The sequence below is a fragment of the Camelus ferus genome, chromosome 10 (genome assembly GCF_009834535.1).
Source record: "Camelus ferus isolate YT-003-E chromosome 10, BCGSAC_Cfer_1.0, whole genome shotgun sequence".
Classification (NCBI taxonomy): Eukaryota; Metazoa; Chordata; class Mammalia; order Artiodactyla; family Camelidae; genus Camelus; species Camelus ferus.
Genome location: NC_045705.1, coordinates 7719175 through 7863353, shown reverse-complemented (window position 1 = coordinate 7863353; position 144179 = coordinate 7719175). Strand labels below are relative to the sequence as shown.

The 144179-nt window shown below is 40.0% G+C and overlaps 2 long non-coding RNA genes and 2 other non-coding genes across 4 annotated transcripts; 3 read left to right on the top strand and 1 right to left on the bottom strand.

Moving 5' to 3' along the window:
• Positions 1-49310: 49310 nt before the first annotated feature.
• On the bottom strand, positions 49311-116636 carry LOC116666307. Its single transcript, XR_004323072.1, has 3 exons — positions 116160-116636; positions 112744-112804; positions 49311-49353 (listed from the first exon to the last, which is right to left on the bottom strand). It is a non-coding gene; the product is annotated as an uncharacterized LOC116666307 (long non-coding RNA).
• Positions 65942-68014, top strand: LOC116666308. Its single transcript, XR_004323073.1, has 3 exons — positions 65942-66207; positions 66424-66743; positions 67679-68014. It is a non-coding gene; the product is annotated as an uncharacterized LOC116666308 (long non-coding RNA).
• TRNAT-AGU lies at positions 81800-81872 on the top strand. The gene has a single exon. It is a non-coding gene; the product is annotated as a tRNA-Thr (tRNA).
• TRNAG-ACC lies at positions 94480-94551 on the top strand. The gene has a single exon. It is a non-coding gene; the product is annotated as a tRNA-Gly (tRNA).
• Positions 116637-144179: the final 27543 nt, after the last annotated feature.

Sequence of the window (144179 nt, the reverse complement as noted above, 5' to 3'; positions counted from 1 at the left end):
TATTTGGAGGAGATTGACTCAACAAGTCAGGCTAGCTACACTCAAATATAAACGGTCACGTGAACCGAATCAGCCTTCCTCTCTCTGGCTTCAAAGCATAGAACCACAACGTGTAGAAAGACTAATGGGACCATTTCCAGCTCAATAAAAAGGATGGTATCATTATAAAGCTGGCTAGAGATGGAATAAGTTACTTCAGAGGGAATGAGATCCCTATTACTGCATAAGCCGAAACTGAATGACCTCTTATAGGTGAAACTTCAGAAAAGAGTCAAGCGCAAAATTAATAAACCTCACAAACCTGAGGTTCTCTTCCCACGAAAGGATGCTGTATGTCTGGCATATTCAGAGTTAATAATAATTGCATCATTACCACCATCAACAACAAAATCAAAGTCTATTCTTAAACAACAAGGACCTACTGTATAGCACAGGGAACAATATTTAATACCTTGTAATAACCTATAATGTAATAACCTATAATGAAAATGAATCTGAAAAAGTATATATATATACATACATATATACATATATACATATATCTGAATCACTTTGCTGTACACCTGAAACTAACACAACATTGTAAATCAATTATACTTCAATACACAAAAAAATCTATTCTTATTTTCTGGAAATATGGTATCCAACATGGTAGGTGCTAGCCACATGTGGCTACTGAGCACTTAAAATATAGCTAGTCTAATTTGAGATAGGCTATAAGCATAAAACACAGACTAGATTTAATAATTCTTTATATAGATTTCATGTTGAAATAATAATATTTGGGGTATACTGTGTTAAATAAAATCTATTAAAATTAATTTCACATGTTTCTTTTTGTGTGTGTGGTTACTAGAAACTTGTAAATAACATATGTGGCTGGCCAAGATGAAGGCTATCATTCCTGGCTTGACCCGGGTTAAGAGCCACATACAGAGTCTTGGGTAGAGCTTCTCTTTGGTTCCCCCACATTCATTAGAACAGGTTATGGGCCCACAGGAAACCCAATAGCCAGGGCCTTGCACCAAACCTGACTCTAAATCATGATGGGGAACACACTGTGCTGAACTCAGAAACAAGACCAAATGGATCAAAAGGTTTTAATTTCCTAAAACGCTCAGCTGAAATACGACCAAGGAATGTCTTCAAATTGGAAACTGAACCTACCTACATATTTCCTAAAACTAGTAAGCAACTATATTGCACTGAGCCAACATTAATAGGATTTGGGTCCTTGCTTGTAACCAAGTGCAAAATATTTACCAACCCTGTGTGTTTTGGCTTCGGGCATAGAGAGTGCTTTTATAGCCAAATGAGTGAAGTCAGCACTCTCTTCTACTCAGCAAGCATAACTGGGTGTTCACTGTTCACGAGTAGGCAGAACCGCCCTATCCACATTAAGACTACCTGAGCAGATGGGGTGACCTTTTCCCATGCTGTCAGACTGCAAGGTCAAAGAGCTCAAGGTTGACGAGCACGGCTCTGGAGTCAGACAGAGGGTGTCTGACTCATGGTTCTTCCTGCTGGCTAGCTGTAAAACCCTATGCTGGTTATACGGGTTACTTCAAGAGCCTCCGTCTCCTTATCCATAGAGTAAACGTGATACCACCTACTTCATAATTTCATAAATTCATATATTTATTATGAAGATTAAATGATTATGTATCTGTGTATATATAAGGCACTTAGTATTATGTTCCAGACCATCATCATTATCATCATCATCCCTACCCTCACTTAGACTGTGAGCTCCTTAGGGGCAGTGTTGTGCCTTTATTCATTCATCATTCAACAACTATTCAGTGAGGGCTGACTGTACCAGCCCTGTTCTGGGTGCTGGGGACTTGGAAGGGACAAGACTGACAAAAGTCCCTAAGCTCTTGGGATTCACACTCTACTAGGAGTCATACAGAAGCTAGTTTGCAGATAAATATGTTTCCAGCCAAGATGAGTGCTAAGAGGGAATTCAGCAGGGTACGGGAGCAGAGGGTGGCACAGGGGATGGTGGGGGATGTTATCTTCCCCTGGGATGTCAAGGTGGCTTCTCCGAGCAGAGATTTGATTGAAGTGAGGGAGAGAGCCAGGAGAAGGCCTGAAAGAAGCACATTCCAGGAAAGGGAAGCAGCACGTGTGCAGAGGGGAAGAGCTTGGTGCTTTGGAGAACAGTAACAATGAACAGTGGTTGAAAAAGTTGGACAAGGAATGATACGATCAGATTGTTGGTTTTGGCAAGACAGAATTCACTGGTGGTCTTAACCAGAGCATTTCCAACAGAGTTCAGAGATACAAATGTAACTGGAGTGGGTTAGGGACACTGTAAGAGGCTAGGAGTTGGAGACAGATTAATATAATATAATATAATATAATATAATATAATATAATATAATATAATATAATATACTAATACAATACAATACATTACTCTTTTGAAGAGCTTTGCTGTAAATAGGCCAGAGAATTGGGTCAACAGCTAAGATGAGAGCTAATAAAGCCCGTTGTATATAGATGAAAATGATTCTACAGAGATGAGGGAAACTGCCAATGCTGGAAAGAGAGGATAAAGCAAAATCCTAGAGTAAATGGAAGAAAAGAGAAAGCAGGGCCCGGGAAGGCAGGGTCCCCGTAGCAACGGGACCCATTTCGGGTGTAACAGGAAGGTGGGCAGAATACGTGGGTCTGAATGCGGGCAGGTTGGTCAGTCTGGTGGCGAACAGATGCGAGAAGTCTCATGGCTTCCATCTGCTCAGGAAGTAAGACGAGCTGAGAGGGAGGAGGCAGTTAGGATCACGCTTGCCATCTTGCACCTTGCACCTAGAGCAGAGCCTACGCAAAGGTTCTCAGAAGTCTTTGCTGACTACCCAAAAGAGCTCAGCCACAAGCCCTGCAGGAAGAGAAAATACCGTTTCCCCTCCAGCTTTATGCCCACCTCCCCCCCGTCCTATGCGTTCTTGCAGCTGCTGAGCTTTGCCCATGCCGACAACATTTCAGGTCAGGACAACAAGCATTTATGAAGTGCTTTCTCAGTGGCATACCTGTGCTAGGTATAACCATACAGAGCTGAATTGATAAGGATGAGGAGTTCACCCTCTTGTCCGGATGTCCAAAGTGTACACAATACTTTACAGCCCTGACCGTAAGTGCTTTGACAGGAGTGACCATGAGGGGTGCCTTAGCCATTTGGAGCATCTCGGAAGATTATTCCAGCCCTGAGTCTCCATCTCTAGCCACGTTTTTCTTCCCTTATCTTCTCCAGCCATCTTAATCACTCCTCACTTCTAATGCCCTTCTTAGATGCCACCTCCGCAATCAGAAGTGACCTTTCACTGTCCTGATTTTAAAAGCACACGTCCTGGTGTCTGCTCCAGCAGCCCAGTGCCAAGTGCTTCCAAGTGCCTCTCTCAGGAGAGGTGTCCTTGGTGTCAGCAACTTGATTCCAAGCCAGAACTGTGGATAAAGGAGAGTTCATTGCTCCCATTGGGATTTTCCATGGCCACAGTCAATGCAGAAGGGTGAGCCTGGGGGCGGCGAGGGAGGGGCCAGGCCAGGACCCGGTCCAGATTCCTCTTGTGCAGCTCTGCAGGGCTCTGCTGAGCGCTCGAGTTTCATTTCAGGTGCTTGAGCTGAGCAAAGAGCTGGAGCTGCCGTCCTGCAGGGAGGCCATGGGCAAAGCGAACATGCCTACAGCCTGGCACATTGGCTTGAGGGAGAACAAGGACCAGGGTTACAGGGCTGTTTTACAGGACCATCCATGACTCGAGCAAGGGAAATAGCAGGTGGGACTCTTTACCGAGGGTCCTAAAGCATGGGGAGCGTCGTTAAAAGGGCTCTGGTTTGTGTTTTGCTCAAAGCCATAGCAAGCATTTGCTGTGTTCCCTTATGGATATGATACCAGAAAAAAAAACAAAACAAAAATAAACAAACAACCCCCCCCCCAAAAAAGCATGCATGGAAAGGCCCACCCACACCCATACAATACCACGCAAAGGCCTCCCGGGTGTCCCGCCTACCTCCGACCCCAGTGAAAAAGGCAGTGGTCCGAGTCCCTTAGAGCAGATTCTAATTTCCTCCTTCCCCCTTTTTCCTCTTCTCTCTTGCCCTCCCCTCTCTGACAAAAGAAATGGCTCCGTGAAGGCCCAGTGGCTTGAAAAGTTAAGAATAAAAATGATATGGAGAAAAGGAATTTTTCAGAGTCCAGTTCATGTTGAGATTAGACTAAAGAGATATAGACATTTGGTGTGCTGACTCTGCTATCATAGATTTCCCGGCATGATAGCCCGGGGCCGGGGGCCAAGGGTGAGCTCATGCAGTTATTTCTTTACCTACACAAGAGTGGAGCTAAAAGCAAAATGCAATCCAAATTGCTTCACTAAATAGGCTGAGAGAGCGGGAGGGGAAGCTGTTCCCTCCTTAAAGCTATAAATGCTTCGCAAACCCCACTTCCATCTTGTTCTGAAACAACACAGAGATCCCAAATTTTTTCACCAAGACAGAAAATAACAATGACTATTGCTATAAAATACAAGTCGCCTGTTCAGTTCCCTTAAACAGGGGCAAAGCCCACTCAGATGTACTAATTCCCAGCAAGGATCAAAGGAGTAGATGACACTCCCTGCTTCATGCAATGGTCTGCACCCCAAAACCTGACCTGCTTCTGTGATTTAAGTCCCCAGAAAAATAGGAACACAAAGTGAAAGTCATGTCTTTTTTCATATGCTTTTCTTCAGGCAGCCTGTGGTTGTCCTAAAATTTGTGACTTCACCCCTCTTCGTTCTCACACCCACCTTTCCACAGCTCGAGTGAAGGCCTCTGCTTTTCTGAGACATTCTCCTGTACCTCCCAAGGAGCCTGGAAACATTGAGAACTTGGAGCTTTAAGCTCAGGTAACTGGCATCTGTTGGAATTCCATAAATATTTGTTGAACAAATGAAATGTATGTATGCATGAATGGACCGTCTTGGCTATTTCAAGACAATGACTGCTCATCATTATATGACGTTTGCTTTCCCTGAGACGGCGTACAGATTAAAAACACAAGTGATATAAAGGCGGGCTTAGAAGAAGCACCCGTCTCCTAAGATGGTAGATCAATTCTAGGCCATGAAGAAAAGCTCACAAGGATGCTCATTGCGTGGGGAGCAGCACAGAGGGTGCTCTCACCACCCTACAGTCTCTCCTTTGGTCTTTCTTCAGGCGTTCTCGACCTAACCCCGAGCATTAGCCTGGCTTAGTGCTCAGTCTTCTGTTCGCGGGGCGACACCTGCGGTCTGGTGGGAGTCAAACTGTCTCAGAAGAATTAAACTTCCAATAAACATCTCAGTCCGAAAGCTGAGAGCTGCTGGCATCCCTCTCTGTCTCCCACGGTCGTCCCAGTATTTATGCTCCATCCACTGAATCAGGGCAATCTCAGACAGGCCAACTCCACCTCCACCTTTCAGGAAGAGGCACAAGGCCTCAGCCATCCACCTCTGTCCCCAGCCCTATAAGATGCCAATTTCAATTCACGGGACGGCCAGACTCTCTGCAGAAGGACATACAGCCTGTTTCCCCCAGCAGACGTTGGGCTCACGCTCAGTCCCTGCACCGTCGGTGGCAAGTGAGAAGCGTCTCAGGAAGCTCACTTAACAGGGTTATAGACGCTACTCACCGGAGATGTTTAGAGCCTGAGTCTTGAGACCACCGATGCTTTACCAACCTTGGTCTAAGCTTTGCACAACCACTGCACCTTGGCCTTAGAGAGTCCAGTGTCTGGTTTGGGCAGGGGACATAGTATGCACCTTGGAGAAATAACAACTGTCAGCTTTCAACCACGGGATGAGAGAGCACTGCTGTGGTAGCAAGCACTGGGACTGGAATTAGAGGTAAGATGAGGCGTGCCCGGTGACGGGCAGGGCCGCCTATGCGGGAACGCCTGCGCGGGCAGACAACTGATGTGTCTGGTCTACTGAACAGTCTCATAAAGCAGGTTTATATCCTTCTGTCATTCTCTGGGCTCCCTTTCCTTTCCCTTATTGGTGCCTTGAGCAGATTCCAAAACTTCCCAGGTTCCATGATGGTTCCTTTTTTTTTTTTTTTTTAACAAAAAGTCCATGTAGTCCAGTTTAAAATTCCCAACTCAAATTAATTTATTCCCTATCTTCTTCCCACATCTCCTGCACAGCTTGAGGGATTTGTGGTGAAGGTGCAATTGCTCCAGCTCCTTGGAATGTGGAGGAAAATGTGGTCCATGCCTGGGTCTGGAATGTTTCGTTTACTTCTCTTTCCTCTTCCCAAGGCTTAAGTCCTCTGCTTTTGAAGGCTGGTTGATACTGAAACACAGCGGGGGTGGGGAGGCCCATGGTGGTGGTCCCCTGCCCAGTGGTGGTTACTGATTAACTGGCTGACACTGATTATGAGGCCAACATCTTCTCCTCTCTGGGGGACACCTTTATGATCTCTTCAGAGGGCCTGGCTGGACCTCCCCATAGCCCAGTTCCCTCATACAATTCTGGTCCAGATTTGGCTCCAACTAGGAAAAAGTCTCATAGAGACAGAAACTAGCTCCAGACATGCTCCCAGTGGAGTGCAGTGGCGAAGACAACCAGAACTAGAGTCAAAGATTGAGGTCTATTCTAGCTCCACTACTTACTTAACTACTCTGAGCCTCAGTTTTCCCATCTCTACATTGGGGATAATGACTCTTAGCTCATAGAGTTATAGTAAAAAGGACCATGGGCTCTGTGAAGTGACACGGCCTGAGTTCAAATCCCAGATCCACTTGTCAGTTCCTACATGTGTGACATTAAGCAAACCTCACCTGTGAGACTCAGTTTCCTTATCTGTCACATGCAGTAGTATTTTTAACTCCTTTACAGGGTAGAGGTAAGAATGAAATGAACAATGGTATGGAGTGTATCTAGACCAGTACATGAGACAAAGTGAGCACTCAAAATGTGTCAGTTATTGTTATTATTCTGTAAAGAAAGCACTCAGCTCGAAGCCTGGCACCTGACAGCTAAAGTCACAGAGCTGAGGAGGGAACAGCATGTCCTTGACCTCTGCAAGAGGGCTGGTATTAACACAGGCTCTTCCTCTCCTTTCTGCCCCCTTGGTTTCAGATATTGCCTCGGCCTCTTTCCTCTGTGTCCCTGCCTCTCTGGATCTGTCAGCTTCCTGTGGTCTGCCCGTGAACTCAGCAGCCCACACAAGCCCAGGCAGCACTATTTCTGCCTCGAGAGCCCACATCATCCACCCCCAGTGGAGCTGCCTCCCCTCAGAAACAGGCCGCTGTTTACCCGGGGAGAGAGCTCCGAGCAAAGCTGTTTATCCCGTCGTCAGACGCCAAAGGCTTCCACTCAGCAGATTTCCTCGCTGTCTGGGGGCTTAGGCCCAGTCAGTCATCGGTATTTCTGCATCAACCCCCATGTGGGATCAGACACAAATCTGAGGCAACTGATTTGTCAGCAGCCAGCCTTGTACTTTGACTTGTTTTTCCAGTGTGGGCATGAATTAATACCTCCTCACCCACGCTCTCACATTCAGACTTCCTTGTGACCAAGAGACATAAAGGGCTTTTCACAGTCTGAACCCTACCTACCTGTCCTGTCTTCTCTCTCCTGAGCCCCAGTCAAAACCCTACCTACCTGTCCTGTCTTCTCTCTCCTGAGTCCCCTGTTACAGATAACAGGGACGGTGCTCGCCACCCTCACTCGCCTCCAGACGTGCCTCCCCACCCTTTGCCGAGAGCCTCCTTCCCTGCCCTCACATCTCCCCCCGACCCCCTCCCCCGTGACCAACTCACACTCACCTTTCCGAGTTCAGTCAAGCCTCACCCTCCCCAGGACCGCTTCAGAGTCTTGTGTGTCTCTCCCTTTGCCAGATGGGGAAGGGACAGTCAAGTTGGATTTTCCCACACATGTTGGCTTAGACCTATTACTACATCATGTTTAACTTGTATTTTATCTTCCTCACTAGTCTACGAATTCCTTAGGGGCAGATGTTTCATGTTAAGTAACTCTGTCTCCCTGGGACGGAGTGCAGAGCAATACAAGATTGAGTTGATACTAAGTAAGTAGAGAACCCTGACTGAATTTTCAAGATCGCAGTGGTTCTGTTCACTAGTAGCTCAAAGAACAACAACAACAACAAAAAATTAACATATCTACCATGGAACCCGTTAGTGTACCCTGAATACACAGGTAAACAAACTGAGCTCTCCAGCCATAGAGGTGGCTGCGTGAAGGGATATAAATCTAGGAGGAAATCCTTATCTTAAACAGTAAAAACTCCTTTCAGTAGATATCATCTTGATCATTATCACCATCTGGATTGTTGGAGGTTATAAAGATAGCCAATATGCAACAATCTCTCTTTTCCACACTCTATTCATGTCAAAATTGTAAGTTCATGTTTTAAAAGTGATTGAAATCATAGCTTGTCTAATTAATCCAGGCAGTTCTATACATATTTATGAAGGAGAGGGGCACTAATGCTTTTTATTTCCTAGACAAGGACTTCTACAAGGAATGCCTCTATGTCCTTGTGCTCTGTGATTTACAAGAGCCTTCCAGTGAGGTGCCTTCCACCCAACCCACATCTATCCAAACACACACACTGAGCTCTGCTATTGCTGGGCTGTCCTCTGAAATGAAATTCAAATTCCTTCTCCCAAATGCAGCAAAAACAACTTCAGAGGAAAAACACTTTTCATAGACAATGCTGTGAAGTGGGTATTTGCAGGATCTCTAGCTTTATAGACATGGAAACTGAGGTTCACAAAAGTAAAACACTTGTTCAAATTTAAACAACCAGTTGAGAGACTTAATATTGCAAAGGATAGTAACTATGAGGGTGAGTTTAGAACCAGAGGATGCTGGACTCTAATTTTTTGCTTATTAGCTACATGGCTTTGGCAAAATAATTTGTGTTTCTGTGCTTTAGTTTCTTTAATAGCAAAATAGGAATAATAATAATACCCATTTAAGTAAAACTTAGTTGCTTATGTAAAGCATCTACCCAAATTATTAAAGAAACACCTAGAAAGAGCTATTATAAATCTTAAACTCAAGAACTTAAAGGAAAACATGAACACAATAGGTAGAGAAATGGTAGATATATGGAAAATGTAGATGGAATTTCTAGAAATGAAAAATACAGTATGTGACATGAAATATACATTGGATGATTGGATTAACAGCAGATTAGAAACTATAAAAAAAAAAAAGTAAATTTGAAAACAAAACTGTAGAAGTTATACTATATGAAACACACAGAAAAATAACCTGAAATGAGTTAGAAGAGCCTCAGTAAGCTAGGGGTCAGTAGCAAGCAATTATGCAATATAATACATATAATTGTGTTTCCAGAAAATGAGTCATACTTGAAGAAATAATAATAATAAATGTCCAAATGTGAAGAAAACTACAAATCCGTATATCTAAGAAGGTCATCAAACACCAAATCAAATAAACATAAGGAAATTCACACCAAGGCACACCATAATCAAGTTGCTGAAAACCAGTGACAAAGTGAAAATCGCAAAAGCAGCCAGAGGAAAAACTACACACGTACGTTACACAGAGTAGAATAAAGATAGGAATGAGGGCAGATTTCTTATCAGAAACTATATAACCCGAAGGCAACAGAACCGCATCTCTGAAAGTAGTGAAAGAAAAATCTGTCAGTCTGAAATTCTATGCCTAGCAGGAATATCTTTCAAAAACAAAGGCAAAATAAAAATTTACGACACAAACAAATGCTGAGATGATTTATAAACAGTAGACCGTCACTCTGCAAAATGTTAAATGAAGTTCTATAGGCAAAAGGAAATGATACCAGATAGAAGCCTGGATTAACACAAAAAAGTAAAGAATGCCAGGAACGTTAAGTATATTGGTTAATACAAAACATACTCCTTTTTCGTGTTTTAAACTCTTTAAAAAAGTAATGGAGACTTCCAAATCCTCTGGCAGTGTAAAGCCCCTATAGGTAGCACATTCTTTGTGCTGATTAAAACCATAAATTCTGGAAAATACACAAAAAACAACTACCTGAGAACCCTCAAAAGTAATTAAGAACGCTTCTGCTTCTGGGAAGATGGAGTAGATATACCTATGCAATTCCTCCTGCTGACTACATTAAAAAAAAAAAAAAACAAACCTGAACATTGCATATAAAACAAATAAAAGACTCTGAAAAGTGGACAGAAAAAGGCAGACCAACTAGAGAACTTGGGGCCCAGAGAATAACAGACTAGTAAGTTCCTTTGGTTTTCTTTTGCCCAGATTGGATACTAGAGAAGTTGGTAATTTGAAAACACCAATAGGCACAAACAAAAAAGCCCAGGAAAGCCTACATTCTTTGGCCAAAGGATCAGAAATAGACAGTTAAGGAGAACAGAAAAATTTTAGATAATAATCTCTTTATTTAATGCAAGTATCACAGAAAAGATTGTGCCCACACCCCATCTCTGCCAGCAAAGGCTAGCGGGAGGGCCCCAAACCCCACCCAGGTGAGGTCTGAGAACGCCAAGTGGAGACCAAGGCTTTTCATCCCCACTGTATTGGAGCAAAGCATTCGGAAAACTTACAGAATTTCTCACCAGCAGACCTACCCTAAAAAAACAGCTTAAGAAATTTATCTAAATATAATGGGAATTATAGGAGAAGAAATCTTGGAACATCAGGAAAGAAGAAAGAATGATATATTAAAAAAAAAAAGAAAGAATGAATGTATGGCATGATGGCCTTAGTAGAAAATTTCAAGGTATCTACGAAAAATTTTGAGAACGAATAAGTGAGTTCAGCAAGGGTGCAGGATAAAAGATCAAAATACAAAAAGCAATTGTATTTCTGTAGGCTAACAACAAATACATAAAAACAGAAAGTAAAAATATAATGCCATATTCAATCACTCTAAAATAAATATTTAGTTGTCAGTGTAAATCTAACAAAACACATACATGGCTTCTATGCTGAAAACTATAAAACACTACTGAGAGAAATCAAAGAGGACCCAAATAAATGGAGAAATATTCTCTGTTCATATATTAGAAGATTCAGTAAAGTGTCAGTTCTCCCCCACTGACACACAAGTTTAATGCAATTCCCATCAAAATCCCAGCAATATTTTTTTGTAGACATAGACAAGATTATTCTAAAATTTATATAACAAGGCAAATGTTCCAGATTTGCTAAAATAATTCTGAAAAGAAGAATAAAGTGGGAAGAATCTCCTTGCTTGATTTCAAGATTTATGATGTAGCTATAGTAGTAAGAATGAGTGATATTGATGGGGGAATAGACAGATCAATGCAACAGAATAGAGAAGCCAGAAAAAGCACCCCACACAAATTATGCAAATTGATTTTTGACAAAAGCACAGAAAACAAATTAATGGAGGAAGGATAATATTTTCAATAAACAGTGCTGGACCAGTTGGATATCCATAGGCAAAAAAAAAAAAGTGAACTTCAACAAAAGCCTCACACTTTATACAAAAATTAACTTAGAATATGGGCTTACGTGTAAAACATAAAACTATAAAACTCTCAGAAAATGACATAAGAGAAAATCGTCAGGACTCAGGGCTTAGCTAAAACTTCCTAGACTTGATACCAAAAACAGAATCCGTAAAAGAAAAATCACACAATGGACTTGATCAAAATTTGAAATTTTTATTTTATCAAAGACCCAGTTAGAAGGCTGGAAATACAAGCTACAGAATGGGGGAAAGTATTTGCAAAGCATATATCGGACAAACACGTATCTGGAGTATATAAAGTATTATCCAAACTGAAAAATGACCCAGTTAGAAACTAGGCAAAGAAGATGAACAGGTATTTCCCTGAGGAGCATATTAACAGATATCAAATAAGCACATGAAATGACATGCACTAGCCACCAGGGAAACGCAAATTAAGACCTCAGTCAGATATCACACACCCTTATCAGAGCAACTGAAGTGATGGCAAGGATATGGAAAAGCTGGATCTTCCATTTATTGCCGGTGGAAAGACAAAATGGTGTAGCCAATCTGGGCAATCCTTTGGCAGTTTCTTAGAAAACTGAATTTACACTTACCACATGACCCAGCACTTACACTTTAGGCCATTTACCCCATAGAAATGAAAACTTATACTTGTACAAAACTCCACATATGATTGTTTATAGCAGCTTTATTTATAATAGCCTAAAACTGGAAACAATCAAAATGTTCCTCAGTAGGTGAATGGTTTAACAAACTACATACATACTATGGAATACTACTCAACCAGAAAAAAGAATGAATTACTTATACAACACAATAGCTTGGCTGGATCTCAAGATTATTTTGCTAAATAATAAAAGTCAAGCACAGAGTTCATAAACTGCATGATTCATTTCTATAACACTCTTGAAGAGACAACATTATAGAGCTGGGAGCAGATTAATGGCTGCCACTGATTAGGGATGATGGGGGGAGGGTTTGAATATGACTATAAAGAGGTAGCATTAGGGACATCTTCCTGGTGATTGAATATTTCTGTATTTTGGGGTCATGGTTACATGAACCTACACATTTGATAAAATGACAGAACTATTCACATACAGTGCACCAATATGAAATTCCCGGTTTTGATATTGTGCTATAATTATGTCAGATGTAACCATCACAGGAAGTTGGGTGAAGGACACATGGGACCTCTCTGTACTATCTTCACAATTTCCTGTGAAACTATAATAATTTTAAACTACAAAGTTGGAAAAAATTAAAAGCAGAAAGATTATAAAGGGGAATCAAATCTTGGAGGAGTATTTGCACGATGGTGAGTTTCCTGTTTTTATTCTCTCTTGATTCTTTCCTCTGACGATGGGCACCAGTCACCAAGCAGCACAGCACTGGAAGCTAAAAGTCTAAAAGAAATCCTAATGTCACTCTGGCCAGAGGAACTATGGAAAGTAGGCTCTCCAGGCCAGGGTGAAAAGGAGGGGAATCTGAGAAAGGAGAGGTCAGGACAATGCTTTCCCATAATTCTGTTAAAGAAATTGCTCGTCTCCGCTTCTCTCCTATACAATGCATGAGTGGGACAGAAGTAAATCAACATAACAGAGGCTTTGAGAATTGCTCTGACCTTTGAACCACCTCCACAAGTCTCAGCTTAAATCCCTGAACCATGCATGTGTGGGACAAACCGAAACCAACTTAGCAAAGGCTTTGAGAACTGAATTGAGAATTGAACATTACCCACCAATGCTTGACAGTCTGATCCTAACTGGGTTGATTTCCAGCTAAAACAAAACTATTCACACTCTCTGGAGGAATATAATAAAAGCCAGACTCTAGATAATATAACATGTATAATATATCCAGCAATCAAAGAACGAGAAAAAATAACCTGGAGGGTAACCAATAAATATCAACCCTGAGATGACTCAGAAGTTAGAATTAACGAAGACTCTAAAGTAGCCATTAGCTACGCTCAATGTGCTGAGGGAAAACTTACTTGAAATAAATACAAAGACAGGAAATCTAAGAAGAGAAATAGAAACGAGACAAACAGCCAAATGGAAATTTTACAACCCAAAACTACAACCTCTGAAATAAAAAGACACTGGACGGATTCAATACCAAAAGTAAGATTACAGAGTTAAGAGAGAGTGAACTTTAAAATAGATCAATAGAAACTGTACAATCTGAAAATAAAGAGAAAAATTATTTTAAAAGAACAGAGCTTCTAAGACCTGTAGGACTTATGTCATATGATCTACCATACATTGAGTTAGATTCCCAGAAAGAGAGAAAGAGAGTTTGGGAAAGAAAAAAAAATAAAGGAGTAATTGCTGAAAACTTCTTGTGTTGGTTTCCCAAAGCTGCTGTAATGAAGTGCTACAAACTGGGTGACTTAAAACAGCAGAAATATATTCTCGCACAGTTCTGGAGGCTAGGAATATGAAATCAAGGTGTCAGCAGGGTCACGCTCCCCCTAAGACTCTAGGTAGAATCTTTCCCTGCTTCTTCCCAGTTCCTGGTGATGGTCGTTGATCTTTGGTGCTCCTTGTCTTACGGCTGCATCACTCCGATCTCCGCCTGTCATCACATGGTGCTCTCCTTGTGTGTGTGTTTACATACAAACTTCTCTCTTATAAGGGCGCTGGTCATATTAGATTAGGACCTACCCAAATGACCTCATGTTAACCTGATTACATCAGCCATACTTCCAACCAAGGTCACATTCACAGGTACCTGGGTTAGGACTTTAGCATATCCTCTGGGTGAACACAATTCTGCTCACAACATTTCCCCAATTTGGTTCAAGATATAAATTCACAAATTGTAGATGCTTGGTAAAATCAAAACAGGATAAATTCAAAGGAAACCATGCCTAGGTACATCATAATTGAACTGCTAAAAGTCAAGGTTAATGAAAAAAAAAAAAAAGTTGAGGGCATCTAGAGAACTCTAAAATATAATTCATAGGAGAATAACAATTCACAACAATGTGAATGACTGCAGAGCCTCACCAAGAACAGGAAAACAGAGGACCAGCATCCTTCATGTGCTGGAGGAAGAAAATCTATAGACGTAGAATTCTGTACTCAGCATAACTATTCTTCAGAAATAAAAGTGAAATAAAGACATTTTTGCATAAATGAAAACAAAGAGAATTTGTCACCAGAAGATGTACTCTTTAAAAAAAAAAATGCTAAAGGAAGCTCTTCAGGCTGAAAAATAAACGTTACCAGAGGGAAACCTGGATCCTTCAGGAATGAAGGAAACGTGTCAGAAATGCTAATTCTCTGGGTAAATATAAAAGACTATGTTTTGAACTTCTGGTTTCCAGTCCTACATGTAAGGAGCTTGAAATCACTACTCTGTTCTAGCTGACAACAAATATAAAGCTAAACGAATGAAAAATAAACAATTTTTCTTGAATCCATAAGTTAGTGGAAAACACAGGGCAGAAGACTGCCCCCCAAGAGAAGAGAGACAGACAGGCAAACACAGGGAGCCACAGGCTTACAGGAGCAGAGCTCCACCAACAGAAATGCCTGTGGAAACCAGTGCTGGGTTAGGAAAACCTGAACTGTAATGGACGAACTGCTGGAGGTTCAGTGTGGAGAAGGCAGGGGTTAAAAACTCCAGAAGGACTCAGTCCTAGGGGGGTCCCCACCATATTGTGAGATTTACTTCCAGGCACTCAATCCGCTTCCCACAGTAAATATCAGAAAACAATCCCCTGTGCTTCTGGCAGGGAGAAAGGAAAAGGAAATGTGCCAGACCACTCTGGTTTTCTCAACAAGCCCTGCCCTCAGGGGAAACTGGTTAACTAGAGCCTTACCTACTAGGGTATGACCAGAATTGAACTGGCCTGGGGGAGGGGAAGTACCTAACTCCAGCCATCTCTAGCCATCCTGTTACACCTAAGTTAGGGCAGAGGGAGGTGGGGGGTCCTGAGAAACACTCGTGAAGTTCACGGAGCAGAAGCACAGGCTCACTAAAAGACTGAGGCCTAATCATAGGACTATAAAGCACTTACCACGCCTCACCACCCTAGTACTAAAGGCCTATTTACAGCAGTTCTTTTTACCCAGTACAGCATGTTCAGCAAACAAGAAAAAATTACAAAGCATACCAAACGGCAAAAAACACAATTTGAAGAGACAGATATTTGGGTCAAAAAAGAAAACCCAAGAGGAATTTTCAAATATTTTGAACTAAGTGAAAATGAAAACACAACGTATCAAAATTCGTGGGATGCATTAAAAGCAGTGCTTCCAGGGGGAGGGCATAGCTCAAGTGGTAGAGCACATGCTTAGCATGCACAAGATCCTGGGTTCAATCCGCAGCACCTCCTCTAAAAACAAATAAATCTAATTACCTCCTCCCCCCAAAATAAAAAAAAAATTTTAATAATGCAATAATAAATAAAATATTTTTTAAAGCAGTGCTTCCAGTGAAATGTATGGCACTGAATGCATACATGAGAAAAAAAGAAAGATCTCAAACCGATAATCTAAGTTTCCACCTTGAGAAACTACAAAAAGAAGAGCCAGTTAAATCCAAAGTAAGCAGATAAAAAGAAATAATAACAAAGCAGAAATCAATGCAATTGAAAATAAGAAATTAATAGAGAAAATCAATGAAACTAAAAGCTGGTTGTTTGAAAAGACCAATAAAATCGATAAACCTGTAACCAGGCTAATTAAGAAAAAGAGAGAGGATGCAAGTTACTAACATTCAGAAAGGACATCTCTTCCATTTAGACCTCACTACAGATCCCATGGTCATCAAAGGATGATAAAGGAATATAATGAACACTCTATGACTCACAATTTGATAACCTACATGAAATGGATCAATTCTTTGAAATGCACAATTTGCCAAAATTCACACAAGAAGAACTAGACAATCTGAATAGGTCCATATCTATCAGAGAAATTGAATCAATAATTCATAGACTTCTAAACAAAAAACATCCACTTAGATGATTTCACTAGTGAATTCTACCAAACATTTAAGGAAGAATTTATACCAATTCTCTGCAATCTCTTTCAGAGGAGAGAAGCAGAGGGAATACTTCCTCACTCATCCAGGGAGGTCAGCATTACCCTAAAACCAAAGACACAGTAAGAAAACTACAGACCAACATCTCCCACGAGCATACATACAAAGATTCTCAACAAAATATTAGTAAACCAAACCCAACAATGTATAAAAACAATTATACAGTGACCATGTGGGATTTATCTTAGGTATGAAAGGCAGTTTCAATATTTGAAAATCAAATAATGGAATCCATCATATAAACAGACTAAAACAGAAAAGCTTCAGGATCATATCAATAGATACAGAAATACTTAATGAAATCCAACACCTATTCATGACAAAAACTTAGTAAACTAAGACTAGAGAGGAATTTCCTCAACTTAATAAAGAATTTCTACAAAAACTTACAGCTAGCATCATATTTAATGGTGAGAAATCCAGTACCAGGGAAAGACTGTCTTTGTTCACAGATGACATGATCTTTTATGTGGAAAATCCAAAACAACAGGTGAAAACCTCCCTGGAACTAGTAAGTAATTATAGCAAGGTTGCAGGGTACAGCGTTAATATATGTCAATCACTTTTCTCTATGCTAGAACTGAACAAGTGAAATTTGAAATAACAAACACAAAATCATTTACATTAACACCCCCAAAATATGAAATACTTCAGTAGAAATCTAACAAGATGTGTCTGAGATCTATATGAGGAAAACTACAAAACTCTGATGAATGAAATGAAAGAAGAATGAAATGGAGAGATAATCCATGTGTATGGATAAGGAAGACTCAGTATTGCCAAGATATTAGCCCTTCCCAAATTGACCTATAGATTCCATGCAATTACAATCAAAATCCCAGCAAGTTATTTTGTGGATCTTGGCAAATTGATTCCAAAGTTTTATATGGAGAGGCCAACACAATATTGAAGGAAAAGAATGAAACTGGAGGACTGACACTACCAACTTTAAGACTTACTATAAAGCTACAGTAATCAGGACAATATGGTACTAGAGAAAGAATAGACATGTATATCAATGGAACAGAATAGAGAGTCCAAAATATAAACCCATATAATGTAGTTAACTGATCTTTGACAAAGGAGCAAAGGCAATATAAGGGAGCAGACAGTCTTCAACTATTGGTGCTGGAACAACTGGACATCCACATGCAAATAAATATATGAATAAACAAATCCAGGCATAGGTACTACACCTGCCACAAAACTTAAAGTGTTTCATATATCTAAATGTAAAACACAAAAAGTATAAAATTCCTAGAAGATAACATAGGAGAAAACCTAGATGATCTCGGATATAGCAATAACTTTTTAGCTGCAATATTAAAAGCATCATACAAGAAATAATCGATAAGCTGGACTTTATGAAAGTTTAAAACTTCTGCTCTGTGAAAGACAATGTCAAGAGAATGAGAAGAGAAACCACAGATTGGGAGAAATATTTGCAAAGGATATATCTCTTATCCAAAATATACAAAGAAGTCTTAAAACTCAACAATAGGAAAAGAAAAAACCTGATTGAAAAAATGGGCCAAAGGCTTTAACATAAAATTCACCAAAGGAGATAAAACAGATGACAAACAAGCATATGAAAAGATGCTCCACATCATGTCATCAGAAAATGTCAATTAAAACAACAGTGAGACACCACTATACACCCATTAGAGCGAACAAAACCCAGAACACTGATAATATCAAATGCTGGTGAGGCTGTGGAGCAACAGGAACTCTTATACATTGCTGTGGAAGTGTGAAATGGGACAGCCCATTTTGGAAGATAGTTTGGTGATTTTGTACCAAATTAAACGTACTTTTACCATACAATCCAGCAATCACACTCCTTGATATTTACCCAAAGGAGTTGAAAACTTATGTCCATACAAAAACCTGTACCTGGATGTTTATAGCAGCTTTATTCATAATTGCCAAAACTTGGAAGCAACTAAGATGTCCTTCAATAAGTGAATAAATAAATAAACTGTGGTATATCTAAACAATAGAATATTATTCAGTGTTAAAAAGAAATGAGCTACCAAGCCATGAAAAGACATGGAGGTAATTTAAATGCATATTACTAAGTGAAATAAGGAAATCTGAAGAGGCTACGTACTATATGATTCCAACTAGATGACATTCTAGAAAAGGCAAAACTACGGAGACAGTAAAATGATTCAGGTTGAGGAAGGAGGGATGAATAGGCAGAGCACAGAGGATTTTAGGGCAGTGAAGATACTCTCTATGATATGATAATGATGGATACATCTCATTATACATTTGTCCAAACCCATAGAACATACAACAGCAAGAGTGAACTGTAATGTAATCTATGGACTTTGGGTGATTAGGATGTGTCAACGTATGTCCATCAATTGTAACAAGTGTACCATTCTGATGGTAGATGTTGGTAATAGTTGGGGCTGTGCATGTGTGGGCAAGAGGAATATTGGGAAGCTCTGTACCTTCCTCTCAATTCTGTGAACCTAAAACTGCTCTAAAAAAATAGCCTTTAAAAAGTGTTTTCCTCTTAAGTCCTTTAAAATACATATGACTGTTTAAAACAAGATCTATAACATTGTCTGTTGGGGCGTTCAATGTGTATTAGTAACATGCATGACTACCATAACATGAAGGCCAGTGGGAGGATAGAAAAGAACACATATAATTGCCAAGTTTCTATACTTTTATGATGTAATGCAATTTAACTCTAAGCAGATGTGAAAGTTTAGGTATGTACACCCCAAGAGCAACCACTAAAATAGACACTCAAAAAAATAGCCTAAGAGCCAAGGTATAAATAATAAGAAATACTAAAAAATTTCAATAACCCAAGGGACAAAAAAAGAAAGCATGGAACACAGAAACAAAAAATGAGGTAACAAATAGGAAAAAAAAGATAAGATGGTAGACCTAAACTAAATGACATAGAAACACATTAAATGTTAATAGTGTAGTCTACTTATGACAGAGTCCATAAAGAAATGGGACTCACTATATGCTTCCTACAACAGACATATTATAAATATAAAAACACAGAGGTGGAAAGTAAATGGATGGAAAAAATATATATATACCATGTGACCCACAAACCTACCAAGCTTGGGGTGGCTATATTAATGTCATATACTACAGACTTTAAGGCAAAGAGTGTTACTAGAAATAGATATTTCAAAATGATAAAAGGGATTATTCATGAGAATGACATAAAAAGTGGAAAAAGTATGCACCTAATAATAGAGCCTCAAAATATGTGAGGCAATACTTGACAGAATTTGAAGGAGACAGAGACTGTTACAAAATCATGGTAAGATACTGTTAACACCCTTGTCACAGAAATTCTTATATTAACTAGACAAAATAATCTGCAATGATCAAAAAGATCGGAACATCATGGTAAACCACCTTCACCAAGTAAACATTTATAGAACACTACATCCAGCAACAGCTGAATATAAATTCTTTTGAGGAACATATGGTATATTCCCCAAGATAGGTATTATTTTGGGCCATGAGACAAGTCTCAATAAATTTAATGAGGATTAAAATTAAAAAGAGTGTGTTTTTTACCTATGTATTAGAGCTCTCCAGAGAAACAGAACCAGCAAAATGTGTGTATACATATATATATAAATATATACATATACACCTATTAATCTACTTATCTAAGAGAGAGAGAGAGAGATTTTAAGAAATTGGTTCAAGTAATTGTGGGGGTTGGCAAATCCAGAATCCACAGGGCAGGCCAGCAGGCCATCAGGCTGGAAAGTAGGAAGGGTTGATGCTACAAGTTCAAGTCTGAAGGCTGCCAGGAGGCAGAGCCTAATTCAGGGGACTTCTTTTTCTCTCAAGGCCTTCAACTAATCAGATGAGGTCCACCCATTATGAGGGTGATCTGCTTAATCCAGAGTTTACTAATTTAAATGTTAATCACATCTAAAAAAATACCTTTATAGCAATATCTAGAACGATGTTTGACCAAAATCTGGGTACTGTGGTGTAGCCAAGTTGACATCCAGATTAGCCATACAATCTACAGCAGAGCTAAATGGAAAAGCAATAGCAATGAGACATCTAGGAAACCCCAAATATCTGAAAATTTAACTAGACCATTCTAACTCATTCATAGGGCAAAGACAAAAATCACAAGGAAAGTTAGCAAATACTTTTAAGTGAATGGCAATAAAAATAAAACATCAAAATTTGTGGGATACAATTAAAGCATCACACTAGAAGAAAATATACACCGTTCAATGCTTGTATTAGAAAACAGTACCTAAAATCAGTGTACTAAGTCTTCACCTCAGGAAGCTAGGGAAAAAAGAGCAAAATAAGTAGAAGAAAAGAAATATAAGAGTAGAAATCCATAAAATAGGAACCAGACATTATGGAAAGTTAACAACGTCAAACTCTGTTCTGTTAAAACAGTAAAATTTTCAAACATCTAGTTAAATAGATGGAAAGAAGGAAGGAAGAGAGATAGAGAGGACAGGAGAAGGGAAGGAGGAAGGGAGAGAGAGAAGGAAGAAGAAAAAAAGAAAGAAAGAAAAAGAGAACACAAATTGCCAGTATCAGGAATTAGAATGGGATTATCGCCACATGTCCTACAGACATTAGAAGAATAATATGGAAATACATCCAAATAAGTGGAGAGATATACTTGATGATGGATTAGAAGACATGGGGGGAGGGTATAGCTCAGAGTAAAGCACAGGCTTAGCATGCAGGAGGTCCTGGGTTCAATCCCCAGTACCTCTATTTAAATGAAATAAATAAATAAAACCTAATTACCACCCCCCCCAAGTTTAAAAAAAAAAGACACTAATTATTAAAATGACAATTCTGGCCAACATGATATATAGATTCAAGGCAACTCCAATCAAAATATTTCAGCAAAACTTTATTGTAGAAATTTCCATATTGATCTAAAATTTATGTGGAAAAACAGAAGGTCTAGAATAACCAAAGCAACTTTTTAAAAAGGGAGCAGTCTGAAGACTTACCCAACTTAATTTCAAAAAGTACTATGAAGCTCTAACAATCAAGACAGTTTGGTATCTGTATAAGAACAGACACAATGAAGGGAGGATCCAGAATAGACTTACATGTATATTGGCAAGTGATTTTTTTTTTTTTTTTTTGCCTTGGCAGTTATTTTTCAATAGAGATGCCAAGAAATTCAAAGATGGTCATGGTAAAGAAAAATCAATTGTGTTTCTATATCCTAGCAAAAATTTTATTTGGCAATTGAAACTAAAAATGCTATTTTCAATAGTATCCCACACACATAGAAATAGTTCCAGAAAAATTAAAACATGAAAGATGAATATACCAAAAATTACAAAATATTACTAACAAAAGTTGTGGTCAATTGAATGTCATCAAAACTGCCAAGGTAATTCAATGTGGAAAGGACAGTCTTTGTAACAAATGTTGCTAGAAAAACTGGATATCCATATGGAAAAAAAAGAACTTTATCCTTTTTCTCACATCATATACAAAATTAACTCAAAATGAAATGCAGACTTAAATATAAGAGCAAAAACTATAAAACTCTACAAAGAAAAATAAAAGGAAATCTTTGTGATCTTGATGTAGACAAAGATTTCTTAGCTTGGACACAAAGAAAAGCATAAATAATAAAAGAAAAAAATTGATTAATCACCCGTCAACAAAATGTAAAAGTTTTACCTTTGATACAAAGACTTGGAGAAAAATATCTGCAAATTACTTTCCTGATCCTTTAATTACATACAAAATAAATTTTTTTTAAAACCCTCTACACTTCAATAGTAAGAAGACAACCTGATTTTATAAGGAGAAGAAGATTTAAATAGCTACATCACCAAAGAACATAAGTGAATGGCAAATCATCAAAACACAACATGCTCAGTAGAACTAAGGTGATGCCTGGGTCATAACCAGGCTCAGTCACTTACTTCTCATGTGAACTTGGACCTGTTTAGCTCTTTGTCCTTCTTCTCATAGGTCAAATATCAGTTAAAAAAAAAAAATAGAACCTAACTTCATACAATTGAGGATTCAGGAGTTTGAAATGCTAGGAAGTGCTCAGAAAAATGCCTGTCCCATAGGAAGTACACAAGGAATGTTAGTTACAGATGTTATAATTATTCAGGTCTCCTTGCCTGGAAATTCCTCCTGGGAGAATTTCTTACCATAGTGGTTTTTCCTATGGTTACACATTTTCATACTTTATAACCTCCTCTCCCAAGAAAGAGGAAGGCAGATAGGTGGGAGGGACTTGACCAGCTTGAGTTCTGACATGCTATTTTTGAGCATTAAATGAAACAATCATTTTAAAGTTCTTAGCTCCGTGCTTGGCACACAGGCCATATTCAATAAACATTAATTAGCGCATCTTTTCTCTAGATGCCCAGCATGGAGCTGGGTCTATGGATGGTACTGTAAAGTCATTGCTGAAAAAATATGTGGGTGTTTAGGCTTAAACTTCTCAGCATGAGGAATTGGATCTCTGGCTCTCTTTCTGCAGCATCAGAGGACCCCCCCAATCCACTAGAGGTTTAACAGACATTCTCAGTTTACTCTGAAGAGGGGAGAGAAGAGGAGAATATTAGCTGATTGCAGCTTTCTGGCTGCAAATTTTCCACCGGAGCTGAGGTTAGAGATTTAGTGGGAGTAACTCTAAATGCTTCAAGCACTCTTAGAAAACCTCAATTACATCGATTATGCGCTGTCAGTGGAACATTCACTGGAAGCTGTACCTCTCTGAGGCACCGCGTGGTGATGAGTTTTCTCTAATCTGTCCAAAAGGTCTCACCAGCTTTCTCCTGCCAGCAACTGGCATTTGAGAAAGCACAGCCCCGGGTGAGGGGTGCAGTCTGTGGCTGTGGAGCAGAGCAAAGCTAAGAGGCCCATAAGGGGATTAAACCTCTGACCCGCTCCTCATTAGCACAATGTTCTAGCCGGCGGGGAAATAATGCAGACTCCTTGAGTGTTAGCAAATACTGACCTACTTAGATATGAGGGATAAAAGCGCACATTTTCCCTCCGACATCAGCACAATCTGTCTCTGGGAATTGAAAGGACAGAGAAAGCCCTTTTACTGGGAATTTCTGGGTCAATAACTCTCGTCTCATGCTCCTACAGTAATTACTGGATTATGTTCCCCAATTATTCTTCCATCCAATAACTGCTTCTCTGCCCACCCACCCATGTTCCAACAAGTATCAGACAGCATGTCAGGCCATTCGAGGCTTCTGTGACATTAGTTACCTCCACAGGACTAGATCCCTCCACCTAGAGTACTTTCACCACTCCCCCAACCCCCCACTCCTCACCGCCACTCCTCTGGCCATCACATACTCATCCTTCCCATACCAGGAAGTTGTCCTGGAAGGCTTCATAAATTCTGACGCCTGGGTTAGCTGTCTGTCCTGGGGGCACCTGTGCACACCCTACTCCCCCATCGCAGTACTTAGCACACTGTACTGTCACAGCCTGGGCTCTCTCCCCAACCCCCAGTCCTGGAAGCACCTTAGGAGCCAGGGCTGTGTCCTGAGCAGAGTTGAATACTATCACCTCTGTTCCTGGCATAAAATAGAAACTCAATAAATATTTGTTCAATGAATGATTGAAGGAAATTCCAGTTTTCTTCTTATAAATGAAATACCTTAAGTCATGCTAAAAAAAAATCCAAAAATACTTAAATAGTACTGGCATTTAACCATTTTTTAAAAATTTTTTATTGAGGTGTAGTTGATGTACAATGCTAATTTCAGGTGCACACCAAAGCTATTCAGTTATACATATACATACATATATATTTTTTCTTTTCAGATTCTTTCCCATTATATGTTATTACAAGAAATTGAATATAGTTCCCTGTGCTATACAGCAGGTCTTTTTTGTTTATCTATTTTACATATAGTCATGTGTATCTGTTAATCCCAAATTCCTAATTTATTCCTCCCCCATCCTTTCCCCATTGGTAACCACAGTTTGTTTTCTATGTCCATGAGTCTGGTTTTGGTTTGTAAATAGAATTTGTATCAGTTTTTTCTTTTTTACATTTCACATATAAATGATATCATATGATATTTGTCTTTCTCTGTCTGACTTATTTCACTTAGTATGATAATCTCTAGATCTACTCATGTTGGTGCAAATGGCATTATTATGGCTGAGTAGTATTCCATTGTGTATATACACATTTTATATATACACACACACACACACAAACACACCCCACATCTTCTTTATCAAGTCATCTGTCGTGGACATTTGGGTTGTTGCCATGTCCTGGCTATTGTAAATAGTGCTGCTGTGAACATAGGGGTGATGTGTCTTTTCAAATTATAGTTTTCTCTGGATATATGCTCAGGAGTGGCACTGCTGGATCATATGGTAAGTCTATTTTTAGTTTTTTAAGGAACCTCCATACTGTCCTCCATAGTGGCTGCACCAATTTACATTCCCACCAACAGTATAGAAGGGCTCCTTTTTCTTCATACCCTCTCCAGTAGTTATTATTTGTAAACTTTTTAATGATGGCCATTCTGACTGATGTGAGGTGATACTTCATTATAGTTTTGATTTGCATTTCTCTAATAGTTAGTGATATTGAGCATCTTTTCATGTGCCTGTTGGCCATCTGGATGTCTTCTTTGGAGAAATATCTATTTAGGTCTTCTGCCCATTTCTTGACTGGGTTGCCTATTCTTTGATACTAAGCTGTATAAGCTGTTTATATATTTTGGAAATTAGTCCCTGTCAGTCACATCATTTACAAATATTTTCTTCCATTCTGATTAACAAAAAATAGAAAATGCAATGCATTAATAGCAGGAATGAATGAAAGTATATCATTACAGATCATTCACACATTAAAAGGAAAATAAAGGACTACTCTGAAAAGTTTAAGGTCAATAAATTTGACAATCTAGATTAAATGGGCATATTATTACATAACACAACTTACACAACTGACATAAAATGAAACAGAGTATCTGAAGAGCCCTATTTCCATTAAAGAAATTGAATTCATTTTCAAAAACATTCACAAAGAAAGCTCCAGGTCCATAATTTGTCAATCCATAATTTTAAATAGTAGTCCTCTGAGGATTTGACATATTTCAAAATGTATAGAATTTTGATTAGAAATTGAAGTTATAGATATAAAATTTGGCTCAATTTTTGGTTATCCTTAGAAAACTATGGACTGGACAATTGAAGAGCCAATGAAATTAAATAAAGAATATTATGTTTGGGGAAAACAAAATGGAAAGTCAATAATTTCATAAAATACATAAAGTGTAGTGATTATGCTTAAAATGAGTTGCATGACTTGTCACCTAACTTTTTTTCAGCCTCTGTTTCCTATATTAGTAAACAGAGATGATTCTCCCTTTTAAGATATTTGGAGGTTTGTAATTGATGTATATCAAGATACTTACCCAAAGGAAGCATTGGATATTAGTAGCTAGTTCTCTTTGAATATTGATAATGCTCTCTGCAAAGCACCCAGCTTACATAGTAAGGCAAGTCACCACTCAACAAAACTCAATTTTGAATTCAAAAGCTGAGATACCTACCATAGAAACTATAAGAAAACTACCAATTAATGTGCCTTATGAACATAAACACAAACATCCTTAGCAAAAATGGCAGTAAATCAAATTCACCAATATATAAAAAGAAATACATTATGACCAACTGGAGTGTATCCTAGAAATGCAAGGTTGATTTAATATTCAAAGAAATCAATATAACTGTTCCTATTAACAAACTAAAAAGAAAACCTAGAATGAATGCATTAAAAAGTATTTGACAAAATTTATCAGCCAGTCTCAGGAAACAAGAAATGGACAGGATCTGTCACATCATGATAAAAGACACTTTCAAAAAATTTTTCTTCCTAAATTTGGGAATAAGGCAAAAGATGTCTGTTCTCACAACTTCTAGTCAACATTGTACTGGAGGTCCTAGCTAGTACAATAAGGCATATACAAATGAGGGAATGGGATTAGAAAAAATTGAGTATTTCTCCAACATCTCATAGCTAGAAGGTAAAGTCAATTATCCCAGGCTCTTTACTCTGAAAGCACTGGATTCTTCATCTAAAAGCCAACTCCTGAGCCAATAAAACAAAATGGGGAAAAAATTTTATTCTATTCTTGGTAGAAGAATTATTTCATAATTGTCATTCAAGATGAAAACAGCTTCACTCGTCATGCAGAATCGCGGATGCTACACCATTCCTTGCATAACACTATTAAAGATCCCACTCCAATCAGGCAGCTCACTTTGTAACAACTATTTTGGACATTAAGGTTTCGTAGGAAGCTCTAAAAGTTCATGCAGTAAAAGCCATTCAATACAATAAGCAATCTACCCGGCACGAACATACCTTGCAAGGCAACAAAAATGCCTCTGCAAAAGTATCTTGCTTTCAATCTCCAGAGGAGAAACTTGAAGTTCAGGACACCTAAGTAATTAGCTTATGGTCACAAATCAAGTTTGAAAATGGGAGAGAGGAAGAGATGGTGGGTTTTGAAAGGAATCCTGCAACTCCATTAATGGTTTTGTGTTCTGACCACAGAACCTCTACACCTCTCTGACGCTAGCCAGAGAAATATTCCTCCACTTGCCATCTGACAGTCCGTACCAGTTTTACATAACTTCCTTCAATCAGAAAGGTTCCTTTTACGACTCTGTATTTCTTTCTGAGAACCAGCTGAATTGTTAGAGGCAAGGTGGGAGTTTCTCAAGCAAACAAAGGAAATAGTTGGAAGGACCCTCACTGAGGCCTCACAAAGCAGGCCTTCCAGAAAATCAGTCTTTATCACTAACCTCTTTTAAAAGGTTGGCAAGAATACAGAGTGCTCCTTGAGAGAGATTACGTGGGTAGTGGCTGCAGTGGCGACAGAGAGACGTGTCAGCGTGTTGAGTCAATGGAGGTGCACAAGCTGTGCCAAGGCAAAGCGGATGGAATGGAGGCTGTCGGACCCGGGGTGAAGCTGGTGTCAGGTGCTGGGGGTATTTTTTCTACCTTTTGATGGGGCAGGAAACTAACTCTTGCCTCCTTCTTTGAAAACCCACTTAAATTCTTTAACGGTTGAAGTGAATAGGTCTCTATATGGCTTTGTTTTCTCTATAAACAGAGAATCATCCTGATTCTTGTATTTTCCAAGGGTGAAGGCCAAAGGCACAGAAGAGATGTGGGCAGTCACTTAAACAAATGAAGATGCTGGCTTTTTCAGTTAGTTTGCAGACATGTATTAATGTCCTAATGTGTGAAAAGCACACTGCATTAGGCTTCATCAGGAAAGAAAAACAGCAATAATTAACGGCTCAATTTATGTTTATGGATAACGTGCTGTGCAAATGATTTCATACGTATTAGCTTTTTAAAATAATCTTAACACAATCTTGTAAGTGTTATTATTTGCATTTCCCAGTTGATGAAACAGAGACTTGAAAGGGTTAATAGCTTGCTTGCTAACAAAAAGTAAGAGACAATGCCAGATCTGAAACTAATTTTGATTCCAGTATCTGTCTATAATTATTCTAAATTCCTTTTAAAAGAGCCAAAGCAGTTTCTGATCTCAAAGTAATATATTTCTTTAGTCTAGCTAGCTACACTGCAGCTTGCCAGCCAGTCAGAATTCGCTGTAGACCTCAGAACCTGATCTGACAGAAGTGTAAAACTCTCACTGTTTCCGTATCTCCCTTTTCTGCCAAGTTTTGAAGAGCTCCTACTTGTAAGGGGAATGCCTCCAGCAGGGACCTTCCGCTCCTCAGTTCTACCCTATCAGGTAATTCTGTGTTCAACAGCCTGCCCTCCTCCGAGCTCACAGATACAGAGCCCAGGGGATGTTCCGTGGATAACACGTATGCATGTAGATGGATCACCATTAGAGTGAGACGGACACGTTTAGAATTCAGAATCTGGATCAATGGGTTAGCTCAAACCAAGGTTGCCAGAATACGTCCCTGCCTGTTAATAGGCACACTTCTGAGAACCTAGTATAAAACACATACGAGATATATACGTACATATATATATTGGTGTATATATATGTGTTTGTATATATACATATAAGATACAATATACATAGTATATGTATATTGGTGTCTGAATATTTAGAAACCAGTGAAGTTTATATCCATATACATTTAATAATGTTATACTAATCAATTCATTTGAAGCCTCCAATACAATATAATTATTTTATTCATTCATTATTTATGGAGCTCTTATTATGTCTTAATCTCTTAGTAGTAAGCTCTAAAGATACAAATAAAAACTATATAGTTCCTGTGTCTGTGAATCTTTTTTGTAAATAAGTTCATTTGTACCTTTTTTTAGATTCCATGTATAAGTGATATCATATGATATTTATCTTTCTCTATCTGACTTACTTCACTCTAGGTCCATCCACATCGCTGCAAATGGCATCATTTCATTTTTATGGCTGAGTAGTATTCCATGGTGTATATATATCATGTCTTTTTTATCAAGTCATCTGTCGATGGACATTTAGGTTGCTCCCATGTCTTGACTATTGTAAATAGTGCTGCTGTGAACATTAGGGTGTATGTATCTTCTTGAATTACAGTTTATACTTATATATATATTATATATACATTAGATATATTTTATATATATAACAAAAATGGCTAAAATATGTGGGTGTGTATTTAAAATATTTTAAGTTCATCAGTAAATTGACAAGAAAATATATAATATGCCAAAGCCAAAAACAAAGTACTATTGGGAGGTAGAAGGCCAGCAAGTGCAAATTCCAGCTTTGCCCTTAAGGGAATCTGTTGAAACCTAGTGAACTTGACCCTGTTTTGAAGACTGTATAAGGCACAGAAGAAAGTAGACGAACTCTAGGGCACACCTAAAATAGAAAGTCTCATGTTACGCCCCCATATAAAGTTGAGACTTCATTGGAATATAATTTCCTCTTAGAAGCAGACAGCAAGGAAGCATTTCTTTTCACTTTGGCACTAAGTGTAAGGAAAAAAAAATCACTCAAGAATTTGGAACTATAAGCCATCCCTAACACAGGCTTCTGCCCCAAGCTAAAACCTTCTGGGTGTTGCAAAAAAATTCAAATAGAAATTTTGATGTAAAATTGTCCTGGATTTAGTGCCTTCCTCCAGGTTGTAAGAAAAAGCAAAATAAGACCCTCTCTGAAGGAATTTAATTTCAACATGATCTGAAAAAAATTCTCTCAGGTAATGATCCAAGGGATGTGAGCCAAAAGCCAAAAATTGCAAATACATAGGTAACAAGGAACCATGAGTAAAAACCAGAAGAAGTAACACTGCAGATTCATACAGGCATAGCTCCGGATATTGAGGTTATCAGGAGCTGGATATAAAATTAAAATGTTTGATATGTTTCAAGGATTGGAGTCTGAAGACATAAGCAAGAAACAAACATCTATAAAAAAACAGGTCAGAAGAAATATAAGTTGAAAATTCAAGTGACAATAAATTAAATGAAATTAAACAATGAATGAATGAAATAGCAAACTAGAAATAAGTGAGGATAGATTTCGTAAAAGAAAAATAGATCCAAAAAAATTACCCAGAATGTTTCTGAAGGAGATGTTTTGAAAATATGAGAGAGACTAATAAAATAAGAGGACAGAATGGAAAAACCCAACGTCCTCTAATTAGAATTCCAGAAGGAAGTAACAGTGTGAATGAGGAAGAAGCAATATTTGAAGAAATAATATTGGATAATTTTCCAAAAAGACACCAACTCAGACCCAAGAAGGATAAAAATAAATTCACACCTGGACATAGCCTAATGGAACTATGGGGCACTAAAGACAAAGAGAAGATTTAAAACGCAGTCAGTGAGAAATGTTTAACTTGCGTTTGGTTAGTTGTCTCAAAATGATAGCCAATTAAAGCTTACAAAAGAGGAAAATCATTGTCATTTTTAGTGGATTTCAGTAATATTTTTGAATAAATGAACAAATTGTAAGCAGCAGGTCCAAGACGAAAGTCTTCTGATCCCAAAACCTGTGTTTTTAAATATTAGATATGCAAACAGAAAGGAATCCAGTCTGAATGAAAATCTTGGTGGTAGCATTTGACATGTTACCCATTCTGCAAATAGGCAGGATTCAAAGCTTTGTTCCTGTCATTTTGATCGTGCCTGTATTGCTGTGAAGACCATGGCTATCCTCTCAGACTTGAAACACTGCACAATTCTACCAGAATAATTTACCCTAATTATCACTTTTGTCTTGCTACCTCACTTATTAGAGACTTTGAAAGAGCATGTACTTCCTAGCACATCACATCAAAACACCTCTCCAAACTGTAAAACAGCAATATTGGCTAAGGGTTGCACCCTCAAATTGGCTGGATATAGATTTAAATTTGTAGGTATACGACCTGGAAAATTTCCTAATGTAGTTATATTCTTTGTTTTCTCAGCTGCAAACTGGAAGTAATAATAGCACATACAATTTGTGGAAAGGATTAAGAGAACAAATACAAGTGAAGCGCTCTGCACAGCACTGACTCGGAACAAAGTGTTACTGAAGTTGGCTGTTAGTATAGACAGCCATTCTATTTCTTCACTTTCATCTCTGACTCAGCTCATACCCTCCTCTTTACTCTCCTGTCCTGCTGGCTTCTGTTTCAAGGCTAATGGTTCTCAAAATGAGGTCCTCACATCATCAGCATCTGGGAATGTGTTAGAAATTGGAATTACTGGGTGTTGTCCCTGGACCTACTGTATCAGAAACTCTGGAGGTAGGACCCAGTGGTCTGTGTTTTGACAAGCCCCCCAGGTGATTCTGATGCACATGAGGACCACTGCTCTGAGCCACTGTACATGGAGCTCAGCCCTTCTCAATAGCAGCCTTTTGCAAACACGTGGAGAAGCTTTCAGTTGTCACGATGCTTGATGATCGCTACTGGCAATTAGTGGGGCAGGAATGCTCAATGTCCCAAAATACTCACGTCCTAAATCTTCACCTCTCTCTACACCTATTGAAATTCTGCACAATTTCCAAAGATTGGCTCTCTCACGCTTTACCTTTCTGTATCTGTTTCAGCCCAGACCGTGATCTCTCTGAGGACATGACTATAGACATCGTGTATCTTTAATATTCCCTCATGTGTGCTATCCCTGAAGGAGAGATCTTTTCTTACTCTTTCTGTAGAGAGGCAGCATTAGTTTAGTGGCCAGGATTAGAGATGAGGGAGCCAGAATGCCTGGATACAAGTCCTAGCTCTGTGAGTTAGTATATAACTTTGCATCTTGTTATGTTTCCTTTCTCAGCCTCAGTTTTCCTCATCTGTAAAACAGGGTTACTAATAGTACATACATTAAAGAGTTGTGAGGATTAAGCCTTCAGAACAGCACTTGGCACAAAGCAAGCTCTATACAAGTGCTGGCTATTATTCTGTCCCTTTGGCATCTATATAATGCCGGAACTTACTACGTGTCTCACACATTTCACTTTGGCCAGTGATTGGCCATAGAAACTCAGACTTTATTCCCAATTCAACTTCTAAACATTCATTAGAAGACTCAAGGGAGCCATGATTACCAATCTTAAATTCATAAAGTCCTGCCACTTAGAAAGAATTGGCTTATTCTTTATTGCTTTGGAACACAGGCCTTGGAAGTGAAGGTTTAGGGTAACAGAGTGCATTTGCTCTGTGTTCCTGCTGCCTCTCTTCCTCCTGCTCCTCAGACAGTAGAAGTCAAGGACTTGGGAATTTTGGATCCTAGCCATGTCTTTCAATTTCGTTCTACTTGAGAGACATAAATGAGGACACAATCATATTTCCAGAGCCTCTGAGATTCTTTCTATTTGATTCATGTTCTTCTTAATGGTTTTGCTCAAAAAGAGCCTTGTTTCCTGCCAATTTCTGATGGCTGTCCTCCATCACCTGCCCTTTTGTTTCCCAGAAGCCCACAGGCCATTAACCTAAGTACGCGTCACTGGCAGGGGCCCCACCTCTGGCAGCACTAAGCACAGCATGGGCTGATGAAATGCTCCTTGGAGCCTGCCCATCCAGACAGAGTGCAACCAAGGCTGGGGGTGATGACATCTTGGCCTGAGGCAGAAGAAGTACACAGGGTTCTGGACAGTTATGTAATAAAGGAAAGAGGAGAAGGTGGTACATGAATGTGGAAAGAGAGCCTCTCAGGGGAGGCTCTGGTTTCGAGAGGAAGCCTGAGAAAAAGGAAGGTGATTGAGGCTCTATTTTGCATGTGATGTCACAGCAGCAAAGGTGACCAAAGACCCCTGTGGAAGGAAAATTCAGCTTTTATCACTGGCATGAAGGAAAAGAATAGGTCTGTGACTTTGTCTGTTTGTCTGTGAGACGCCCTAAAATTAAACCCTTACTTCACTAAATAGTCATCTCAGGCAGCAATTTAATTCATAAAATAATCCAATAAATAGACATCCTGGAAAACATTTAGGGCAGCATCAAATGATGGCATCAAATGAGAGAATGCTGTCTATAGTGGTCTGCCTGTTGATTCTGTAGTTAAAAGAAGGAGGATGAGAAGGAAGAAGAGGAGGAAGAAGGGAGGAAGGACTGCAGTGTGACTTTGGCCAAGACTAACCTTGGCAGGACTGTCAGACCCCCAGACCTATCCTTAGATTGGCCAGTTGGTGATTTCCATCTGATCAATTTAACCAGAAGAGCTCTGACTGGTGAATGGGCTCACACCAATGAAGCACAGAACAGAGAGATGAGCAAAACCAGACTATTTCTTTACTAGTTTAAGCTGAGAGATAAAAATTCTAAAGAGATTGATTATCACAGGAGCTGATGGTACATTTTTTCTACCCAACTGCAAAAAAAAAAAAGAAAAGAAAAAAAAGAAAAAGACTTGAATATATTCTTCAGCAACGGACGATGTGAAAATGGCCAATAACTGTATGAAAACACACTTAATCTTATTAATCATCTGGGAAATGCAAACTAAAACCACAATGCCATGAGACTACATATCTACCAGAATGGCTAAAATTACTTAATCATTGGCAATGATGTATCAAATGGGTTCTCAAGCATTGATGTTGGGAATAAAAATTGGTAGCCTCACCGTGGAAAACTTAGACAGTATCTACTAAAGCTGAACATACACGTACCCAAATCCCAGCAAGTTCACTTTGAGGCATATACAGCAAAGAAATGTACCAAAAGGTAAGGTTCACAGCAGCATTATTCATAGCAGCCAAAAACTGAAAACAAGTTGAATGTTTTTTTCAAAAGTTTAGAAGGGATAAATACATTGTTGTATGACCACAGTGGAATTACATTAAGCAATAAAAATAAACAAACCATTACAACATGCAGCACAGGGAGGAATCTTACATATCCAGGGAGTCTATAGTATGTGATTACATTTATGTAAGTCTAAAAACAGGCACGTTTAACCTATAGGAAAAGAAGTCTAAATAATGATAATCTATTGGTTGGGAAATAACTGAAAGGGGTTAAAAGGAGAGCTTCTTGGGTCTTAGTGGCATCCTTTTCTTGATCTGGATGGAAGTTACATGAATGTATTCACTTCGTAAAAATTAGTCAAGCTGTACACTTAGGGTCTACGCATATTTCTGTTTATGTGCTATTCATCAGTTGTTCTCAAATAGGGGTGATTTCTGCCTCCCAGGGACATCTGGCCATTTCTGGAGAAACTTTTGGCTGTCACAACTGGGAGGGTGTACTGGCATCTCGCCAGTAGAGACCAGGGATGCTGCTAAACATCCTATAATACAAAGCATGGTCTCCTACAGCAAAGGATTATCTATACACCAATCAAGTAAGTGTTCAAAGTAAAATACCAGCAAAATAGTAATAATAATAATTTGCATGGCTTACACAACACCAGTATTTCTTATTAAAGCTAAGGTGTCTCCTTGAACTGTACGAATCACACCATGACAACATGAGATGAGCCTACACCCAAGACTCAAATTTCTATGTAACTGTGGAGAAGCCACATGCTGCGTGAAGGAACAAAGGGTCAAAAATGGAAGAAAATGGAAAAATAAGTGCATTTACCTTCATGGTATCCCATTGAGTGCCTCTCACTTAGTGTCTGGGAGGGAAGCTACTGGACATTTTGTTTACTTCTGAAACTCCAATATGTTGGATAGTTACTGCACAGAATAAGCACTGTTTGTTGAAATTACGAATGAACAGCTCTCCCTGAGGCTCTCCTAACCATGCGGATCATCCTCTAATGCAAAGGGCCCTCCTACCTTTTGTCTCTCCAATGTCTCAGGATCTGAATTTTTCCTTTATTTTCCTTCAACTCAAAATTTGTCTGGTTTACCTGCCCTTCATCCTACCAGGTAGCCATCTAATTTCTCTGATCCATTAATGCATGCCAAGGTTTTAATTGTGTCAGTAGAATGATGTGTCACCACGTTTTATAATTTAACTTTAAAAGAGCTGAAGAGACAGTTCCCTAACCCAAAGAAGTAACTGAAGTAACTGATGCTAGAAGTTCCTTGTGTTTGCGAGGCCTGGAAGGATAAAAATAAAGAAGGGCAAACAGATGTTTCGGTGACACCCAAATCAAACACTGAAAAGGGTTCCCTTTGGTAGGAAGGCACCTTACTGTGGTACATATTATAGTAAGAAGAGATGTCATGAGAGGTGATCACACATGTATGGGGTCTTCATACAACCAAAGACATCAATCCACATTTAGGGTAAAGAGTGTGGAAGCAGGAATACTCATGCTGATATTTTTAGAGACTGTTTTGACTTTCCATGTGTGGTAGACAGAACAGGGCTCCCCCCCATCCCAGAGAGGTGTCCCATCCTAATTTCTGGACCATGTGATTTATTAGGTTACATGACAAAGGGGAATTAAGATTGTAGATGGAGTTAAGGTTGCTAATCAGCTGATTTTTTAAAAGAAAGAAATTATCCTGAATTATTCTATTAGGCCCAATGTAATCACAAGGGTCTTTAAAAGGGGAGGAGGGAGGCAGAAGACAACCAGGAAAATGACAGTGTTAGAAGGATTTAGCCTAACATTGGGGCTTTGAGGTTGGAGGAAGGAGGCTTTGAGACAAAGAATGTGGGCAGCTTCTAGAAGGTGGAAAAGTCAAGGAAACATTCTCCACTAGAGCTTTCAAAAGAAAGGCAGCCCTACTACCACCTTGATTTTAATTCAGCAAAAGCCATTTTGGATATCTAATGTTCAGAACTATCAGATAATAAATTTGTGTTATTTTAAGCGACTAAGTTTGCGGTAATTTGTTACAGCAGCAGTAGGAACTTATACACTATGCTAATGGGCTGAAGAAAAGTCATGGATCCCCAGACAACCAAGAATATAATTTATATTCATTTTTTTGAGTATAATGAAAGGGAACATACATAAACCCAACCCTCCCCTCCCTAACACACACACTTGCAATCATTAGTCATTTACATTTCTGCCCATGATAGTCCCCTTCTAATTTGATCTCAGTATCAGAATTCAAGGAGGAAGCTGGACAGCAAGGGGCTGGTTGCTGTTACCATGGCTTAATTGACAGACTCCTCAGTGGCTGCACATGCACTGTCTATATTGCCTGGGAACAAATCGTGCAGATGGAGAGAGAAAACTTGTTTACTCTCTGGCAAAGAGGATATCTGCAAAAGAAAGTGGTCCTTTTGCTGACAAAGTTAGTGATTTGCAGATTTGCAAAACTAGGGCATAAAATACACAGGTGCAAATAGATGTCTATACATATAAAAGTGAAACAAGTAATTTGAGGTTTCTGGGAGAGAGCCAATTCATTGTTAACTCCATATCCAGGAATATTGCAAAGCCAGTCTATGATTCAGGTTGAAGAGCTAAACCCGGCACTGAGGGGGACCAAGGGGTGGCTTAGGGAAGCAAAAATACCCACAATCTTCCCCAGTGCCATCACCCAAATCACTCTAAAAAATATTTAACCCAAGTTAAAAACATGATTACTATGTAAACACAGCTTCAGCTACTGTCAAATAAATGGTTTCTACATGAAAGTAATGTGCATGTCCTCCAAAAGGCACTTCAGAGAAGTCCTCTTCCCCTGATTCCCATGAGATCACAGACCCCTTGACTTTCCTCTATGGAAATTCTGGAGATGTCACAGCATGTGTCAAGGGTAGTTTTCTTTCCTTCAATGAGAACAGAGTAAAAGAAACAAGTGGTACATTGAAGCAACGGTGAGACGCCAAGAACTTGGAAATAAAATTAACAAGACTAGCTTCTGAGAGAAAAATAAAATCAACACACAGTGGCTCAAAGCTGACTTATACAAGGTTGCCTTAACAACAAAGACTTAGGCCAGCAAGCCCTGGTTAGAAGCAGATTTAGGTTATTAGTACATTTAAAGAAACAATGCATCAATCAGAAAAAAAAAAAGCAACCAAAAATGACAGAAGCAAATGCTGGCTGGGCTCCCTCAGCCACTGTGCAGGAGAGAGGGTCTATGAAGTTTGCATGCCAGGTCTACCTCCTGGGATGGAGATGGCTGCAGAAATCCATCCTACTCTCATCAGACCAGACAGATAATCCAGCTGATTCCCCTTGTTCTGATTATATGTCTATCAAGTAATCTTTTGATCATTGTTTTAGTCCTTTGGGCTACTGTAACAAAGTATCACAGGCAGGGTGGCTTATAAACAACATTTATCGCTGACAGTTCTGGATGCTAGAAAGTCCAAGATCTGACACCAGGATGCTCCCATTCTGATAAAGGCCTCCCCTCTGGTTCATAGTTGGTGTCTTCTCACTGTGCCCTGGCACGGTGCATGGGAACAAGGGATGTCTGTGGGGTCTCTTTTATAAGAACATTAATCCATTCATGAGTGCTCCACCCTCATGACCTAAGCACCTCCCAGAGGCCCACTTCCTAATACTGTCATTTTTGGCGGTTAGGAATGAATTCAACAAATGAGTTTGGGAGGGCCACAGCCCTTCAGACCACAGTGATCATAATGTGACTATGGGTAGAGAATGCACTAGTCAGCAATCAGGAGCACTTTGCTTAAAATGGTTATGTTTACATCATAAATTCATATGATGTTTTTCTACTTTAATTTGAATTATGCACCATCTTTCAACCTAATTAACACTCACCCCTAAAATCTTTGTCTTAAAGAGAAGAATTTTACCAACTCTCAGTTGGGTGGGAGTGAGACAGGAGGGAAGGGGGCAGAGCACAATCATTAAAAGAATGACACAGCCATTGAGGAGATGACATAAATTGGTTAGAGCCAACTAGACCCAAGATGGTGGAAGATTTGACTCCCGGTAGACCTTGAGCTTTATTATATGCCCACTGTAATACAACAGCTGCTAAATGGCCCTCCAAAGGTGCCAGGACAGTTTCAAGGCTGACCATAACAGGTCAAATAGTGGGTGATGGCCCAAATTCCTGGGAATCCCAGCCGCCTCCCCAAAGTAGTTGGAATAATCTTCCCACTTGTCAGCATGTGAAGTTACCCAACCCATAAAAGCTAACAACCCCACAGCCTGTGGCCTCTCTCACTCTTTGCCACCTTCGGAGACAGCCCACACTGTCTATGGAGTGTGTATCTACTTTTACCTGAAATTAAATACCCTTATGCCTTGTGGCCTCTCTTGCCTTCTGAGACAGCCTGCAGTGTGCATCTCGATGAATAAATCTACCTTCACTCTACTATGGCTCGCTCTTGAATTCTTTCCTGTGCAAAGCCAAGGACCCTTACTTGGTGGGCACATCCCAGGGACTCAGCCAAGACGTGGGACATGGCCCTCCTCTTGTGCACCCTTTTCCTGCAACAAGAGCGGTCATAATTCCCAATGCAGCACTAGTCTTGCCCACAGAAAGGCTGGGATGACTTCAAAGTCTTCTCAAGTTGTCTGGGATAGCATTCAACCCCCACTAGGGCTACGTTGATTTGTGCTAGCTACAAGCTAGCTGCCACTAAAGGCTTTTTCTCAGAGGGGACCCCAAACCCCAGTCTTCCAAAACATTCTCCTGTTTGCTGAGTATGCACAAGTAAGTAAACATTAAGGAAAGAGACTTATTCATGAAAGGTAAATTAAAACATTAAAAAAAAAAAAACTGGCTAGAAATTGCAGAGGACACCCTAGAGGGTCTTGTCTCAGGAAGAAACACGGAGGCCAAGTCACATGAGCCCTTGATTCTATTCCAGCCTGACCACATGCAACAAACTTTGGGGCCTGGAGGAACCACTGGGGTCAGCTAGCTTGGATCAGATGTGATGTGTGTTTCCTGGCTAATAAAAACACTAGTACCCAGGGCTCTAACTTTTACTTTTAATTAAATTATTTTTATGGGAATGCTATTTAATTACATGCAAACAGAAACCTAGGTATAAATTCCTTATGCTCACACAACTATGAATTTATAGAAGCAATATAATTCAAATTAAATCTATTAATTTAATGAGAGAGATGATGTTACTTTGCTGAAATAAAATCTCCCTTTACTCTGTGACTGTGGTGCTGGATGCCAGAGCACAGATTTTTAGGTTTGGCAGTCTGTGTTCCTGTGCGCGATGAGAGAACTTTGTGTTCCCAATACAGTTCTTTATTTAACCTCTGTGACACTTTCATTCAGCCTGCATCTTGATGGCTTTGGCCTCCACTAACAAATTACAGTTTTTTTTCTAGTCTTTTCCTTTCTACTGGAGGCCAAAACTGTAAACACAAAAGCCAACTCCAACACAGAAATTTTGTGGTAGTACTCAGGTAGTCATCCGATGGTTCAGAATGAGTTCATGTTTATGTATTTAGATTATTTTCAAATCTAACACAATTAAAAAAAAATTACTATGGAGAGTCAAGCAAACTTGCACACTCTATTTTGAAGAAACTGGTGGAATCTGGTTCCTTGAGTGAGTACCATGTCAATTTCACTCCCGCTGCTTCCGAGGTGCGGGAAATATGTAAGACAGATAATCAATGTTGCCTTTCTGCTCTCAGCTCACAAAACGGGTGAGGTTGCCTTGTGTCCTTCCCTTTGACTTTGCACTCTGCGTCCCCGAGCTTCTCTATAAGTAAGGTTATGTAAGCTGTCCGAGGGAATATTCACACCGCCAGACCCAGCCTCTTCTCAGGGAAAGGTAAAAGCTTGGGAAAGAGTGAGATGTGAGTCTTGCTTAGTGTTTATTCTTTTTCAGTTTTGTAAAAAAGCAACAGCCTTTCTTTAACAGAGCAGAACGGTGGGCAGGATTGAAAAACTCCCCAAACTGTTTCTTTGTTCTCTGATCACGCCTGCTAGAGCAGAATTAGCCCTGCTTTTGCCTTCTACTCCATATCTGCCTTCTCTTGGGAGGTGAAACCTACTTTTAGAATGGAAGGAAATAAACATTGAAGTTTTACAAATTTGAAACGTCGGTTACAAGAGCTTCTGGCATATCTGTATCAGTTCCGCATCTAATCATGTAATTTGGGAGTAAAGCTGAGGTCCTGACTGTGCTCCCGAAGGCCAGCAAGCCCTTTCCCCCAAATGCCCACTGATTTAAAACTCTGTCTTTGTCGTGCATAAATTTCCATATAAATGCAGGTCAACTGTTGAACTCCAGGCTGCCATGCTGATCTATCAGTCTATTCTCAGGAGCATCAAACTGTTTTAAAAACTATAAACAGATAATGAGCCCCTGCACCTTTGCTTTCTCATTTTTCTTTCATAATTTCATTTTTTTCTTTTTTCTGCATTTTCAGCGATTTCATCATCTTCATCTTTTAGATCTATAATTTGGTTGAAAAACTTAGTAAGCATGATTATTATTTATAAGAACTATTTTAAATTTTTTTCTCCTTCATTGCAGCCTGCTCTTATTTTGAGTCTGAAATATTCCCCTAAATGTCATTAACAGTAATAGAGTAGAATGTTCCAAAGTTCTTTTTTGTTTCCTAAGTCAATGGTTCTGGTTTTTACCTCCATTTCTAGATTCTTTTTTTTTTTTTTTTTTTTGCTGCTACTTTTCCTAAAATATCTACATATTCTTGATGGTCTTCACTAACCTGGTCCCATTTTCTTTCTAGCCTCTAAAAATTCTTCAAAATTCCTATTCTCTATAACAATCTTTTTACAGCCTCATTAAGAATTTACTGATTTTTACATATCTTTTCTCTAATTTCATTGAAAATTTGGGAAGAAAATTTAGTTCACCCTCTTGAATAATTTACTAAATTTTTCAAACAGAATCCAGGGCACTTCTTTAGGGAAAGAACTAAGCTATTTTGTGCTTCATGCAAGGGTACGTCTTCATCCAAATGCCCACTGATCTGAAATGTTATCTTTATCATACACTAAACTTCTTTATAAATATAGGCTTCTTTTTGAACGTCATGCTAGCTCATTGATCTACCGATCTATTCCTATGTCAGTAACACATGGTTTTCACACTGTTTGATATTTCATTTCCTCCTTGCAAACATTCTTGATTAACAGAAAAACAAATGATTGTATGAGATTTATAACATTTCCTCAGCATTTATAACAACTTGTACCTTGTTTCAAAGTGTATACAGTAAGTCCCCTCTTATCTGTGGGGGATACGTTCCAAGACCTCCAGTGGATGCCTTGGAATTGGCAACAGTACCAATCCCTATACAGAGAATGTTTTTTTCCTACTCTAACTACCTAGGTGGGTAAAGAATATATCATGGATACACTAGACAAAGGGATGATTCATGCCCCTCCTGGAGCAAGAAGTGTAAGATTTCATCACACTAGTCAGAACATCACGCAATCTAAAATGTATACATTGTTTATTTCTAGAGTTTTCTATTTAATACTTTGGAACTACAGTTGACCATGGGTTACTGAAACCATGAATAAGGGGGAACTACTGTAAAACATGTAATATCTCCCTGATACTAATTCGTATGGTATCCTCAAAAATAGTAATTAATGTCGCTAGTAATATCGCCACTTTACAGAAGAAGAAACTAAAGCCTGAGAACTTAAGAACTTACTCAAGGGTATGCAACCTGCAAGCAGTAGGACTTGAACTCAGACCTCGCTCCAGATCTCAGACTCTTAACTTCTACATCAGACAGGCCATTTTTCATTCATATGATGGAGGCTCTTTGTTTATTTGTTAGAATGTCCTTTACTACCTAGCTTGTCCTTCTGCTCCAAGTGACTTAGAAAACAAGTCCATTGCCGACTGTCTACTTGTGGAAGGCAGAACTGTGTCTGCCTGACCATGTGTTCAGAGCAAAGTAATTCAAACATTCTGGCACCCAGCATAGGGATGGACACAGCTTCCTGAAGGTCAGGCTTTGTTTCCCACACCAAAAGGTCACAACACCCCTCAAGCTTTAGATTGACAACTTTTGTCTACTCCTTACTACCCCTGCAAGATATGCTCACTTATCTATGCTGCAAAGCTCAAACAGAGATTTTTTAATGCAATTATGCAAAATATGTGTATATCAGAAGACAAAGACAGAAGGAAAATACAGAAATGAAAATGTTTATGTAAATGAAGTAGGGTTACAGACAGATTATTTCTTTTAAAATCTATGGTAGCATTATTGTCTTTACAGTTTTCGAAAGTAATTTTTATTTAAGTTTACTTAATGTAATCCAAAAATATCCTGGATTAAAGAATAATTAAAAGATTCTTCTCCAAAACGTATGTTGATTTGTCTTGAGAGTTTCTCTTCTTCCTTTGTCCTCCCTCTAACTAAGTCTAAGAATGTGTGAAATGGTCCAAAGGAGGAATTGGGATCAAAGAGCCTGGGTCATGACAACCAAAGAAACAGCTGGGGGATTGTAAAAGCAAACGAAAGAAAGGAAGCAGAGAAAGAGAGAAAAGAAAGCAGATCTGTTTGGCTTTCAGCCACTCCAAGAGGAAAGAGTCAGGGGAAAAAAAGGGAGGAAAAACTGCTCAAAATGAATTTTATAAAGACCCAGGAAGGGTAGGAAAGGAGGAGGGAAAGATTATCGAGAGAGATAAAGAATAAAGGGAAATGAAAGGACTTGAAAAAACAAACGGGAAATTCGTTTGAAGAGGACAGGGAGGAAAGGAAAACAGCTGAGGTTTAAGGAAAACGTTAGTCAGATACAAACGTAATTGTTTTATGCTTCCATGCAGTTAGCTGCTGCAAATGTGAAGGATGCCCCGTTTCTAAAGACCCAAGAAAAAAGAGGTTGCACCCCATGTGAAAATGAAAATTAAACTCGTTTCACTTCCAGGCTCCTATTCCTTTTCCCTTCCTTCTTTCTCAACGTCCTCAACACTTTCAAAGTCATTTATGGTGATTCAATTTGGTTACAAAAGCTCAGAGGGTGAGAAATTCTAGCTTGAGCACCAAAGCCCAGGTTCCCAGAAGGCCAAGGTCTTAGACAGGATGATGATTCATTGACCAAACCCAAAGCAAAAATAATTACCTAAAATTTGGAAATAAAGCAAAGAGATCACTGCCAGATCTTCCATGATCATGTCAGAGCATTTTCTGACAAGCCTGCTGTTGGGTCTCCGGATTCTCTAGGACTGTCTTTCAATTTGATTTAACATTATTAAATTGGGCTCAGTCTCTGTGTAAAGTAAGGTGTTAACTTACAGAAGATTGATAAGTTGGGAAGTATCTTTGTCCAGTGGAAATAAAAATAATAAAATTCCCAGTGAAAAAGATAACCTCAGAGTTTACAATCGTACTGGCCTCCTAGGACATTAACAGTTTCGCATGTAACTTAACCTTATTTCATCATGCTTTCTTTCACCAACTATACGTACTTCTTTTTTTTCTTTTTTAAATTTTTTTATTATTTAAAAAAAATGTTTGGGGAGGGAGGAGATAATTATGCTTATTTATTTATTTTTGATGGAGGTACTGGGGACTGAACCCAGGACCTCATGCATGCTGAGCATACACTCTTCCACTGAGCTCTACCCTCCCCCCCACCACACTTTTTTTCTAAGTCTCTTTTACAATCCTGCTGCTTCCCTCATTGATGATTTAAACAGATCTTTGACAAGTGCTCATACATATTTCTACATGTTTTTAAATGTTCAAAATGTACTCTGACGATATTAACAACAGTAAGAATACATATTTAGCAATTTGTTATGACGGATGCTAAAAATTACTTACGTATCGGACATTGTGTTAAGTATTTGTGAGCCTTGCCTCATGACCACCCTGTGAGTTTGGGTAAACTGAGGCACAGTAAAGAAAAGTAGTTTTTTAAGGATCATCCACAAGCAGAGGAAGGATTAGAAGTATAGACGGATTCAGTTAGAATACTGCGTTCTTGCTATTGCGTTGTATTTTTCTGTTTAAGTACAATAACAGTGCCCATTGTGGACAAGGTTCTAGCAAGGACAGGAGATTCTAGAAAGACATTAAAGCTGGAAGTTGGGTGTTGGGGTGGGAGGCAGATCGTAGAGCAGGTGAAGCTGTTAGAGAACAAATATATGCTGATCTTGGGAAAATGGGGGGCACCATTATCTCCATTTAATAGATGAGGAAACTGAAATTCAGAAAGAACAGGTTACCTTTCCCAGGTCACCCCATGAATGAGAAGCTGAGCAAGGATGTGACAGCCCATCACCAGATCCCCAAGCCCCGGGTACTTTCTGAAGTTCCCCTTGCTTCTGAACAGATGGTGAGCAAGTCCAGCCTCATTTGTTCCACTTCTTAGTCCCAAACTATGGTTACAGCTGCCATTACCTCCCTCTTGTCCTGTACCTATTTGGCTTTGCGATTTCTATCTTCCTGCTTTTGTCTCTGATATAGTGATCAGGCAACACTTAATTTGGTCTCTGGTTCTCATTTATTTTTCTGGCACTGATCCCAGAGATCAACTCAAAGGAAAAACACAGTCATAAGATACCAGCGGCCTGATTTCTCTCAGGACTGTCTGACACTAGAGTTCATCATTCCTTTCCCAACCACCACCCGCCCACCCCGCAGAACAATATATGGACACAACTTTTGTAGATCTGCTACCCACTTGCCGGCAATACCAGTTTTACACCACAGAATTAGGCACAGTTGATGAGAAGGATTAAACAGATGGGCTGCTCAAAACAGTAAACACACAGCAAGAATTCTATCTGAAATCAAAGCTGGCTTGAACTTTTTTACACAAGGAGTCATGGTTTTTGGGAACGAGGAAAAGGCTAGAGTTGGTCCCAATACCTGCATTTTTGTAGGCCAATTTTGGCTCCATGAGTACCAGCTAACAGGACTCCCCATAAGACTGTATTTAAAAATACCAACTGATAGCAATTAATCCGAGAACCAACAAACCCATCAATTCAGTTACACTGAGCTACTTAACTATGTTCTTCCCAAAAGCACCTCACCAGTTTTCTTTAGGACCCTGGTCAAATCACTTTTCCCCTCTAGACCTCAATGCCTTCACCTACGGGGATTTGGAGTTTACAAGTCTCCTCCAATTCTGATTCTTTGTGATTCTGTGTTACTACTACGTTTATCTAAATTCATGCTTATGACCTAGAGAAGGCAACACTTTTTGCTACATCATCTGTTACTATAGATAGTAACAATGATGCACTCAGGAGTCTTCTAAGGGGGAAAGATAAAACTGAAACAAAGCAGCAGAAGGGGGAGTGGAGTGGCCAAAGAAGGAAGAGAGAAGTTAACTTCCCTGGAGCATCTATTATGTTACAAGCATTGTGCTAGAGAATTTTAGATAGGTCGTCTCATTTCGTTGTCTTAACAACTCTAAGAAGTTCTTCACTCAGTGCAAAAACAAACAAAAACAAAAACCTGAGGCAAATAACCTACTCCATGTCACTCATCTAGTAAGTAGTAGTGACACTAAAATTTAAACCCAAATTTGTCTAGTGTCAAAGCTCATGCGCATTTCATTAAAACTTTCAGTGTCTTCACATCTTTTTAACTACTTTAAGTGCTGAGAGAGGTTTCCCTCAGAGCTAACTCACTTGACAAATCTAAAGGAAATTTAAATCTGTGTGGTGGATTTTCATTGGGCACCCACTATAAGCGGTTCTAGGCACCAGATATACGTTATTATTAAAAAGAGTCAATACCCCTCTCCTAGTTAGCGTTCTTGGTCTAGTGGGAAAGACCAGCTCTAAGTAAGAAATAACAAGTTGTATAAAAAGAAAGGAGCTCAAAGAGTACAGAGTAAGGGGACCAAGGTCTAGGTCTAGTGGTAGAAGAAAGCATTTGCTGAGAAAGTGGTATTTGAACTAATATCTGAAGAATAACGTGTTAACTAAACAAATATGTGCAATGTTATTTTAGGCACGGGGATCAGCACATGTAAAGGCTTGGCGGAAAGAGAGTGGTAAGTTCAAGCAACTCTCACGTCAATTGCTAATGCTCTTTGATAGTGGTCATTGAGAGGATGTGAGAAAATACACAGACAAGTGTACACGGCTTGGGTGAAATGGATGGGAATAGGGGCATTAAAAATCTTAGAAATTTAATAAAAATTTCCATATTAAGATGAAAGGAAACTTTGCACTCCCAGTCAACACAGAGTAATAGGGACATGATTTACCCTTTCACGTGAAACAACTAAAAATTTTGACAAAATATAAATGTATATATTTTTAAGAAGGCACACAAGTACTTGACATTAGACAAATGTCAGTGATTCCAAAGACACAGCAAACAAATAAAAACCTACAACTGTCCAATCTTACTTCCTGGAGAACACTTCCAAGATGAGGAACAGAGAGGGCAAACCTAGGCACTGCCCAGTGGTCTCCCTTTGTTAAAGGGATGAAACTCAGCGTCTGAGGAAGACAAGGCAGTTACAGTCATCAGAGCAAAGTAAAGTAGACGAAGAACTTCCGAGAATGGAACTGCAGATAGCTGCAGAGGGCCCCCTCTGTTATTCTGCAGCGTACTCACCAGGACACATGTGTTAGGAATCTAAGACTGAGGGAAGAATCATTAAAAAGGATTAGAGAAACTGCCTGGGAACTGTGCCTGTCCTCACCAGCAAGGCTGGAAAAACTCGTAATCCATGGGCTAGGAGGCAAAGTCCTCAGCAAAGTCTGGCCTTAGTTTGGGGAATAATTAGCTTTAGACTGATCCCGGCTCCTACCCACCTAACAAATCATAAAACAAGATCCAAAATTATCAAGTTCTTTACCACTAACTTAACCATAACTCAAGAGTAAAACTCAAGAAGAATTATTAGAATATAAAAATATCCAGAACCCAATAAGGTAAAATTCACAAATTTGGCATCTAATCAAAGATCACCAGCCATACAAAGAGGCAGGAAAATGTGATCCATGATGAAGAGAAAATTCAATCAATCAAACCAACCTAAAGTGATACAGATATTAGAATTATCAGAGAAGGACATTAAAGGAATTATTATTAACTATATTCCATATATTCAAAATTTAAGTAAACAGATAAAGGTGTTTAAAAGACCCAAAATCAACTTTTTTAAAACCAAAGACTAGTTTTAGGTTTACAGAAAACTTGAAGGGAGGTACAGAGCTTCTTCATGTATCCCCTGGACCCACACATATTTGGCCTCCCCCACTATCAATATCCTCCACCAGAATAGTACATTTGTTACAACTAATGAATCTACATTGACACTCCCTAACCATCCGAAGCCCACAGTTTACATTATGGTTCACTCTTGGTGTTGTATATGCTGTGATTTTGGGAAAATGTATAATAACATGTATCCATCATTATGATATCATACAAAGTATTTTCACAGCCTTAAAAATTATCTGTGTAACAATGTAGTGTAGGGTTTATAACATGTGTATTAGGAAAATGCAGAACAACAGCAGCCTAAAAGTCAAGAGGGAAAATAGAAGTACACTATTTGAAGGTTCCTATACAATATGTGAAGTGGAAATATTACTTGATGGTAAGCTGTGATACTTTGAAGATATATGCTATAAACCTTAAAGCAACAAAACAAAGAGTTACAGTTAATAAGCCAGCCAAAGAGAAAAACTGGAATCATACAAAAAAGATTAATTCAAAAGAAGGCAGAAAAACAGGAAAAGAGGGCCAAAGAACCTATCAGGTAAACAGAAAACAAACAGCAAGATGTTAGACTCACACTAACCATATCAATAATCACAATAAACACAAATGTTCCACACACCCCAAATAAAGAGAAAACATTAGATTAGCTTTTTTTAAGTAAGACCCAACTATATGCCACTTATGAAAAGTGTATCTTATATATAAAGATATAATAACTTAAGAGTAAAAGGATGGGAAAAGATTTATCATGCTAACACTAATCAAAAGATACTAGGAGTGGCTATATTAATATCATAAAAAGTAAACTTCAGAGCAAAGAATATCACTAGTGGTAAAAAAAAATAAAAGATCATTTCATAATGACAGTGATCAACTCATCAAAAGGATATAGCAATCCTAAATATTTTGATTTATGCTAATAAAAAATTTTAACATACATGAAGCAAAAATGATAAAATTAAAAGGGTAAACAGACAATCCACAATTATCAGAGATTTAAATTTTACTCTATCAATAATGGCAGAACAAGTAGACAGAAAATCAGCAAGGATGTGTACACTTGAACATCACTGTTAATCAACTTGACCTAGTTTTTGAAATAGACAAATGACATTGGTTGAAATGTCTTACTTGAAAGACACAAGCTACCAAAGCTTACTCTCAATAGTTGCCTCATATATTAAAGAAAGTTAATTTGGTGGTTAAAAACTCTCTCACAAAGAGAACTCTGGGCCATGATTACTTGATCAGTGAATTCTCCCAAGCACATAAGACAGAAACAATACCAATTCTATACATTTGTGTTTGTAGCAGTTTTATTTGTAATATCCAAAGAGTAGAAACAACCCAAATGTCCATCCACAGATGAGTGAATGAACAAATTGAAGTATTTCCATACCACAGAATACTGCTCAGAAATGAAAAGGCATGAACTATTGATCAATGCAACAATGCGGATGAACTTCTACATAATTATGCTGAATGAACAAAGCTGTGCAAAGAAAAAGCACATACTTCATGATTCTACTAATATAAAATGCTAGAAAATGTAAACAAAAGTAACAGAAAGCAGATCAATGGTTGTCTGGTGATGGGAAGAAGGAAGGAGGAGGAAGAGGGATGATCAAAGGGCACAAGGAGTCTTTGGGGAGTAATGGGCATGTTCACTATCTTGATTGTGATCATGTTTTCATGCATTTAACGTGTCAACACGTATCAAATTATACATTTTAAACATGAGCATTTGGTGCTAATTAATCTCAATAAAGTGGTTTAAAGGGGAAGATTAAAAGAAAACATTACAGTTTAGAGGAGTAGACTAGAGGAAGGTTTCCTATCAATGCTGTCCTGTAGTCTAGCCAGAATGTTTCCCTGCTGGTGACTTTAACATGTTTGCTTTACTGAAACTATTTGTAACTGGAGTGGATGAATTAGTGACCTTGTTTAAAATGGGAAACAACTCTAAATGGTTAAAGTGTATTGGTCATTCTTATCTAAGTCAGGACAGCTTTAATAGAATCACTCTTCCTGATTCTTGGGAAATATTAAATGCACAGTAAGGAAAACGCTTCTATTCATGCATGAGCTCCTATTATTATGACAGCATTAATAATAGATAATAGTTACTGAGCATTTAGCACAGGCCAGACACTGCACTGTGCACTTCATGCAGAGCATCATATTTGATTCTCACAATGCTCTAAGTTAGGTAAATTACTAACCCCAAGTGAAATGGGAAGAAAGCAAACCTTAAAAGAAATATTAAGTAACATACCCGAAGTCAAATGGCTGGTAAGTTTCAGAGCAAGCCACTCAATCCATGTCCCATGTCTTTATTCATTCTTTTCAGCACTTTGCCCTAAATCCTGTAATGTAAAGGCCAGTCTTACTCAGAGTAAAAGCCAAAGATCTTACAGTCATGTGAAGGGTCTACAGGACATGCATGCTCCCCACCCCTATCACCTCACCTCACACTTCCTCTTGATCATACTCCCTCTGCTCCAACTCACAGGTCTCCTTGTATTTTTCAGGTGTGCCTTTCAAATTCATCAAGATCTTTATAGTGGCTATTCGCTCTAGCCCTACTGCATATGCTTGTGCAGTCTGGGCTCTGCAGGCTCTAATAGTTGCTCTTCTGAGCCCTCATTCCTGCGATGCTATTCTCTCAGATATGCACATAATTTGCTCCTTCACCTCCTCCAAGTCTTAGCTCCAATGCCTAAGTCTCAGTGAAGTTCACTTCCTCATGTCAGTCCCTCTTTCTTGCTTAACTTTTCTCCATAGCAATTAATGTCATTCTGAGTAAAGAAAAATTAAAAATTTAAATTACTAGCATATTTTTATTGTTCACACATATATTGTGCAAGGTCAGTTTTAAGTACAAAATAAGAGCTCTTAACTTTTATGCAGAATCAACAAAATTAAAGTCATAGCTCATGTTTTTACATATGTATTTCGTTCTTATCAGAATAGTGGGAAGGCTGTACAAAACCAACTCAACCGTTTCTACTTCACCTCTTGATACAGGCACATTCTACCAACGCTCTCTACCTTTAGTTTACTGATAACTGAAGAAGGATGGAAAACAAAAGGAACTATGAGCTGCCTTATCTTTCTCATTTCTTCAATGCCATCATTTTCAGTGTAAGTGGCTGGCTAACATGAAGTAATATGATTAAGAGAGGATATGATAGAGAGTTCTTTGGTATCTCATATTTCTCAGAATACCATTGCCTTCTTTTTGCCTTCAAAGCAAGTTCTGGGTCAAATGGAAAGGTTGGTTCAAGCAGAAAGGTTTCTTGTCGGTGCCCCTGCTTATTCAGTCTTAGCTGTAACGTGCTTACCTTGCACTTGCTCCCCCTTTTGCTGAGCTCCCACGCATTATGAGCCCACTAGACCTGTGTGCTCACGGGTGCTGCAAATTCTGTACACCAACGGGACAACAAGGAACGATGGGCACACATATTGCATGTATCTCCTTTGATCACGTACATTGCCCATTGTCCCATCAAACCTTCACTTATAAAACTCAAGTTCAAGGGTAACTTATTAAGAATTTCAAGATGGCAACAGCAGAGCTTCTACCCTAGTCCAAGTTACCATCATTCTCTTCCTGGGAAACTGCCAGAGCCTCCTAATTGGTCTTCCCGCTTCCACTTTTCCCAACCCCCAACCTTCATTCTAGTCCTCATGTGACTACTGGATTCTTTGAAAAAATAATAATAAATAGATCAGGCCATTCTTTTGCTCAGAATCCTCTGATATCTCCTCCTTAACTAAGCATCACCCTGGCCCTCTTCCACAATGGAAAAAGTTCATTCCCACATCAGAACCTTGGAAATTGTTGTTCTCTCTGCCTTTAGTTTCGTCTGACTGCCTCCTTCTCACCATTTACATGCATTTACTTTACATTATTTACATTCTTGATGTAATCCTCACAACTATTTGATGGGTTGGGTACTATCATCAGCATCATTGTTGTTATTTTTTTTTTACAAAGCAACAAAGCAAAATATTCAAGGCTTAGATTATTTAGACAGTTCGCCCAAAGTTGCACAAGATACAAATTGCAGAACTGGAAGTGAACCTCTGCCTGTCCCTAAAATCTACACTGCATCATCTCTCCCCATTCCAACAGAGTGTTCTCGATTTTGGTTAGCACATATTTTCTCAAAAAATTGATACCAAATGGAGAAACCATACCAGATGATTAGGGTTATGAAACCCTAACTGTGGAGTATAGTCCCCAGATTTTGTTGTAGTCAAAAGAATATAGTCAAGCAAGAAAACAATTTCAAAATTATTTAAGATCTAAACTAGAATTTCTTGAATACCATAAATAAGACTTAGATTCTGAAGCTATAATTCTTTAACATTTTTTGGTTCTTGCATTCGCTATTCTCATCCCTCTAGGAACACACTTCCCTTCTCCAAGATCGAGGCCCTTATTTCTTCCTCTCTCTCCTCTTCTTCTTGGTTTCCCATGAAAAGCCCAAAAGAACTCACCTTGGAGGGCTGGAGAGAGGAAGTAACCAAAGCCACAAACCTCTGGGTAGCCAGAAGGAGGTACAAGACTGGGAACACTCATTCATTCTATAAACTTTTTTCATCACATAAGATTGCAGTCACTACCATGTGGGAGTTTATGACATCTTGCATTACTAAAAAGCATAATTTTATTCAGAAATGCTGGGCAGCACAGAATACCTTCAGAACACTGTGTGTGGACTGTAAAGGGAAGATCAGTACAAGCTAGTAGACTGACTCCCAGAGAGAAGAGGTAGATCTTGGCAGTTGGGTGGCAGTTAGGATGACCACAGCATGAAACGAGAGCTTCTGAAAGAAGAGCAAAGGTGTCCATGTGGGAATGAGCAGACTTAGCAGATGGGCATGAACACGTGCTGGGTCACCTGCCTCATAGAATTTCTCCAAAAAGAAAAGACAGGTGATGGGGTTCATTCTTTGGCCACAGAGCTGAGGGGCTCCCTAAGTATTACCTTGGAAGAAAGGATAAACATGTATTTTCACATTTAGGTTTCTTCTAAATTTGTTCTCATTTTAGACAACTAAAATGGCTCCAAGCTCATTGATTTTTTTCACCTAGAAAAATAAAAAATGGATACTTACCCAGACTTTGAATTGTAGCTAAATAGCCAAATGAATAATGGATAGAGAAAATATTTAAGAAATAGCTGAAAAAGCTACCTTGGGGACTAATGAGCTTCCTTAAAATGAATGAGTAGTCCCTGGCTTTCTCTAACAGTAATTTTTTGACATAACTTTTTCCTCTTTTTTCCTTTTTTCACAGTAATTTCCAAGTCGACACCAATACAGTGAATAAACCACTCTTTGGGATTGTTTGAGAACTGCAGAAACCAACAGAAATACTCCTGTCTGACACCTGCCTTTGAATAGCCTCCTTTCAAAATATTTTTTTAAACTCACGTAATGCTCACAAGTTATCTCTAAGTATATAAAGTCTTCCTGGGTTGATATATGTATAATTCTTTTCCTAACAAATCCAAAACTGTTTTCACAAACTATAACCCTATCTCCTCTAAGTACAGTGGCCTCAAAGTCATTACTTTCTTTTTCTTTCACTTTCTATTCACTGAGCCAGTAATTCTCCCAACCCATCTTATATTTGAAGCTTCAGTATTTTTGATACTTTTTTAGTATTTATCTGTTTATTTTTCAAGATAGACTCTATTACATTTCTTGGTTGACATAACTTACTTTTTTTCTCATAATTTTTCCTCATTCCCTTATTCAGAAAAAGTTATCCCCAGTTTTCATTTTTGTCATGAATAGGTGGTTTCTTCTCCTCTCACCTTAGATGAAGGCCTCTTCTTTTAGCTATAGACTTGAAATGAGGCCTTCTAGAAGAAACAGAGAAGGATCACCTTAGAGTCTTAGAGCAAAGGGCTATGACAGGCAATCCTGACTACCAGCACTGCAAGGAAAGACTCACAACTACAGCCTTCCCGGGACGCGCTGATATCAGCGCCACAAGCAGCACTTCCCAAACCTTCCCAAAGGCCTGATTCAGGAGCGCCAGCACTGTTTTAATCCAGGAGGAGACAACTTTATGAAAGCAGACCTCGTTGACCCAAGATCCAACAGAATGTAAAAATAAGTCACATAGAACTGAACAAAATCAATAAGAAAAATCTACATGTGGTTGTTTTAAAACATGGTTGGTAGTTGGGTTTCTTTTAGTTGAAGTTTTAGGGTCAGTTACAATGTGTCAGTTTCTGGTGTACAGCGTAATGTTTCAGTCATGCACACACAGAGTGTTTTTAATATTCTGCTTTGTGATGATCATACAAGAGTTCCCTTTCTCTTCCCTCTTAGTTTATTTCTGATGCTCAGTTTAACAGGCCATACTTGTGAAAACCGAAAGGACACATTCTGAATGGTCTTTATTCCCACTGACCCCTCAGAATTAAGTGAAAATATCCTCTGGGAAATCTTAACATAAACTCATGAATCATCAAGGGAATCTAAGGATGATGATGAGTCTGGTTACTGGAATCCAAAAGACTCCTTTCACGTTCGGTTAAGCAAAAATTACAATTGACTTTTAACAAAAAGAGATAAAACACTACTCAGTTTACCTTTTACAAGTTCTAGTTATAATTCATGAATAAATAAGCAACCTCTACTTAAATGTTATTTCTGGCATAACCTACAAAGAGTCTATAGAAAATATGTAAGACACCAATTGCCTTGTTTACAAAATACTTAGAACAGTGAGCAGCTCTTACTACAACTACCTGAACAGAGACACTTCACCTTTAATGGCATTGATTATTTATGTAGGATTTTTAGGAATCAGTCCTTAAGCCAGGATATAACTGGTCGATCTAGGGTGTAACCAAAGCTATACGCATAATGCCATGTTGGGGAATAAATTCTATTTAATTATGTATGAAGGGCTCACCATTAAGGAGCAAACCTCTATCTGTCTGTCTCAAAAATCTATTCTTTATATGTGGAATCAATAACTAGGAAGCCTTCCTGGGAGGTCTCTGTCTTGCAGCTGGTAGTAAAGATCACTTCCTGGCAGGCTGGGAATCTCCTGAGTTAGGGAACCAGTCAGAAGGAGGAATTCATTCACAATTATGGTTACTACACGTGAAGCCTGAGAGAGATTACTTCCTTAGTTTCAGTTTCTTAGCTTCCATAATAGATAAACTAAGAGTAGTAGGGGAAAAAGAATCCCTGGAATGATAAAGGCTATTGAAAATGCAACCCTAGATTCCTCGCATAACCTCCAGACAGAGATTAATTAGGTGAGATTGTCTCTAGTTTTGCTGACAATACAATAAAAAGGCTTATGATACAATACTTCTTGCTGCACTTATGTAAATGAATCGGGCCAAACAGAACAGAATCTACACAACATGAAGACACAGTTTCTGAGAGTCCATTAATAGCTACCACACTGAGTTGGTATAATAATATAAATTCTTGTACCATTAGTGTATGAGTCACGGCTCTATATGTGTGCTATCTATCAAGCCTGTGTCTAATTTCAACTACCTTTAAAAACTGTAGAAGGCAGTTAACTAAGCAACAAGTTCACTTAATGATGTTAGCACAAAAATGAACGAGATCGTCTTTTATGTGACTGTGAGGACGTGCACGCAGGCATTAAATAGAATAATATTCAGTTTATTTGTGATGGCAGAGGCAGTATTCAGGAGAATGTATTCAGAACCTGAAAACAAGACAATGAGATGATTCTGTGATCCTTCGGTGTCATACTAAGGCCTGTCTGAGACTCATCTGAGTCTGTAGAGAAATGTAACTTTGACCAGCTGATGATTAGGGTCCAGATGTTTTTTATCTGACTTAGCTGTCATAGTTCACCATTCCTATTTCCACTGAGTGTATAAATCCCAGTTTCTCATACCCTCATTGAACTAGCTTTGTCATTCTGATGGTCTTTCCATTAATCATGGAAATGAAACTCTGACACAAGCCAAATATCTTTTTTTTTTCAACTCTGGTAAGAGCATTCAAGACGTAATCTGTCCTCACAAAATTTTAAGTGTACAGTACAATACTGTTAACTGTAGACACAATATTTTACAACAGATCTCTAGAATTTATTCATCTTGAAAAACTGAAACTTTATGCCAGTTGAATAGTCACTTCTCGTTTTTCCCTCCATAGTCACTTCTCATTTTCCCCTCCCTTCACGCCCAGGCACCCAGCACTCTACTCTCTGCTTCCACGAGTTTGACTACTTTGTGACTGGCTTATTTCACTTAACATAACTTTCTCCAGGTTCACTCATGTTGTCACATGTGGCAGGATTTCCTTCTTTTTTAAGGCTGAACAATATTCCATTGTATGTATATACCACATTTTCTTTATCCATTTATCTATTGATAGACATTTAGGCTGTTTCCACAGATTGGCTAATGTGAATAATGCTGTGATGAACATGGGAGTGCAAATATCTCTTCAAGATCCTGATTTCTCACACCAGTCAGAATGGCAATCATTCAAAAGTCCACAAATAAATGCTGGAGAGGGTGAGGAGAAAAATGGAACCCTCCTACAGTGTTGGTGAGAATGTAGTTTGGCACAGTTGTTATGGAAAACAGTATGGAGATTCCTCAAAAAACTAAAAATAGACATACCATGTGATCCAGCAATCCCACTTCTGGGAATATATCTGGAGTCTGAAATTTGAAAAGATGCATGCACCCCAATGTTCACAGTAGCACTATTCACAATAGCCAAGACATGCAAGCAATCTAAATGTCCATTGACAGATGACTGGATAAAGAAGCTGTGGTATATTTATACAATGGAATACTACTCAGCCATAAAAATGTATAAAATAATGCCATCTGCAGCAACATGGATGAACTTGGAGATCGTCATTGTAAGTGAAGCAAGCCAGAAAAAGAAAGAAAAATACCATATGATACCACTCATATGTGGAATCTAAAAAAAAAAAGACAAATGAACTTATTTACAAAACAGAAATAGACTCACAAACATAGAAAACAAACTTACAGTTACTAGGGTAGGGTGGTGGGTGGGAAGAGATAAATTTGGAGTTCAAGATTTGCAGATACTACTATATATAAAACAGATAAACAACAAGTTCATACTGTATAGCACAGGGAACTATATTCAATATCTTGTGGTAATTTATAATGAAAAAGAATATATGTATATATATGTATGACTGAAACATTATGCTGTACACCAGAAATTGACATGACACTGTAAACTGACTATACTACAATTAAAAAAAGGAAAAAAAATCTTGATTTCAGTTCTTTTGCATAAGTATCCAGAAGTGGGACTGCTGGATCATATGTTAATTCTGATTTTTAATTTCTTGACAAACCTCTGTTCTGTTTTCCATGGTGGCTGCACCATTTTACATTCCCAACAACAGTGCACAAGGTTTTCCAATTTCTCCACATCCTTTCCAACCCCTAGGTGTTCATCTAGAAGTTTTACAGCTTCAGGTCTTATGTTCAGGCTTTAATCCATTTTTAGTTGATTTTTGTGTATGTCATAAGATAAGGGTCCAGTTTTGTGCTTTTACATACAGTTTTCTCAACTGTGCTTGTTGAAGGAATTGTTCTTTCTCCATTGTGTATTCTTTGCACCCTTGTTGAAGATCAGTTTACCATATATGTATGGATTTATTTCTGTTCCATTTCTCTGTAGGCCTGTCTTCATGTCAGTATCATATTGTTTTAATTATTGTTTCTAAGTAATATATTTTGAAATCAGGAATTGTGTGATACCTCCAACTCTGTTCATTTTCAGGATTGTTTTAGCTATTTAGGGCCCTTTGTGGCTCCATATGAATTTTAGAATTGTTTTTTCTATTTCTGTAAAATATACCATTGGGATTTTGATGGAGATTGTACTTATGACTGAATCAGTAGATTGATTTGGGTAGTTCGGTGTTTTTAACATATTAAGTCTTAAAAAGATAAACACAGGATGTCTTTCCACTTATTTGTGTAATCTTTAATTTCATCCATCAATCTTTTATAGTTTTCAATGTACAAGTCTTTAATCTCCTTGGTTAAGTTTTTTCCTAATTGTTTTTATGCTATTATAAATGAAATTGTTTTATTTAATTTCCTTTTTGATAGTTTGTTGTTAGTGTATAGAAACACAGCTGATTTTTTGTTGATTTTGTATCTTACAACTTTGCTGAATTTATTTATTTGCTCTAACATCATTTTTGTTCAGTCTTTAGGGTTTTCTATATATATAGCATGATCTTCACATCATCTGCAAACAGAGATAACTTTACTTCCTCCTTTCTGATTTGAATGCCTTTTATTTCTTTTTCTTGCCTGATTGCTCTGGCTAGGGCTTCCATACTTTGTTGAATAGAAGTAGTTGGACTGGACATCCTTGCCTTGTTCCTGATATTAGAGGAAAAGCTCTCAGTTTTTCATCATTGAGTAAGATGTTAGCTGTGGGCTTCTTATATATGGCCTTGATTATATGGAGGTAATTTCCTTCTATTCCTAGTTTGGCACAAATTTTTATTATAAAAGGGTGTTCGATTTTGTCAAATGAATCTATTGAGATGATCACGGGATTAAAAAAGATAAAGACTCTCCCAGACAAACAAAAGCTGAGGGAGTCTATCACCACTAGAAATGCCTTGTAAGAAATGCTAAAAGGAATTCTTCAAGTTGAACCTAAAGGATGCTGAACAGAAATATGAAGCATACAAAGGTATAAAACTCACTGGTAAAGGTAAATATATATATATATTTATATACAAATACAAAATACTATAATACTGTAATGGAAGTATGTAAATCACTTTCAATTCTAGTATAAAAATTAAGAAAAAATTATTTAAAGTTAACAATAAGTATAAAAATATGTTAATGGATACACAATATGAAAAGATATCAATTGTGACATTAATAACATAAAGGAAGTAGGGGAATTGAAAGTGTACAGTTGTTTATATCATTGAAGTTGTTATCAGCTTAAAACAGACTGCTATAGATAAGATGTTTCATGTAAGCTCCATGGTAATCCCAAAGAAAATATCTCTTTTTAAGAGAAGTTTGTATTTAATAATTTGAAAATTATGGTTTTCCATCTTTGATTTCATACACCATTTACTGTCTTATACATGCTTATGTACTTATAACTCGGCATTTAGAATATAGCACCTTTTACTCTTAGATCTCGTGTTTATTTCTTACTGACAGTCCATCTGCTCATTTACACCATAAGCTGCTTAAGAACAGGACAAGACAATGTCTTATATGTCTCTATACATCTTAGTGTCACATGAACTGTCTTAAGCCTTGTAACCACTTGCTTTAGTTAGACCCTTAGGTCAACGTTTTACCCAAAGCAAAGCTTAAGAGAATGAAGTTAACCATAGAAATATGTGTGTGTTGGTGCTGGACAACTGCTGATGTCTCACTACCAAACCTTTTCACACATTTTTTCAATAGTTTAAAGTATCTTTTACTATTGCTCTCTTCTCACCAGAATTACTTCTACTTGCCCAATAGGTCAGCCCTAATAAAACTTCAAATTGCCAGTTTCTCTGAAGTCTTTCTTCATCTGCCTGCAGTACCCAATATATTCTTTATCAGAGTACTTAGGACACCTTTTTTAAAGTAACAATTTGTTCAGTTATTGTCTCCATGAAATCAGAACTGTGTCTGTCTTCCTGTCGAATCCCTGGTGCTCAGCATTATACGACAGGCACTCAACTAACGTTCGCTGAGGTGGTATCGCTCGTGTTTTTACTTCCCTCTGCAACATGAACTATTCCTCTCTAGCTGTCAACTGACTTAACCTTTTCATTCTTTCTGTGTACTTTTTACTGAACTCATGGAATCTACTACTTTATAACATCTACTTCCCCAGTATCCTCATTCTCATTCTTTTTCTTATAACTTTCACAGTTGCCATTGGCCCTGGTCCTCCTCGTGACTATCCTCTCCCTTTAATTCTCAGTTTTGGATACTAATTTTTATAATCTTCCAGGACAAACCCCAGAGAGAATTTCACTTGTTCACCTCCTCTTTTCATACCCAGCTGTATTATGATTTTTTTACATGCATAATTCTAAGCTGTGGCAGGGCAGTTACACAGCACAATATGGCTATCTAAACCCCTTCTTTATCAGGAAGTATTTTTCTTAGAAAGAAAGCATCATTAATTGTATAATTAATTATAAAAAGCAACTATATTATATTTTTTGTTAGTTGAGTTCTAAAAATGCATAATCTGAGAGATTAAAAAATCAGGTATTTTATTTTCACAATGTACCCTCTACAGGAGGCAAAACAAATACTGCCTTCCTTTCAGCGACTCAGGAAACTGGCACAGAGAATTTGATTGACTAGTTGAAGATCTCACAGTTAGTAAGAAACCCGTTTACCATGACAGTGGTCTTAATCCTTGAACCTGATCAACGGGGTCTCTCCCATGTTCTCAGTCAAGTTCTTTTTCACATCTTAGTACCCAGCATAGCTATCCAAGTAAGCCTCAGAAGAGCTCCATTACCTTACCTTTTATGGAGTGGATAAGGAAGAAATTGGAAGAGTGGAGATTACTGATCGAGACTCTTAAAAATTTCTGTGGTTAGCCTCAAGTAATATAAGTCAATCCTTCCCACTCCCTCCTCTCTCAATAATAAATAACCAAGTCTATTAAGATTGAACAGAAATTTCTTTGCATTCATTTTTCTTTTGACCATGAAAAGTCTCATTGGGGTGTTGCCATGGAGACTATGACGTCATGAGCAACACAACGTACTGCACTGAAACCCCAGAGAATCAAAGACAGGATTTGATGGAAGCATTTTCTGGGCAAGTTTATTGCACTTAACAAGAAAATGGAAACTTGAGGGAGGAAAACATTTCTAAACATTGTACACTGCTGGGGGTCAGCTGATGTGGTCATTGAAACTTCACAAAAGAAAGTGTCTTTATAGTTTCAACACACTAAGAAGCCAGAGTAAAGGGAGTGAACAGAGTATGTGACCAAGCTGGCTGTACTTTGGACAGACTGTTCCCAAGCTGAGAGTGGTTAAATTTTTGGTAGCATAGCAAATATCTCTCTATTGGATTTTTCAGTCTTATTGAAAACTCATTGGGGAAGTAAGAAACTCTTAGACTAAATAAATTAGAGTGGGTGTTGCTTAACAGAGCTTTGTATGCACTCAAGACCACATGAGCTATGGTTTTCTTCAATGTCAAGTGTTGGACACTGTTCTGTGGGCTTTCCAAGTCCACTTCCCTTCATTTACACTGAGCCTTCACCACCCAAACCATTTTCTGGTTCATAAGAGGTCTTTTTTTTTTCCCCCTGCTTCAATCTTACAGACCACAAAGTTCCACAGAAGGAGAAAGAAAACCCACAATCCTAAAGGAAAAGAAAGAATGGCATAACAAAAGGAAACTGAGGTCAGACCACTGGGGCTGACAGAATTGAAAAGTCGCAGGTTTGATTATTGAAATAGGTGTTGCAAATGACAGATGTATATCATGAGCAGGCATGTGCATGTCAAAGAATCAGCACGTTCCTGGCCAGTTCTGAGATTCTCTCAGGTATATGGAGTGGTGCCAACTTTCGATTTAAGAGTTTCAACATCTTTTGAGCTCCTGAACTTCTACATGGCAAGGATTTAAAAACATATGGGATTATACTAAAGCAGATTTGCAGTAATAAAGAACTAATTTTGTGAAGACATGTTCATGTCTCATCATTTTTTTCCTTAGGTGCAATTCACATAATATAAAATATATCATTTTTAAATGAACAATTCAGTGGCATTTAGTACATTCACAATGTTGTGCAAACACCACCTCTGCTTAGTTCCAAAACATTTTTATCATCCCGCAATAAAGCCTTGTACCCATTAAGCTGTTACTTCCCAAAGCTCCCTCTCTCCAGCCTCTGGCAATCACCAATCTGCTTTCTGTTTCTATGTATTTACTTTTTCTAGTTATTTCACATAAATGGAAACATAGAGTATGTGACCTTCGTGTCTGGATTCTTTTGCTTACCATAATGTTTCCAGATTCATCTTCATTGTAGCAGATATTAATACTTTATTCCTTTTGTGGCTGATAATATTCCACTGTATGTATAAGTCACAGTTCGCTTATCCATTCATCCATTGATGAACATTCCAGTTATTGCCACCTTTTGGCTATTGTGAATAATGCTTCTATGAACATTCATGTATAAATAATTGAGTATCTATATTCATTTCTAATGGGTATATGCCTAGGAGTAGATTTGCTGGGTCATATGATAACTCTTTTTAAATTTTTGAGTGATTAAACTACTTCACATTCCCATCAGCAATGTATAAGAATTCCAATTTCTCCACATCCTCACCAACATTTGCTATTTTCCATTTTTTATTGCCATCTAAGTGGGTGTGGAGTGGTAAGACATTGTAGTTTTGATTTGTATACCCCTAATGAATAATGATGTTCAACATATTTGCATATATTTGCTAGCCATTTGTATATCTTATTTGAAGAAATACCTATTCATATTTTTTGCTCATATTTAAATTGTTTTTTGGCTTTTTGTCATTGTGTTTTAAGAGACTTTATATACCTTGGGTCCTAGGACCTTATCAGATATGCTATTTGAAAACATTTTCTCCTATTCTGTAGGCTGTCTTTTCACTTTCTTGATAATGTCCTTCAGGAAAGCTCTTTTATTTTGATGTCAAATTTATCTCTTTTTGACATTGATGAAATAAGCTGAAGATGACACAAATAGATGGAAAGATATACTGTGTTCTAGGATTGGAAGAATCAATATTGTTAAGATAACCATATTGCCCAAGGCAATCTACAGATTCAGTGCAATCCCCTGCAAATTACCAAGGGCATTTTTCACAGAACTAGAACAAAAAAATGTTAAATTTGTATGGAAACACAAAAGACCCCCAAAAGCCAAAACAATCTAGAAAAAGAAGAACAGCGCTGGAGGAATCATGCTCCTTGACTTCAGACTATACTACAGAGCTACGGTAATCAAAACAGTAGGGCACCAGCACAAAAACAGACACATAGATAAATGGAACAGGATAGAGAGCCTAGAAATAAACCTATGCACTTATGGTCAACTAATCTACAACAAAGGAGGCAAAAATATACAATGGAGAAAAGATGGTCTCTTCAATAAGTGGTGCTGGGAAAAACTGGACAGCTACATGTTGAAGAATGAAATTAGAACATTCTCTAACACTATATACAAAAATTAACTCAAAATGAATAAAAGGCCTAAATGTAAGAACAGATACAGGGGTGAATATAGTTCAGTGGTAGAGCATATGCATAGCATTCATGATGTCCTGCTGAGTTCAATCCTCAGTACCACCATAAAAGAAAAAAAAGAAGAAGAACAGATACTATAAAACTCTTAGAGGAGAACATAGGCAGGACTCTGTGGCAGCAATTTTTTTAGATCCATCTCTTAGTGTAATGGAAACAAAAGGAAAAATAAACAAATGGAACCTAATTAAACTTAAAAGCTTTTACACAGCAGAAGAAACCATAAACAAAACGAAAACACAACCTACGGAATGGGAGAAAATATTTGCAAAGGATGTAACCAACAGGAATTAATTTCAAAAATATACAAACAACTCATCCAGCTCAATATCAAAAAAAACAAACAACCCAATCAAAAAATCAGCAGAAGACCTATATAGACATTTCTCCAAAGAAGACAAACAGATGGTCAACAGGCACATGAAAAGATGCTCAACATCACTAACTGTTAGAGAAATGCAAATCAAAACTACAATGAGGTATCACCTCACACCAGTCAGAAGAGCCACCCATTATCAAAAAGTCTACAGTTTTTAAATGCTACAGAGGGTGTGGAGAAAAGGGAACCCTCCTACACTGTTGGTGGGAGTGTAGTTTGGTGTAGCCATTGTGGAAAACAGTATGGAGATTCCTCAAAAAACTAAAAATGATCCAGCAATCCCACTCCTGGGCATATATCCAGAGAAAACTCTAATTTGAAAAGATACATGCACCCCAATGTTTGTACCAGGACTATTTACAATAGCCAAAACATGCAAGTAACCTAAATGTCCATCGACAGATGACTGGATAAAGAAGCTGTGGTATATAAACACAATGGACTATTACTCAGCCATAAGAAAGAATGAAATAATACCATTTGCAGCAACATGGATGGGCCTAGAGATCAGCATACTAAGTGAAGTAAGTCAGACAGGGAAAGACAAATATCATGCGATATCACTTACATGTAGAATTTTTAAAAAATGACACAAATGAAATTATTTACAAAACAGAGATAGACTCACAGACATAGAAAACAAACTTATGTTTACCAAAGGGGAAATGGCAGAGTGGGGGATAAATTAGGAATTTGGGATTAACAGATACACACTACTATATGAAAAACAGATTAACAACAGGGATCTACTGTATAGCACAGGGAACCATATTTAATATCTTGTAATACCTATAATGGAAAAGAACCTGAAAAAGAGTTTATATATAAATTATCTCTTTTTCATAGATTTTTTTAATTCTTATTTTTTATTGAATGTAGTAGATTGAAAAATGTTAGTTTCAGCTGTACAGCAAAGCAATTCAGCCATACATATACAGACATCAATTTTTTTTTTCAGATTATCTCTTTTTTTAATCTGGATACTTTTGGTGTCATATCTAAGAATCAACTGCCAAGTCCAAGGTCATGAAGACTTACTCAGAGTTTTATAATCCTTTGCTTCTTTATTAATCTTCTGTCTAGAAGTATACTTTTATCTATTCATTTGTTCACTTATTATCAACAAGCACTTATTAAGATCTTATTAAGTTCCAGGCATTATTCTGGATGCTGTGGAAAACACAGCTGAACATATACCATAATCTGGAAGAGTTCACAACCTGAAAAATGACAAACATGTATAAGTAAATAATTATAATGCAATGAAATATGTATGATAATGGAGATGTGCACAAAACACTTCGGAGAGAACAGCTACATAGGAGGGAGATCTAGGAAAATTAGACAGAGAATTAGACACACGTAACTAAGAGTTTTTCAGATTAAGAAGCAGGGAGTTACATTCCAGGCTGAAGCGCAGTGGTGTGAAAGTGCATCATTGGCGGGGAGGGGCATGAGGAAACAATCTAAAGTGACTTGAAAGCACGTGTAAAGCGATGAATGCTGGAAACCTAGGCTGAAGTCAGATAGTGACAGACCTTATATACCTTGTTGTGACCTTGAATTTCACCTTGTATGGATCAGGAATCAAGGAAGTAGCATGTCTAGATTTATATTCATGAAAACCATTAGTGGCAGTTGGGTGATGGGTCAGATGGGAAGATAAGAAACCCAGATATTAGCAGAAATTCCAATAGAACAGAAAAACTTCCACGCAACATCCACTTATCCTGTTGATGGGTGTAAGACCCAAACCAGACCAACCAGAACCGTCTGTCAGAATTTTTCAAATTATTGCTGGGAGACAGAAGCCTCTTTTGCCTTCTAGAGAGAAGTTTTGGGGACCTATGCTTAAAAAACTCAACAAATGTGAGCCTGAAACTGAGCAATCAAGTACCCGAAAAAATACAGCCAAGAAACAGAAACAAAGACGACATAGAAAAAGCCAGGAGATTCCGAAAGCATGTGAATTCTAGTTTGGAAAACCCAAAGTGAACTTGACCCTGTCTCTCACACAATTTGGTTATATGACCTGTTACACTCCCATTTTCTGCTCTAGACCATTCAAGTTGAGTTACTGCCACTTGCAAATTAAAGTATTTATTAACACAGAGATCCTTATATTGCAAATGTGAAAAGAAAGAGAAGAAAAGGCTAGCCAGCTCTTACAGTGATAAATAACCAGATCAGAATCTGAAGTTAGCATTTTCACACCTACTACTATAAAAAAGACAAATGACAGAAAGGTGGCTGGCTCTTCTGTGGCTAAAAGATATGTGGCTAAGATGGGCTGGATTTCTTTAATTCAATGCTAATATCCACAATTCTTTTGTATCTCTCTCATTAGCATAATCAAGGAGGGTTTTTTTTCAAAGACATATTACAATGATAAAGGTATAGGGGTGTTCTATGCCTACCTTATCCATATTAAAAGAAAGAAAAAAAAAAGAAACAAAAAGAAAAAAAAAAAACTCTATTAGATACCCAAAGTAAAAGATTTTCTTGTCATCTCCCAAAATTGCATGCTCTCCTTTTCCCATATCCCTTTAGCTTTATTCTTTAATAGTTAGATAATTGGTCTCAAACCACGCAAGGAACAGGATATGATCAGTGAAAGAATTCTTGGGCATTCCTGTGAAGAGGAAAGAAGGGAAGAAATGGCTCTACTACCCTCTCCTGCTTTGTGTTTCTGTACAAGTCATTCAAACCCCTTTTGCCCGGGCATCTTTCCTATTGCATGAGGTCCCCTAAACTCAGGTTTCAATTTCTACACCACTGATCTAACAAATCCTCTCATTGGACGGTGAGGTAATGGCAGCCGAAGAATCCAAGGTTACTTGCCCAAAAGTATACAACTGTTATCAGCTAACTAGGACTAGACTCCAGGCCTCCTAATTCCTCTGTGTTTTATTTGACTGCACATCTTCGCTCCACCCAGCGTCAGGAAGGAGCAGAGGGGATCCTTCACTGGGGAGTGTTGGTACAAAGTGAGGAGAACTCTAAACTGGAAATATCTCTCATGTCATTATTCTTCAAGAGTTACTGGCGAGGGGAGGGAGGTGACAGTGAGGATTAAACTGAATTTTTTGCAGTTTCATAAGTTTTCCACTGGAATGCTTTGATGAACACCAGCTGTTTCATCATCTGGGTGTGTTAAGTTTTTTTTTCTATTCAGTGTTTATTGTATTCCTACAACATTCAAGAGGATATTGCATTCTGCTGCCTCTCTGCCTTCCCTGGAGTTAAATGAACGATGTCTAATTATAAATACAGTGCCTGTGGGTGATACTCTCTGCTGGCAGGAACCTATAGCTAAAAACCATGGGCCAGGCCGTAGGGAAGCATTCAGACACGTGTTTTCCCTCTTTCCTGCACTGCAAAAGGCAAGACCACTAACTTGCCAAGGGGGCAAGGCCTCTGGGATTGTTGCCAGAGAGGCCCTTGTCCCCTCAGCTTCCCCTACGAGTAAGGGGTCAGAAAAGCACAGGCTTATGAGTCAGGTAAGCATCTGAATCTCTCTTGTACTGGTGACCAGGCACCTGACCTGCACAAGTCATCAGACTCTTGAGGTTCGCTTTTCCCGCCTGTGAAAGGGGAATAATAACACATATCATACCAACTTTTTGAAAACGAGATACTGTAAGTAAAATGTTTGTCATGAACTCTGCCTAGAACACAGTATTTGCTCATTTTACTCTCACTTCCTTTCATTTCAGCCCCTGCCTTCCTGACCAACCTGCGGGCCAGCACACCTGCACTTGAAGTACGTGATGTGAAGGACACACAAGGCGTAGCCCGGAGGGGTGGGGACACCTCCCACTCTAGACGCCTGCCTGGTTTGACCCACTGGAGAGCAGCCCCCTCCCCAGCATGGCCTGAGCCCTGAGACAGCTACTTCCTGTTCTTCCGTGGCCATGACCCACCACCCAGACGACTAAGCCCACTTTTCTCTGCCCAGGCTCCCCTGGTTCAGAATCCAACTGGACTTGAGAACTGCCTTTCATTCCACGGGTGATAGAAAAACTGCTTTGTCCGGGTAAGTGAAAACCTTCCAATAACAAGGTTGGTAGGGTTTCCTTAACTGCATTGCATACTTTAGTATTTAACTCTAGATTTTTGCATGATTTTGTATCTTAACTTGAGAATTTTCATCGCATTGCGTTAAATCAGACTGCAAAACCCTTAGAAGGAGGAGATACTTGAAATGTAAATATTTACATTTCAGTATTCTCACATGGTGCCTAGTACAGTGTATTCAAGAATCAGTTTTTTGCTTCACTGAGAGCCAGTTTAGGTAGAGCTCACATTTAACCCAAATTAAAAGAATTCGTCATCTAGTGGCAAAGATTTGGAGGTGAAGTTATAAGGACAGACTTGGCCCAGGCATCTTTGCTAGAATTGGATGGACTTTTACCTTGTGATGGTGGAAACGTCAAGGAGTTCAATGAGAAGAAATAGGAGCCTATTTTTGCCGAAATCTCGGCAACCCACATCTTTCCTCCACAGAACTCTCTAGCACTTCCTGTCTGTAGCTCTGACTTGGCATAAGCTCTGTCACTGGACTAGTTATCATCTTATTCATGTGCACCTCAGCCATAAGCTGTTGAAGACCAAGAACCATATCCTTTTGACCTTTGAACCCTGCATGTCTAGCTCAGCGCTGGCTACATTGTAAGCACTCAGTAAATGTGGTAGTTGATGGTGGTTGGGGTACTGGATCCTTGAAACTGACATGACTTTGAGATACCCACCAGAACTTGGAAATAAGGCTTCCCTCTGAAGGCTGAACTAGCAAATCAGTTCTTAATGGGACAGGATCTGTTATCTCCAGAAAACTCTTTATAAAATAAGATGTTCTATGAGCAAAAGATCAGGGACAAGAAAGCAAAAGACTGCATTCATGGGGAAAAGAAAAAATAAAAATAAAAAACATGATGCCTAATTAATGTTATTATTTTAATTTGTTTTCAGGAGGGAATATCTAGACCCAAACAAGATGGTGCAGATGGAGCCTAGAAAGAGGAGAGCCAGAGAGCTAAGAAATTGTCCATGGTCCGTTGGTCCAACCTTGCTCTGAGTGGAGGAACGGAATGAGCCCCTAGAATGTTCTCTGAAATAGTAGTGTCATGGTTCTCTGACCTGAACACTGAGCTGCCACAGGACCTGGATGAGTGTATCTCAGTTTTCATCACTGAGCTGTCAGCTCCATCAGGAAGAGGCTGTCTAGTTTATCCTGGTGTCCACAGCGTCTACCATGGTGCCTGGCATGTGACCATTACTCAAGTATTTACTGAATTAATAAATACTTCTTGTTTTTTAAACATTAAAACTTCTCTCTCCTTTAGGGTAGTTAGCAATTAAAACTAAATTATGGGACTAAAATCAAATCCAGATAATTAGAAATTGATTATGTGTTTTCAATACCATACACCCTGCCTCTTTCTCCTGGAAAGCTTCACTTGCCCTCCTTCCCAAATATCACTGCAGGTTCTTTTGGTTTGGGAAAAGCTGGTCTGATGGTCTACCTGCTTTCCTCTGAACCTCCGTTCATCGAAAAATCTCAGGATCATTACAGTAGTTTTTAATTTCTAAAAGATGATGTATATATTTCCACATTTTTATGTTTATAACATCTGGAAGCATCTTCAAATGAACACATTTAATATGGTACTGGTTTGTTTCGCCAAAAACAGTCATTAATCCTTGGCATCATCTAATCATCAGTAATATTTTATTTTTTAAAAATTTTTAATTGAAGTATAAGTTGATTTACAATGCTGTGTTAATTTCAGTTGTATAGCAAAGTGAGTCATATATATGATATATATATATGCATACACACACACACACATATATATATTCTTTTTCAGATTCTTTTCCATTATAGGTAACCACAAGATATTGAGTAAAGTTCCCTGTGCTGTACAGTGGGTCCTTGTTGTTTATCTATTTTATATATAGTACTTTGTATCTGCTAATCCCAGATTCCTAATTTATCCTTCCCCCTGCCTTTCCCCTTTGGTTAAACCTAAGTTTGTTTTCGAAATCTGTGAGTCTATTTCTGTTTTGTAAATAAGTTTATTTGTGCCTATTTTGTTTAGATTCCACATATACATGATATCATACGATATTTGTCTTTCTCTGACTTACTTCACTTAGTGTGATTAATTTTCAGTAACATTTTAAATCACAGAAAGAGAGTAGTAACTCAGCTTCTTATGTACTTTAATACCAGGAATAGGGGCATAAATGATAGTTCCAAAAAATTAAGACACTGGAAAGAACAGCTACTTTAGAAATGAATACTTCAAATTGCAATTTACATACCCAGCTCCTGTGAGTTCTACTGTCTTGCTTAAGCCCCCAAGAGCTGGTCCAGTCTGAGGCACTGAGAAAATTGAGTTCCTAGTGACACACACTCCATTCCCCACACTGACCACTGAGTCCTCTCTGGGCACTCTAGCTTCTGTCTTCCTCCCTGAGTGTCACCCTTCTCTTATTAAAGCACAGTATGAGCCTGGCTCCCTTCCTGTGGAGGCAGCTTGGGTTGGCTGTCTCCCTCAATCAAGGGGGACGACTCCACTCAGGGTGTTTCTCTGCATGGGAGTCTCCCCTTCCAGCTACAGGCTCCTTCTCCTTCTCCTGCCCCTTCAGGCCGAGGATGTCAATGGCTCCACCCTTACCAGCCCTGGGCTTCTGACCAACCCCTTACAGTTTCTGTACATCCTGCCCTGACCAATGCAACTAACCCCCAAAGTGAGCCTTGCTCAGAGTGTCCTTGGATAGCGTGTCATTTTTTCCCCACTGGGACTCTGACTGATGGAGTATCTCTTCTCAGAGGGTTTAGGGTCTAGTGGAAGGGGATAGACAACAAACATATAACTGCAAGTTGTGATAAGATCCACGAAGGAAACACAATGGATGGTCTGAAGGAGAATAACCTGTTGGGATCAAATTTAGATAGAATGGAGATGGCATTTAAGCTAAGTCCTAGAGAACAGAAAGAAGTAAAAAGTGGATTCTAGGCAAAGGAGGAAGGATGTACAGAGGCTCTGAAATGAGAGTGGGTTAGATGTGTTCAAGAAATTTTAAAACGGAAGGAAGGGAAGAAAGGAAGGAAAAACAGTGTTGTTAAGTAACATGAGATAGCATTAAATTCAGCAGTCTGAGAGAGAGATTTAAAACCACTTGTTTCTGGTAAGTTTTTTAAAGGATTTTCTCCTCACCAAAAATTGTATCCGGACTTTTATCCCTCCTTTCCTAATTTCTCAGCTATTAACATCTCAGTTTAGCTAATACTTAGTGACATTTTAAATTGCCATGTGAAACATGATTCTGGTAAAAATGAACAGGCATCTAAGGGAAAATCTCACTTTAGCCTGGGCCCAAAATACAGCTCACCGCTCTTCCAACTGAAGACACTGTTGTTAATTCAAATACTAATTAGCAAAAAACCCCATAATGGCTCACCTTCCATTGAGATAGGCCTGACTGTGCTGTATTGCCGCTGAGTGCCCAGCCTGAGAAAGTCATTTAAGAGTCCAAGGAATTCAGCATTTTTTGAAGAGCGTTGTAAAATTAGTTGCTTTAGATAATGACTCAGAAGACCTGATTTCTCCCAGTCCTTTCCTTGGACAGGCCCTTGGCTTGGGCCCCAGTCCTCTCACTCTCCATCTGTCTGCTGTAGGGGCAGAACTAGTGAATGGTGGATTCTACTCCGGCTCTGAAGGTCTTTAAGGCTGGGTAGTAATCATCAGTCTTCCTGGGGAAGACTCGGCTTCTTTGAAATAAAATATCTTGTTGTAGACTGCTCTGAACCAAGCTTTCAGAATGAGAAGCCTCTCTCTGTTCAATTCACTGTCCACATATGTCTTCACTTCTTCTGGTTCCTTACTTGAAAACCACGTATCTCCATCCCTCAGGAGATACATCACTTGGTCTAGTTTCAAAGAGTCCTGTCATGCATCTATGACTAGCTGAATTGGTTAATTTTATAAGTCAACATGGCTAGGCCACAGAACCCAAACATTAGGTCAAACATTTGTCTAGATGTTGCTGGGAGGAGTTTTTTAAATAAGATTAAAACATTTAAATCAGTAGACCTTGAGTAAAGCAGATTACTCTCTATAACATGGGTGGGCCTCATCCAATCAGTTGATGACCTCAAGAGAAAATGACAGAAGTCCCCCATGGAAAAGGAAATCTGCCTCCAGACTGCCTTAGGACTTGAGCTGCAACATAAACTCTTACATGAGTGTCCAGCATGCTAGCTTTCCCTCCAGAGTTTGAGCTTGCTAGCCTCTGCAATAATTGACATACAACACTGTAAGTTTAAGATGTACAATGTGATAATTTGACTTACATACCCCATGAAATGATTATCACAGTTTAGTGAACATCCATAATCTCATACAGATACAAAATTAAAGTAGAAAAAAATTTATGTTTCCTGTGATGAGATCTCTCTTAGGATTTACTCTCCTAACAGCTTTCCTGTATAACATAAGCGTGTTAATTGTATTTATCATGCTGTACATTATATCTCTAGTACTTAATTTATCTTTTAACTGGAAGTTTGTACCTTTTGGTTCCTTCATTCAAGAGAATGAAGTTCATTCTAACTCCCACTTCATGTCTGGTAACCACAAATCTGACCTCTCTTATACAAGTTTGTTTGTTTTTGAAGTGTAATTGACCTACAACACTATGTTAGTCCCTGGTACACAACATAGTCATTTCATATTTCTATACATTTCAAAATGATCACTATGCTTAGTTATATGTCACCATACAAAGGAGTTACACAATCATTGACTATATTCCCCATGCTGTACATTTCATACCCTTGGCTCATTGATTCTGCAACTAGAAGTTTGTACCTTAACCTCACCTCATCTTTCTTACCTCCCTCCACCCACCTGCCCTTTGGCAACCACCTGTTTGTTCTCTGTTTGTCCATTTGTTTTGCTTTTTAGATTCCACATATAAGTAAAATACAGTATTTGTCTTTCTGAGACATTTCCCTTAGCATAATACCATCCATGTTGGTCCATCCATGTTGTCGAAAATGCTAAGATTTCATTCTTTTTTTATGGCTGAGTAACATTCCACTGCATATGTATACCACATCTTCTTTTTCTGTTGATGGGCACTTGGGTTGCTTTTTCATCTTCGCTACTGTAAATAATGCTGCAGTAAACATAAGGGTGCATATATCTTTCCTACTTAGTGTTTTTGTTCTCTTTGGATAAATACCCAAGAGTAGAATAGCTTCATCATATGTTAGTTCTATTTTTAGTTTTTTGAGGAATCTCTATACTGTTTTCCATAGTGGCTGCACCAATTTGCACTTCTAGCAACGGTGCCCGAGGATTTCCTTTTCTCCACATCCTCGCCAACACTTGTTATTTGTTGTCTTTTTGATAATAGCCATCTGACAGGTGTGAGGTGATATCTTACTATGGTTTTGATTTGCATTTCCCTGATGATTAGTGATGGTGAGCCTGTTTCATGTGCCTATTCACCATCCCTACGTCTTCTTTGGCAAAATGTCTATTCTGGTCCTCTTCCCATTTCTCAGTCAGGTTGTTTGGTTTTTTTGATGTTGAGTTGTATGAGTCCATTGTATATTTTCTATGTTAATCCCTTACCAAATATTTTGTTTGCAAATATTTTCTCCCATTTAGTAAGTGGCTTTTTCAATGTGTTGATAGTTTCCTTTGCTCTGCAAAAGCCTTTTATTTTGATATAGCCCTATTTACTTTTGCTTTTGTTTCCCTTGCCTGAGGAGACATATCAAAAAAAAAAAAAAACATTACTAAGACCAGTGTCAAAGCGAGCGCTACTTGTTTTCTTCTATAAGTTTTATGGTCTCAGGTCTTACATTTAAGTCTTTAATCCACTTCGAATTTATTTTTGTGCATCCAGTTTGATCCTTAAGAACATCAGTTTCTAACTGGTGTAAATGTTTCTCTGGTTAACTGATCAATGTAGAGGATCCTGTACTATGCACTGAGGGAGAAAAGTGAGAATAATAAACACTGATTTTTTTAAAAAATAAATTAGAGCTAGAGTTCACATTAATAAAATGAGATTAATAAACCTGGGTTCTTGGAAAAACAAATTATACAAGTATAACCCCTGTTGGGAATTATTTGGACAAACAATTATAAAGAAAGAAAGACAGAAGATGAAAGAAATCATGGTGGAAAGGAAGAAAGGATTCCCCAAAGACAGACACTAGCACCTACTGATAGACCTTAGATGGAGACAAAAAGAGAGTTTTCTATGGTCAAATAAGTTTGAGAAATAGTGAGTTAACAAAGGTAAACAAATTTCTTTACTACAGGATTTTCTATAAACTTTAAGATGCCAAAGTGCACAGTGAAGCAAAATGCAAGTATGCATTTTCTCAAATTTTCTCCTATTCTTCCCCCACTTTCCCAAAAGTTTTTGACAATAGAATTTCCCTCCACTTCACCATTATCTCATAGGATGAGCAAAACAGCCTGAGAAGCCTGAGTGTACTGAGGAAGTCCAAGGGGTGCCTGTATCCATCCCTTACCCCAAACCTTCAGTGGCTCCCCATTGCTTACATAATCAAGCCCAAGTACCTTATCATGGCCTGCAAGGCCCTATTGCCGCACCCTCAGCCTCTTACCCACTGATCCTCCCTATGATTTGTGTTTTAGCAACCCCAACTCATTTGTAATTCCACCCCCCCCCACACACACACACATTCTGTTGTAGAAGGAGAAAGAGCAGAGAGAGGAGTGCCACTGAAAACAGAAGGAAAGAGAACTTGAGATTGCAGAAGTGCTCAGCAGGGTCAAGAAATGCTTTTTTTTTTTTTTTTTTTTTTTTAATGCTTTGATTGTTGAGAGGCACCAATGGCCTCAAAGAGAGCAGCCCGAGGAATAATGGCGGCAGAAGCTAGAATATAGGGCATGGAGGGATAAAACAGAAGTGGGGAATAGAGATGGCTCAGCAGACAACTCTATAAAGGAACTTGACCTTTGGAGGAAAAGAAGCAATACAGAGGTACAGAAGAGAAAGCCAAGATAGATGGTGAAAGGTTTTAGGAAGTTACATATTTTAGGGTAGTACTGATAGGTTGATAGGAAAAAAAACAAGAAAGAGAGACACTGACAATATAGGCAAGACATAGGACATCTTTATGACCAAGTTCATCCATGAGAAAGCCTTTGCAACCCTGCCACACACCTTCAAACTAGGTGGGGGGGGGCACACTGCTTCTCCCATGGGACACTGTGCACACCCTTATCACAGCATCTGCCACTCTGAACGTCTCCTCATCTCATACACTGTAAGTCCCTTAAATGAGCTCACTGTTGCTGCCATTACAAATGATCATAAATTTAGTGGCTCAAAACAACAAAAATTTATTATCTTACAGATATGGACATCAGAAGCCCAAAACGGGTCTTATGGGCTAAAATTGAGATGTTGCCAAAATTGTGTTTTTTTCTGGAGGCTCTAGAGGAGAAACCCATGTCATTGACTTTTTCAGCTTCTAAAGGCTGCTCATGTTCCTTCACTACTGACCTCGATTTGTGGTCTTCACATCACTTGGACTTCTGCTTCCATCATCATGTTTCCTTCCTTCTGACTCTGATTCTACTGTACCAATCTTTCCATTATCATGACCCTTATGATTACATTAGCTCCACCAGATAATCTGGATAACTTTTCTATCTCAAGATTCTTAACTACATCCGCAAAATCTCTTTTGCCAGGTAAGGTAACGTATTCACAGACTGAGAGAATCAGGATGTGGAATTGGGGCAGGGAGAGCTTATTCTGCCCACCACACCCTTCAGGGCAGGTCCCTGTCTTAATCATCTCTGTATCCCAAATGCTTGGATGGTATGTAGTACATGCTCAATGAATGTCAACCTTCCTTTCTGTCTACACTTTGTACGGTACTTTCACGTGTTCCCTTTCATTCAGTTTGCACAACTACCCTGTTGAGGGGGAAATATTGTTTTTTAGGGGGTAGTAAACTCAACTAGAAATAAGAAGTTGAGGTTCTTAGTTCCAGGTATCCCCATTTCCAAAGGGACAAACCAAGGTTCAGATAGTTAAGTAAGCTGTATTATACCCAGGTAGTAAAGCTAGGACTTGAAACCCTCTCTCTTTTCATGTTACTACACTAATCCATCAGCCTAGAAATAGAATGTTTTATTATAATAAGACCCTCTCAGCTTCTTACAGGAGTTAAGAGGGGTAGATGAAGGAGGTATTTATAATAATCTTAAACTTCCTAGAGATTATGTGTATGGCTTTACTGAGTCAGGAACCCTAAAGAGGTTATGCCTTGTTCTTACTGAGTAATTTTCCTTTTACCTCATTTGATTTCCAACTGTTTATTTCCTAAGGAAAGAATAATCTATGAACTTTTGGACCTCACAGTGCCAAACATAGGCCACACTTCCCTGTATTGTCCTGTTTGTGTAATTCTTAACATTGGCACAAGCCTCTGTCCAGATGAGACTGATTTATGTCCTCTCTGGAAATTTCCTCTGGTGTTCAGGCTGCCTGTGGCTGGCTATGTTGGTTCCCAGACAGGAATCCTGGCTGAGGTCACCACTGCACTTTCCTGCTCTTTAAAGTTCCGAAGGCATATCTGTATACCTTCCACCCAATGCCATTCTAAACCCACAAGGGGAAGAAACTTAAACCACGTACCTGAGACCACTTGTTTTTCTATCCATAGACATTACTCTAGTCTTCAAATCATTTCCAAACTTTAGTTTATCCTACTTTTAATTGTACATCCTGCTATTAACTACTCTACAATGTCTAAGAACTTCAAATATTTATCTACCGGTATTTTACGCTGTGTGATAATTGTTTTAATTTCACATCATCCTTATAAATTTGCCCTCTTCTCTCCTACGTTTTTTGTAATAGTATTCTACTTTCCATCTACTTTCTCCCCAAAGTTGGAAATTTTTAATTATTTTCTTCATTCCTATAGTAAATGTCAGTTGTTTTGTCTGCTAAATATTCCTTTTTCCTTTTCCAGGTAACTATTTCTTTGGGGGGGTAACTGCTGCTACTTCCCTCAAGAAATAATGTGATTCTGGGCAAGGTGCCAATTACAATCCCCCTCTTAAACACACACACACACACACACACCACCTGCCACAGGGCTAGGCAAGTGCTGGGGGCCAGGCTAGTTATAGCAGGTTATAGCCACATGATAAACTCACGATCTAAGTTGAGCCAATCAGAATCTTCCACTGTGATTTAGAGGCAATGAAGCAGTGGGGAGACAGGTCTACCTGTTCCTCCATGGTCACTGAGCTGGGAAGATTTTATCTAAGCCACGGGCCTGGAACAATGAATAAATCATGTGAGCCACCTCGGCCTTGTTGCATGGAAAGAAACCTGTCTGCCACAGGAGAGGGCACCACCAGGCGAAGGGGGAGCAGAGACAGCAGAGACGCAGGGAGAGAATCCTGACATCCAGCTGACTAGGCCAGCTCCACCCCGTTCTTTCCAGTTGCATAACCCAATAAATTCCGTTTCAAGTTCATTTTAGTCAGGTTTTTGAGGCTTGCAATCAAAAAGTGTCCAACTAATGCAGACCTTTCCTCCCCTTCCTTATTGTTTTCTCAGATTCTATCCATATTATATCATACACACTTTATTTCTCCTTTACAGCTAATTCCAAACCCAGAATCATTTTTAACCAACTCACAATTCCCCCAAAACTTATAATGAGTAGAATAGACCCACATCTTTCTGGAGCATCAACAACCCACAGACATACCAAGCCTGAGATGGGCCTTTCTGGGAAATACAGCCTCTGATTTAGTTCTGTACGAGTATGCAGCACACAGTGAATGTGGAGGAGCATCATGATAATCTACATACAGAAAAACCCTGGTTGCCTTAACAGAAGTCCTTAGGAGCCATTAGACTAATGAAACAGCCCCAGGTACAAACCTGCCTGAGAAACTTGAACAAAACAAAGCAAGCAGCTCTCAGCAGTAGAGAAATATTTTCTGAGCACACCCAACATCCAATAAAGGGGACAAAGAATGCTGGGGAGTTGAATTCCTCCCCTAGTTATGAAATGGAAGAAAAAAACTCTCATTAGCTGGCAATATCTATATGTCTTATTATCGAAGATGCATGAATAAAATAATAGGAAATGTAAGAGGCTAGAAAGACGGAAAGCGGGGGAAAAGGAAGAGAGTGGCAAACAGAGATGGATTTTAGGGGCAGGGCCAGCAGTGGTGAGCGGCAGATTGGCCATGCGGAGAGGACACAGGGGAAGGACATAGGAGAACGTTACCCACGCGGGGTGGGCAAAGAGGAGACGCAGGAGCCACCGGCCCTGCCCTGTGCCCCATACTTTGAAATACCCAGGGGCCTCATCAAAGGCATGACACCTGGTACAGAGTGTAGCAGGAAGTGGAGGTGTCACCTGTTCACTGCATCAAGGCAAAACTATATGGTAAAACTAAGCCTCACAAGTAACTTTGCTGGCACCGGATTAGCAACAAAAATTGGGCGTCTCAGTGAAGCCATCCCTTGACTTAAATGTCATTCTTTTGTAATGAAAGGCCAAGTGCACAAATCTAAAATGTATCTGATAATCTTAGAAGAGAAAATCGACTCGATGCTCCCAGTTGCTTTGACTAGTCCTGGACCTGCTCGTCTGGTTGTCTGCACAGCTGTGGGAGGAGGGAGAGGGAGGCACGGGCAAAGGCACTGTTGTGAGAAAGAAAGAACTCCTGAAGGCCTGTTGAGAAAGTTACCCAAGACGGGGCTTCCCCTCTGACAGGGCAAAGCACAGGAGGCGCCAGGAAAGCAAGATCTAGTGAAAAAGCTTAAACTTGCCTTCTCTCTCATCCCTTTGTATTTCCCAAGCCAACAGTCACTTTTGTTAACCATTAACAGCCCAGCCTCACCAGTGTTTTGGGGAATTAAGGAAGGGGCTTGTGTCTACACTGGGGACGAATCAGTGCAATGAAAGCAGTAGCCTTGAGAAGTTGGTTAGAAGCCAGCAAGAGATGCCCAGGGCATTCAGAAGTCATCTGGAACAGAATGACCAGCTGAAGGGACAGGCCACAGCCAGGATAGATTTGTGGAGCATGTGAGCATTCCTGGAGGGGATATGAGAAAACACTGCATTTTCTGTGCACATGGAAAGGATTCTTACATTCTCCCTCCTCCTCCTCCCTCTCTTCCTCCTCTAATTATTATTATCATTATTCAGAGTAAGGGAGCCTTAAAGGCAATAGAACTTGAGGACATGAAGTTCACACTGAAAAGCAAAGGGGAAAATGTGAGTCAATTTGGATAAAATTACTTATCCACTCTCTGTAATATCGATGATCAGGCTTCATCTAAGCCTGTAGAGACAGAGCAACGATGCGTATTCCATAAAGTGAAGAATTTACGCTACTTTCTTTAGTTTTCAGCCATACAACCTCATAATTAGCCCTATTTCTGGCTCAATGGCAAATCATACTTTTTCATGAATAATTGAAGCTGCCTGAATCATGTACATTTTTATAAGGGCTAATTTTGATGTTTTGAAACCAAAATACGGCATCAGAAGGCTAAATATATTTAGAGAAAGAGAATCATGACATCACACCTCATAAGAAAACCTGCAAGTGGAAGAAAAGCATTTTGAAGGTGTTTTCACCCCCAGTGATGCAGAAATCAGAGGGAAAAAAATTAATTGTACTCACCTGAGAAAACATCTCATTATACCCCATTAAAGTACGTGAAATTTTCCTATCATGTGGATATCATTATTGTATTAAAATAAGACATACGTGACTATGAGGTCTGTAAAAGCGGCTGGTCACACTTGAGGTGCATGATGTCATTCCTCCTGAAAACTATGATGTCACTCCTAAACTTAGTCCCACAGGGAAGAGGTGAGTCTGGAAATATGGAATCCAGAACAACTCTGGAGACTTTTGGAACATAAGGGTGGTGGAGATTCTGCCTTTTCTATTGAACTATTACAGAACCCACTGATTTTAGCTGGGCTGGTGGGGTCCTGGAATGAAGATGACATCTCCTCATCACCCTTGCAGCAAGGTGCCACCATACGCCCAAGTTCTGGCCAATGGAATGGAAATGGAAATGGTGTGCACAGTTCTGGTAAGTATCCTACGAGGAGGCAGACTGGATTTTTTCCTTTCTTTTATCCTTTCTGGCTGACGTGGCAGATAACTGGGCTTCAACAGGTATCTTGGAAAACACTCAGTGCCCCTGAGAGATGGCAGAGAAGAAAACTGGAGGATGCCAGGTCCCTAACAAACTCATGCCAACCTCGGGTGCCGACCTCTAGAGTTTTCACAGGAGATAATGAAATGTTCTGAGTTGAGCTACCATATTTAGGTTTTCCACCGTAAGACACTGAACCCAGTTCTAACAAATGCAAGAGGAAAAGTAAGCTATTGTCTTTTCTGCCCTGGCCTTTGGAGCAATATAGATTTCCAAGAAGGTGTTTGTTGAGTGACACATTTAAAAGCTGATAATGAACTCAGGGAGTTATCAGTCTTTAGAAAGTCAGAGACTTGGGTCAGTCATTTCTTTATCTCTAGCCACAATAAGGAGTGAGACAGAATCTGCAAGACCCTGCAGGAATTATATCTTACAGGCCTGATTGGCTAGACTTCCCTTTACTTTGAGTCCTTCCGACTCTCCATATTTATTTCCCTGCCTTTCTCCTTTGCCAGGTATCAAAGTTTTGTTTTGTTTTGTTTTGTTTCTTTTTATTCAAGACTTTGTCAGGCTTGGGGGGAACCGAGGGAAGTGTCTTTATCCGTGCTTGGGGCAAAACTGAAAGAAGGACCTCCTGACACTTCCACTCCTGGGTGGAGACAGCAGTCAACATAAGTAAGAAACATTTCCATGAGTGTTTCCCAACCCTGCCAAACCAGCAGCATCCTTCTAGGACAACTCTACTGTAGACCTCCCTTTGCTACCCTAAAATAGAATTCAGAGATCATATAACTGATCAGCACATATAAAGAAATCAATGTAAGTCCTCAAACTATAATGTAAAAGAAAAATAAAATGATAATTTTTTTCCCATGTAAGTGCACAAGTATGATCACACAGAAAGACAAAATGGGCCCCTACATTTTCAAAATGTTCCCCAGGGAACTGTTGCTGCAGAAGGTGATGAAACTCTGGGGCCAGAATGATGTCCCTGCCTTCCTTACAGGAACTTCTCTTCCCAGGGACAACCCTGAAGGTCTTGGGAGCTTTATTTTACTAATAAATGTAGCATTTTCCTAGGCAGTATTCCTTCAAACATGTTCTGTAGCAAGCAAATCTCCTGTTAATGGGTGTTACATTAAAAAAAAATAATAGTATGAATAGTTTGATAAATACCAGTTTAAACAAATTTGATTTTTTTTTCTTTCTTTCTCTAGGACATTTCAGAGTCCTGAAGAGATCACTGTGCCTGTGAATTTCATTCCCAAATGTCTTTCACCATAGAACCCATTTTCACTGGGACATCTCATGGGTCCAGTTTCTTATGGAAGGCATTAGAAAAGGATACAGGGTGTTTAATATCTTTAAAGAGTATGTTTCACAAGTGGTATTCAAAATACTGATCACTTCTGAAGTTCCCATCCTGGATAAGGACGTTATCATCACTGCTTCATTTTATCCACACAACACATCCATGAGCAATCGTTAAGTTTCATCTTACAGATAAAGAGCCTGCTGACGTCACAGAAATTTTTAGTCACAGAGCTTGGACACAGCCCAAGACTATCCTGCTTTCCTAAAGCCCATGTGTTTTCCATTGCCTCCCTTAATTAAGGGAAAATTTTAGAATGTTTCCCATTTTTTAAAAAAATCAGTTACCATGATTACAAGTTAATCATGAGCTACCAGGAAAAGAGCCGGCCATGAGTGCCCAGGATCACTTGCTCCTTGAGGGTGACCGAGTCCATGATTTAGTGCACATATTTTAATGGATGATCCTACACTGAACTGCTAAAAAGTGATAAGGTCTAAAAGATTGTCATGTTTTTCTTCCTCCCTCTGTGTCACCTGGTTTAAACTTCAAGGTGTGTTCTTTGAAAACCACTTGTTTCCAATGACTCATTTTGAAATCACTGATTTCATCTTCCTGGTTCTTTGCAAAGCCAGGAAGGGAGATCAACACCACATTGTTTTCACCTTCAAACACACTTACCCTGTAACCGGAAGAATTCAGAACTGTTATTGTTAATTCGTTGAATAATATGTTCTTGTTTCATCTTTCACCAGGGCAGAAATCCATTCTGAAAACTGGGTGCCCTGCTTGCCATCTGTTCCATCCACCAGCATTTTCAAAGGATTTTTGTACAGGCTTGTAAAGGATTCACGTATACAATCAACACGAATTTACTGAACCCCCACTTTGTACCAGACATTGTTCTGCATGCTGGGAATGCAGGAATTAGACAGACTAGGTCTTCCCTCCTTGGAGTTGGTACTCTAATGATAAATATATAGATAAAAATGACCCTTTTAGATAGTGAAAAGATCTGTGAAGAGGGTGCTATACCACAGAATGAGTGAATGGAAGAGTTCTTTAGATTTAGATAGACTTTCTAAGGACATGACATGTGAGCTGAAATCAGAATAACAATAAGGAGATAGTGATGACATGATTTGGAGGCCGGGTGGAAAGGAATAGAAAGAAGGCAGGTGGAACTGGAAAGTGGTGAGAGAAGAGAAAATAGTAGATGAGATCAGAAATGTTGAAAGGTCCAGAGCCCATGCTAGAAAACTTAGATTTTACCCCAAGTGCAGTGAACAGACATCGAAGGATTTCAAGGCTGCTGTTAGGAGAATTGATTCTAGGCTGGCAAAAATGGAGCTGAAAGACCTTTTAGAGCCAATTGCAATAGTTCAGACGAGAACCAGTAATAATTGAACTGGGTGGTCCAGTGAAGATGAGAGGATGTAAATGGCTTTCAGGATAGAACTGCCAGAATTTGCTGGTAGACTGCACAAAGGAAATGGGGGAAATGTCTGGAATTTTACCTAAACAACTGGATAGATGCTAAAGACATTTTCCAAGGTGGGGAGGGTATAGCTCAAGTGGTAGAGCACATGCTTAGTATGCATGAGGTCCTGGGTTCAATCCCCAGTACCTCCTCTAAAAATAAATAAATAAACCTAATTATCTCCCTCCACCAAAAAAAAAAAAAAAAAAAAAGACATTTTATGAACTGGAGAAGAATAGGAGAGACATAGATTTGGGGGAGAGGTGGGAAATCCAGAGTGCAGTATTGGACATGTCAACTTTGAGATTCCTTTCAGTTATCTAAGTAGAGAGGTCACATAGGTAGCTGCATATACAAGAGGTCAGAGGAGGAGGTCATAGTTGGAGATATGAAGTGTCTCATAAGGTCCCTGAGGGCTGAACCCTTTGCCAAGTGCAACCCCGGCTTTCCAACACAGTCACTCCCAATTCTCCATGTACAACTGATTTGCTCTGAAAAATAAGTCTCCGTGGAAATGTCTAATTTCAGTCTGATTTCCTACTCACTGAGCCCTTCCTGGGCTCTGTTCCTGTGTCATCAGCGTCTTCTTGAAATACCAGCAAACAGAATTAACACTCACCTAAACCAAACTAAATGGAATTGCAAATCTTCTTCAGTAAGGGTACTTGCATTTCAAAACAATCTAGACGACTTTTGTGGGATTCTTAGGAAGAATGGCTTCTGACCACCAGTCTGACCTTTGGACACTGCAGGACCTAGATTTCAACCCATTGCCAACTGATCAACCCTTGGATGTCTAATGGCTTACGCACCTCCAGGTACATTGCTTTTTACTTGGCAGATTGAAGAAAGAAAAGATCTTGAGGAACAAATAAATGCTCTCAGGTGGTAGGAATTCAGACAGAATTCCTCCAATCTTAGTACACAGATTGTGCCTTTCCTATGGCCTGCTCAGTCCATTGTTTTCTCCTATTTTTCATCTTAAAAATTTCCTTCCCCATGAAATTCTGACACATGCTATAACATGGATGAGCTTTGAGGACATTGTGCTTAAGAGAACTAAATCAGCCACCAAAAGGCAAATATTGTATGATTCCACTAATATGAGGTATCTAGAATAGTCAAATTCGTAGAAACAAAAAGTAGAATGGTGGTTCCCACAGCCTGAGGAGAAGGAGAAATGGAGAGTTTCTGTTTAATTGGTTCAGTTTCAGTTTTGCAGGATGAAAAGTTCTGGAAATAGGTTGCAAATATGAATATACTTAACATTACTGAATTGTACACTTAAAAATGCCTACAATGATAAATTTTATATTATGCGTATTTTGCCACAATTACACATTTTTTTAAGTTTAAACTAGCAGAAAAAAAAAAGTCAGAGAGATTTAAAGCATGAAAAGGATTCAACTCACCATGGCTTTGAAGATGGAGGATACCACATAATGAGGAATTCAGGCAGCCTCTATAGGATGGACTCAGACAGAAAATAGGAACCTAAGTCCTATAACCATAAGGAATTGAATTCTGCCAACAACCTGAAAGAACTTGAAAGTGGATTCTTCCCCAGATCTTCCTTATTAGAGTCAGCCTAACTGACACTTTGAGTTGTTTTTGGAGACCCCAGAGAACTCCACTGAGTCATGCCAGACTTCTCATATACAAATCTTGAATATAATGAATGAATGGTTTAAGCCATAAAAAAAAAATCCTTTATTAACTTCAAGCCCTCCTTTCCATATGCTCCCATCCCCCTCTCTTCATTCCTTTACAGCCATACTCTGTGGTACTGTCTACTTCAGCTCTTCCAATGACTCTTCCTTCCCCCCAAATTATCAGTGACTTCCGACATTCCTAAAGTTTTCTCTTATTTGATCTTCGTAGCTTTTGATGCTCCTGACTACTTCATCTTTTATGAAACCATTTCCTCCTGTGGATTCTATAATCCGGTTCTCACTGGTTTCCCCCTCTTACTGCTTTTCTCCAATCTCCTTTGTAGAATCTACTTTCTCTAATTAAATCTTGAATTTGTTGGCCCCTAGGGCTCTGTTATTACCCTAGCCTTTCTACTCTATGTACCCTCCTTGGAGATCATCACCTCTTACTTACGTATGTGTTATTGACTCCAAACGTATTTCTCTGGCTTGTACCTCTTAGTTAAACTTGAGATCTTTGTATCCAACTGCTATGGGGCAGCTACTCTTTGAAATCTCAAAAGTCTTCAAGTTCATTATGTCTAATCATTCTTTCCCTATCAACGCTGTAGCTTTTCTCACAGTTGCCATCTAGATTAATACCAATCTAACTCAGTCATGCAAAGTAGAAGAAAACTGGTGTTGTCTCTACTCTCTTTCATCCCTCACCAGCCCTGCCAGAATTCAAATACTTACCCAACCCTAACAGACTCTACCTCCTAAATATCTCTTATCTGCCTCCAATACACAACTTTCTCTATACGTACTGTTATTCCTTAGTGTGTGTTCTAATCACTTCACACTTGATTACAGCAGTAACTTCCTAATTGTTTTCCTATTTCCTAGCTGGGCACCCTATTTTCAGTTTGTCCCAGTACAATTCATTATCCACCCCAGAGTGATTGTAAAAAGCAAAGCTGATAATATTGCTTCCCTTGATTAAACTCTTTTAACAGCCCGTCATTTTTTCATGATAAAGCCCAAGTTCCTTTTCTTAGCATGTAGCACCCTACAAGATCTGCACTTGCCTATCTCAATGCCCCAACTCATCTTCTCTCTAAGTACCTTTCACTTTGGAACATTCTAAATTACTGTAAATTCAGTAATGCAGCAAGCTGTTTCAAATCTCCATTCCTTTTGTACATTTGTACATGCTGTTCCTTCTGTCCACAATTCACCGACTCATTCTTCAAATCTTAGCTCACATACAACCCTCTTGAAAAACTGTTCTAATGCCACACTTGCATTTAGGTGTCTTCCTTTTACCCATTAACATCACACCCTGTGTAAACTGGTAGTACTACATTTCCACAGCTCCCACTGACAGTGGTCATTGGTCTTCTCTGGCTCCACCATTAGCACATACACTCCTTGAGGACAGAGGACAGGACCTTGTACACTTAGTGTCTAATGCAACGTCAGGCACACAGCAGTACAACAAGTATATTTAAAACATCCACGTAAATGTGAATGAATTGCTCCTTATTCACTGCTTATTAAGAGCTGACCCCATTTGATAAACGATAACAGCACAAAAATACTATTTTTGCCAGCCTGGTAGTAATAATAATAGCTAACACTTATTACATGCAGGGCACTATGCCAGTTTACCTTTGTGATTTCATTTGCTCTTAGAACATCTTTAAGAGATGTAAATAGTATAGTTAGCCCATATTTTAGGCGAGGAAAGTGAGACATAAGGAAGTCAGGCAATTAGCTTAAAATATATGAAATCAGAATTTAAAACCAGATCTTTCTGACCTTACCACACTAAACTGCCAACCATATAATGAGCTGTATGGAGGGCCTAGATTTTGAAATACTCTTTCCCGTTGTCAGATAATGTACCAAACCCAGATTTTACTTCAGAAAACTCAAGTCACTATATCTGTATATGGTGAATATATGAAAATGAAGTCATAATAAAAGATGAAGTCAATATTTTTTCTTTTTTTTCCCACAAAAATTGACGTGCATACCTAGTCAAGCAGGCAAAGCAAGTATTCTAACACGTGTGTGGGGGTTCAAATAACTTATCATAAAGCAAGTTTCAGACTGACTATATGTGTTTTGAAAAGTAGCCCTTTCTTTTAATCACATTTGGACTTATACAATCTTGTAGCAGAATGTATCAAAGTTCCTGGTACATAGAAGGGGCACAATGAATTTGTCAGGTGCTCGACCAGAGCTCCATGTATTCCTCCGGAATGCCAACACAGGTGAAGAGGGGTGGGGAGGGACGCTGAAGATTGATGATCTCGTTGGAAGCTTTGTAGCTTCACTTTGATTTTTCTTACTTATTGGACTCCCTTGTAAGACTTTATTTGGAAAAAAAAAGTTTCACTTTAAATAAAGTTTGAAAGACATTTAGACGCTGAAAGCAAATTTTCTGTGACTCTGGGCTGGTGGATTTTCCCAGGAAATGTTCCTTTGGGGGAGATTTCCTTTTGGATACTTTTGACACATCAGCCACCCGAAACAAGTCTTCCTCTTTTTGGTCAACAGATTCTCCTCTAAATTTGCTGAAGTCTATAAGCCTGACATATAGGCTCATTCAGTCTGATTGTACTACAGCAGTTTGAATTTAGGCACAAATGTTAATATTTGAAATGTATGAATACGAGTCTCAGGTGTAATTCTCAGTTACACTCCCTGGGTTCACATTCTTAGTTCTGCTACTTTCTAGTTATATGCCCTCAGACAAATCACCTCACGTCCCTGCACATCCATTTCCTTATCTGTAAAATGAAATTAATAATGGAAGCCACTTTATTTTCCTATGATAAGGAATGAATGAATCAACATATGTACGGCTCCTCAAAGAGCCTGGTATATAGCGCGAGCTATTCAGATTACCTGTGCACTTGTACCCCAGCCCTCGAGTGCTCCATCGTTCTCCATGAGGGCCAGCACTAAGCTGGGCCAGCTCCACAATAACAAGGACACTACCATCTTCTGTTTCAGGGATCCAAAAACAACACTGCATGTATCTAGTTTTTCCCCTATGAAGACCCATGGACAAGACTGCAAATTCTTGTCTAACCAATCAACATAGGACCCACCCCAGAAGCCCTCAGAATGACACTTGTCCATCTTCTCTACCATATGTGTGCCACTCCCTGCTTGCGGGTGTGAAATCTTAATACTTTATTTTCCTTTGAGATCCTTCCCTGTCTTCCCCACTGGACCAGGGATGGCTGGGAGGTGGCCCTAAACCTTGCTTTTGTTTTATTGATATTAAGAGGCAAAGGTGAATAAGACACAGCTCCCATGCAAGACTTTTAGTAGAGAAGGAAAGACAGGCCAGTGAACCTGTGATTACAATGTAATACAGGCATTTGTGTAGCAGCAGATAATATTTTATAATATATTAATGGCTTCCTTTTTCACTCTTCCTTGCATGAGCCTGTCCTCTACTAAGCCAGATGCATTGTTACCTCTGGGAAGATTCTTTTGCTATAACCAGAATGCAAAGAAAGAGCCACTGTTCAGCTTTTGATCTGTAAGAGAGGATTTTGAAGCCCACGGCAAAACTGTGGTAATGTAAGCCAGAGTTTGCTGAAAAATAAAGGTATTTCTAAAGTTCAGGAGCAAAAATTGGAAGTGCCCAACATATAATTTTATTATAAGCTCTAGACAGAAATTTGGGGCTCTAACAAAGGAAGTTATCATCCACCTAAAGACTAGGAAGGGAATGGAAAAAAAATTCTGACTTGAGGGACAGTGTTCGGTCAGGGAGACTTACAGGAGTCAGAGGATGGAGAGGATGAGCATGAGTCCCTGAGTACTTCCCCAGAACTGGGGCCACATATGTGTGGAGACAGGAGGATTTTGCGGCAAGAGAGCTTGCCACAAAAATCCCCAGATGCATGGAGGGAGAAATTAAGAGCATCCACGCTAGTGCTCGGCTTTCTCAGGTTACCTAAGCTGGCCTTGGAGCAGCAAAACAACAAAGAGTGGAGGAGGTGTCTGCAGGGACAGGCCTGGTAGGATGCACCTGGCTCTCCCTTGGTGCTTACATGATATAGAAGGAATCCAAAAGCTCCTGGCTGCCTTATGGAATGTGGACCAGGCCTGCTGGCTGTAAACTTGCTAGAGGCAAAGACAGGCCAAGGAGGAGATGACATGGAGTTACTGGGAATCTGAAGCACCAGCAAGAACTGATGTGGTGCTGATCGGCAGGAGGTGATGGTTGAGCTCTTTGGGAGCAATTACCATGCATCTCCCATCGTGAAGGAACAGCCCCTGAGCTGAAACAGTCAGCTGCTCAGTAGCAGCTTTAACGTGCATGCAGGCTGCCTCCTGAACCACAGGTGAGATGAGATTAACCAGAGGACCAGAAGGAGGCAAAGGAGGACAACAGAGAAAACATTCACCTCTTCCGGGACACATTAGTCCATGCAAACATTCCCCTGCTCAGACCCACCTCCCTTGAGAGTGGGGGTTAGAACATTTGCAGTGTCTGTTTATCCAAAAGAGACAGAATTACTTCGCAATAAGCAAGTTTAAGGTTCTCCAACTTTCCAGAAATGAGAACTCCAGGGTAAGAAAAAGTCAGTTACCACAAAATTCCAAAGTGTATACTTTGGTCCATCAGAGTTGTGGGTTATCATATCCGACCCCTCTGTGCTATAACTGAGTATGCATAGTGCTGTGGGAACCTAAAAGATCAGTTTTTTTCAGGCTGTGGAATTAGAAAGAGCTTTCCAGAAGAGTAACATTTAAGGTGAACTTTGAAGGGCAAGCAGGAATTACCCAGCTATGAGGAAGTAAAAGTGCATTTCAGGAAATGCAAAAACTAAGAGTCAGGGTACTCTGGTAAAATCAAGCACAGCATATTCAAGGAAAGCAAAGTTGTCTGAGCTTCGGAGCAAAGGGAAATTAGGTTGAACAGGTAGACTGCCGGGCTCTGCCAATGATTGTGGAAGTTAAGATCTGCAAAGACCTTGAAGTGGTTGGGAGTTAAAAAACCACCTGTGCCCTGCTCTCCAAGGGCACTGTGTACCCTACAGCAGAGGGCGTGCCCCCTGAGGATGCGACCACCCTTTACAGGGTGTTCACACAAAGGCTTGCTTCTCTCTGTAAGCCTGCATCACCAGGCTTTCTCTGCCTCCAGGAGGTGCCTTCTCGGTTTTCCATGAAGGCATCACGTCAGTGAGCAGGGATCCTTTCAATATGGTCAGATTCTGGAAGTCCATGCAAGCTACTTTAAAGAATTTGGGCTTTAAAGAAGAGCAGGGAGGAGCCTGTGAAGGTTTCTGGACAGCGGTGTGATATGACAAAAGAAATTATTCCACAGCAGCTGCAGGCAGGGTAGATTGGAGCCAAGAGACTCAGGAAGTTACTGCAGTTGTCCAGGCATGAAGTGAAAAGGGAGATTCGATGGTATCCATAGTAACAGAAAGGGAAAGTTATGGAAATTATTTTGAAGGCAGAAACAACAGGACTTGATTACTGATTGGATACGGCGGCAATAATAAATGACTCAGGGGTTTTGAGCTTGGGAAGCTAAGAGAATAAATCTGAAATCGGGATGCTAATCAGGAGGGCTGCTTTGAGAGGCAAGATGGAGAGTTTGGTTTAAGGCACGGCTGCCTTTCACATAATGATGGACTGCGGAAGTGGAAATGTTCTCCATACATTTAAAAGGGCAAGACTAAGGCATACTTCTTTTTTTTTTTAAGTTCTTTTTTTTTTTTTTTTTTAATTTTAACTATTTTCTTTACTCTCCATGATTCTGAGGCTTTCTGAAGGCTTCCGGAAATAACTTTACCACTTTTCTGACTTTCAGTAAACTGTGAAGAAGTTTGTCATCAGTATCATCACCAACGCTGTCTTCAAGTTAACACAAAGTGTTAATTCAACACCTGTTTGTGTTTGTCACTTTTGTAGACACAGTTCCCAATAACGGATTCCATGCCCTTGAGAGACTTCCACTCTATGACAGCCAATGTGTAAAGGATCAAGACATAGAGAACACACAGAGCAGAGTAATAATCATCGAACGATACCTATATAAGATGAAAAATACTATTTACACTCTATAGGACAAGCTAAGGGAAGAGAGAGGGAACTGTGCTAAATAAGACCAGTAGTGGGAACCTGGTAGGGAGGTAAAAAAGAACCTGGTAGGGAGGCTAGAATTTCTTTTCTGGATAAGGTTAAGGTGAGTCATCATCTCCTTAGGAGAGAAAGGTGGATTTAGGATGCTGCTTAGATGATAGTAATTATTATTTTTACTCATCTGGGATTTAACACTTTATAACCATTGTCTCCTCCTCTCCATGGATTCCAGGACTTGAGCAAGAGTATGTAGCTCTTCTACAGGAAGCTGAGCCTCAAACTCAACAAATTCCATCCAGTACAGCAGGTCGAACCACTTTAATGACGATGAGAAAGACTGCAATGTTCCATGAGGAAATTCAGCTACCTTCTAAAAAAAATTAGAACGTAAGAACCCAAACACATTGCTGTTTAGGGCAGCTTCCTTGGCAAGTTCTCCTTCTCTGCCTTTTACAAACTGAAGCCCTTCTGCATGACGGATCTGAAGAGTGGGCCGCTCTGATCTCTGCCCATCGGAACAGCACATCCCTTTACTCATACGTCTGTTTCCCTCTGCGGCTGTCCCTTGCGTGGAGCATTTCCGTCGGTCAGCAGGAAAAGAGCCACCTGCCATATTGTCTCCACTCTCTTAGGGAGGAGGGTCAACTCTGAGCAAAAAGAAAGAGGAAGAAATGGCCCGTTTTCTCCCTTGTGTTTCTACTTTATTAGTTTTCATTCCAATTTAACATTGTGGGTCAAAATCTGGGCTTGGAATCAGGCGACTCAGTTCATGTTTTTGGTCCACTAACGGGGCAAACTGTTTAACTTTTGTACCAGTGTTTCCTCTGCTGTTAAAGAGATTTAGCGAAGCCTTGGGTGGCCGTTGAGAAGATTCAGGCACAGGCACAGGCACCCTTCACAGCCAAAGGCTGCTGGTGCTGGTGGAGTCACATTCCCACCCTGAGAGAACTCTGGATTCGTGTAAGTTTCTCTGTGAACTGCAGCCATCAAACATTCACTTTTTACTTACATAACATGTTTTCTTCAAGTTTCCCTTAAAGTGTTCACTCTACTAAATAGGGGGACTTTTTTAAAAAAGTATCTTTATCTTTTGCAGCTAGTTCAATTTATGAAAGCTTGATTTCTTTGCTACCCACACAGTTTCCTCTGGGGCCTTAGCCTTACCAGCATTCTGTGACTCACTGCTTTACTCTTCATAAATAGATGCTAAATACTGTCTCTGATTCTATTGGAAATGACAGATAAAAATACTCAAGGAAAAATCCTAACTAATGCAGTTAGATTTCAACCATGCAATAGATTTTGCCCCCTCTCCTTTTTTTCTCTCCTTCTCTTTCACTTATGTTTTTTGTTTTGTTTTGTTTTTTTGCAGGGAGGTAACTAGGTTTATTTATCTGTGTATTATTTTTAATGGAGGTACTGGGGCTTGAACCCAGGACCTCGTGCATGCTAAGCATGTGCTCTACCACTGAGCTATTCTCCCCTGCACTGTATTCTCTCTTCTATTTATTCTCCCCTCCTCCCCACGTCTCCTTCAAGCAGGTGTCAGCACTGGCCCCAGAAAAAGTTACTCCCTCCTGGCAGAGACCTAGTTGATTTGTCATCTCCCTTGATTGCAAAGATCTCTGGGAATCCTCAACTGTTCAGAGTCAGGGGAAATAAAAATACCCAGCATAATTCCAAGCCTGGTTTGACAGCAGAAACTGAAGACAGTGAGAACCACCACATGCCAAGTAAGATGGTGGCCTAAAGATGGTGGCTTAAAGATAGCAGTGGGAAAGGGATGGAGAACCCACATGGGGCATGGATACCACATTCTTTCAAGGCAGTTTCTCCATGGGACTCTCATGCTTCTGCACATCTCATGAGCAGAGGCACTGACTTTGTTTTGGACTAGCTTTTTCAAGGATGTTTGTACAGAAAGCAGCTTGGAAGATAGAGCATTTCCCTCAGGAGCAAAGGCAGGCATACTCATTGATCACTATAATGTACTTGGGTTCCCCAAGCTCAGGGTTCCTCTCCTATCATGTAACCCACTGCACGTGCAGGTGTCACCTGGAACTCTCTGCATCACCCTGTGGGAAATGGAGCTCAAGGAGCTTCCACAAGAGAATTCTGATACTCTGTATACTGCCATTTCTCAAAGTAATAAGGTCTTTTGTCTCTGACCCAGGAGTCTTGTGTGTTCTGCCAGTATCTCTGAAACCATAGCAGGCTAATGTATTAGATTACAAGTAGGGTAAAATCTCAGCCCTTTACAGTTTCTAACAATTTCCAGACATTATAATACTTCAGGCTGTTGGTAAGAATATTAAGCAGATAAAAATTTAGAAGCTAAATTTTTTTCTCCATCAATATCTTGAAATAGTTAAATAGACCTCCCCCTCCTCTACATCTCCCACCACCATCTAGTCTAATGTACCTTCTTAACTTTGATAATGATGGACCATCATGGGCTCCATATAATGATGGGCTCTAATGGACCATTTATTCAGTAGAGTGGATTTCTAAAAGCCATTTCCAGATTACAGTTTTTGTGCCAGGATTACATTTGTTCTCATTAATAGAGAAAGGAGTCGAGCAGCAGATTAGAGTGGACTTTGCAATCACTTAGTCACCAAATGCATCCTGAGTACCTTCTTACCACTGTGTTAAGTGCTGCACAAAACAGCCTCAGTTCTCCAAGTATGTTAACTTCCTTTAGTCCAATAAAGAGAAACTTCCCCATAAAAAAAAAAATCCAGATGTTTAAGCCACTCATTCAGGCAGTAACCAGGAGAAGCACTTTTCTAAGAGGGTTTTAAAAGTATTCTCCCTTGTCTATCTTGCTCCCAAACAGAAAAGCAATTTGACGACTCAGGCTCAATACCTTTCTGATTTTTAAGAACCTCTGACCTTCAGGGAGCTCAGACTAGACTAAAGAGTCCAGATCTATCAAGCCTACATCTTTCTGGTACTTCTGATTTGTAGTAGTAATAAAATCAAACATTGCTATCTGTCATTTCCAGTTAATTCAATCCGTAATGATGATTATTTGTTGGGGGAAAGAAAGCAGTGAGTCATGGTGAGGCTTTAAGAGCTGGGAGAGGAGCCATGTGAATACACACGCACGCACACTCACTCACAGTTTCCACATTAGCTTAAATAGTGGCATTTTCTAAATGGTGCTCAAATGATCAATGCATTTTACAATTCAACAAAAAATGAAAGTCTGTCACCTGGCCTCCGTCCTTCTGCATCTCTGTGATCCCCAGTTTAGCCTAGAATTTAACCTCCAAACCAACACAGTACTGACCACTTAGGTTTCTGCCACTGTCTTGAGAGAGAGAGTGTAAGAACATAGGGTGCAGCCTGGTTACTGAAAGCTCACTGGGTTCCACCAACAGTAACTAGCCATCAAGGTGGTGAAGGGTTTATAATGGACAGGGTAGCCTCAGGACTTGTACTCTTTCTGTGGGAGGGGAGGAGCCCCAGAGCCATTCTCCTTCCTGGGAGCTGCCCCACCACTCACAGCTTGCTGCTTTCAGTAACACTGCTTGTTTCTTCTGTGCGGGTTTCCCATTAGAAGAACGTGGCAGACATTCAGCAGAGTGTGCGGTAGGCTGCACTGCTTACTGTCTTGGCCTCAAGACAAGGGCAAGGATGAGAACTCAAGTTCAAAACCTTTCTAGGTTTTCACAACTGAATGGCAAAAAATCCTTAAAGAAGTCCACATATACCAAATTGATGAGGGAAGAAGCCTAAAGTTAATGTCCCTTTTCTAACGGTCAAGACTTTTAGATAGTTGTTGGCTTGGAAGTTGCTTTCTTCTCAATTAATAGCCAGTTATTTCTACAGCTACTCACCCTGCCTCCACTGAATGAAGGGGCTGAAAAACAAAAGTGAAGTGAGGTAGTGGAGAGAGTTAAGGCATTTCCAGGTGACTAGCACTGTCTGTTGATGGGAAAAAAGGAAAACTCTCCAGAAGGTCCAGTATTACACAGACCCATGCAGTAGTATGCTGGAAGAGGAGTACTTAGAGCTAAAGAAGCACGGCTGATAGAAACTCATCTCAAAGTGTAGCTTCTGTGCTGGCAGAGAGCCTGAGAATTCTAAAGTATACAAAAGCTCTGATTCAAGAAGTAGCCATTCCAACAGAGACCCAGGAGGGATAAGGAACAGCGTGGCACATGGAAGATAACAAAATCTCATCCTAGAATTAGATGAGAAGGGGGAGGGGAGGTGAAGACCTACGCATGGCCCGGGCATAGACATTTCCCATAGGCAGTCCTGACCAAACCTTTCACCAGTCCTCTAACGAGTCGAGATAGGAAATCTCGCGATTGCTCGGGTGTACGTGACTGGGGCTCTCACGTGTGCGTGTGCGTGTGCGTGTGTGTGTGTGTGTGTGTGTGTGTGTGTGTGTGTGTGTGTGTCTGCTTGTTGGCTATTCAGTCACTTGCACCTCGTACGTTCTTGGGTATGGATTTAATTATCCTTATTTAATCCTCTTTGTGTTCCTCATAAGACCCAATGTGAAACTCCCCAGCAAATACCACGATGCGTAATTTCCAGGACTGGATGTGCCCAGTGGACAGTTGTAACCAGATTCTGGTGCTCAGAGCAAGCAAACATTAGCCAGAACCTTTCCAGAATGTTGTTCCAGCAGGATCATTCCTACCTGGATATGCCTTCCCACATCCTGGCAGGGCACAGGGCTGCAGAAGAAAGGTCCCAAGAGATTCTGTGTGAGATACATAACTCTCTCACAGAGGGTCTGATTTGACAGAACTTAGTGACCTGCCTACCCCCAAACCATCTCCTTCATCAGCCTGGTGCCTGAAATTCTTCGCTCCCTTTATGAAAGCAGACATGAGGTTAACATGCCTCAGAGGGAACGGGGAGACTGACAATGCTTAGTTTCTCCTCAGGCACTGATAAGGCCGTTTCTGTAGACTAACTAACAAGGAGTCTTGAATACAGTGAGCATATTTTACAAATCTAAAACTGGGTCAAGTGGGTAGCGGAGGGTATAGCTCAGTGGTAGAGTGTGTGCTTACCATGCACGAGGTCCTGGGTTCAATCCCTGGTACCTCCATTAAATAAGTAAATACCTAATTACACCCCCCAAAATAAATAAATAAATAAATAAATAAATACCTAATCCCCCCCAATAAATAAATAAATAAATACCTAATTACCCCAAAAAAATAAATAAATAAAATAAAACTGGGTCAAGTGGTCACAAAAGTGAAAATGTAATTCTGAACTTTAAAATTTTTTTAAATCACAATAGTACTAGAAGGACTGAGCTATTAAGTTATCATGGGCATGAAACAGGGTCATTTTAATGGAGGAAGAGAAGAGCAGGGCAATAAATCCAGGTGGAGTGGAAGATTGTGGGGCCATCAGCACCAGAGAGCATCAGAGGACCACAGGAGAAACGGGAAGATAGGAAAGGAGCAGGAATCAGCTGGTTCCAAGAAACAAAATGTCACCAGGCTGCCCTGGGTAGCCCTAATGGTTCCATTTAGCCATCAAAATTTTTGCTGTAGTCTTCAGGTAATAAATAAGGAAAGGAATGGTGGACAAAGATAAAATATCCCACTTTTCTGAACATAAAATATGGATAGAGTAGGTGCTCAGTTCACTTTTTCTGAGACCCTCCTCTGGGCCAAGCCCTGATCCCAGGGCCCTCCTTCCACTGGGCCAAGGACCACGGTGGAGAGCCCATGTTCCCACAGCAACACGCAGTGAAGGCACGTCCATGCCCCACTTAGACTGAGCCTTCTATTCTAAATATCCCCAAGGTTTATCTCAAACAGAAATAGATGTTTCTTCACACTCCGGAGAAAGGGCTGTAATTATGGATTATTTATTTACTTATTGCCATAAAGCTTAGCAACAGCATACAGAAGCTAAGCACTAGGAAAGAAATAAAATAGACCCTCAGTGAGCACACCAGTTGTTTTAGTTTAAAAGACCATCATCTACCTGACATCTGGACAGAATATCAACGGCTCTTAATGGAACTCTCAATTCCGTCTGCCAAAATGAGTTTTACTAATGCCTTTAAGAAATAAACCTCCCAGCTCCCCACCACCCCTTCAAAATGTCATGAAGGAGCTAAATAGTTAAAATTAAAGTGGAGAGGGACACACTAAGCAAGGCATGGGGGTTCCTTTACTGAGCTGGGAAGCGACTCACAAGGAAGGGCCTGCCTGGCTTGGCTTAGTCAGTATGGGCTCTTCCTGCCTTGGTGAGAGGGCGCCACCTGCTGTATCTGCCCCACCACTCTTCTCACAAAGTCCCTTGGTCAGCTAGCTCCCAGCATCCCAAATGCCCAAGGCTTCGAAAACCCAAGGACAATTCTAATATTTATAAGCATCAATTAGGCAAATGTGTCTTGGACTATGGAGTAAAGAAAGAAGAAAGAAGGGCCAGCTTTGAAGATTGGAAAGAGGAGTATATTGGAGATTTGGAAGGAGGATTTTGGATTTCTTCTTACCACTCAGACACTTGGTCTGACGCACTCTACCCCGGCCCACTTTCTCAGCCTTGGCTGCCACCAGTCCTTGGTACCAAGTCTGCACCAAACTGGACTCTTCATCATCCCTATATTGTTTCTCGTTGTTTTGTTTATTCCATTCCCATTGCCTCAGCCTCACCACTGAGTCAAAACCTGCGTAGCTGTCAAGTATTAGTTAAGAATGTTTTCTTCTCTCCACGTGAGCTTCCTTTCCAGTCTTTCTAATTCTTCGTAACACACACTGGCAACAGCAATTATTTATCGATTAAGCTGCCTAGTGGCATCTCTTGTAGTCTTCATTATTTAATCTTGCCTGGTTCTCTAAGTAGTCGTGTGCTCTGGGTTAACATCCCGCAGGTTTTTAAGCTCCTGGAAGACAGCAGTGACGTGAGATACTCACTCATATCACAAAACACTCAGAACAGGGCCTTGGACCTGGCAGGCACTTTCTTTTGATCTCATCATTTCTTCTTCCAAACTTCTTTCATTGTGCCCTGTGTAACTCCTCATAGGAGCTTATCTCTGTGAGACAGCTTGGAATTCAGTTGTTAACCATGTACCCTGTACTCTCGTGTTTTCGTAATACAGCAGACAGGAGGATAGGGTGAGAAAAGGCAAAAGTGGAAAGAAATACCAGCAAAGCTAAGAGTAAACAATTTTCCCTTTGCTTCTAGAGTGCCTCATGACCTGCAAAGCCAGTGAGCTTAGTTTTAATCACCTAGCCATGCAATCGAAATTCTTGAAGTCCTTATTTCCATCAATGTTTCAAAACAGGTTAATGCATATAGCCAGCTAGAATGCACAGTGACTAAGATCATAAACTTTACAGAAAGAGTAAACGGAGTTCAATTTCCAGCTCTATCAATTGTATCCCATGTAACCTTGGATGCTTTTCCTGACATCACTGAACTTGCTCCCCCATATGTAGCAGAAGATAATATTCATCCAATGGGATTTTTGTGAGAATTAAATGAGTCATATGTACAAAGCACTTATCACAGTACCTGAAAGTAAGTGGTGGTGGTGGTGATGTTTACTTTCACAAGGCCTAGCAGAAGCCTGGCCCACAGGAAGAACACACACACACACACACACACACACACACACACACACACATATTAAAGTAGAACAGAATAGACCAGAATAGATCCATCCCGTTCCAGACCTGACCACGCCCTGGATGGTAAGACTATGTGAAGATTCACTCTCAGTCCCATTGTCGGCGTCCAACACTTGTTCAAACAGTTCACTTATCACAGTCTGCCCTTTCTGCTCTCAGCCTCTCTGACTCAGAACTCCCCTCCCAATTTCTACTTCCGGCCCCTTCTGTGCTGATGACCCAGTGGGCCATCCCCCTGCCGTCTGACCTGTGTGCTCTTAGACCCAGCTGTGCAGTCATAGCCTGGGTCCACGTACTCTCCACTCGGTAAAGGTTGTTTCCATTTCCCATCCTGTCCAGGGAATCCCTTCTGATCTCAAGGGAGGGAGATGAGCCACAGTTACCCAAATGAGTAACTAAGAAAAGTAAAAATATTAGTCATCTACTTGAGAGATGAATATACTCTCAATGTTGTGATCGTAGTTTGACTGGTTGCAGGAAAATAGTGTGGTACACATTTTAACATTCCACTTAGCCTGTCCACAGTTAGAGACATGCTTACTAAGTGTTAATTTTTCCAAAACCTATAAATATATGTCCTGAAAATGTGACATGCCGAAACCTCTTACAATGGGATGATTATTACACACATATGGGAGGACCAAAAAAGTGTGAACTTGTCAAAATTTGTCCTTGGTTGTTTTAGCACCATTTCTTGGCAAACTGTTTGTGAGAGTCACTGTTTTTCCTATTATTTTGCTTTCAGCTAGTTGTCAAAATGAGTAACCCTCAGGTGTGGATTGACATTGCCTGAAGGTGTTTAAGTGCAAAAAAGTATAAGGCTTAAAAGACAGTACGTTCCAATGGTATTTTACACTTTCATATGAAACTCTTGAAGATAGTCCCAAAAGAAAGACTCTCCCGGGTGAGATTTCAGATATCTCGACAAAGGTTGAAAATTACATCCACTCCTGAAATGACATCATTTGTGGGCAGGCCCAGCCACTTCTTCGTCCACTAGTGTTAGAGCCCGGACAGAGCAGACAGGAAGCAATAAAAAGACAGAGGAGAATATGTAAAACACACACTCTCTTCTTTCCTTTGATTTCTGAGGTTAGGAGCAGAGTCATGGTGCTCACAGCTGCTCCAGGAAGGGCTTTAGGACCATCAAGGGCAGCTGTGAGAAATCCTCTCCTGGTGTGGCTCCTGACAGACAACAGCTTCTGAATGGAAAGTCACAGCTCCTTTCCCCCAGGTAAAGCCTGAAATGGCTGTGCTGTCTGTGAAATCCGAACTGGCCAGAGATTTGGAAAGAATATCATTTTGAAACCTGAAACCACCAACACAGCGAGAAAGTAGAAGTGTTCTTTTCAGCAGGCAGTATGAGTCACAAAGCTGGACATAAAGCGATGTAATTCAGTCTGCTCAGCATTATTTCCAGAGGGCTCAGGGCACCTAAACTCAGTGAGCTGCATGACCCTAACCCTCTAATGTTGTGTTGCCTCTAGGCCCAGCTCAACATCACAAAACTCACCACTTCATTTTGCTAATAAATTGGAAAAAAAAAAAGTAATATTGGGAGGAAACTGTGAAGGAAGCCCAAAGCAACCAGTAAAATATGCGACAGGTTATTAAGCATGGATGTAACCTGGCCAACGTTCCAGAGTGCCACAGAGGAAGGGAGGGGTGGTGGGCGGTGCTGTGCGGGGCTGCGGTGGGTGAGCCTCAGAGGAGTCTTGAGATGACTGTGGCCATGAAAGGAAGGGCCTGTGCCTAGGGGATAGTGAAAGCAAGTAAGCCCTGCTCCTGGAAGCATGTTGGGGAGCATTTGAGCTGTGTGTGTCAGAGCGAGCTTAGATAGAATGATTCCTATTACAGTAAGCTGTCATAAGCAAGGTCAAATACTCTCACTAGATGAGAAATACTAAGATGTGACATGGGGGAGAGTTCCAGCTTCATACAGTAACCTCTGCAATGATGCTTTATCCTAAATTAAACCTTAACATAACTGTGTGGTACGAGTTTTTTGCCCCATCGACCCCCAGATTTCCTTCTAGGGAGAAGGAAATAGGCTAACCCAGAAATATTCCATGAAACTAATTGCCTGGGAAGTTTGTGCAAAAAAAAAATTAATGCGGAGTTATTAAACAGGAAGTCGGGAAGAAGTTCAAATTCAAAGTCAATAGACAAATCAAACCATCCTGGTACAGAGTGTGGGACAGTGCAGGGCATGTCAGTCAGGGTGCACGCTAGCAGAGTAGAGCTGTCTCTGGCATCTTTTCCAGATTACACAGATCCACCCACACAGATTCTGGGGGGACCCCCAGGGAAAACCCCACCTCCCCACCACCACCCTGTAGCAAGCACTGCTCTTGATGGGCAGGAATCACCAGGGTTGTTGGCTGACAAAAAAGTGGAGAGTCATTGGCAAAATGGGAAAAACAACTGACGTACCCACCGTTGGGTGGAACAGGAATTGAATCGGGTTCCCACGCACACTGAATACCTGTTTGGAGTTATTATTTACCTTCTCCCTGCACCCATTTCCTTGTCTTCACAAAAGACAGGTGGGGGACAGTCAGAGGCACCTCACAAGTTTAATGTAAACATTAAGTAAGGTAATATATGTGATTGTGATATTAAAGAAGTGTTGTGGACTCTGAATTATATTGTGCCATTCATAACCGCCTATGCTATTTTATCAAACAAATGTCAGGCTCTACCCACTGTTTTCATTTTCCCTTATTTCCATTTATATCAATTCTCCCTGGTTTGTACTAAAAGGATTTCCTGGATTGTATCTTTTTAATCAGTTTGTGGGAAACGAAGTTCTCAAAGGAAAGACTCTTTGCTCTATATCTGATGAAATCATTGGCATAATATTTAGAAAGTTAAGAATTTTTGCAGTTTGTGGAAATTTTCTTCAGTGTGGATTTCTCTTTGCTGATATCACTGGCACAAAGTAAAAGTGCCGAATATAAAGCTATGAATCTAGTGTTTGTGGTACAAAGCTATGAAAATCTACCAACTAACCTAAATTGTATTCTCATTGGTGTTATCAATGAACTTGAAGCTGGACAAATCATTCTCCCACATTACAAGCTCGTCTCCCCACAAGTCTAAGTAATGCCATCTACCTATTGAAATAAAAAAATTAATATAGCAGAACTCCCTGGTAGAACAGCACCACAGAGTAGGCTTCTGTAAGTCTGCACACTCAGGGATATCATCTTATTTCCCTCTTTTTATTTATGTATCACTAATCTTCATGTATCATGGATACGTATCTCAGTTAACACTGGTGTATATACTGGGAACTCCCCAAGATTTACAGTTTGGTGGATCAGATGAGAAGATTATGCTAAGACTGACATGCTCTTTTCTCCACCTAGTGGTGTGTTCACCTAACTGAAGGTTACTGTGCTCTTTGGGAATCCACAGGGGCCCTCAGTGAAACTGACAAAACAATTCATTTCCTTAGAATTTTATGATGAAGTCAATATTCCGGCTGGAAACCTCAGCATCCCAGAAAAGAGTCAAGCATAGAAAGAAACTCTAAAGAGGGTTTAAGACCACCCCCCCACACCAAGGAATTTTCCCCTTCCCCCCCAATCACATACCTCCCTCCTCAGTCACCTAAAATTCTGAGAAATCAATAGTTAAATGAATGCATGTGTGAGTTTATCATGGTCTCTCTAAGTAGAACTGTGCCCAGGCTTTACCAGCTGCCTTTCTGCAGCCCGATGCTGTCATCAGCTGCAGTTTGCTTTAGCTGAGGTTGAGAATGTTGGGCAGAGTCAAGGTGAGCATCTAGCAAAGAGCTTTGGAAACACTCCAGGGAGAAAGCTGAAGGCATTAGTCAGTGGAACAACAAACAAAATGGACTTGTTCTAGAGTTTGCTTCTTCGCCTCCTTCCCCCACCTCCACTTTCACTTTGGGAACCAGTATTAAATACTGGGTCTGTGCTGTTTGTGAAATAATACTGAAGGGGACAGAAACTCAACATTTAACTTCCTTGCATTTAAAATCTAATCAAGAAAACATGACAAAGTTTCTAAAACTTCCCCCAAAAGATGTTTTTAAATGTAACTAAATAAAACTTATGAGCATTTTTAAAAATCAGATTATTAATAAAAAAATCATTCTTAGGCCCAGAAATTGTGCCTAAAAGAACTTCCTTCTCTGGAGTTCTGACAGAGCAGAGGAAATAAATGCCCACCATAAATATTCAACTGCAAAGGGGCCTTTGTAAAACGATCATTTTACACGAATTTAAACAAAGATTCAGGAAGTGCAAATGATTTGCCCCGTCATGGACCTAGTTAACTGGCGAGCAAGTTGTTTCCTATGCTTATTTTTTGTTAATCATTTATACACCGTTCCTGAGTACCTATCATATCCGCAGTGCTGTCTAAGGGCTGTGCTGGATACAAACCCCAACAAGTCATGGTTCTTGCTCTCAAATATAATTAGATACTTGATACGGAGCAAAGTGATAATCACCATTTATCAAATATTCATCGTTTGAGAGTCAGGGACACAGACATTTCCCTCTTGATCTGAATGTTATTTTCCTCAGTTTACAGATAGAAAACCAGGCTACAAAATGGTCATGCAATGGTCTCACAGCACACAATTCAGCTGAAACAGGGGTCATATTGCAACCAAGGTCTATCTGAGTCCAAGAACTTGGCTCTTGGGATCCAGAATGGCTGAATGCTTAAGGCCTCAGACTTGAGATCCAGTGAGTTTCTATCCTCTGTGGGTTCAAATCCCACTTCTGGTATTAAGAACTTGGCTCTTAACTACATGGTAGGCTATGCTACAACTGAAACTTAGCACTTGTCCTCAGAGGCAACAGGAGGTACTTGAGCTAAATGTAAAAAGCATTTTTAAAAACAAGCTTTATTGACTCTGGAATAATTTATCAGAGGAACCTACAGAATTTCATCCTCCTTAAGTGACTTAAAAGTGAGAGGATACTGAATTAAAAGTTTCATTTAAAAGCATGAAAGAAAAGAATATGAAAATGAATATATGTGTGTATATATATGACTGAAGCATTATGCTGTACACCAGAAATTGACACAACATTGTAAACTGACTGTACTTCAATTAAAAAGAAAAAAAAAAAAAAAGAGTGGGCCTACGTGACTGCCCAATAGGAAATGAAACCAAATGACATCCCAGGCTTTCTTCCATCCTATGACTCTGAAGAAATACAATGACAACCAGAAAACAAAAACAGTACAATAATAGTGTCTTTCTCTTGTGTTTCCCCTTGCATTCAAGTGAGCTGAAAAGTGATAAATACACTGCAAATGAAACAGCTGGGCAAAGCCCCTGGGGGAAGATGCATGGACTGTGAAGACTTAAGATGGTTTCAAGGAGCTTCTGCAGAGTCTTTCATAGAAAAGCCTGGAACTGAAGTTTGGGCAAAGGTGTGTGTCTGTGTGCAGTGACGAAGCCTGGGGGGGGAGGAGGCAAACATTGCCAATGGCTGAAAAAGATGCTAATGCTGGAAGGCCCATGTGATGGTTGGCATCCTGAAAGAGAGACAGATGTTTCCTCGATAGAAGAATTTTAGTGGGGAGTGGGTATAGCTCAGCGGTAGAGCGCATGCTTAGCATGCACAAGGTCCTGTACCTCCATTAAAAAACAAATATAAATAAATAAATAAATTTAATTACCTACCTCCCCCTCCAAAAATTTAAAAGTAAAAAAAAAAAAAAATTAAATTAGAAAATATTTTTTAAACAAAAGAAGAATTTTAGAACAAATGGCTTGCTGTCCTATTCAGGCTTGGTTCTTCAGCTGCATACATGTCGGAACAATCGCGACAGCTATGTTCCTCCCCCAGGATCCTAAGAAAGAGACAGAGCACCAGGAAGAGCCAGCTTGTGAAGCACAAGGACTTGGATAACAGTACCTTTCGTCTGAAACATGTTTCATGGTTTTCCAGATATTTTCATGTCCTAACACTTGCTTTAGAAACTATGCCTCTGTTCACATGCTGTGGCCCCCTGCAGTGCTTCCAGGACACTCTGTGCCTTCTGTGTTATAAAAAACCAGCCCTCTAGTATTCACTTTTTAATACAATATCTTCTCTGCTAAGCTCTATGCTCATTTTATGGCAGGAGCACGACTGCCCTGTTAAAAGTAAAATCCCAAGGGCCCAACACAAAGCCAGATACATAGTAGGCGCTCAGACACTTTTTCTCAGTACTCCTGTGAATATCTTTAGATGTTCTCAGATATTCCAGACAGGCAGAGCCTAGACTGGCTCTTTCATTAGGCTGCTTGGACAAGGTCATTCGCTTGTTCATTCATTCATTCATTTATTCAACAAATAGTTTTGAGTTCACACTGCGTGTCAGCCACTGCTCTGACTGACTGGGATTCTACAATGAAAAGAAGGAATGAGACAAAGACTTCATCCTCATGGAACCTGCATGTCAGCATAATCACATACGGAAAAGAAATTTAAACTTCCAGCTACTTGACTACAAAATCCTTTAGTTTGCAGGTTATGTAATATGACTAAAGATGTTACAAATTTTCATTCTTGATCAGGTCAGAATACATCTCATAAAACCAGTAGAATTTTAGGGGGTGGGCATGGCTCAGTGGTAGAGCTCATGCTTAGCACGCATGAGGTCCTGGGTTCAATCCCCAGTCCCTCTGCAACAAATACATAAACCTAATCACCCCCCTAAAACAAACAAACAAGCCAAAAAGGATGTAAAAAAATAAGAGTTTTAACTTGAGAAACATAACTTAAAGGTGTAGGAATCTATTATAATGGGTGTCAAAGCCAGCTGAGTACCACTCCGTGACCACCCTTCCACATGTGACATTAGAAGCACAAACACATGTGTCCTATTCTTTCTTGCCACCTATCAGGGTTCTGAGTAATGGGCACTAGGTTCTGATGGGAATAGAAACTTGCGGAGTGTGGGAATTTTCACCCAGAGAAGGAAGGTGGAACCAACATGTAATGAGCTGTTTGCAAGTGCTAAGTTATGAACGGCATTTTCACACACTACATTATCTCATTTGATCTTGACAATAAACAAACAATAAATTAAATCATATGCCTCCTTTTTATTTCCTATCAAATGAGGAAATAAGGTCAGAAGTAGAGGCGTGCCTTTACATATCAATAGAGAGATTACGGCTTTTGCAGTGGCCAGTGCACCGAAATCACTAATTAACTTCCTAACTAACAGATCTATGGACTTGCTTAAAGAATGAATACATGAGTGGTCTCACCAGATACTAAGAAAGCTTGTTGTTCCTGACCTTGTGCCAAAAAACAAATTGGAAATCATCAGCCCAGAGAGAATGGTCGTGTCCTTTCTATTCAGCCAGGGGAGACTCTGTAGAAAAGACGGAAGCTGGCTAGAGTTGATGCCATTTAAAGGAATCCTGCCTTTTAACATTCTCCACTCCTTTTCTTAATAGTTTTTTTTTTTCCTGTCCTTAAGGTCACAAGCTTCTCTCCAGCCGAAAACACAGCTGTCTCACAGAAACATTGCATAAGAAAATTAATAACAAGAAAACCCAGAGGAATCGGGGAAGTAGTGATAAGGCTGCTTGATGCTTTTCCTTTATTCAACTGCAAACTTCCTTTGGGCCTCACTTGCTGAGTGCTGAGAGGCCAGGGGAGAACGCTGGGCATATGGAGAGAGAAAGGAAGGTGGGAGGAGCCAACAGAAGAGGCAGCAAAGGGAATTTTACAAAGGAGAAAATCTCCAGCTGGGGCTGGTCCAAGGAACAATCAAAGGTCAGCAGAGGGGCTTTAATACAATCCTCTCCATCTCTCTCTCTCTCTCTCTCCTCTGCTGTGTTCTCATCACCTTCAGGTCCCATTCCCTTCCCAGCTGCTCTGCTTCCCAGCCCCTCAACCACCTGAAACAACAAATGCTCCAAATAAGTTTAACTCATATTCTGGCTTTCAAACCTAGACTGGCAACTAATTATTTTTCATCTTCAACCACAAACAAATCTTTTAGCATGGAGTAAGGCGATCGTGGCTCAGTAGTAAAAACCAGAATAGAATGCACCCCACGGGCCAGCTTTAGAACGCACACTTATCTCCCATTCTCCTCCAGAGATTTAATAGGTACTTCAAAGGTAGAATGTTGCGAAGGACCAGATATCAGAATATGTGCCTTCTTTTTATTCCATCCTTGGTCTGCATCAATGGTAATCAAATGTCAACATGCATAAGAATGACTGAAGAGCAAACTACCTCCAAGCCACTTAGACTATACTTCACAGATTATTTTAGGGCTTTTCTATTATTTTTTTTTAAATCTTGATTTCTTTCTTTTTTTTTTTCTTCTTTTAATTGAAGTACAGTCAGTTACAGTGTGTCAGTTTCTGGTGTACAGCACAACGTCCCAGTCATGCAGCTACATACATACATTCATTTTCATATTCTTTTTCATTAAAGGTTATTACAAGATATTTAAGGGCTTTTCAAGCAAAATTTTGTCTTTAGTTTTGACTTTCAAACACACACAGCTGCAAAAGTGACTTCCACTGTATGTATTTTCCCCCCCCTGGGGAGAAGGTCTATAGCGTTTGAAATACTACTCTCTAAGGAGTCCATAACCACCCAAGGTAAGAATCACAGCTCTTCCAGTACCAAATCCCACCTGTCTCACATCCTGCTCCCTCTGGAACATCCTATTCCCTTGCAAAACTACTGTGGCTTAGCTGATACATTAATCTGAGTTCAATTGTTCATGGTTCCTGCACCTAAACAGCACCTGTACCTTACAAAAGACTTTTGCGTCCAAACCCAACGGAGTAGATAACTCTGGGAAATTCCAAGAACTTTGGCAGAATCAGGAAGGGAAATGCTTGAGTAAAGGAGTCATAAAGGGCTTTTAATATGAAAACAAATATATGTATGCATATGCATGACTGGGACATGGTGCTGTACACCAGAAATTGACACATTGTAACTGACTGTACTTCAATTTTTAAAAAGGGGAGGGGCATTTTAGAGCCTCTTAGACCACACCTTATAAGTAAATACCTCCTCCTGCTTCAGGAACTTTCTTCTTGGCGCTCTCTACCAATTCTGTCTCCAGCTCTCACACCACTGCTGGTGTGTGGCAATATCAGTGTGACTCTAAGTTGCCTAGGTCTGAGGATCTTTAAGGGACTAAAAGAGAAAGGGAAACTGAAGAGAAAGGACCTGAGAAGAATGAAACAGAGTGAGGTCTCTGGAGGAGAGCCCTTGAGGTCGCCACGACCCCAAAACTCCCTTTGTTGAAAGAGAGAATAAAATCAGAAAATCTTGTAGCCAAGCTTCTGCAATCTCACATCTTCAGGTCAGAGAAGTACACAGAAATTACAGATCCCAAAGTGATTCTGCAGAGTTGACATACTTTGTCCCTAGGAAGTGTTGTCCTTAGGAGGCAGGCATGCAGGGTCATCCCCACCCCCCAACAATTTGGCGTAGAGAGAAATGACACCTCCAGCCCCCATCCCAACTGCTGCATTAGAAAATTACTAATGTCCACTTGATCAATCTAAAGAATCCACAAGTTCTGTGCCTTGAGGAACATTTTCAGGTCATCTCTACTGGAGCAGCAGCTCTCTTCCCCTCACAAAATACAAATCCCTCTGCTGGTCATCATGGAGGCATAGATCAGAACACGCACGTGCAGAGCGATATGGAGCGCTGAATCCAGTGCCTGGCAGAGCTTTGATTGTAGCCAAGCAATTACATGAAAGAGATGGCTAGAGATAATAAACACCATTGTACTTAAAACATTGCATCTGAACTTCGGGCAACTGCAAACAGAAATACAGATAATTCTATGCAATCAGTTGTGAAGCCCATGAAGGAAGTAACCTATCTGCACAGAGAATCTGGGACATAACAGTACGAGGCACAGCAGAATAGTAAGGGACACCCTGCATAAAGAACTAAAACAAAGATTTTCCTTGTCCACATCTGGCAGATGTGGGATGGAGGAATCAGAATTACTACCAGAACAGGAGTTTTAGTTCATTAAATACTTTAATTTTGCTCATATTAATTGTAAAGTTTATACAGTTTTCATTTCATAAAATAGACTCACTCACTATCCATTATTTTATTTTCTTAATAAAATCCAAAATAAAGAATTTTTTTATACAACAAAACCCCACACTGATGGGAGTATGTCAAAGGCATATAGGAGCCAACTGAAAGGAGCTCTTGATGACAAAAGTTGGAATAATTTCAGCAAACAAAATAATGTAGCACTGGATTCTAATTCAGAGAACAAAGTAAATATCCATGCGTTCACATTAATGTAAACGACTGAATAAATTAATGCAAGAGAAGAAACAAATTTCCTGTGCAGAAGAATTCCAAATCATTTATGTGGATACTCCACCCTATAGAAGATGGAACATAACCCCACTACTTACGCATGGGCTGCACCCAGTGACTTTCTTCCAAAGTACAATATAAAGGGAAGGGGAAAAAGAGAGTAACTTTACAGTGGAGAAACCTGGCAAACACTGCCTCAAGCCAGGTGATCAAAGTTAACGTCAATAGTGATAAGGCATATTGATAGTACATGGCATGAAATGACGTGGTGAGAATGACACTCTACCTCTGTGGTCATTCTTCCCAAAACACACTACCCAATCTAACCATGAGAAAAAAACATCAGACAAATCTCAGCCAAGGGGCATCCTACAAAATGTATGGCTAATGCTTCACAAAACTCTCAGGGTCCATAAAACAGGGATATCTGAGAAATGGTTACAGCCAAAAAGAAACATGACTACTAAATGTAATGTTGTATCCTAAGCGGGATTCTGGAAATGAAAAAGGATACTAGGTAAGAAAAAAAAAAAAAAAAACAACTAAAGAGTTTACAGGAAATCTGAATAAAGTATGGAGTTTAGGTAGTAATGATGTATCAATATTGGTTCACTAATTGTGACAGATGGTCCACACCAATGTAAGACATTAGTGACAGGGGAAACGGACTATGCAGTATATGAGGAGACTGTACTACCTTTATAATTCTGTACGTCTAAAACTGTTCTTAAAGTTTATTTTTTTTATTTCTATTATTTTTTAATGGAGGTACTGAGGATTGAACCCGGGACCTCATGCATGCTAAGCATACACTCTACCACTGAGCTCTACCATCCCCTGAAAGTTTATTTTTAAAATTATCCATTATTAAATAATTTTTAAAATATCCAAATGTTTCTCTGCTCTGGCATTGGAGTGGACTGGACTGCACATAAAGCAGTGAGCAAAACAAACCTGGTGCATGTCTTCAGAAAGCTTCTGATCTAATCTGAAGCAGTGACATTCAGCAAATAGTCAGAGAGAGAGAGACTGCGCTCTGAGGATTTTATAAGTCTAATGACGGCAGAGTCTGTAGAACGTCCTGAGACAGATTCCAAAGGGAGAAGCATCATATCCTTTACCCGCCCCAAAGCCACAGGTTGACTTTTAACCCAGCCATCAAGCACTTCCTGTTGATGACAAAGAGGACCCTATGGAAGGCGGGGGTAGGCAGCAGGTGAATGGAGCTCTTAGAATCAAAATTCTTGGGATCAAATTCCATATCCTGTCCCTTATTCGTCGTTTCATTTCCCTGAGCTACAATTTCTTCACCAGTAAAGTTTAGATAATAATCCCTACCCTTCAGAGCTGGTGTGAAGGTGAAGTGTGATTATATAAGCCTTTGAGCACGCTTGAAGTCTGCTTTCAGTGTCTTAGCTAAAACCTCACACAGTCTGACCCCTTACTCCACGCACGTTCTATTCCCACACGCTGTCTTCCTTTTTCTCCGGGAGATCACAAACCACAGGCTTGCTTGGTATGGTTTCCCCTCTCTTTCCCAATATATCTCTTTCTCCTTGAGGACTCTTGTCCCTCCACACCTGACTTCTTTATCTGTAAAAGCCTGCTGTGCAATGACGCTATAACTCAACAGAGCTGCCCAAAATGGAAAAAAAATTATTTTTCTAGTTGCTTTGCTTTCACACAAGGAAACTCAATTTATCTTGCAGAGGGCAAAAGGAAGCTTCATCCAATTTATTTTTGGAAGCAGGGAATATGCGTTGGAGAAAGAAAAAACTGGTGAGCACAACTGAACATAAAATCTAGAAGACACTATCTCATTAATTTGTATCCCATTAATCCAGAATATTTGATAATTTGGAAGAATCCATGTAGTTCTACTGAATAAAAATAAAGGCTGGCAGCTACAGTGCAATATGTTCAGTAGTGTATTCTATTTAAATTAATTGACTTGATAGAAACAAATCCATGTTAAATTATATTAAGTGTACAGGAGCACTCTTTTTTAGTATTTTTTTAATGTACTAGATAATTTAGTCACAGTCACTCTGGATATGTGATGCTGTATTGTGTTAGTATTACCAAGAATGCTGAAACTGAACCAAAGGGCTCAGCAAACATACAATAGCGTCTGTAAAATAACACTGGAAAAGATGCTGTTAGGACAGGAGTGAAAGGAGAAAGCAATACTCAGAACTTTGAATAAGAGGATGTTCTTGGGTAAAAAAATCATCAGAAGTCATACAAATATATCCAAGTCCCAAATCCATTGCCTGGTTAATCTTGATTTTAATCTAACTCAGGTGATGAGGTCTAGCACCCATTGAAGAAGTGGGTATATTAATATCTTCACCAGCCCTGAAGCAAACACAGGATTAAACTTTATCCCTGCCTCTCCTCTCCCCAGCCTAAAATTTGAATGAGTTAGCGACTGTTTAGCTAGGTTGATGGTTGTATACCTAAAGAAGATACCACCTGCATCAGTCACTCAAAAGACTACAAAGAAGGTTCTGACAGACATACATTTTTTATCTCATTCTTATAAAACCATAAATATATATTGTACATTACCAAAAATATTCATTCAAATATATCATTGTTCCTCTACCAATTTTAGCTTGAATACTATTTGAAATATTTCATAGAGCACTTACAAAACGTATTATGAAAAACATTCAAATAAGAAAATGTTACACACTTACCTTCAATAGAGGAACTGAGATAATCACTCTCCATGCCTTTTTGTTTACTATTTTTATTATTATTACCCTACACTTTGCCTTTTCATAACATTATGTCATCAGTCTGTTTTAAAGGTGATAAAATAATTTCAGAGATACTAAATGCCTGAATTAAAGTCTTAAAGCAAATAAGTGATTGAACCTGGAAACAAATTGCAGGTCTTCTGGTGTATAGGACTTGATAAGACCTTTGTTAAATCCATAATATTTGCAATACAGCTGCACTGAGAGTTGTTTATGAAAAGAATATTTTTTCAATTTAAGTGTTTATAAAACATAAATACATTAGTGAGACCGAGAATGTTAAACTTTGCAATATCAGAGGAAAATGAAATTACCCAACACTCTGTTCCATTAATTGATGCTGACAACAAATCTCAACAGGAAAAAATGAGTTAAGCCCTCAACATTCATGAATCTGAGATAGCCTCCCTCTGCTGGATATAACTAATTATTCGACTTTCGGATAATCTTGGGAATTCTGAAGAACTAGAATGATTCAGAACTAAAAAATAACTATGTTCAGAAACGAACAGACCACTACTTCCTTCCACACTTGTTTCAGTCAAGATTCTTTTGTTGAAAGTGACAGACACTAACTTAGGGCTGCTTAAGAAAACATGGGAAGTTTTATTACAGGGACACAGTGCTGCCTCAGAATCCAAGATCTTATGTCTGGGGCTCCTGATCCCAAAGGCTCTATTTTAAAAGCATTCTTTTCATGGAGGGAAGAACTGGAAAAGCAAATCTACAGAGGACTCAGTGGGTAGAAAAATCTGAACAGAGCTGTTTCTGTGTGCGCAGAGATGCTCTCTAATTCCCTCACTTAAGAGATTCAGGCAAGGGTGGGGATTAGTAAATTACTGCAGTTCAATAAGATAGAGCAAAAGGAGCAAGCAAATTCTGGGCATTATGCTAACATAGCTTCATTGCTACCTGAAGATGGGAGAAGCCTGAAAACGAGTTACACATAAACCAGGAGAGTGATACAAAAGAGGGAGAGAGGGATTCTCCACAGACCAGTGGAGAACACAACATGAGATTTCTGCACCAAAGCTGTCCCCATCGGTGGCTTTGGCACAATAAAATAGCTTTAGTACCGAGAAAATCTGGGATCAGGAGGAAGCAGGGAGACAACGCAGGCGCCCTGGGCAGTAGCACCTGCTCTTTGGCATTGGGAAAGTTGGCAGCAGACCCTACCCTAGGAAAAAAGTAAAATGATGGTGTTTGAGTCGGTCACGGTGAAACATTCTCTAAGGATAACTCAGAAGTAGTCAGTAACAGCTTCAAAGAAGTGGAGTGAATCAGGCAGAGCCAAAGAAATAACACATTTGTACTGCTATTCTGACCCTCTTGTTTTTACCTCTTATGTAGTGTGGCTTAGGAAACACGGTGTATACATCACTAGAAATACAAGAATATACCACTGAATATTCTACAGTGGTCTCTGTATCTATAGGAATATCTGATTGTTGCCTCTGATCCACACTATTTCCTGGGACTTGATGGTAGAGAAGTTGTTTTGTATGTTTGCCTGCCCCTGACACACTGTAGAGACCCTTAAGAAACCTTTACAGTTTATGACAATCCTGATGCCTCTCGTACATGGGATCCTTTCAGTGTCATTTCCATTCTCAACAAAAGATTGTACCCATGACATTAGTCAAGACGTCAGAAAGTAATATACATGCAATACAGCAACAAAGATTTTTTGAAACCCAGAACATACCTGTTACATTCATTTTAAAGGACATGTCTCATAGTATGTAATACTTTCATTCCTGAAACCCCTATGCAGTGAATTGCATATAAAAGCAAATGGTATTTTAAATACTGAAAAAAAAATCTACAGTCATTTGTAAAGGAAATAATCACCTCTTATTTCTTTTGTAGATTTGGGTTGCCTCTTTAGTAGGTTTGCAGAAAGGGGAGGGTACAGCAAAGTTAAAAGAGCATGGGATTAAACTCAAATAGACTAAAAATTAATCTTATCTGTCATTAACTAGCTGCATGACTTTAAACAAGTTTCTTAGATTTGCTGAGCCTCAGTTTTTTTCATCTGTAAGTAAAGCTATTATTGATCTCATAACTTCCAGGAGGAAATTGTATATAGTAGATGCTCATATATTTATAAGTGGCATGTTTTATATTTCTCTCTCTGTCTCTCTGTCTCTCTCTCTCTATATATATATATAAAATATATAAATACATATAATACAAAATATATTATATAGAAATCTATATATGTATAAAATGTAATACAAAATATATTATATATATATATAAATCTATACATATATAAAATCTGTAGTACTTACATTGTTTTGTTTCCAAAGAAAATAGCATTTCTAGAATTTTTAAAATATATATATAGAAATAAAGTTTAAAAAACTATGCAAGACAGGCCAACCATCACAACTTCTCAATATTCTAGATAAGAATTATTAAATTTATACTTTTTAATGATTTCTAATTTTACTGAAATTAGTATCTTAGCCTACTATTTTATTACTACTTAGACAAAATTGAAAACTTCACCTCAGTTCCTACCAAATGAAAAAAATAAATGACTGGGATGTACCTTCTCTGTGTGGGATCCCTCCATCTCTGTGAAAATCCCCGTACAAGCCATCAGTCAGTACCTGCCAAGATCAGATAAGGTCTTATTAAGCACCTTTTTTCCCATTGAAATGGTACAACCAGCTTCCCCAAAATTTTATTTTTGATCATTTTATTGATCCTCTAAGTTTTCAAAAAACTTTGCTCAAAATAGCAATGAATTCCAAGAGTCAGTGTCAGATGGCTTTTCTTCTTTTACAACATAGTCACCCAGATGCTGTGACCATCAGTTGCTATTTAAGTTTCAATATTTGTATATTTGCAGTTGCAAAACTGGCCTCAAATATGCTCAAAAACCAATGTGTTTCCATTGTAAGGTTTTTCCCAAGAGGAAAATTAGAATAAATTTTGTATAGTAAAATCACTGATTTGCATTCTACGACCTAAGCTGATTTCTACGCTAATGTGGAAGAATTACAGGAATCATTTCTGGAACACATCCATCATTAAGTTTGCTAGAAGATAGCTGTTTGAGGGCTTAAAGACGCCCAAACATAGTTGGAAGGATATGTTCCTCAATGTTGGGAACTCTTTGTTTCACACACATCTGTCAGTGTGTTTATCTCCACATAGGACATTAGTTCTTATTTTCAGATTCTCATTAAAACCAGTAGAGGAAGTGTCTGCATAAACTGGAATTTCACTGATACACTTACTATGCACATGGGTAGAAATTACACTGCTCCTTATTATCAGTAATGGTTGCCTTAAAAACAGAATCTTAAAAGTATTTTAATAACTGGGTTCAAAAGGCTCTTTTAGCTTCACTCTTACTCAAGTGGTCAAATCCTGTTATCACAAATGTAGTTCCAAGGGAAAAAAAATCACTGTTTAGCAAAATGTTGGCTTCACACCAGCCAGTGTGCTATCACTGCTCTCAGGTGCTTCAGATCACGTGATGGAATTTGAGATTTGGAAATGACCTTGAATAATATGCTATTGTCCAGCCTACTTCTTTTACAGGTGAGCAGATTAAAGCTCTCACTGTCTCTCCTAGATCTCACAGCATCAGACACTGACATGCCCCAGTTTTGCGAGTCGTCTCTCACAGGTTGTAAATGTTAAAGGGTTTTTTTCCCCCTAATAAGTGACACTAATTGTGTTCTCACCCCACAGTATTTTCCAGCCCATCCGATCTTCCAGGCTGGGGAGCAGCCTCCCTCCAGTATGTCATTCTGGTCCATAACTCTGTAGCCCCTTTTAGTTATTAAAACAGTCACATTTTGGCCCTTTGAAACGGAGTGCTGTTCATTTGACTTCATTCTCAAATTTGATCCCAAGTCCTCTTTCTCTCTGCCCTGGCACAAGCTGAAAATCACGACTCTAGAAGCTTGGAGGAGGGTGAGGAGCAGAGTGGATGACTTCGCCCCTCTTCACCCCTCCTCTTCTGCTTCCTGTCCTCCTCTGCTGTTGAGGCAGGGAGCAGGGAAAAGGACCAGAGACCATGGCTCCACTTCTGATCCTGCCCATCATGAGGTTTCATCTCCGTCTCGTTGGTGGCTTCACCTTTCCTGCCTTACATGGGCAGGCCCATAATCCCTTCCATAGGGCTGACATCCAAATACACTTGGACCCCTCCTATGTGTTTACACTTGCTTCCCTGGTGATCTCGCCTGTCTGGTAGCTTTTCATAACTCCTCTACACTAAAAACTCCCCACAACCAGCTGCCCAATCTCCATCTCTACTTGAACGCATAGTAGACATCTCAAACTGAACATGTTCACAAGGCCTGCTCACCTGCCAACTCCCCATTTCAGCTCACAACAACTCCATCTTTCTTGTTGCGCAAGCCAAAATTTGGAGGCACTTTTACTCCTTTCTTCCTCTTAGCCCACATTGAGTCTTTCCACAAATTCCATCATCTCTACCTTCAAAATTATACCCGGAATCCAAACTCTTCTTACCATTCTTGCTTGTATTATTGCCCTGGATATGGATTATTATCATGGGTCTGCCTTACTTCCTACAGTCCTTCTCAGCACAGCAACCAGAGTTGTCCTGTTAAAGCCTGTGCCAGATCATTTCACACTTCTGTTCAAAATCCTGCAAAGGGTTTCTATTTCATCAGGAGTAAAATCCAGAGACTTTACAGCAGGCTACCTGTACTTTCATAATTCACTCCATCCTCTAGCATCCCCTTGAGCATCCCTGACTCATAGTCAGCTACACTCCTCCTTGCTCACTCCACACCTGCCTGTCCTCAACAAGCATCCCTGACTCATAGTCAGCTACACTCCTCCTTGCTCACTCCACACCTGCCTGTCCTCAACAAACATTTCAGGTACATTTTTTTTTAATTGAATGGATGAATAAATAAAGAAGATGTGGTATCCAGAAAAGATGAAAACTCTAATTCGTAAAGATACCCCAATGGTCATAGCAGTACTATTTATAATAGCCAAGATACGGACACAACCCAAGTGCCCATCAACAGATGACTGGTCTAAGAAGATGCGGTAGAAGGGCCAAGATGGCGGAGCAGAAGGGCGCTGGTAGCTCACCCTTCCCCACAAATGCACCAAGACTCACATCCACGGAGCCACCCAGCCAACCAGAGCACCTGCTGAACTCCAACAGAACATCGCCCTCTTCAAAAGACAAAGATGCCACGAATATGGTACGAGAAAAGGGAAAAAGAAAGAAGGAAAAGCAAAACTGTGCGGGACCGGTCCCGGGGGAGGGAGCGGCAAAGGAGGGCTGGCGCTCGCTCGCCGGGGTCTCCCCTCTCCAACGGAGAAGCCAGCGGGACGGAGGGGGAGCCGCCGAGGCTCGGATCTGCATGGAGCAGCCTTTGACCAACAGAACTAAGGTAAAGGGGCACAGAGGGTCCCTGCGACACCCAGCCCGAGACGCGGGCCGGCAGCTGCGGGCAGGGCAAGGCTGCCCGAGCCGGGCGGAGGACGGGGCGGCTGCACTGAGGCAGCCCCGGGGGACTGCAGGGGGCTGCACGCCGTGGCTGGGAGGGGATACAGAGCAGAACAGCCTGGGCCGCCCATAAATTACAGGGAACAAAAAAACAGCAAAGCAACGCTGCTGGTGTGCCCTGGGGGGAAGGGCGCCGAGCCTTTGTCTCCTCAGGCCCGCGGCGCCATTACCGGCCTGTCCTCGGGAGCAGCACAGTGGGGCGCAGCCACAGCCGCCACATCCTCCTGTCTGCAGCGCCCGGGCGGGGGCGGGGGCGGGGTCGTAACCTGAACCCACACCTGGGGGCCCCGCAACCTCTTAGGCGGGCCTGAGACTTGTTTACAGCCCCAGGCAGGTAGGAACATTCTGCCCCAGTGCCTCTGAGAACTCGCGCCTCTAAGACACGGAGCAAGGAGCAGAGTGCAGGCACAGAGCAGGGCTGAGGGCTGAGTGGCCGTTTTCATGGAGCTCACCTGTGGAGCGCCGACCCAGTGCGGAGCGGGGAACTGCACTGGGCAGGGAAGCGACCTGCCACCGACCGTGCATTAGTGCGGCGCCTGACGGCGGCGTCAGCGTCAGGAGGGGGCGCTCACCGCCTGCCTACTGTGCGCAAGCGCGGCGCGGCACTGTACAGCCTGGAGGGGGCGCGACTCGCCCGCCCACCGGCAAGGGGAGCCGTGCAGACCAGGGGCGCGTCCAGAGAGCCCCTGGAGCCAGTGAGCAGAGCTCGCCCAGCAGGGTGAGGGCAGGAACAGTGACAACCACAAAACAAAAAGGAGGCCTGTTCCATAGTCAGGGCAGGCTCTGGCCACCAGGTCAGCAGCCACACCTCTAACCACAGGGTAGCAGGCAAAAGGCGCGGAAAGACGACTTGACAACCACCCACACTTCAGAAGACCTCTGCACAAAATTATTAAGAGCACACAGTCTCCACGGGAACACATTCACTCTTTTTTTTTTCTTTACTTTTATTTTTTCTTTTACTTTTTCAATTTTTACTTTTTAAAAATTCTTTGTTTCTATTTTTAATCCCTTTTAAATTTTTCTTTTAAAATATTTTTATTATTTTTTAATTTGTCTCAATTTCATTTTTATTTCTCTTTGTTTTGTTCTTGCTGTTGTTTATTATTACTGTTCTCAAATATTTTTTCTTCTTTTAAGTTTTTAAAAATTTGTCTCAACTCAATTTTTATTTCTGTTCGATTTGTTCTTCTGTTATTGATTATATTCTATTTTCAAATCTTTTTTCTTTTAAATTTCTTTTTTTTTATTTTGTGTCTGCATCTGCTTTAAATAAACAAACAAACAAACAAACAAACCCCTTCAGGACCACAGTAGATAACTGATACTCCACAAGCCATAGTGCCAGAGATATAAGTAAAACGAAGAAGCAGAGGAACTTCTCCCAATCAAAAGAACAAGAGAAATCCCCTGAAGGAACGATCAATGAAATAGACCTTGATAGTCTACTAGATCAAGATTTCAAAAAAGCAGTAATCAAAGTATTAAAGGAACTAAAGGAGATTGTGTATAGAGACAGAGAATATGTCAAAAAGGAAATTGAAACTATAAAGAGAAGCCAATTAAAATTGGAAAACTCATTGCTGAGGTGAGAGCTGAGCTAAAAGCTGTAAAAAGTAGGTTAGATAATGCAGAGAAACAAATAAGTGACTTAGAAGACAGGACAACAGAAATTACCTAATCAGAACAGCTGAGAGGAAAACAAATAAAACCAATGAAAACAATATAAGGGACCTATGGGATAATATAAAGGATGCCAACATATGCATAATAAGGGTCCCAGAAGGAGAAGAAAAAGCAAAGGGGATTTAAAAGGTATTTGAAGAAATAATGACTGAAAACTTCCCAAACCTAAAGAAGGAATCAGATATCCAAGGACAGGAAGCACAGAGGGTCCCAAACAAGAACCCAAACAGACCCACACCAAGACATATTATAATCAGGATGGCCAGGGTTAAGGATAAATAATGATTCTAAAGGCAGTAAGAGAAAAACAAAGAGTTAGTTACAAGGGAACCCCCATAAGGCTTTTAGGTGATTTTTCTACACAAACACTACAGGCCAGAAGGGAGTGGCAAGATATAATCAAAGTCCTGAATGAAAAAAAGCTGCAACCTAGGACACTTTATCCAGCAAGGCTATCCTTTAGGATAGAAGGAGAGATAAAGAACTTCACAGACAAGCGAAAACAAAAAGAATTTAGCAACACTAAATCTATGCTAAAAGAAATATTGAAAGTTCTACTCTAAATAGAAAAGAAGCAGGATGCTACAGAATGGAGAAAACCATAATTGGAAAGGTGATAACTACCATGAATTAAAATAGAATAAACATGAAATTGTAAAGGAAGACATCTAAATCATTAAGGGTGGGAGAGGGGAGCAAGAAAATATAGAGTTTCTTTTCTTTTCTTTTCTTTCTTGTTTGTTGTTGTTCTTGGTAATATGGGTTTGAGCTTATATTACTATCTGTTTAAAACAAACAGCTATAGTAATGGATTAATATATGTACAAAACAGGGTAACCACAAGCCAAAAACTTACAATAGAGTCACAAAAACTAAAAAGAAGCCAAGATAATACAAAGGAAGATTATCAAACCACAAAAAGAAAAGAAAATGAAACAAAGAGGAAATACCAAGTCAACTGCAAAATTAAGTTCAAAATGGCCATAAACATCTATCAATAATTACTGTAAATGTCAGTGGACCAAATGCTCCAATCAAAAGACATACAGTCGCAGACTGGATAATAAAACAAGAACCTACAATATGCTACATACAAAAGACCCACTTTAGGGAGAAGGACACACATAGATTGAGAGTGAGAAGATGGAAAAAGATACTCCACAAAAATGGAAATGACAAGAAAGCAGGAGTAGCAATTCTGATTTCAAACAAAATAGACTTTAAAACAAAGGCCACAAAGAAGGACACTTTATAATGATTAACGGAGCAATACAAGATGAGGATATTACACGGAATGGGAGAAAATATCTGCAAAAAATGAAACTGACAAGGGCTTGGTTTCCAGAATATATAAACAGCTCATATGACTTAATAAGAAAATAACAAACAACCCAGTCCAAAACTGGGCAGAAGACCTAAAGGAGCAATTCTCCAATGAAGACATATGAATGACCCATAGGCACATGAAAAAAATGTTCAGTATCACTAATTATCAGAGAAATGCAAATCAAAACTACAATGAGGTATCACCTTACACCAGTCAGAATGGCCATCATACAAAAGTCCACAAATGACAAATGCTGGAGAGGGTGTGGAGAAAAGGGAAGCCTCCAACACTGTTGGTGGGAATGCATTTTGGTGCAGCCACTGTGGAAAACAGTAAGGAGAGTCTTCAAAAGACTAAAAATAGACTTATCATATGACCCAGCATTCCCATTCTTGGGCATATATCCAGAAGGAACTCTAATTCTAAAAGACACCTGCACCCCGATGTTCATAGCTGCACTATTGCAATAGCCAAGATATGGAAACAACCTAAATGTCCATTGACAGATGACTAGATAAAGAAGCTGTGGTATCTTTATGTCATGGAATACTACTCAACCATAAAAAATGACAACATAATGCCATTTGCAGTGACACGGATGTTCCTGGAGAATGTCATTCTAAGTGAAGTGAGCCAGAAAGAGAAAGAAAAATACCATATGGTATCACTCATATGTGGAATCTAAAAAAAAAAAAGAAGACAAATGAACTTATATATGAAACAGAAACAGACTCACAGACACAGAATACAGACTAGTGGTTGCCAGGGGAGAGAGGGGTGGGAAGGGATAAACTGGGCATTCGAGATTTGCAGATACTGACTGGTATATATAAAATAGATAAACAAGTTTATACTGTATAGCACAGGGAAATATATTCAATATCTTGTAGTAGCTCATGGTGAAAAAGAATATGAAAATGAATACATGTATATTTATGAGTGAAGAATTGTGCTGTACACCAGAAATTGACACAACATTGTAACCTGACTATAACTCAATAAAAAAAAAGTATTTCTGCAAAAAAAAAGATGTGGTGTATATATATGTGTGTGTGTGTGTATATATATATCACTCAGCCATAAAAAAGAATGAAATATTGCCATTTGCAACAATATGGATGGACCTAGAGATTATCATACTAAGTGAAGTAAGTCAGAGAAAGACAAATATTAGATGATATCACTTATTTGTGGAATCTAAAAAATAATACAAATGAATCTATATACAAAACAGAAACAGGCTCAGACATAGAAAACAAATTTATGGTCACCAAAGGGGAAAGGAAAGAAGGGAGGGACAAATTAGGAATATGGGATTAATAGATACAAACTGCTACATGTAAAATAGATAAGCAACAAGGATTTACTATATAGCATAAGGAAAAATATTCAATATCTTGTAATAATCTATAATGGAAAATAATGTGATATATATAATCATATATATATATATATAAACTGAATCACTTCACTGTACACTTGAAATTAACACAATATTGTAAATCAACTGCTTTCAATTAAAAGGAAAAAAAAGATGTATATATATGCAGTGTAATACTACTCAGCCATATAAAAGAATGCAGTCTGGCCATTTGTGACAATATGGATGGACCTTGAGGGTATTATGCTAACAAAAGTAAGCCACACAGAGAAAGACAGATACCATATGATTTAACTCATATGTAGAATCTTAAAAAAAGCAATAATAAAAAATAAACAAAACATATGAACAAAGAGAACAAAACAAAAACAAACTCATAGATACTGTGGACAGATTGGTGGCTATCAGAAGGAAGGAAGCAAAATGAGTGAAAGGGATCAATCTTACGATGATGGATGAAAACTAGACTGGTGGTGATAATTTTGTGATGTACAAAGATGCCAATTATGATGTTATACACCTGAAACTTACATAATGATATATACCAATTTTACCTCCATTAAAAAAACATAGATGCAAGCTTCTGAATTACAAATTCTTATTGAATGTTGAACGAATTTTTTAAATGACTTATTTATTATATTTATTGACTGTTTTCTTTGTAAGGCAAGGGGGTTTTTCTGGTCTGTTTTATCTATGTGTCACATAAATAGAACAGTGCCTTAAGACTCACAAGTAATTGTTATGGAAGGAAGGAAGACGATGTCAGAAGCAAGGAGACAATGTCTAAAATGTCTCTCAAGATGCCAGGTCACCTCTACTCCATGCGACTGCTCAGGTCTCCCAAGCTGTGAAGGCTGTGCCCCATTGGTCCCAGGGAATTTGGGTCATGGGGCTTCTACCCCATCTGGACTTCATGGACTTCCCAATCTTTCATGGACTTCCCAATCTTTCTCTTCAGCACATGTCAGGTGTCCTCTTATGCAAAATGCCTCTCTCTACATCTCGTGATGGAGTTGCTAACATGTTTCACTCATCAAGAGTTAACCTGCTTGGCTTCTCCCTTGCTGTGTCTCCATGTATCTATATGGTCTCCGTCCTCATGCCCCGCCCCCAGCACCCACCACCTAACTGTGAAGGGAGTCTCCGACTGCCCTCCCTTCTCCCTCAGCCCCACCTCCTTCTCCATTCCCTCCAACCCAGAGGGCATTCTTATATTCCATTTCCAGAATTCCTTCAGCTGAAGAGATTCATGGCTTGTATTTCTCATCAGAGCATTCACTACATCCGAGTAGCTATTATGTGCTACATTACTGGGTGAAATTCTAGAAAGCTGCATTTGTTTTGCCCTCTTAATATTAGTCCTCACAAATAAAACAAGAAGACTAGGATTGCTATTTATTTAGTATGTCTTCTTCATTTGAGAAAATAAAAAAGAAGTGACTGGCGTGTGTTGGGGTGGGGGTAAGGGGAACTTATTCTACTTCCTGCTCAATTTTGCTATGAACCTAAAACTTCTCAAAAAAATAAAGTATATCAATTTGGGGGAAAAAAGAGAAATGATAGCTCATCCTTACAAATAACAGTGGATTTACATGAAAATCACTGGTCATTCGTTTCCCTATTAGTCCAGTAAAGTGAATGTGAACTCATGCAGACTTTAAACAAATTCCCTCATCCAAGAGGTCAACGTTTACTGCTACTGCAGTGTAATGCAGTTGCTTGTCTCAGTAATCTTCAAGTGATTATCAATGTCTATTCTGGTCAGGGTGTAACCAGAAAAACACATTTTACTTCAAGTAATTACAGCAGAGGATACATAATGTAGAAAGTTGGTTACCCAGGTGATAAGATGCTGAGAAGCCAGATGGATGGTGAGAGGGAATCCGGATATTAGCAACATCAGGGAACCACAACCATCCCCGGGCTGGAAAGATAAAGGGAGGAAGCAGAGTGACCAGGTGGCAGGGTCACTCAGCAGAGGCTGGTTTCATGGCAAGCTAGTGCCATGGAAAATATATAGCCCTGCTTGGGGTACCCACCAGAAATTGATGAACAAAGAGAAATACCCTGACATCTGCATTACTCTCACCATCCTATCTCCTGCAGGGCTTCCCTGCCACCACACTGAGCCCGAAGCCAGCTGACATATGGACCTGGGAAACAGCCTAAAGGAAACAGTCCTCTCTAGCAGGGGCAGGCAGGGATTAGATCTGATTAGATCTGAGGGCAGCCATCGGCATTGCACCAGAGCTAGAATAAGCACATCCAGCAGAATTTAGAAAACATTCAATAATTTCTCTCAGAGTAGTTGACTCTCTGTGTGGTGCTATTTCAAAACATTTCAAAAGGCACGTTTTAACATCAGCAAGAGTAAATGGCTTATGCTCCCTTAGTTTCAAAAAAAAAAGAAAGTAGAACAGAAGAAAGGAAAGGAAGGAAAAACTACCTAATGGTAAAACATTATTGGAAAAAATACTCAAGCAGAGCTTGAAAAGGGGTTCTTGTTGGATTTCATCCCACAATAATCCTATTCTCTTGGCCTTTGTGGCACAAGGGGCTGGTGGTAGTGAGGTGAAAAAAGGTTAGAAGTTTCCATGTTATTTCTAGCTATGCCAGTTGCAGCATAGGAAAAAAAATGACTGGTTCAGGTCTTATCTTGCTATTAATCTCAAAGGTTTGTGTATACTTTTAGAGAAATGAAACTAGTAAATAAAACTGGGAGAGAGAGTTTCTGTTTCTTCTTTTTGGCATTGGAAATTTATTTCAACAATAAAAAAAAATTGGTCTGAAAAGGGTTGTGCCCTAAAGTTCAAGGGTTCATGTACTTCTTAAGTCTCTAATTAACTAGGCAGAAAGTTATGACAAGACTAACAATCAGGCCATTGTTGCGTAAGCACTGGGATAACTTTTGAGCAGTAAAGAGTGCCCAGGAGTTTGAGTTCCGACCCATGGGTCTGAGTATCACCTGAAGTACCTTCCTGGCTGTGCATCTTTAGACAAAGAACTTGACAACTCTGAGCCTCAGGTCATTTCAAATAACAGCATAGACACGGCACCACCTCTCCGCAGGGTCATGGTGATGATTTCCTGAAATAAAGTTGGTGGCCCCTGCTGCACAAACGCCTGCTATTGCTGTGCTCCTTTTTACTGCAGGGATCCAAGAATGAGCTTCCATTTACCGCATGAAAAAACATGGAACACAAACATTATGTAGTCAGAAGCAACCGAAAATAGCCACTATGTCATTAACCCAGTCTCCAGAAGAGAAGACAATCACAGGATTAGAGAAGGAGAGCACAGATAGTTTTCTGTGCCTCCTCAGCTGCGGCGGCTGAATGAAGACCGCAAGCCCCCTGATGGTCGCTCCCCATCCTGCAGCCCTAACTGGCCCAGATGCGTAGGGCTCCCTTGGGTCTGGTAAGCCATGGCACAGCTGACCAATGCCTTCCCCGACAACAGCAGACTAAATAACCTGAAGAAGGAGTCAAGATCCCCTGGACATTTTTATCTTAAAATAATGCACACAGCGGGTAGGAGAGAAAAATTGTTTGGTAAGTCCAAGTCTCTTGCAGCCATTTTAGTTAAATACCTCCTGGGAAGCTGTTTGCTTAACCAAATCACCAAATGGCTTTCAGCTTCACTGTTTTGTCTTTCTAATTCAGACCCTGAGAATAATCTATTACAATCCACTCACTATTCTTTTCAAAGGATCCTTTTTTTCCCCTATACAACTACTTTTTCTTTTTCTTTTTTTTCATATAATTACCTCCAATTCAGTCCCTTGGAGGAATTTGGCAAAGAATTCATCACGCAATGGGTAGTTCAAGACCTACGGTTGCCATGCATTCATTTAGGCGCTTGGGAAGCATTAAGGAATAAACAAAGATCCACGTCCTTGTGGGGCTTATATTCTAGTGGGGGAGGCAGACAATAAATAAGAAATACAATAAAGAGGGAAAGTATATAACGTGTTGGGTGATGAGTACTATGAACAGTAGAGCAGAGTCGACAAGATCAGGACTGCTGAGTTGGGTTTGGGGAGAGGGGCAGAAAGTTCTCCCCTGTCCTCTCAACAGTCCACATTTAAAGAGCGAGGAGTCTGGAAAGACACACACATGCCTCCTCTGGAACAGTGTTTCAGACTGGCAAGTAACAGCCTCGTTCCCTTTCCATGCAAGCCAGTAATGGAATTTTACATCGTCATTTTTACTCTTTTAATTTCCGGATCTGGTTTTGTGGAATGACATACTAGGATATCCTCATTTTTACCTCCATTGTATTTCAACAGGGCTCATTTAGCATCTCTGTCTCCAAGTCCTCAATCTTTCCATCTTCCCTTCACAAATAGGATAATTACAAGTTTGTCTCCTTTGACGTCAGAATAGTCTAATCAGTGTTTTACCAGTTCAGTTCTAAGACTTTCCCTGGACCTCATCTGAACTTCCATGAGTACAAGCCTATCTTAATGAAAGACATGCTTTTATTATGTAGCAAAATTGGGAGCAAGTCAAGACCGGGAAGGAGGCCCTCTGCAGCTCACTTCTGAGGCTCTTCACCCATTTATTGCTGTATTTTCTTTCTTCCCCACCTTCCAAAGTGTGGTGCTCTGATGGTGGCGCTGCCCTGTACTGTGTATCTCCCCCACCCAAAGCTGACTCACGGTGTGGCCCTACCTTGAGAACTTTCCATATAACCTGTGAACCAATTGTTGGTAATAAATTAATTCAGTTACTTAATCTAAGTAAAGTCTAAAAAAAATTTTTTTTTTAAATGGAGGCACTAGGGATTGAACCCAGGACCTCATGCATGTTAAGCATGCATTGAGCTATATCCTTCCCACAGTCAAAAAAAATCTTTAAAGGCAGGGACTTGGTTCTAGCCTCATCTTATTTGGCATTGCATCTACAGGGCTCAATACATGTTGGTATTCAATATGTGTTTGATGAATGAATGAATGATTAGCTCTATGTAATGTAATCCTGTCAGAGGGAAGGAAACAATGTGAATTTTGTTTAAGTGATTGATATCAGGACCATAGCTCTCCTATAATTTTCTCCTTTATCCCCTACTCATGCATACTTTTATTTCACAGTGTTTCATTGTTTGTCTGCCTGTCTCTTCCACTGGACTCCGAGCTCCTTGAGAAATTCTATATGTTTCACTGTTTGATCTCCTGCTGGTAACAGCCAAGGTGGGAGAACGATTAATGTCCCCACTACTGGTTTCCAGCCAAAGAGGAGCAGGAATGTCTATTCTCCTTTTCAGAACAGAAAAACACAGGGGAACATTCTAATGTCCCTCTTAGCCCTCCCTCACTGCACTCCAGGCTGCTTCCCTCATCAGGAAATATGGGAGAAGAAATCACACATGCTTAACTCAGCTCCATGTACCTCTCCTTTCTGGCTGGCCTGCCCTCAGAATTCTGATGTTCCGTGTTACTGCCGAGGGCAAGGCATATCAGGTAGGCTAAAGACTGAGGGGGTTGTCCTGTTCTCCCAGGCCTGGGCCCATAAGTCTGCCTACTCCAGGAACAAAGTCTTAGATGGCCCTATGGGGACGCCATTTCTAAACCACAGTCTTTAATCAGCCTTACCAACAAAGCCAGTGTTACATCTCTGTCAAAGTCTTACAACAGTGCCTGAATCCTCTGAATGCCGCGGCTAGCCCAGGGCCTAGTTTGTTATGTGCACTCAGAAATCAGAGAGCTTAATGAAATAATGTTTTCAGGGTCTTTGTGATGCTTTGGGAAAGTAAAGGATGGAGTAGGTAAGTACAAGGCAACTCCAACGATCAGGAAAATGGAGAGTCAGCTCCAATTCCAAAGTCCAGGAGTCAGCATTTACTTGGCACGTAGGGAAATGGAGCAGGATAGAGTGCACTGAAAAATGTCTAACCTTGGCTCTGTGTTTCCTAATTATTACATCATTATATCATTAATAAGCTAAGCCTGAGCTGGGGCACACCCTACTGATAACTGACATCCGTGTGCTGAGAATGCCCTTCTCAAAGCGTGTTCTGTGGGATTCTGCTTGAGCAAGATATGAAAAGGGTTTTCAAGTCATTTTCTCTGTTTCTGTTAGACAATTGCTCACTCAATGAGTCAGTTAATAAATTTTTACTGAGCTACCACCACTCTCTAGGATCTATTCTGGGTGATAGAGATTCAATAATGAACAAAAAGAATCTCTAACCTCAAGAAAATAAATCCACAGGATCATTTCAGATCTTTGGCAAAATCAAAAAGGAAGAAAACAGAGCGTTGTGGTCAAGAGCATGGGTTCTGCTGCCAAACTGCTTGGGTTCAAATCGTAGTAAAGCCACTTGGCAAAGTTCTAGAAGCATTCCAGGCCTCAGGGCCATCATTCCAAAAAATAAAGATGTGTCACAGAATAGTTACAGGGCTTAAATGAGGTAACCTATGTAAAGCACTTACTGTAGTAAATAGTACACAGGTGCTCTATAAATGCTGGCTTCCTTGGATAACTTTATCACCTCCTCTCTTAGAGATTCACACTCAGGGCTCTGAAATGCCCCACAATATGCATTGACTTCTTAAATGCATTTCACCATTTTTGTGGGCAAGAAGTTCTTGTCTTGTTGCAGAAAGAATTCAGAAACAAGAAACGGAGGTCAAGAAAGCAAAGCAAGGATTTATTAAGGGATAGATGGTACGCTCTCCAGGAAAGAGCGGGCAGACCCAGGTGGGTGGCTGCCCCGAGTTTCCTTGGCAAGCTTGTTATATGGGTGTGAAAATGAATGGGCAGAATATTCACTGGCAGGGAAGGGGTTTGAGGTCATCTTTCCTGATCCTCATCCCAGCTCCACCTTTCCAGTTGGGGAGGAAGGATTTTTATCCTTATTTAGTCTTGATCGGGAGGTTGGATGAGGTCATAATGAACAAAAGATTACATTCTGATGCGGGTATCATAAGCAAAAGTTTACATTTGGATGGAGGTCATGATGATCAAAAGGTTACATTCAGAATGTGGGGATTCCCGTCTTGTCCCACCCTTCTGCCTCCAGGACACTTATCAACCCAGAAGGTATGGTTTTCAATCAGTCTGAAGGATCCTGCTTTTCTTGGTCTGTCCAAGGAGCCCCATTGTTCACAAGATGTATGGTTTTCTGCTATTTGGCTCATGTCCCCCTTTCTCTGCTCAGATCTAGCTACCTGCCTGCTCTAATACCATGAACGCTTTTGTTGTGGGCTTAAAAATTTTCCTCAACATCCATGCAAAAATTTTAGGCAACACTACCATCAGATTGTGACGATAGCTAAGGACCACAAACACCCCTAGTGGCCATCAAAACCTGACAAAAGGAGACATAATTCCAAACGTACTCACATTTGGCTGGTGAGGCATCTCTGAAGTCTAACAGAACAGCCTCCCCCACCATCTGCCTTCTCATGGCCAGTGCCACGCACAGGCCTCCGCTAATTGAACATGCAAAGTGCCGCCCGCAGGCAACAATCTCACTGTCTATTCTGACACATCATCCGACGAAATCAGAGATGAAAGTCACATCTAATGGCTGCGAATACATAAATAGCCATTTCCATTCACTTTCAATTATCCTGCAGAGGAATCTGGTCACAGATGAGCTCAGTAAATTCACAATATGTTATCCTCAATAGCCACGCTGAGCAAAATCACCCAATTTGTTAGAACATTAATCCTCTAAAAGCATGCCAACCCTAATCATTTTATGGCTTCAGATTGCTTAATGGTGAAGCTGAGAGGACCCCCAGGGATGTCCAGGTGTGACCTTCAGTCAGTCAAGTGCAGACAGTCCCCTGGTAACGTGAATGCAAGTTGTGCTGCCTCGATACCTGGTTTACCCTAGTGTGACAGGTGTTCCAAATGCTCATTTGCACTATCCGTCTCTCACCAAGTCATCTTGGAGGAATGTCCAGTTCTTTGTAAGCCAAGATTCCATCTTATTTATTTTTGAATCTGCAGTGGTGAGCATAATATCAGGCACATAGAAGTTACAGGACACATATTTGTTAAATGAAAAATCAGATAAGTGGCAGGAATTTACCCTCAGGAAACAGGAACAGGGAGGAAGGAAGGAAAAGAGGGAGAAAGAAAGAGAAAGAAAGAAGGGGAAGGGAGGGAGGGAAGGAAGAGAGAATGGCATTTTTTAATACTTCTCAGTCTCCAGGTAAAGGTGAAGGCTCTCTTCTCTTGATTCTACCTGTGAATCTGAAGTTCTGAGGTGCTGATAACTTCCGAGTACAACTAGCAGAATAAGGTAACAACTGAAAGTAGACCCTGCACCATACTATGTGGGTTTAAATTTTGGGTGCCTCTTAGCAGCTGTGTGACTTTGGGCAAGTTATTTAGCCTCTCTGTGTCTTAGTTTCTAAACTATCGGATAGGGGTGATAATGAGGGTTAGCATGAGGAGTAAAAACAGTTCACACAGTAACTATACCTATCTGCATATTTATATCTACATATTGACCTATCTGTATATGGAATGTCTGATACCCAGTAACACTATGCAAGCCTGGAGGGCTAGAAGCAGAGCAGTAATGAGTTTAAGAACCCTTGTTCCCACGTCAATTGCCCTCTTTTTTTTTTTTTAATTATTTATTTTTATTGAAGTATAGTGGCTTTACAATGTTGTGTTACTGTCTGGTGTACAGCTCAGTGATTCAGTTATACGTATTTTTTTTATTATAGGTTATTACATGATATTGAATGTAGTCCCCTGTGCTATACAGTGGGACCTTGTTATTTATCTGTTTTATATGTAGTAGTGTGTATCTGCTAATCTCAAACTCCTAATTTATCCCTCCTGCTCCTTTCCCATTTGGTAACTGCAAATTTGTTTTCTATATCTGTGAGTCTCTTTCCATTTTGTGAATACGTTCATTTGTATTCAGTTAGCCTCTCTTAACCCTCTTAACGCACTGTTCCCTTTTCTGCATCTCTTAGAATTCACTTCTCACAAGGCGGAGGCAGCATGAGGGGCCAGGAGCCTAGCAAGGAAAAGCATGTGTATGTTTGTCTGGCCTTGTCCTCTGCTCAGATCTCTCTGGGACCCAGTAGAGTAGTGTCTGGTCACGTGGCAGACCTTGCCCATTGGCCTTCCCTTTTCTCTATCCTGGGAGTCTCTCATTCATATCTTCCCTGAGACCATGATAAACTCCAGCCATGCAAACCCCCCGCAGCCTCACCAGGGAAGCCACATTCACATCACAGCTTGGATATTAAGTCAGTGTAACATGAATTCACACTAGTAGGAAGACTGCTGCTGGCTGATCAGTGGCCATCTTGGGGACTCATGTTTCACAGTGGCCTTCCCTTCTCCCATTGAAAAGTGTCTTTAAAAACCAACTTAGTTGAACTATAAATTATATATAATAAAATGCTCCCATTTTAAGTGTTCAGTTTAATGAGATTTGACAAACATATACATTTGTATAATTGAGACAGAAGGGAAAGCGGCAGAACACATCATCAAATTTTGAAGTAGAAATCAAACGTTGTGTTTTGATTGCTATTATACTTTGGCAAAATCGTTTTCTGATTTAAGTAAAATTCACAGTAATCTACAAAAGACATAACCTTCCCCTTCAAAGACCACAGTAATCCCTTTTCACCATTGAACAGATTGGAGGAGGAGCAAAGAATAAATGGTCAAAGTGATCCCGAAATGGTTATGTTGTCAAGATTTCCATTTTAAAGAAGTATGTACCCGCTTAACAACAACCCACTGCCTCACCATCCTTCCTCATTTGGTTCTGGAGTCCCCATGTAGCACACCATACTCCCCACTTTTTCCAAAATGTCTCTCAGCAGAATCTCCTGCCTAATTATCCATCTGTTCAGAGTCCAACTCCCCATACAGGGACCATACACGTGGGCCACACTTCGGCAGTGGTGGGAGACCAACTCAGGGTTTATTGCCTTTGACCAAGGTAACATCTGTTGTTATCCACAGACACCTTCTGGAGACAACAGCTCTGCCTTTGTTGTTTAACTGGAAAGAGTACATCTAATCAATCCAGGCAGGAGAAAAGACCTCTTGGCCAGTCATTGGAAGTGACTTTAATTAGATCAGGCCTTTAAATGTCTCCAGGTGGGTAGTTAATAAAACAAGAGGATTTTTAATGACCTTTAACCAAAATATATTTCTCTCCTTCCAGTCTCCAGATGAGCAATAGAAGGAAGCATTCAAAACAATTCCTATTTAATTGACCTCCAAGGGATGATAAAATTATACCTGAATTTTTGTTGCTTTGTTTTGCTTTTACTATTTTAAGTAATTTGTTAAACGGTATGTCTGTTTATTAATTCAGAAACAGATATTTCACTCTTACTCTGTGTCGTGCCTTGTGCTAGCCATTCCCCAGTGATGGCCGGAGCTGGTGGCTGTACCTACGTTGTCCACAGTCTCCTAAAGGAGCAAGATGTGGAAGTGGATCGGCACAATATAGCGAAGTCACGTTACAGAGACACGATCAGAGAGCTCCAGGAGCCCAGAACAAAGAGTAATTCTCCATGCCATGGGAAAAGCTACCCAGAGCAGGTGCCATTTCAGTAGTCGATTGTGGTCCATATATGTGAACATCTCAGAACTGAGACAGATTTGAACTGGACACACTGTAAGATATACAAGGGGGAGTAAACATTGCAAAACAAAATGGCTTTCTGTGGGGCCCATGAGGAAAGGCTGATTTAAGGTTTAGTGAGAATAACCGTGTGCTCAGGAGAGCAGGTCTGATGTGGTTAATTGGATGAGGGAGGAAGCCAGAAATCTGTTAGAAGGCTGAGTACATACAGAAAGTAAAGGAGAAATATAACTCACTAACCAGCATGTTCTTCACAGAGCAGTAATGCCTGGCCTGAGAGCCACGCTTGGACTTTGGATGCAAACCTCACCACCCTTGAAACTGTCTTCATGATTTTGGATGTGTACACATATGCATTTTTCTGGAAATAGGTTCCTTAGATTTGATCAGGTTGTCAGAGTATCGCGTAACTCCTAATTGTTAAGAACCACCATGCGTAGTAAATTATCATGTAATGGCAACAAGTTATGAAGCCAAAGACCCAGGTGTGAGACGTGTGCCCTCCATATACTGACGGGCTGTGTGTCCTTGAACGTGTCCCTTTATCCCCCTAGCCTAACTCAGTCAGTCATCTGTCTGCCTTGTGGAATTGTTGTGAAAGTCAAAGGGTTTCATAAAACTTAAAGTGCTACACTATAGTTATCTATGAAAGTAAAAAAATTAAATGCAAATTTAATTTATTAAAAGTTTCTCCTTGCTCTTTTAAATATGACAAATCCACTCTAGCGGTTCATTCCTATCTATACATGTATGTGTGTGTAAACTTTTTAACTTTTTTCAGTGTGAAACTTTTCAAACAGACACAAAAGGAGAGAAAATAATATAGCAACCCCTCGTGTACTAATTTCCCTAATTATCAACATACAGCCAATCTTGTTTCACCTCTATCCCCATCTTCTTGCTGGATTATTTTAAGGTAAATACAGTACATCATATTATTCTGTGTATACTTTAGCACGTTTCTTAAAAAAAAACAAGATTCTTTTTAAAAACAAAATATTTCCAGTCAACAAAAAAATGGCATTACCATTTATAACATAACAACGGTATCATATGACACCCCAAAATCCCAGTATATCCTTAGTATCCTCAGTGTTCAAATTTCCCTGAGTCAGAGTTCAAACGAGGTCCATCCTGAGCCTCTGTGTTGAGAGGGCCCCAGAGGTTCACTGCACACATGTTGACCTTCCCGGATGCTCCTCGCCAGGGCCCTGGACGCCGTCCCTCTGCAGCCCCCGAGCCCGAGCTTGTCAGGCCAGGACTGTAGCAGCAAAGTTAACCAGCAGCAAGTGGATTGGGAAATTGCCTTTTTCAACCACAGCCGAGCCCGAGTTTCCTTTGTGCTTCTGCTTTATTTCCCTGATGAGTTTCTGACCATTTGACTCCTACCCTCAAAACTCTGTGGTGGTTTAAAAACCTAGCTACCAATTCTGTGACACCCCTTCTGTTGAGAAATGATGTCCATACCTCACTGTATCGGTATCTTCTTTTTTTTTTTTTTTTTTTTTTTTTGAGGGGGGAGGTAATTAGGTTTATTTATTTATTTTTAGAGGAGGTATTGGGTGGGAATTGAACCCAGGACCTTTTGCATGCTGGGCATGCACTCTACCACTTGAGCTATACCCTCCTCCCCTACCTCAATTGAATCTAGAAGAGTTTTGACTACCTTGATCAATAGAATAGAGCAGAAGTAACTCGCTGTAATTTACAAGGCTGGGTCATAAATGGACAGGGAGGTCCTGTCTTTTTTGCTGGACCAGTCCCCCGTGCTGTGGGGAGTGCCCACAGGTGGGCACTTCATTTGACAATCCCAGCTGAGCCCAGTCTTTATAGCCCCCACCAGGCACCTCACCTGTGGCTGAAGAACTTTCTAGATGATTTCAGCCCCTATTATTTGAGTGACTCTAAAAGTCTGAGACTTCCCAGCTGAGACTAGAGCTATTATAAAGAAGAGACAAGCCATCCCCACTTAATTCTTATTAGAAAGTGCCCCGTCTGAAATCCTTACCCACAGAATCCATTAGCATCATAAAATGGCTTATGTTTTATGCCGCTGAGTTTCGCAGTGGTTTGTGACATACAACATTAATAACCACTCTAGTCCTTGTCATGCCTATTTTCTTAAAGCACAAAATCCTTGAAACTTCTACCTCAGTGGAATACAGTGACTGTCCCTGATTTGGGAGACCAGCTAAAGAAATGGACTGAGAGACCTTACCGTTCACTCTGCAGAATTTGACATAATCCCATTTCCAGTGAAGTGACTCACTCTGACCCTAGAGTGCATCTGTCTTCAGTAAGTCCAGAGTGTCTTGGTTCCATTTTTTCTAGAGAATAAATCTCCAGACGCCTGGCTTTACGGGGGTGGGAGAAGGGTTTAAATAGTCTGAATTTCAATCAGTCTTCCTGCATGAAGCCCATCTTCATCCTGCCTCCAGTCCTTCAGTCTTTCCTGTGTCCCGCAGAGTCAAGCTACGTTGTTGGCGTCCTCTTTGTAGGCACTTCAAGTTTGTGCTGTTTTCACTCGGCTACCTTGGAATCCACCAGCTTTCTCTCCTACGGTATTTATTGGCATATCGTATCTGCTGCAGTTTCCCACCTCCTTTTCTCTATCATTGCATGTTTGTATCTTATTTTATTCATTCTCAAGCTTCTGATCTCCTGGGAGCAGAGAGGGAAAGTGGCCTTGTTTTCCAGGTGTGTACTCTCACTCAGCCCCTGCTTTCTGGCCTGACTCTCATCCTAGCCATTCACGATGCCCGATATTGCTGAGTTCCAGGCTCAAGCTCTCTTTTGTTTGCTGCACAATCTCAGTCTTCTTATTTTCAGCCCTGTGCTTCATTCTCAACTTCCACAGTGTGCGACACCTCCAGTTCTGAGCCTCGAAATGTCTCTGGGATGGACCAGCTCACCGCGTACGTTCCCCCTTTTTCAGACTCTACTCAGCTACAACCAGTCATCACTTCTCCATCCACTTTCTGTCTCCCTTCTGTGTCAAACTCCTGTATCCACTGAGCTACCACTTTCTCCTGAGTCTATACCTTTTAAACTTCTCTAGTTTTAACAAGGTCCCAGAAGGAAGAGGATATAAATCTGTGATCAGTACACTAAGCTTACCCCCTTCCCCCACTGGTAACCATAAGTTTGTTTTCTATGTCTGTGAGTCTGTTCTTCTTTTGTAAACAAGTTTGCTTGTCTTTTTTTTTTCAGACTCCACATATGAGTGATATTACATGATATTTTTCTCTGTTTCTGGCTTACGTCACTTTGACAATCTCCAGGTCCATCCATGTTGCTGCAAATGGGGGAAAGGGGGTGGGAAGGGATAAATTAATAGTTCTAGATTTGCAGATACTAACTGAAATATATACGTAAAATAGATAAACAAGTTCATGCTGTATAGCACAGTGAACTATATTCAGTATCTTGTAGTAAATCATGGTGAAAAAAAATATGAAAACTAATATATATATGTTCATGTATGACAGAAGCATTATGCTGTACACAAGAAATTGACACATTGTAAACTAACTATAATTCAATAAAAAAATACAAAAATATTTTTTCAATGTAATGCTTCATATTCTTAAGCATTAATTGTATTTTTTGAAATACACTAAGCTCAATAAATTGAAAATAACTGATCCAGAAGCTTGAAAGGGGAAATGTCAGAAATCTTTTCATTTTAAGTTGACATACTAACAATCTCTTACATTGTTCACATTTTGTGATTGATAAGCATTGACTCTGGAGTGAGTTGGTGGGATAATTTTTTGAGCAGCACATAATTGGGAACATTCTGAGATATCTAACAATGTCTTTTAAAATCTCAGAAAGATCTCTGTTCAAAACTATAAGTGGAGCACGCACCCTCCTCCCCGTCTTCTTGAAGACCCATTGGAATGACAATAATCAAAGAAGAGGAGAAATTCCTACAAGGAGTGGGGATTGGGGAGGGGGACATCAGTGTAATTTACCAAAAGTCATTGGTGAATTTACGAGACACAATCTAGACGAGGTGGTTCCCACGGAGGAGTGGGAGCAGATAGAGCCCTAGTTCTGAGCATGTCCCAGTGTGGCTGAGGCAGAGGGGAGACACCCAGCAGAGTCAGGAGTTGATATTTATCATAACTGAGTTTTACTGAGCACCTACTACGTGCCAAGCAATGTTTTAAGCACCTTACGAGGTGTTGCCCTTTTTACTCCTCACAACAACCTTATAAAATCAATAGCACAGAACCTTATAAAATTAAGCACAGAAAAGTTAAGTAATATTCTCAAGGTTCCTCAGCTAATAGGTGATAAAGCTACATGTGGAATTTGGGCAAGTTAACTTCAGAATCTTGTAACTGCTTTCCTAGACTGAGGCTGTTTTCAAATGGCTATCTTCATTTTGTTTTTCACATGGAATTTAAACTTAAAGGTTCACGTTCTTTTCAATTTTTAAAAATACTTTAAGGTTCACTTTTATTGTTCATATTTTATCTGTATTTGTAAGCTGGAAATTATTATTTTTAAAAGTCAGACAGAAAGCACAAATTCACAAATGCTAAAATTGTCATGTAATTGGATCACAACATGTGATCACATTCACATATTTCTGAAAACTGGCTATTTCTCCATGAAAATGCCATGCATCCAGTGGAAATATTTAAGTGTTGCTTAACCTTTCATTGAGCACAGCATACGTGGGTTGTGGTCATGTACTTTTCTGTACGACTTTATATGAGGCACGTGCAGCAAGCTATATTCAAAAAATGCTGGGTAGGATGGCCAATCTCCGATATAACGTATTTTTTTAAGTACAAATACAAAAGCTGTTGGAAAAATTTTACCCCAAAGTGTGCACCAAAGCAAGTTAAACTAGGTCTCCGAAGTCAACACCTAGGTTGTGGTCCCTGTAGGAGACGGCACAGAGGTGTCCCAGCGCCGGCACACGCACCTGGCAGCCACATTGATGCTGCATGACTCTGAATCCTTGGGAACATTGATTAGACCTGCAGGTGACACCTAGCTCAGGTTAGCCAGCTGGAGTCTCTCTCCTGAGCATCTGGAATTGGTACTGAAAGTTGAGTCCGTAACTGTACATATACAGACACAGAGGGTGTGTAGTGGCGTTATTTTTGGCTACCAAGACTCAGAGGCCAGAAGGCAGGTCTGGAGAGAAAAGAATGAAGAAACACACAGAAATGAGAAACAGTCCTCTTGACCTCTGATACCTGGTTTCAGCTCCTTCTCGAGACCTGGCTGCCTTCCAGCCCTTGGTCTGTGACAAAGTCCTGAGTCCTTCAAATAAAATTCTCCATTTTTGCTCAAGCTAGTTAGGGTGGGTTTCTTTCACTTTAAATCATAATCCTAACTTACAGGGTCCCCCGTGTGTGAAATGTATTATCATGAGTCCACGTGTGTGCTGCTTCTTTTTGATCAGTTTTTGAAGGTTTCCAAATGTCTTAAATAAATTATTCTTGAGTTTGCAGACTCTGGCAGCTTCCCTGGAGCGCACAGCATGAGAAGCTCTCCTCTAAAGCTGCTGGAGGGATCTGCGCCAGGAATGAAGAGTTTGGCCAGCTCGAAGTACAAGCACCTCTGCGCTGGCGAGGTGTAAAAACCAAGCTGCCACTCGCTCAGATTAGTAAGTCCAGTCTTGCTAGAGATGTGTTCTTGGATCTGCCGGGTTATCTCTTGTTGCTTTGGGCCCAGTGCAACCCAAACAGGAGGCACGGAGACTCAAAAGGCCCTCCCTGCTGCCCCGAGGCTGAAGCCTCTGCACCTTGTCGTTGCATTTGCTCCTGCCTCCGCTGGGGGGGTGGAATCAGTTGTTTGTTTGCATTGGTCTCTCCTTATCTGTTGTTTTTGTTGCTGGTGCGCTTAATTCTGCTCCAGGCCCCCTGCTCCCCAAAGACCAGGCCCAACTGACTTAGAGCCTCAGAGAGGAGACAAGACTCTCCCTCTTCTAGACCGTGGTCCACACTTACGCCAGGTCATGACGGTGGGACCATTCATTCCCTTCCGGGGAAATCCTTTCCCCACTACAGGGTGTCATGTGGTCCATGGCCTCAGCAAAATAATGTGGAACAGAATGGATCTTCCCAAATCTGAAATTTTCAATTATATCCCTGATCATCTTGTCTCACGATGCTACATTTATTGAGTTGGATCTGTTGGCTGGCCAGTTGGGATAGTAAAAGTGCAAAGAGCACTTTCTTTGGTCTCTGATTGCCAGGAAAGTCAAGCAATTCATCAGCTTAGCAAAATTAAAACAAAACGAAATACATGTAAGAAAGCAAAGATAACAAAATAAAGAACACTACGGAGAAAGAACAAAAAAGGGAGGAAACTGAAATCCCAAAGTCAGAGAGCAGCAAATGCTGGTGATCAAAGAAAACAGCTATCTCTGTACCATCCTGGGAACTTGCGGTCTAGAGGGACATTCAGGGAAAGGACATCTAACTTGTTAACGGCGGTGGCAGCTCCGTAGAGCACAGCAGTATTCGGACCATTCCCAGTTTAAGGTACCTCAGTGAGATCAGCTCAGTTCAGCTGCCAAGGGAGCATTTGCTCCATGGTCTTTGGTAACCACATTTCTGGTAATTTATGGAACCTATAGGAATTTTCATAATTACAATCTTATGTGATCCTCACAGCCCTGAGACTTGATAGTTACAACAGTAATATTGCAACACTTTCAAAGTGAGGAAACTAAGATGTGAAAAAGAAAAACTTATTTTCTCAAAGTCTCCTGACTCCCCATCTCACATTTCTCTCTACACGTCACAGCAGACTTTAAGTCAATAATTAATTGAATAGAAACTCAGCTCTGGAAGTTACGCAGTGGCTGAGATTTCACTTCTTTTTATTCAAAAGGCAATAGTAATTAAAAAGTAGGTATCAAGGACTTTCTTGAAGAGCACAAGTTCCAGTGTCCTCTCCTATTCAGTCCAACTTTTGCCTTTATAGGAAATAATAATAATAGTCTATTTACTGAGCACTTCATGGGATTAGCATCTTAAAAGATGTGTTTTAAATTGACAACAATCATGTGATTGACTTCCATTTTAGTGATGATAAAACTGAGGCTCAGAGAGGTTAAGCAGCTCACCTAGTGTTGCACAGCCAGATAATGACAGTCTGAGTTTGAACCAGGATCGAACTCTAAAGCCTTGGATCTTAACCACCACAACTTGCGGCCTCTGAATACCACACTGGGCTAAATCCCACGTGAGGTGTCTTGTCTTTGAGTTAAGGGAAATATAAATTCTTTCCAGCAATCACCACCTAAGAATGCCTAAGATTTTATATATGCATATAAAATCCACCTAAGGGATCGGGGGGTGGGGGGAGCAAAAGCTAGTTTCCATTTTTTGACTTAAGCATTAATGGTCAGGAGAAAGTACTTTCCTGAATTACCGTTTTCCTTGCAGTTCAAGACACATAGTTATTATTCTGCTTTTACTCTGCATGTCCTTGCTAAAGTTTATCTTTATTATTGTTACTATTTTGATTGCACTATTACCTTTATTGACATAAAGCAGAAAATTTTTTTCCTAGAAATAAAAATCTCTTGACTTCCAAGGGTAGGTTATAAAAGGCATCACACTTCGGTTGCTCTCTTTCTTTGGGACCGTGTACTCTGCAGGCAGCCAGCTGCCATGTCAGGAGGACACTCGAGCAGCCCCATGGAGAAGCTCACGGAGCAAGGACCTGAGCCCTGTATCCCACAGTCTTGCCAGTGCTCTGGGAAGCAGATCCTCCAGCCCCAGTCAAGCCAGCAGGTGACTGCAGCCCCAGTCCGCCTCCAGACTGCAGCCTCGTTAGAGATCCCAAATGCTCTCCTCTTCCATGTGACTCCCTTTCAGAGCCACCCAGCTAAGCTGACCCACAAACAGGCAAGATAATGAAGATGTGTTGTTTAAGCCAAAAAAAAAAAAAATCTCTTGAGCAGTAGATCATTTTTAAAAATACATACCCACCTAACTTTTTGCACATGAATAAATGTGATTATATTCATGCCAGATTCTTTCAGCACTGTCCCTTTTCTTTGTGGCTTCTTCATCTCTCCAGCCATCCCACCTCACTTGCCACTTCTCCCTTCCTGTAGTTATCTTTTTAATGATGTTTCCTTTTTGCCTTTTCATTATTTTTACTGGTGTGACCAAGCTGCTTTCAGTCCGGTTTTCCCCAATATCCTGTAAGGTCTACCTCCCTTTCGTTTCATTAATGGCCGCCTTCCCTCTCCTGTGCTCACGGTCACACTCGTGTTTTCCTCTTCTACTTGAAGAAAAAATACTAGTGGTTTCTTCCACCCCAGGAGCTCTATTTTTCCATTTTCTCCTGATCCTAATAAGATCAAACCTTTCAAATATGCTCATTCCGCCTTCTCTTGCTGTCCTCTGTTGCCTGCCTTTCTCACCACGAAATGTTGGGGATGGAATTATTTAGTTCTTTTTCCTACCTTCAACTTTTAGATTTTGCTGAGATAGTTATAATCAATGGTTTGTCTTTTCTTTTCAAGAGTTTACTTTTTTTATTGAAGTATAGTTGATTTATAATGTTGTGTTAATTTCTGTTGTACAGCATAGTGGTTCATATATATATAAATTTTTTTTATATTCTTTTTCATTATAGGCCATTACAAGGTATTGAAAATAGTTCCCTATGCTATACAGAAGAAACTCGTTTATCTACTTTATATGTAGTAGTTTGTATATGCAGATCTAGAGCTCCCAATTTATCCCTTCCCACCCCTCTCCCCCGGTAACCATAAGTTTGTTTTCTATGTCTGTGAGTCTATTTCTGTTATGTAAATAAGTTCATTTGTGTCCTTTTTGTGTGTGATATCAAATGGTATTTTTCTTTCTTCTTCTGGCTTACTTCACATAGTGTAGGATTCCTAGGTTGCAGGGTTTTTTTTTCTAAGTAGTTCATGGGATGTTAGTTCATGGGCGTTAGTTCACGGTAGCCTCTAGTGTTACAGACAAGAAGACTGATTCCTTGTCCTTTGCAGGAAATCTGTTTTTTATTTCTGTCTGGAAGTTTACAAGATTTTTCTCTTTAGCCTTAGAATACAGAACTTTTACCAGGACATGGCTTTTTAAAAAAAAAATCAGTACTCCTAGAAATTCATTGATTCCTTCCAATATGCAGACTCGAGTCTTTCATATTTTGGGGAAGATTTCTACTATAATTTATGTTCTACTCTTCCTGTTTCTTTTATATTTTTTCTTCTAGGACTTCTTTTAAAATTATTACTACTTTGCATGTCAGGACTTCTAAATCTATCCTACCAAAAAAAAAAAAAAAAAAAAGATCTTTCTCATCATTTCTACTTTGCAATTTGGCTGTATTTCTTGTCATTATTCTTCCAGGCCACTAATCCAGTCTTAGCAAACGTTTGGTTGGGAAATCATCTTTTTTAGGTGGAGAAAGTCTCTTTCCCTGAAACATGCTTGCTGTTCAAGTGTTTAATATTTTTCTGTTCAAATGTTGTCTCCATCCACCTGCAGCTCTATTTCATTGTGCCGAATTGTTTGTTCTGGCTGATCCTCCCCATCTAAGTGCAGGGCCCTGCTAACCGGGAGCAAGTCCTTTCGAAGCTCCCGGGAGCACAGCTGGGTTGTGGGAGGACCCTAAGCAGTGGCTGTCTCACTGAATCCTCTCCAAATCCGTTGTTGTAAGAGTCCTGTCCCAAGGTGTGGGGTGTGGGAGGAAAAACAGGAGAAGTTAGCGATGAAAAGAAATTTAAGAGGCACAGTAAGTGTGATGTATGGACCTGATGTAGATCTTAATTTTAATCCTCTACAGATCCTATTTTGATCTATCAGGAAAATTTTGAACAGAGATCATTGATAAAATTAAGAAATCATAACTTTCAAACAAGATAGTAGAATTAAAGATTATGCTTTTAGACTCTTTTTCGTCTAGAGACACATGTTAAAATATTTCTGGGTGAAATTATGTGATGACTAGGATTTGCTTCAAGATAACTGGCGGGGGGAGGGGAGCTCCTTTTCCTCCCTATCTGGGCTCAGACTTCTCTCCACTTGGCCTTTCCACCCGGTCTCTTTAGCAGCACAGCTGGCCTCCTGACATGAATGACCCCAAGAGCACAAAAAGTTGCCAGAACTTCCTAAAGGCTTAGGCCCAGAATTGGCGCAACATCACTTCTTTTGCATGATGTCCGTTAAAGGGAGACACAGGGCCTTCCCAGAATCATTGTAGGAGGGGCCACACAAGGGTGTGCATACTGGAAAGTGGCTAATTTTTGGAGACAGCTATTACACCCAAGTATTAATTAAAACTTCAGAATTGTAGAGTTGAGATGTCTGCCCTTCTCCAGCGAGGACTGCTGTGGACCAGCCATTTGCCCTGGGTGGAGATGTCCTGGGCCTTCTGTCCCCCACTCAGCACTCGTCCTCTTCCACCAGTTGCCAGTGTCTCCGGCCCAGCCAGTATCAAAGCAGGAAGATGCAAGGAAACAGAGTGGGAGTGAAGAGAGCAGGAGCTTTTACTTTAATGCAGCTTTGATAAGATGGCTTCACTGAATTTGACAAATGCTTAGAGCTGATTTCTTCTCTTGCAGCGGAAGCAGTGTCTGTGGCAGAGCCGGCGCTTTCCTAAGCTCTTCTGAGATCTCCCTCCAGGCCACAGGCACCTTTGCATGGTACTTCCCACAACACGGGCAAGACACGCTCCTGTGTGTACCATGAAGCCCAGGTCCATCTTCTGACTGTTGGAAGACTCTTTGCTGGGAGTCCCTCTTTGCCCATCTCCTGCCTGCCCAAAGCAGTCCTCTTAGAGAAAATTGAGACCCACTCCAAGCTGACTAAACCTCATTTTCCAATTAGAAACACTACCCACACGTCCCTGACCCAGTGATATCTGGGAATGGAAGTCAATGTCAATGCAGCAAAAAGTCCTAGTTGGTACCATCAGAGAAGATAGCCCAGCCAGCCATGTCTACCAGATTTAAGATTTTCCTGGAAAATTTCACTTTGTCCCCCCAGTAGCAGGGAACATTATCAGGCTCCTCGAGTGAATTTCCTGAAGATCCTCTCTTTTCATGGGGTTCTCACCCCAAACCTACCTCCTTGGGTGGAGAGGAAGGGCTTACAGCTCAGCTGTCTCCAAACACATCTTCTAAATACCGCTTTCAACCTTTTAGACCTTCAGTGTTAGGATGGGTTTAAGAACTGTGTCCTGAGGGGGAGGGTATAGCTCAAGTGGTAGAGTGTATTTTTTGCATGCACGAGGTCCTGGGTTCAATTCCCAGTACCTCCTCTAAAAATAAATAAATAAACCTAATTACCTCCCCCCCCCAAATAAAATAAAAATAAAGAGAAGAAACAAAGTATCTTAAAAAAAAAAGAAGAATTGCATCCTGGGTCTTTGGTATCTTGGCCTCTCAATCATGACTTTCATCTCATTTCCTAATACAGATGCTCTGCACGCACAAGCTAAATCCGTGGCCCGATTCCTAATTCAAGTGTTTGTTTTGCACTTCTTTACAAATGCTCCCAAAAGGTTTTTTTCCTCCTTGAGACAATCAACTGAGAACACAGTTATTCAGAGAGCACAGAGAACGGCTGGTGCTTCGTGTTTTAAAAATAATTCCTATCACAGCATCCCCAAACTTCTTTACCCAAAGGAGAGACTCAGTACTGACACAAGCCCTTTCCTCCCTCTGCTCTGTCCAGCTGCGCAGATATTCATAGTCCGGGAACCAGGCCACTTCACCGACACCGGCGACCGGGAATCGTGGGCTCATCCTGGTAACCATGGAAGCAGGCAGCCGATGACATCAGAAGCCTGCATCGTGGCTTCTGCTTGCAGTGCTGCCGTGCTGAAGGAAAGCACAAGGCTGATGCGAGGAAAACCGTATATTAAAACCCTTTCACTCCTTTTGAGAGGTGCGTGGGAATGAGTTCTAAAAGAAGTCTCCGAATCTCTGCAGCCATTTTCAAACCCTCAGCTAGGATTAATAAAATTTACATTAGAAAAGAACTTGACAATTTGAAAATGATGTAAAGCAATAAAAATGCAGGTTCAAATACACCTATTTTTAAAATTTTATATGAAGTGTTTTATATATATATAAAACCAATTATCAGTTTTGGCTTTAGTTTGGCTCTAAAGTCACCCAGCTGTAGGGTATTTACACCATAACCCCAGACTAAGTCAGGCTTGGATGAAGTCATTTTAATATAAATAAGAGTTAGATGTAGTAATTATGTCTGTTGATTTCTACCTGAACCCCTGTTCTCCTAATGTTCCACTATTCTGCCAGCTACACTCTAGGCTTCTCAGATTACCCCTCACATCTATTCCACCCCATCATTATTTCCAGGTCCATTCATTCATTTGCAGGACTCTCTAAAACCGTACCCTGAAATAACTCACCACATGCCAGGTTTATTATTCAGAATGCAAATACATGGCATCTATTTGGTCTTGATCCACAACAATGTTGGCTATTTACTAAAAAAAAAAAAAAAGGTTAGTGATTTTAGCCAACTAAGAAAATTCACAAGCTTCATCCCAGTTAGAAGGAGCCAGCAGTTTAGTTGGTTGGTATACAGACAGGGGAGAAATTATTTTTCTAGCTGCATCGACAATTAAGATTATTAAAAAGAGGGGCTTTTCAATAGAAGCTGAATGGCCCAGTCCATGTGAGTTCCTGATATCCTGGCTGACCCATCCCATTACTAATGAATGAGGGAGTCTTAATAATCCTCTCAAAGAAAAATCCATGTCACATGAAATGTGCAAAAATCTGCAAACAAATGTCATTTAGGCGCTATGCGATACATTCATAGCTGACTCAAAGCATACAATTCCTGCCCTGTGGGTACACCCAATCGCAGGCCATCATCCATAGCTGCACAAGCTGTGGGTTATACACCCCAGGACTCCAGGGGTACTTTTGACATAGACCAGCCCAGCGATGCAGTGGCCACGTCAAGCCTCTCTGGGAGACATAGCTTAGATGGAAATGGAGGGCCTCTGACTTAGGACTACTCATTGCCTGACCAATTATGTTGCCCCGGGTGTCCTGGGTAAAGGAACAAATGTCCCTAGTGCATCAGCAGCAAGACTGGCTTTAGAGAGAAAGATAAAACTTCAAGAGAGACATCTTTAAACCAGCGCTTCTTCAAATAGCACTTCTGAGGTCAAAAATAATTCATCCAAAGACAAATATATTTTGAACTCATTTTTTTGTGAGCTAATCAGTTGACCGAAGTGAAAAGTTGTACTCTGGAATTGTGCAAAGCCAATTGCCTCTGCAAATGGGTTATCCCATTTATAACAGTATATATCCTACATATAAGAAAACTTTGTTACCAAGAGTAGCTGTGAGAATGTTTGCTCCGTCCACAGTGACACCCACAGCTGCGCAGCAAAGGAAGCCTGCATGGTATTATTTAGTAGTGAAGCGCTCCCCCTGGTGGAAATAAGTAGGAATTAAAAAAACCAGTAAAACCTTTAAAATATATT